General features: G+C 44.0%; 6 protein-coding genes and 1 long non-coding RNA gene across 13 annotated transcripts; 3 read left to right on the top strand and 4 right to left on the bottom strand.

Moving 5' to 3' along the window:
- Positions 1–5,778: 5,778 nt before the first annotated feature.
- ZNF774 (zinc finger protein 774) lies at positions 5,779–16,047 on the bottom strand. Of its 4 annotated transcripts, XM_070478312.1 has the most exons (5): positions 15,556–15,699; positions 14,786–14,912; positions 12,992–13,117; positions 10,047–10,153; positions 5,779–8,969 (listed from the first exon to the last, which is right to left on the bottom strand). In XM_070478312.1, exons 3-5 carry the CDS (start codon positions 13,096–13,098, stop codon positions 7,729–7,731), a joined length of 1,455 nt encoding a protein of 484 aa, XP_070334413.1. In that variant the 5' UTR covers positions 13,099–13,117; positions 14,786–14,912; positions 15,556–15,699; the 3' UTR covers positions 5,779–7,728. The 4 variants fall into 4 exon arrangements, with proteins under 4 accessions (XP_070334413.1, XP_070334414.1, XP_070334412.1 ...); XM_070478313.1 differs by lacking the exons at positions 14,786–14,912; positions 15,556–15,699 and adding an exon at positions 15,912–16,047; XM_070478311.1 differs by lacking the exon at positions 14,786–14,912.
- A 10,466-nt stretch (positions 16,048–26,513) lies between these two features.
- On the top strand, positions 26,514–29,664 carry LOC110148967 (DNA endonuclease RBBP8-like). Its single transcript, XM_070478310.1, is given in 3 exon segments — positions 26,514–27,116; positions 27,119–27,514; positions 27,517–29,664. Coding segments are annotated over 3 exon segments (2,580 nt in total). The 5' UTR covers positions 26,514–26,758; the 3' UTR covers positions 29,343–29,664.
- A 21,138-nt stretch (positions 29,665–50,802) lies between these two features.
- ZSCAN2 (zinc finger and SCAN domain containing 2) lies at positions 50,803–64,631 on the top strand. The gene is made up of 3 exons (XM_020911261.2): positions 50,803–50,919; positions 52,584–53,099; positions 60,849–64,631. Exons 2-3 carry the CDS (start codon positions 52,694–52,696, stop codon positions 62,288–62,290), a joined length of 1,848 nt encoding a protein of 615 aa, XP_020766920.1. The 5' UTR covers positions 50,803–50,919; positions 52,584–52,693; the 3' UTR covers positions 62,291–64,631.
- Positions 64,632–66,090: 1,459 nt separating this feature from the next.
- LOC139038755 (uncharacterized) lies at positions 66,091–77,270 on the top strand. The gene is made up of 2 exons (XR_011491910.1): positions 66,091–71,090; positions 73,220–77,270. It is a non-coding gene; the product is annotated as an uncharacterized lncRNA (long non-coding RNA).
- WDR73 (WD repeat domain 73) lies at positions 72,044–84,233 on the bottom strand. Its single transcript, XM_020911265.2, has 8 exons — positions 84,146–84,233; positions 83,345–83,412; positions 82,949–83,037; positions 81,137–81,225; positions 80,481–80,545; positions 74,522–74,686; positions 73,835–74,194; positions 72,044–72,693 (listed from the first exon to the last, which is right to left on the bottom strand). Exons 1-8 carry the CDS (start codon positions 84,184–84,186, stop codon positions 72,458–72,460), a joined length of 1,113 nt encoding a protein of 370 aa, XP_020766924.2. The 5' UTR covers positions 84,187–84,233; the 3' UTR covers positions 72,044–72,457.
- A 996-nt stretch (positions 84,234–85,229) lies between these two features.
- Positions 85,230–97,617, bottom strand: NMB (neuromedin B). 2 transcript variants are annotated; one of them, XM_020911268.2, is made up of 3 exons: positions 88,323–97,617; positions 87,518–87,690; positions 85,230–85,492 (listed from the first exon to the last, which is right to left on the bottom strand). In XM_020911268.2, exons 1-3 carry the CDS (start codon positions 88,477–88,479, stop codon positions 85,457–85,459), a joined length of 366 nt encoding a protein of 121 aa, XP_020766927.1. In that variant the 5' UTR covers positions 88,480–97,617; the 3' UTR covers positions 85,230–85,456. The 2 variants fall into 2 exon arrangements, with proteins under 2 accessions (XP_020766927.1, XP_020766926.1); XM_020911267.2 differs by having other exon boundaries at positions 85,230–85,487.
- A 100-nt stretch (positions 97,618–97,717) lies between these two features.
- On the bottom strand, positions 97,718–133,025 carry SEC11A (SEC11 homolog A, signal peptidase complex subunit). Of its 3 annotated transcripts, XM_020911269.2 has the most exons (7): positions 132,860–133,025; positions 117,740–117,849; positions 112,989–113,138; positions 104,403–104,522; positions 101,770–101,900; positions 98,423–98,480; positions 98,079–98,240 (listed from the first exon to the last, which is right to left on the bottom strand). In XM_020911269.2, the coding sequence occupies exons 1-6, from the start codon at positions 132,908–132,910 to the stop codon at positions 98,455–98,457; spliced, it is 588 nt and encodes a 195-aa protein (XP_020766928.1). In that variant the 5' UTR covers positions 132,911–133,025; the 3' UTR covers positions 98,079–98,240; positions 98,423–98,454. The 3 variants fall into 3 exon arrangements, with proteins under 3 accessions (XP_020766929.1, XP_020766928.1, XP_020766931.1); XM_020911270.2 differs by lacking the exon at positions 101,770–101,900 and having other exon boundaries at positions 97,718–98,240; positions 132,860–133,016; XM_020911272.2 differs by lacking the exons at positions 98,079–98,240; positions 98,423–98,480; positions 101,770–101,900 and adding an exon at positions 103,858–103,891 and having other exon boundaries at positions 132,860–133,019.
- Positions 133,026–142,769: the final 9,744 nt, after the last annotated feature.

Here is a 142,769-nt window from a genome sequence, read left to right as displayed (position 1 = left end):
AGATTTAAGTGGAAAAGATTTGTTTGTGGAAGAATATTGTTTTCCTATTTGCTTTTTTTTTCTCTTGTGAAATATCTTATAAATTAAAAGCAAGAGTATGTAAACAATGCATATTAATTGATTTTTTAAAGATTTTTTAAAATGTGGACCATTTTTTTAAGTCTTTATTGAAATTGTTACAATATTGCTTTTGTTTTGTTTTGGTTTTTCAGCCGCTAGGCATGTGGGATCCTAGCACCCTGACCAGAGATGGGACCTAACCACCTGCTTTAGAAGGTGAAGTTTTAACCATTGGACCACTAGGAAGTTAGAGAATTATAATTCTATGATTAAAAGAATATTTGTGCTTAACATCCAGCTTAAGAAATAGAAAAAAACCCTGAGCATCCTTCTTCCCCATTCCAATTAACCTCTACTTTGAATTTTATATTAATAAACCCTTTGCTTTTCATGACAGTTTGTGCTTATTGCTTAAGCAATATAGTATTTGGTTTTGTCTGTTTTAATCTGTATTGTATTTTGGTCCTTACTGTATGTATTTTCTGCATCTTATTTTTCGCTCTCAATATTGAGTTGTTGAGGCCTATCTATGTTAATAGATACAACTATAGTTTATTCATTTGTCCAGATGTATTCAACAATTCCACTGTGTGAATTTACCATATTTGCTGGAGGTGGGGCCACTAAATCTGCATTTTAAACAAGCACCTCAGTAGGAGGAATGCAGGTAGTTTTTGACTCATGCTTTGAGAAATACTCTTAGAGGTTGAGGCCAAGCTATCACTTTTTAGTCTCCCAGCTCTCTACCTCTACCTTTTAATTTCATTTAAACTGCCTGCCTCCCACTTTCCAACAATATTTTTCTTCTTTTTTTTTTTTTTTGGCTGTGCTGGGTCTTCACATGCAGACTCTGTAGTTTCAGTTGCGGGCTTGGTTGCTCTGTGCCATGTGGAATCTTAGTTCCCTGACCAAGGATTGAACCTGCATCCCCTGCATTGAAAGGTGAATTCTTTATCACTGGACCAACCAGGGAAGCCCCTCTTCACCTCCATAATTCTTTTTCTTTGAATTTCCTCATTAAACTATAAACTCCTACAAAGCAAAGATGAGATCATTATCATTGTTGTTATTGACATTTACAGAACACACACAACATACCAGGTACTGTGCAAAGAGTTTTCTACGTATCATCTCATTAATCCTCATCGACCCCATAAAGGCTTATCCCACTTTACAGGTAAAGAAATAAGGATCAGAAAGAGTAACTTACCCAAGTGTAACAGGTTTTTAAATGTGGAACTCTTTCATTGTTTTGTCTTTATACCTCTTGTATCTGGTGTAGGAGTTGGTGTATCAGTTCAGTTGCTCAGTCATGTCCAACTCTTTGTTACCCCATGGACTGCAGCACGCCAGACTTCCCTGTCCATCACCAACTCCCAGAGCCTACTCAAACTCATTTCCATTGAGTCAGTCATGCCATCCAAGCATCTCATCCTCTGTCATCCCCTTCTCCTCCTGCCTTCAATCTTTCCCAGCATCAGGGTCTTTTTCAATGAGTCAGCTCTTCACATCAGGTGGCCACAGTACTGGAGTTTCAGCTTCAACATCAGTCCTTCCGATGAACACCCAGGACTGATTTCCTTTAGGATGGACTGGTTGGATCTCCTTGCAGTCCAAGAGACTCTCAAGAGTGTTCTCCAACACCATATCAATTTTTTGGCACTCAGCTTTCTTTATAGTCCAACTCTCACATCCATACATGACCACTGGAAAAACCATAGCCTTGACTAGATGGACCTTTGTTGGTCTAGGTTGGTCATAACTTTCCTTCCAAGGAGCAAGTGTCTTTTAATTTCATGGCTGCAGTCACCATCTGCAGTGATTCTGGACACCCCCCCACCCCGCCACTGTTTCCATTGTTTCCCTATCTATTTGCCATGAAGTGATGGGACCAGATGCCATGATCTTAGTTTTCTGAATGTTGAGCTTTAAGCCAAGTTGTTCACTCTCCTCTTTCACTTTCATCAAGAGGCTCTTTAGTTCTTCTTCACTTTCTGCCATAAGGGTGGTATCATCTGCATATCTGAGGTTATTGATACTTGGTGTATAGCACTCAATAAATTTTTGGTATTTTTTTAGTTGAACTGAAGGGAAATATCATTGAGAACAGATGAAAAACCATCTCTTTAGTTTAAGGCTGGAGTGCGGATGGAAAACAGGAGCTAGGAACAAGATTTGGGATGCCAGATGATTACAGGGGTGAATTCTGGGGAGTGACATTGTGGGAAGGAATAAGGAAAAATCGAGGCATTTTCTTTTTTTTTTTCTTTTACTGTGGGTGCTTCTGTACTGTTTGGAGAAGTTTACAAAAAGCACATGGTGCTTTTACAATTAAAAAGGTGGGGGCAGTGTGGAGACAAGTTCCATGACTTAGCACCAGCAAAATACAGGAAAGAGGGGGAAAGAGAAATCTAAGCCAAAGGTATCGTGGAGGTGAGACTCTCAATTAAAAGAGCCTGGACATGATAGCCCTGAGAATATGATACATATTAATGGAAGTTTGACAAAAAGGAAAGGGGGACTTCCCTGGTAGTCCAGTGGTTAAGAATCCACTTTGCAAGGCAGGTAACATAGGTTTGATCCCTGGTTGGGGAACTAAGATCCCATGTGCTGCTGAGCTATTGAGCCCCTGCACCACAACTAGAGAGAATCTGTGGGCCGGATCGAAAGATTCCCGTGACCCAGTGAAGATTCCTTGTGCTGCAACTATTTATTTGGCTTCAACACAGCCAAATAAATAAATAAAATAGTTTTTTAAAATATAGTGAGTCTTCACAGACATAGAAAGCAAAATTGTTTAAAAAGGTTGGGGAGGGGAGGAATGTGACAGTAGGGTTTAGGAACAATTCTTTTGAGGTAGAAAGGTTTAATGGTCTTGCCTTTTTGTTCTGTATCTCCCAGTGCCTGCCACAGTGCTTGGTGATTAACAGTCATCTATTGGAGAGCTACTATAGGCCAGACACTAAGCCCTTGATATCATGCATTGAGGCAATGCTTTTCATTTTTCCCTTTGGAATGTGATTTACACATGGCTGCCCAATCAAACTTCCTTAAACACTGATCATGCCTCTTCTCTATTGGAAAACCATCATTGAGGACAGACACTTCATTCCCCCAGAGAATAATATCCACACTCATTTGGCAACTAATAGCCTCCCTGGTGTAACTCTCACTCACCTGTCCCTCTTCGTCTCACACCACTGCTTTTCCAGCACGAGTTCCTTGCCTATGAGCATGTCTCCAAGAATTCATCCAATGAATGTTTACTGAGCACCTAGTACATGCCAGGCACTGTTTTAGGTGCCGGGGAAAGAATGGCAAGTAGGAGAGATGGCTCCCACCTACCACTGAAAGTTAGTTGCACAGTTGTGTCCGACTCTTTGTGGTTCCATGGACTGCAGGCTGTTCCACTCCTCCATCCATGGAATTCTCCAGACAAGAGTACTGGAGTGGGTTGCCACTTCCTTCTCCAGGGGATCTTCCCCACCCTCCTACCATGATGTTTACCAAAACAAGTAAACAGGAAAAGATCAGACAGGTATAAGGGCTTTGATGAAAATAAAATAGGATATGGGACTTCCCTCGTTATTTAACATGCTGATTGTATCTGACTTAGAACAGTGCTTGGATAGATAAGATAAATGAAGATGATATGCTCGTATAGTACCATGAAAGGGCTGTAAAACCATTCCCAGCTAATGGGAATGTAATTTCCTCTCCTGTTTTCAGGCCTGGGTCAAGAAATACTGAGTTGGCCAAAATTTCCCTTCAGGTTTTACTGTAACATCTTATGGAAAAACCTGAACCAACTCTTTGGTCAACCCAATATTAATTGGCAACTTAACAAGTCCATCCCTAAGGACTCACTCAAGTGTTTTCTGAGCTCTTTAGCACACGGCTTTCTGGAGAACCTAGTCAAACTAGAGGGGTATAAGCAGGAGAAAAACATCAGAGGCCATTAGAAAAAATTTATTCTGAGATTTATGCATTTATAAATGTCCTGTCAGAGCAGAGTCTCTTACTGGAAGGCATTTAAAATCTAAGGCATGGAGGCCCACATTTATATAGTTTTATTAAGAAGAAATCAGAGGGGTTCTAATCAAGCAACTGTTGTTCCTATACAAGCTGTACCTCAGGGAAACCAAATAGTTGATTGGGGGAGTTCTCTTTAAAGAAGTATTTCAAAAAATTAATAAAAGCTTGTTGCAAAAATGAGAAAAAAAAAGTATTTCAGCTAATAGATGAAGAAGGATGACAGATATAAAAGCATTTGGCAAACCCAAGTGAAATAAGGGTTTATCAATGGTTGCCAACTTCATAAGAAAAGAGACAAAAAGAGGTACCAGGTGCTTCCTGACAGAAGTGCATAAGATCACTATGGAGTGTATTGCCCATATTGTTGTTGTTTAGTCGCTCAGTCATGTTCGGGTCTTTGTGACCCCATGGACTGGAGCCCACCAGACTCCTCTGTTCTCCATTATCTCCCAGAGTTTGCTCAAATTCATGTCCACTGAGTTGGTGATGATATCCAACCATCTCATCCTCTGCCTCCCCCTTCTCCTTTCGCCTTCAATCTTTCCCAGCATCAGAATCTTTTTATTTCCCAGGCAACAATACTGGAGAGGGTTACCATTTCCTTCTCCAGGGGATCTTAATGACCCAGGGATTGATCTCACATCTCCTGCATTGGCAGGCATATTGTTTACCACTGAGCTATCAGGGAAGCCCATTCTTGCCTTCCCCTTCCCTAAATCTGAATCTGATCATATTTACAGATCCAACTACCAACATTAGGAAAGCAGATGATGAGGAGCGTGTTAAAGGATCCCATAGGTTGAAATTAGCAAAATACAGACCTGTAGACACTTAAAGGACAAGTTTTTTTTTTTTTTTTCCCAACAAATGAAATACAAGGAAAGGAGAGAGAAGAGGGATGACTTCTGTAAGGAACATATCAACCAGTTGAATGCAAAGATCTTATCTGGATTTTGATTCAAAACAAACTGAAAAATAAAAACAGGGACTTCCCTGATGGTCCAGTGGTTAGGACTCTGCCTGAGTTCAATCCCTGGTCAGGGAACTAAGATCCTGAAAACCATTCAGCACGACCAAAAGACATATAAAGTAAAAATACAAATGAAAAAACGTAAGATAATTAGGGAAATGTGAACACTGACTGCAGTATTTGTATTAGTATTTGGAGTATTACAAAATCTTGTTAATTTTTTGTAGGAACAATAACAGTACTGTGGCTGCCTTTAGTAGAAGAGCCATCATTTAAAGCTGTGGTTCTCAAACTTGGGCATGCATAATAATCACCTGGAGGGCTTATTAAAACACATATTGTGGGACTTTCCTTGTAGTCCAGTGGTTAATACTTTGCCTTCCAATGCAGGCAACACAGGTTTGATCTGAGGTCAGGGAGCAAAGATCCCATGGAGCTTGGGATGAGAAAACCAAAATTAAAAAAAAAAAAAAAGAAGCAATATTGTAACAAATCCAATAAAGACTTTTTAAAAAATGGTCCACATTAAAAAAAAATCTTCGAAAATTTTTTTTTAAAATAAAACACATATTGTTAGGTCCCACCCCTAGCTTCCAATTCAGTAAGTCTGGGATGGGGACTTAGAACTTGCATTTCTAACAAGTTCCCAGATGATGATAATGCTGCTGGTCAGGGATCACATTTTATGAACTTATAGCACTGAATTAACCAGATTTTTTTTCCCATTCAATTATTTATTTTTTAATACTTTCAGTTCAGTTTAGTCACTCACTCGTGTCTGATTCTTTGCAAACCCATGGACTGCAGCACACCAGGCTTCCTTGTCCATCACCAACTCCCAGAGCTTGCTCAAACTCATGTTGATCGAGTCAGTGATGCTATCCAACTTTCATCCTCTGTCGTCCCCTTCTCCTCTTGCCTTCAATCTTTCCCAGCATCAGGGTCTTTTCCAATGAGTCAGTTCTTCGTATCAGGTGGTCAAAGTATTGGAGTTTCAGTTTCAGCATCAGTCCTTCCAATGAATGTTTAGGACTGATTTCCTTGAGGATTGACTGGTTTTTTGCAGAGTTCCAAAGAATAGCAAGGAGAGATAAGAAAGCCTTCCTCAATGATCAATGCAAAGAAATAGAGGAAAACAATAGAATGGGAAAGACTAGAGATCTCTTCAAGAAAATCAGAGATACCAAGGGAACATTTCATGCAAAGATGGGCACAATAAATGACATAAATTTTTTAATACTTATTTTTATTTATTTGACTGCACCAGCGCTTCATTGAGGCATGCAGAATCTTTAGTTGTGGTATTTGAATGCTTGGTTTCGGCAGGTGGGATCTAGTTCCCCGACCAAGGACAGAACCTGGGCCCCCTGCATTGGGAGCATGGAGCCTCAGCCACTGGACCACCAGGGAAGTCCCCCTGATGAATTATCTATTAAAGAAAGTGTTTAAGTCATCATCTGAGTTCTATCCCCTGTTTTAGCACTCAGATGGCACTCCATATACTGGTCAAGAACTAGTGTTCCAAGGCTGATGTATTAGTCTGTATTGACATAGGAAAGCTTGAAAGAAAAACCTTCAGTCTCCCACTTTTCTCTCCAGAGTGTTCAATACCCAACTCCCTCCTTACCCACTTACATCTTCCATGAGGATCAAGGACCTCAGCATCGGACCCTGTAAAGTTGTTGGGAACTTAGGCTACCTCCCCGCATCATCTCCAATTTCAGAGTGGTTTAATGGACATAATATGGTTCCTTCAGTCGTGTGGTGTCTCAGAGATGCTCTAACAAATCCCAGAGCTGGTCTGTTCCATGTTGTGGAAGAGGAGACCTGCAGACAGATTCCGGTTTTTCTGTGAGTTAATTATATGACCCATAATGAGTCATTTAGGGCTTCCCTGCTGGCTCAGCGGTAAAGAATCTGCCAGCAATGCAAGCAACCTGGGTTGGATCCCTGGGTCAGGAAGATCCCCGGAGGAGGAAATGGCAACCCACTCCAGTATTCTTGCCTGGAGAATCACATGGCCAGAGGAGTCTGGTGACCTACAGTCCCACTGGGATCACAAAGAGTTAGATGGGACCAAAGGGACTTAGCACACACAGTGATAGAATGACAACATTTATCTCACTTCTCTTTTAGTAACCAGGTATAAACCACAAAACTCACATTTCTCTGAGTCAGTCAAAAACACTGAAGGAATGCTTTTTGTGTTTAGAACACTGTTTGGACCCTCTAGGTTTATCCTTGCCATGAAAAAACAGAAAAAGAGAACAGATTAGGGCCTGACATGAGCTACCAATGCTCAGCTTTTCTCTGTTTGGAGCACTTAGAGATAATAGTGGTGGGACCTCCCGGTGGTCCAGTGGCTGAAACTCCGAACTTGTAATGCAAGGTTTGACCCCTGGTCTCCATCCCTGGGTCGGGAAGATCCTCTGGAGAAGGAAATGGCAGTCCACTCCAGTATTCTTGCCTGGGAACTGCCATGGACAGAGGAGCTGGCAGGCTACAGTCCATGGAGTTGCAAAGAGTTGGACATGACTGAGCGACTGAGCATGCACACAGGGAATTAAGGTTCCATGTGCCTTGCAGCGCAGCCAAGAAAAAACAGAAACAAAGACAACAGTGATGGAATTTTGGAAGGGAGGAGAAGCACGAAAGACTATTTCCTACATCAGGTGAGTGTTCTGATGGCACAAAAGGTGTACTTTCTGCCGGAAGCTCTTGTCGCATTCACTGCAGTGAAAGGGTTTCTCTCCTGTGTGCGTTCTCTGGTGTGTGAAGAAATGGGAACGCTGATTGAAGGTTTTGCCGCACTCGGGGCAGCAATAGGGTCTGTCTCCCAAGTGGATCCGCTGGTGGGTGATGAAGTGGGAGCTCTGGTTGAAGCTCTTGCCGCACTCGCCACATTTATAGGGTCTTTCTCCGGTGTGGATCCGCTGGTGCTTGACCAGAGCAGAGCTGTCAGCAAAACCCTTCCCACAGCCGTCGCACTTAAAAGGCCTTTCGCCCGTGTGTGTCCTCTGGTGCGTGACCAGGTGTGAGCTCTGACTGAAACTCTTGTGGCAGTAAGGACAGCTGAAAGGCCTTTCTCCCGAGTGAGTGCTCATGTGGGCCACAAAATGAGAGCTATCTCGGAAGCCCTTCCCGCACTCGGGGCACTTGAAGGGCCGCTCTCCCGTGTGGGTGCGCTGGTGCTTAATCAGATCGGAGCTCTGGCCGAAACTCTCCCCGCAGTCGCGACACCCGTAGGGCTTCACTCCGGTGTGGGTCCTCTGGTGGGTGATGAAATTGGAGCTGCGACTGAAGCTCTTGTGACACTGAAGGCACACATAGGGCTTCTCCCCCGTGTGGGTTCTCTGGTGCACCGTGAGGTGTGGTTTCCGTGCAAAAGTCTTCCCACACTCGGGGCACTGGTGCGGTCTCTCGCCCGTGTGGGTTCTCTGATGTTTGATGAGGGTCGAGCTGTCGCTGAATTTTTTCTCACACCTGTGGCACTGGTAGGGTTTCTCTCCTGTGTGTGTTCTGCGGTGGGTGACAAGGTCTGAACTCTGTTTGAAGCCTTTCCCACACTCCATGCACTTATAGGGCCTCTCGCCAGTATGGGTTCTTCGGTGCCTTATGAGATAGGAGCTCTGGTTAAAGCTTTTCCCACATTCTGCACACACCAGCTTCTTTCCTATATATCCTTCCAGGAGCTTGTTTAATTCCTTCTCCTGTGAAAAGGGCCCTTGCTGACCCTCTCCCAAGAGGGTACCATGCTGCCCTTCTAACTCAAGACCCCTCTCCCAGTTTCCTCCCCAGCTAGGAGGAGGAGAAATATCTTTATTGGCCCCTTCTGAGGATGTTCCACATGGTTCTGTAGTTTCGGAAATGTCCTGATCAAGTTGTACCACCTGATGCTTAAATTCTGAAAAGTTAACAGAAGTAACACAGGATGAAGTTATTACTTATCAGGAAATATCATCAGAAAGCAGCAAGAAAGAGTAAAATTAGTATTTTTGCTACAGACCACATTTAATCTGACTACTCTCACTCTGATTCCTGAAGAGTATATCCCTGGTGGCTCAGTGGTAAAGAATCCACCTGTCAATTCAGGAGATTCAGGATCTATCCCTGGGTCGGGAAGATCTCCTGAAGGAGGATTTGGTAACCCACTCCAGTTTTCTTGCCTAGAGAATCCCATGGACAGAGGAGCCTGGCAGGCTACAGTCCATGGGGTCGCAAAAGAGTCAGACACAATTTAGTGACTAAACATCAATCAGGAAAGATCAGCAGAAAGCAGCAAGAAGATTAAAATTAGCGTTTTTGCGACAGACCACATTTAGTCTGACTACTCTCATTTTGATTCCTGAAGAGTTTACTGAAGATTACTGAGCTTCCCATTCATGACAGAAGGTCATGAATTTTATTTTAAGATGGTCCAGTGAACCCTGAGGTGACCTTGATATCAAGAGTAAAGCACATATATTGTCAGAACTGGGCAACTTTTTTCAATGATGTTAGAGTCTAGACAAAAGTGAAATGTTTAACTTAAATGAAGGCTTTATTTGGTCAATGACTGATGGTCCAGGAAGTCAAAGCTAAACTTCTAACAGCAAGAACAAAGTCTAGGGCAGGGTTTCCCTGCTGGCTCAGTGGTGAAGAATTCGCCTGCCAATGCAGGGGATGCAGGTTCAATCCCTGGTCAGGGAAGATCCCACATTCTGTGGGACAACTAGGCCTGTGAACCACAACTACTGAGCCCACGAGCTCTAAAGGCTGCACATTGTAACAAGAGAAGCCACTGCAATGAGAAGCCCATGCACCGCAAGTAGAGACTAACCCCTGCTCGCCACAACTAGAGAAAGCCCGCATGAAGCAATGATGATCCAGCACAGCCAAAAATAAATAAATTTTTTTAAAAAGTCTAGGGCAGCATTCCAAATTCCTTAACTAAACAAGGGCCTAAATGCCAGATTTCCACCCACCAGGCAACACATCTCACCTGTGTGACTTTCCCTCAGGATCTTCCTTGCCTCAAAATTTTGCAGTGGTAGGACCCATGCCTCTTCCTTCCGCTCCAGCTGGGAGATTACACTTGGTTTCAAAATCCTATAAGGAAGGTGAACACAGGTTGTTAATTTGAGCCATCACAGAAGGCTTGAGAAAATGCAAGCCCCTCTTCTTCCCCAGGTAAAGGAGACCACCCCAGGAAATTCTGATGTATGTTCAGTGGTCCAGTGGTTACAAATCCACCTGCCAATACAGGGGACACAGATTAGATCCCTGGTCTGTTTCGGGAACATTCCACATGCTGCAGGAAAACTAAGCCAGTGCACCAGAATTACCGAGCCCTGCCGTGAGAAGCCACTGTAATGAGGAAACTGTGCGCTGCAACTAGAGGAAGCCTGTGTGCAGCAACAAAGACCCAGTGGAGCCAAAAATAAATAAAAATGAAAAGGGCAGCCATGATGACGTGATAAAACAGGGTGATCTCCCAAGAGGCTGAGAAAAAGCTCTTTGCTTCCCATTTAAAAAAAAAAAAAAATCAGACTTGGGTGATAGAAACTCTAGAATAAGCACAATAACTCATCCCTCAAGGCACAAGGCTAAACTCCTGTGGAGAGATAACTTTATCAAAACAAAGCCGCCATGACCTCACCCTTAGAAAGAATCAAGGAAGTTAACTATAATGTTTGGTTTTTAAATTTTCCCAGAAGGGCAGCAGTCAATATAACCATGAGAAAAAGACAAACACTTGTAGTGGAAAAAAAAAAAGGACAAAGGACATGAATGGGCAATTCACAAAAGAAAATAAAGCAGCCTATAAATATGTGAAAAACTTTTAACTCATCATTAGCCAAAGAAATTCAGATTAAAACCATGACACACAGGGAATATAGTATAAAGGTAAAGAGTGCAAACTCAGGAGTCTTATTGTCTGAATTTGAATCCTAACTATGTCTCTGACTAGATGTGTGACCTCAGGAATATTACTTAAACTTCCTGTGTCTCTGTGTCTTCATCTATAAATTAGGGATAATGATAAAACCCACCTCAGGGCTTCCCTGGTGCCTCAGTGGTAAAGAATCTGACTGCCAATGCAGGAGACATGGGTTTGAACCCCCGGTCTGGGAGGATCCCCAAGCCATGGAACTACTATGTCCCTAAAGTCACTAATCCAGGGAACACAGGTTCAATCCCTGGTTTGGGGGAAGATCTCACATGCCAAGGGGCAACTAAGCCTGTGCACCACAACTACTGTGCCTGTACTCTCGAGCCTCGGAGTACTCTAGAGTCCATGTGCCGTAACTGCTGAAGCCCAAGCACCCAAGAGCTCGTGCTCTGCAACAAGAGAAGCCACTGCAATGAGAAGCCCTTGCACTGCAACTAGAAAAAAGTCTGTGCAGCAACAAAGACCCAGCACAGCCAAAAATAAATAAATACATTTCATTTAATTAAAAAGACCTACCTTACAGAGTTGTCATGAGGATGAAATGATTAAGTCCTCAATAAATGTTAGCTATCACTATTATTTTACCTACACTCTTAGATTATGATACCCCCCGTGATAGATAGAATATAAAGAAATAGACACTTCGTATAATGCTAACAGGAATAAATAAATTGATTCAGTCTTTTTGGAAGGCATTGGCAAAAATACCAACTATCTTAGAAAGGTATCTATTCTCAAACCCAGAAATTTCTACAGAGTCTAAAGAAATGAACAAAAGTAAACAAACAAAAAAAGGACATTGTGCAAAAAATATATATATTAGCTAACTGTTAACTAATTATTTCAATAAGCAAGATTTTTAAAAAGGCAATTAGTTAAGAGAGCATCATCACAATACTGGTGAAAATTTAAAATGACCCAAATAGCTCCCAACAAAGGAATAATTTCATTTGATTGAGCCATCTGAAATTGCCAGTTTATAGGTTAAAAGTAGTCCAAAAATGTATGGTTCAATTTTATGTAATTACTGTATTCCATATAATAAAATACTAAGTATTTACTTTAATGTACAGATATTTATTATTGTCAAAATATATTCACAGTACATTGTGTAAGAAAGTAAGATATACCACTGAATATTCAGTATGATCCCAATTATTTTTATTTCCTTTTTTTTTAATTGTATATATGCTTAGATCATAACTCTTCAGTAGTGGAATAGATGACTTTTGTTTTCATTTTGCTTATCTTTCCCTTTAGTGAATATATATTACTTGTGTAATAGATATGAAATAAAGCAGAAAGAAGGAGAGACATCCCAGAAAAAAGGTGATCCAGTGATTAAGAATCCGTGCATCCACCACAAGGGATATGAGTTCAATTCCTGGTCAGGGATTTAAGATCCTGTGTGCCTCATGGTACAGCCAAAAAAAAAAAAAAAAAAGGCAGAGTTGCCATGGTATTTTAGAAAGAGCACTGGAGGGGTCGGTTTGTTTGTTTAAGTGATGGGGAAAAAAACTCTGGGGAGAGCACCTTCCCTTTTCCACAAAGACCTGGGCTGGGCTCACTTTTGCCACTAAACTTTAAGTCTCAGGGTCCTCAGCTGGAAAGGGGGAATGAAAATACATATATCAAAGGGCTATGGTAAGATATCAATCAGACAGAAAAATATCAAAGAAATCTGAAAACCACTAAGTGCCATAAAAATAGAAATCATTCTTTTTCTGCCAGGGAGGTGTCAATTACTCTCATAGAGAACTGGAGCTCTAAGAGACCAACATCCCCAGAGACGTCTCAGATCTGGGCCTTCTCAAAGTGTTTAAGATAAAGGGGTTTCCCTGGTGGTCCTGCAGTTAGGACTCCAAGATTCATTGCATGGGGGCATGGGTTCAATCCCTGGTCAGGGAACTAAAATCCCACAAGCCACTCAGGTACAACCAAAGAATTAAAAATTATATTAATAAAGCTAAGATGAAGGAAAATTGCATCCTTACCCTTTGGGAGCCCATTCTTGTATCTTCTGTGCTTGGTGGTATCCCTGAAGAGGACTCTCTAAGCAGTGTCCAAGTAACCCACTTGTGCCTGAAGTCCCCAGCCACATCACTGAGGGTCATCAGTTCCTAAAGCAAGAGATCTCAGTATACATCAAGAGTTCTCTAGACATTCTCACCATTATCTCAAAACTGAAAGACAGCCACCACCACACCCAAACAAAACCCCCTCAACCAGAACAGCTCTGAGGTAAATGCTGAAAAAAGTCCATAAAGTCAAAGCTATGGTTTTTCCATTAGTCACGTATGGATGTGAGAGTTGGACCATAAAGGGGCTGAGTGCTGAAAAATTGATTATTTCAAATTATGGTGCTGGAGAAGACTCTTGAGAGTCCTTTGGACAGCAAGGAGATCAGATCAGTCAATCCGAAAGGAAATCAACCCTGAATATTCAATGCAAGGACTGATGTTGAAGCTAAAGCTCCAATATATTTTTTTCATTTATCTTTATTAGTTGAAGGCTAATTACTTTACAATATTGTAGTGGTTTTTGCCATACATTGACATGAATCAGCCATGGATTTACATGTATTCCCCATCCCGATTCCCCCCTCCCACCTCCCTCCCCATCCCACCCCTCTGGGTCTTCCCAGTGCGCCAGCCCTGAGCACTTGTCTCATGCATCCAACCTGGGCTGGTGATCTGTTTCACCCTTGATAGTATACTTGTTTCAATGTAAAGCTCCAATATTTTGACCACCTGATGCAAAGAGATGACTCACTAGAAAGAGTCTGATGCTGGGAAAGATTGAAAGCAGGAGGAGAAGGGGCCAGCAGAGCATGAGATGGTTCAACAACTCAATGGACATGAATCTGAGCAAATTCAGGGAGATACTGGAGGTCAGGGAAGCCTGGCATGCTGCAGTCCATGGGTTGCAAAGAGTTTGACATGACTTAGAGACTGAACAACAACAATAACAAATGCTGTCAACAACAGAAGGGATGCTCTACTTTTCTCTTTTTACATAATCATTCCTTTGGCCAAATTTTTCATCATAAAGTGAGGACTGGGCCTCCAAACACCTCTGTAGGACCCTCACTCTTTTGAAGACATGAATGCTTTGAGGAAGAAATTGTCCACAATGGACAAGAAAAACAGAGGAGAGTGTGTGGGTAATAACTCGATTTCTGGAAAGCACTGGATTCTCTCCAACAATATTTTCCTCAGCTAGGTAGGAGATTTTGGACTTAATTAGACTCAGATTAGTTATGAGAAAGGCTGACTTTTCTTGTCTTGTAGATTTAGTGTCAATTTCAAGGGCTAAACTGTGCAGAAGCCCAAAGGGAACTGTCCTAGGTATCATTCTATTTCAAGATTTAATGACGTCAGAAGTGGGACTCAAAAGACATGGATTGAAAAAAACCACCAGGGATAAACTGTAAAATTAAGTGAAATTTAATGGGGATAAGCATAAAACAAAATATTTGAGGGCTGAAAACAATCATTAAGACATTAATAAAATCAACGTCAGTATCATGAAGAAATTATTTGGGGGGAGATGGTCAGGTTACTGGATAAATCATTAAGTTATTCAGTAATCAATATGCTGTAAGGCAGTAGGAGTCACAAAAAATATATAAGATAATGCTTGTTTTTTTTTTTTCCACTTAAAGAGTTTCCAATAGAAACAAATACAAGTCAGCAAGCTGAATCTGCTACAAAGAATTCTGCATTTCAGTGGAGAATGGACTAGACTGGGGTGAGGAAGTTTGACTCTTTTTTCATCTTTTGTCTTACCTGTCGAAGCACCTGGTACTACTAGAATACACAAACACTTTTCTTGGGAACACTGATGCCTTTACAGACATTGCTATTGGCCACTTAGAATGTACTGGGTATACATATCATCTCTCTGGTTTAAAACCTTAATAAAAAAATATATTGTCATTAGGATGTGAACACTGTAATGAGTCTGAGCAAACATTTTATTTCTACATCCATTACAAACCCACAGCAGGGCCCCCCTGCAGGAGACAGCGGGATGGAGAACTCTTAGTCAGGGTTAGACAAACGCTGTTTCCCACCCAGTCTGTTGCCCCCTGTACAGGTGACCTCAGGTGACCTCAAAGGCCCTAGAGGCTGTGGTGCTGTGACTAAGTGCCATTGTGAGAAGCACTAGTTGGTTCCCTGGGTTTATTAATAGGAACATGACCGCACGGCTAGGACCGAGACCCATTCTCCTCCCTCGCGGTGCTGCAGGCCCTAATCTGGGTGCAGCGATCAGAGGGTCGCAAAGCTAAACTGAAACCAGAAGACCATCACCGAGGAGCAAAAAAAAAAAAGAATGAAAGAAAAAAAGACCAAGAGGATGAGCTATCCCGACGCCGGCAGAGAAAAGTGTAGCCACCTCTCCCCACTCCTCAGCAAGACCCATGGGCTCTGAAAAGCGAGCGCAGGGACCCAGCAGGGACCCAGCAGGGACAACCTCGGGGCGCTGGGCGAGCCCCATCCACGCCCCTCAGCAGCTCCGAGGCTGCAGCCGCAGTCACCTTCCCCGGATCACTCACCGCCCCCAGGCCCAGCCCCGGACGGAACACCGAGCGAGGGTCCTCCACCGCCGAGCCACAGCCGGCCCGCTACGCCGTGGCTGTCCTGCCCAGAACCCGACCGGGATTCGTGACAGGGCTGTGGGGACACAGGTGGGACGCCCGGCAAAGCAGCCGGAAAATACCGCCCCCGTCCTCTTGCCATTGGCCTCTCAGCCTTTAGGCCGAGAAGTCTTCCCCGTCCATAGGCTGAGAGAGCTTTCAATCACCGCGGAGCCTTTTGGGAAATGTAGTTCTGAGCGAGACCGCAAAGGATTGGGAGTCCCGGGCCGGGTTCCCAGCGGTGACAAGTATACTAAACCCACTTCCCGACCTACCTGGTCGCTAGGACCGCCTCTTCGGAGCTGAGAAGAGGATCCAAGGACTGTAATCAGAGAGGAATCTGAAGATGCGAACCTCCGGGCCTCACCCGACTGACGCAGAGCAGCCCGGTACCAAACACGGCATCTCCCGCGTTCTGCCACCTAGCCTTCCAGAGAGAGGAGCAGCTCGGCGCTACGACCTTGGGGTGCAGCCTCCTGTGCCGGGTCCCCGCCCTAACCCGGGGCGGCCAGAGCCTGAATGGTGTGTCCCGACGCCAAGTTCCGGGCCAACTCAGACTGGACCTAACAGACCCCAATCAGGAGCCGTTAAGTGGAAAACAGACTCTGCTTCCCTCTATTAGCAGCACAATTCTAAGGCGAATCTCCTTTCCATTATAGGCAGTGGAAGCCTGCGATAGAGTCAAGCATTCTAGGAAATGTGGTATTGGGTTCCAAACTGTGGAGACTCCTGAGAGCCAGTGTTCACTTGGGGGCCAGTGTAGAGGGGGTGTGGAGGAGGCGGGGAATACCTAAAAAATATTGAAAGCCTTTCCTTACAATGAAAAGGTATGCCTATCTACTCTGTTGATTCACTGAAATTTAAAAAAAAAGAAAGTACATCAGCAGAAAACTGAAAATAGAATTACCATATGATTCAACAATCCACTCCTGGGACTATTCCTAGATAAAACTGTAATTCAAAAAGCTTCATGCACCCCTATGTTCATAGCAGCACTGTTCACAATAGCCAAAACATGGGAACAGCCTAAGTGTCCACAGACAGATGAATGGATAAAGATGTGTTATGTATACACAATGGAATACTACTCAGTCATTAAAAAGAACAAAAGAATGCCATTTGCAGCAACATGGATGGATCTAGAGATTATCATGCTAAGTGAAGTCAGAAAGACAAATACCATACGATGTCACTTAAATGTGGAATCTAAAATATAACACAAATGAACCTATCGCTTAAGCAGTAATAGATTCACAGACATAGAGAACAGACTTGTGGTTGCTAAGGAGTTGGGGGAGAGGGATGGACTTGGGAGTCCAAACAAGGGAGAGTTTGGGGTTGTCAGATGCAAACTACTAACATTACATTTAGAATGAATATACAACAAGGTCCTACTGTGTAGTGTAAGGAACTATGTTCACTATCCTGTGATAAACCATTATGGAAGAGAATATTTAGGCATATTAGATATAACAAATATATATATATAGGAATATGTGAAAGTTTCAGTCACCCAGTTACGGCAGAAAGTGAAGAGGAACTAAAGAGCCTCTTGATGAAAGTGAAAGAAGAGAGTGAAAAAGTTGGCTTAAAGCTCAACATTCAGAAAACTAAGATCCTGGCATCTGGTCCCATCACTTCATGGCAAATAGATGGGGAAACAGTGGAAACAGTGGCTGACTTTATTTTTCTGGGCTCCAAAATCACTGTGGATGGTGATTACAGCCATGAAATTAAAAGACGCTTACTCCTTGGAAGGAAGGTTATGACCAACCTAGACAGCATATTAAAAAGCAGGGACATTACTTTGCCAACAAAGGTCTGTCTAGTCAAGGCTATGGTTCTTCCAGTAGTCATGTATGGATGTGAGAGTTGGACTATAAAGAAAGCTGAGTGCTGAAGAATTGATGCTTTTGAACTGTGGTGCTTGTGAAGACTCTTGAGAGTCCCTTGGACTGCAAGGAGATCCAACCAGTCCATCCTAAAGGAGAGATCAGTCTTGGGTGTTCATTGGAGGGACTGATGTTGAAGCTGAAACTCCAATACTTTGGCCACCTGATGCGGAGAGCTGACTCATTTGAAAAGACCCTGATGCTGGCAAAGATTGAGGGCAGGAGGAGAAGGGGAAGACAGAGGATGAGATGGCTGAATGGCATCACTGACACAATGGACATGGGTTGGTTGGACTCCGGGAGTTGGTGATGGATAGGGAGACCTGGTGTGCTACGGTTCATGGGGTCACAAAGAGTCGGACATGACTGAGTGACTGAACTGAACTGACTGAAAATGTCTAACTCTTTGTGACCCCATGGACCATAGCCCACCAGGCTCCTCTGGATATGGAATTCTCCAGACAAGACACTGGAGTGGGTTGCCATTCTATTCTCCAGGGGATTTTCCAAACCTAGGGATCAAGCCCCGGTCTCCTGCATGGCAGGCAGATTCTTCACTGTCTTAGCCACCAGGGAAGCCCACTTAGAAATATATATAGGTATAAAGAACATGTATGGGTATATAACTGACTCACTGCTGGAAAGCAGAGATTGGCACAACATTATAAATCAACTATAATTCAGTTTTTAAAATAGTAATGATAAAAAGATAAATAAAGCAATATGTAGGGGAAAAAAGGAAAAGTACATTTTGTGATGGACTGCAAAAAGCTGAGAATTATCAGCCAATGAGCTAACCGCAGAAGACAACTTTGATGCTAATTCAACCATTCTCCAGCAAACATGCATGATGCATCTTCTAACAGATAGTCACTGGGAGTGTTCTATGCTCAAGAACACTGTGGTTACCCACAGAAATCACACATGGCCCTTGCTCTCATGAAGCTCATGGCCTGATAGGGGAGATAAACCAAGTAACATGCTAAAATACAAAGTTAATATTCTGTCTTTTCTTCTTTGTTTCATTTAACCAGAGGGATTCAGTTAGTATCTGCAACATAATTGTAGTCATCTGCAAGGTAACCACAATAGCAGTTTAGAGCTTTCTGTCCACTATAAACCAATGGCTGGGTTTACTTTTCAGCAACAGCAGGGGACATCCAGGAAACCAAGAGTTTTCCAGGAGTCTTGGGGCTGAAGCACAGTTCAGGCCCTAGAGAATCAAAGGCACCTCTCGACCTCTCAGGGGTTTTTCTGGTATTCTGCCATTGATGGGGGGTGGGGGTGGGGGAGATTCCGTAGCTCTCCAATCAGTAGGGAGTGTGAAGGGAAGATGAGGGAAGACTCACAGAACCTGGCTGATGCTTATCCCTGCCTCTTCTTTCTCTCTTTGACTTGTCTCTTTTGTCCCAGTCTTTTTTAAAAAATAATTTATTTACTTATTATTTTTGGCTGCACTGGATCTTTGTTGCTCCATGCAGGCTCTCTCTAGTTGCAGTGAGCAAAGTCTACTCTCTAACTGCAGTGAGTGGGCTTCTCATTGCAGGGACTTCTCTTACTGTGGAGCAGGGGCTTTAGGGTGCTCGGACCTCAGTAATTGCAGCTCTAGAGCACAGGCTCAGCAGTTGTGAGCCTGTAAGCACACAGGCTTAGTTGCTCCAGGGTACGTGGGATCCTCCTAGACCAGAGATCGAACCCGTGTCTCCTGCATTGACAGGCGGATTCTTTACCACTGAGCCGCCAGGGAAGACCTGTGCTGAAGTCTTTTAGTCACCATCATCAGATACGTGGGAGGAAAGTGAAGACAGGGTTGGGAGAGCAGAGAAACTTGGTGTCCACAGGAGCAGTCAGTAGAGGAAATGAGACCAGGTACCTCAGGTGGCTGAGAGGAGGGGAAGGAAACTGTGAAAGTATCTCGTGGAGATTTTCGGCAGGTGCTGTAACTGAAATTTTTAAGAGAGGGAGTATATTTGTTATCTATGGCTGCATAGCAAACTACCCCCAAACTTAGTAGTTTAAAACAGCATTTATTAATATTTATTTATTTGGCAGGATCAGGTCTTGATTGGCTCAGGCTTAGATGCCTGGTGACATGTGGGATCTTAGTTCCCCAACCAGGGACGGAACCCACATCCCCTGCGTTGGAAAGCTGATTCTTAACCACTGAGCCACCAGGGAAGTCCCCCCAACAACAAACATTTAGTATCTTACAGTTCCTGTGAGTCAGGAATCTAGAAGACCTTAGCTGAGTGTTCTGACGGAGAGTCTCTCACAAGGCGGCTGTCTAGATGTTGGCTGGAGCTGCCGTTATCTGAAGGTTTGACTGGGGCTGAACCTGCTTCCGAGATCACTCATAGAGCTGTTTCCTCAGACAGGCCTGTCTTCATCACATGGCAGCTGGTTTCCCCAGAATGAGTGATCTAAGAGAGGTAGGAAGAGGAGCTAACCTGATCTTGGAAGCGACATCCCATCCCTGGTACAGTGCGGAAGAGGACTACACAGCACATGAACCCCAGAGACAAGAGTCGTTGAGGGACTTCCCTGGCGGGCCAGCGGTTATGAGTCCATGCTCCCAATGCAGGGAGCTGGGGTTCAATCCCTGGTCCTGGAACTAGATCTCGCATGCTGCAGTTAAGACCCAGCACAGCCAAAGGTGGAGGGCGGGTAGGAATCATTGTGGCTTTCACAAGTCTAAAACAGATGTTAGGACATTTTCCTTGTGACTAATCTCAAACTCCTGTGACACCCCTTTTGGAAACTTATAGTAGAGATCTATATGTATGGGGAAATTAGGGGTGGGGTGTGGTCACAATGTTCACACTATGAGCGAGATGTGCAAATGTTTTTTTTTAAGTATCTCTGTGATGGCTCAGATGTAAAGAATCCACCTGCAATATAGGAGATCCAGGTTCGATCCCTGGGTCAGGAAGATCCTCTGGAGAAGGGAATGGCAACCCACTCCAGTATTCTTGCCCTGAGAATTCCATAGACAGATGAGCCTGGCAGGCTACAGTCCATGGGATCACAAAGTGTTGAACATGACTGAGTGATTAACACTTTCACTACTTCCACATAATTGAACTTAGATTTCTCAGAAGACTTTCTTTACAGGAAACTTCAGCTTACCAGCTAACAGTCTCTTCTGGGTTTAAAAAAAGCCAGTTTGGGGTAAATCTTAGTCGATTTGAAATTCAAACTCCCTCTGAAACTGTCTCCTCCAAAGTTCTTCCCTCCACTTCTTCTTCTGAAGATGTTATTTCGTTGCAAGGGGAAAGGACCCTGGTTCTCCGGCTGACCTTCTCCCCTGGCTCCTGCTCACTCCCATGAGGTACAGCTCCCCTCACCACATGTCTGCTTTGGCCTCTGTACTGGTCGAACCCCTGCCTGACCCATTCAAGCCTGAAGCTCTGTTTTCTCTGCTGCCTGCTTCGGCTGCTGCCCGGGAGTCTTGGGTATGGTGGTGGTCCTTTAGGATGCTTCCTAGCTCCAACTTCAGCTACCTCAGTCGCCTCACTGGGAGCTCGTAGGGACTTCTGAAGCCCTTCATGCTTCATAGCACTAAAGAAGCCTTGGGTGCCACCTCGAACCCTCTTTCTGCTCAGTTCACCTGTGGCTGCCATTTCCATCTATTGTGACTGCCTCGTGGATGCTCTATGAGTCAGTTTCCTTTAATAGTTCAAAACATAAATAGGCTGTACTTTCCAAGTTTCAGCTTCCCTTTCAACCTCTCTGGGGTTCTTATTATCATTTCCCTCCCCCCTCACTCATGATAAATTCCCTGGCCTACTTTTAGTGGCTGCCTGGAAGTCCTTTTATAAGGAACTGCACTTGGCCATGGGTAGGAGGAACCTGACCATTGTGGTTTAGCCACATCAGGGGTTATTTTTCTCATGTATCAAGAAGTACAGGACTGGTGCAGGAAGTCTGGGATGACATCAAGGACCCAGGCATGGACTTCCCTGGCGGTTCAGTGGTTGGGACTCCACACTTCCAATGTAGGGGGCACGGGTTTGATCCCTAGTTGGGGAACTGAGATCCCATGTGCCGCACGGTGAGGCCAAACACTTAAAAAAAAAAAGGATCCTGGCATCTTCTGTCTTCCTGCTCTGCCAAACTTAGTGTGTGGCTCTTATCCTCATGGTCACTTCCAGACATCATGTTTACATTCCAGAATAGAATAAAATACTATTCTGTCATTAAATGCTATTATCATGGAAATTTTTTTATGAGTGGCAGCACAGTTATTGAAATATAATTCCATTTATATGTAGTATTTGTCATTTGTCTACCAGCACTCTATCCTTCCATGGGCAATGGCACCTGATCTTTCTTTCTTTCTTTTTAAAAAATTTATTTATTTGGCTGCACTGGGTCTTAATTACAGCATGTGGGACCCTTTTAGTCATGACATGTGGGATCTAGTTCACAGATCAGGGATCAGACCTGCACCCCATGAATTAGGAGCTCAGAGTCTTAGTCACCGGACCACAAGGAAGTGAAAGTCACTCAGTTGTGTCCAACTCTTGCCAATCCCATGGACTGTAGCCTGCCAGGCTCCTCTGTCCATGGGATTCTCCAGGCAAGGATACTGGAGTGGGTAGCCTATCACTTCTCCAGGGGATCTTCCCTACCCAGGGATAGAAACGGTGTCTCCTGCATTGCAGGTGGATTCTTTACCGGCTGAGTCCCGATCTTTCTTTAGAAAACGGCACCTAGTGGTTCAGATGGGAACTGCCACGTTATTAGGCCTCCTCTGTCTCTGGATTTGGATTAGAGGTGGAACTTGACCAGCCCTGAGGCAGTCACAGCACTGGGTCACTTTTCACATGACGATTTGTCAGGGAACATGCGAGTTACCCAAGCTGAGTCTATGAGGGACCTTCCCTGGGACTTTTTAAGCTAAAACCAAAAGGGAAAGACCTTTCCCTCTTTGGAATTGAAAATGAGAAGATGTGAATTTGCAGGGCAGTGGCGTCTCTCACAAGCCCAACTGCAGTCTGAGAGAAATGAGGTAAACACGGAGAGAGGAAAGCCAAGAGCAGGAGCCCTGAGGCAGTCCTGAGAATATTTGAGTCTTTGGTTACTGAGTCCAGAAATAACCCTGAAGGTTTCTTTTATGAGTCAGTAAATAGTCCTTTCTTGACTAAGCTAGTTTGAATGGTAAAGTTCAGGCACTCGAGTTTTTTGGTTTTTTTTTTTTGTCTTCTCTGATGGTTTTTATTCTTATTTTAAAATTTTAATTGGAGGATAACTGTTTTACAATGTTGTGTTGGTTCTGCTGTGTAACAACAGAAATCAGTTATGAGTATATGTACATCCCCTCCCTCAGGAGCCTCCCTCCCACCCACCCCTGACTCTTTTTTTAATCATTATTTTAAAGAAATTTTGCTTTGGCCACACCACATGTGGAACCCTCACTCCCTGCACAGGAAATAGAGAGTCTTAACCACTGGACCAGCAGGGAAGGACCCTAGGCACTCAAAATTTTAAAATTCCCCACTAATGCCCCATTTCTATTTTAAAAACTATCCAAGCATGTGTAGACACACAAACACACATGTATACGCACATAAACATTTGCTCATCTGCATCTTAAATATTCCTCAATGAATACATTAATTTTTTAATGCCATGTTTTACAGTGAGCCATTTAAGCTAAGTGAAAAAGGTTCAGATAACTAACATAAAAGGGAATAAAATTAGAAACAAAATGAGCAACTTTCATCCTTTTTAATAATAAAAAATAGTAAAAAAAAAAAAGCTAAACCCTTTTAAGCTGAATCATTTCCAGGATAATTAACCAATTCAGCTCCTTGGTAGAAATTCAAAAGAAAACATCTAATGCCTAGGTCTACATGATAAAAAGAATCAGGCAGGGATTATCACCAACTGGTATATAGTAATGGGGTAGTTCTTTTAAGAACCCCCTCTTTACTGAAGATGGAGTTCAGCATGTCCTCATTTGAAGGGAAGCCCAAGGTTTCTAGAGGGCCTCCCCACCACACCCCCTGCCAAGATCTGGAAACCAACTTCATTTCCTGTCTCTGGTAACCCGACAGCCCTTATAAAAAGACTTTTCTGTGCACTGTGAACCTTCTGAGAAGGGCTTTGTGACCCTCAGAGGCTAACTTCTACAAGACAGAAACTCTCTATTTAAAAATGCGTGTTGAAATCACATATTCCATCACCATGGGGAGTTTCTTATTTTCTCTAACAAAGGACTTTTATTTATTTTTATGAGTATGTGAGTAATATGAAAAACTATTTGAAACACTAGAAATGTAGCTCAATGAGAAGAGAGAAATCTTATCACCCATTAAAAACCATTGTTGATATCTTACTACCTATCAGTGTGTGTGTGCGTGAGTGTGTGTGTGTGTGTATGTGTGTGATAGGAAATTTTGGCTGGGCAGAAGCTAGAGTTTGGATATCTCAGGGGAGAATAGGAGGCTCCTTCCTTTCTTTCCTTACTGCATTTTCTGTTAAGTGTATGGGCATCAGGTGTATTTTCTTTTTTTATTCAAATGAGAGAGGAGATTTTTGACGCAGAGTTGCCTGGGGCGGAGAAGAAGCGAGGAAGACAATTTAAGGAATGGTGTGGTATCTGCTTTATTTTTTCTTCCATTACAGTAGGCCAAGAAAAGGACAGAACTGTTTCACAGAAGCTGACCTTGATCTTGGCCACTGGCATTTCTCTTCAGGGCACAGGTGAAGCAATGCAACCCAGACCTGGAGCAAGGATGTGTGTATGTGTGTGTGTGTGTGTATGTACCTGCTCAGTCACTCAGTCATGCCCGGCTCCTTGGGACCCCACGGACTGCAGCTCGCCGTCCGTGGGGGCTTTTCAGGCAAGAGTACTGAAGTGGGTTGCCATGCCCTCCTTCAGGGGATCTTCCTGATGCAGGGATCAAACCCTCTCCCACGTGTCTCTGGCATTGGCAGGTGAGTTCTTTATCACTGTGCGGATCCTCTCTTAGTCCATGGGCGATGGTGATGCTGCCTGGTGGAGCAGCTCTCTGAATCAAGGCCGTTGCAGACAGGCCAGGGTGAGGAGAAGGATGTGGGATGCGCAAAACAAGAGAAATAGTGCCATATCTGAGAATTATGGAAAAAAGGGAAGAATTTCCTGGGTGAGGGTGGGGAAGGACTCTGAGGTCTTGTAGTCCAGGAGACGGGATTTAGAGCAATGCTCTCAAACTTGAACATACATACGAATCATCTGGGGAGAAAGCTTTTTTAAATTTTACTTTTAAACACATTATTTTGATTGTTTTTCTTTCAAGGACATTGATGACAACACTCTATTTATAGGGGAATTTTTACTTTACATTCACTTACATGGAAGATCCAAAATAAATCCCAAAGATTTTTAAGCTGTACTACTTGGGGAACAATAAATATCAGATGGCATTTCTTTCTAATACAATGATTTAAGCAGCATTTTCTTTTCCTATCCTGTGGGAACAAAAGGAAGCAATACATGATTTTTTTTAAAGGTTGCAGGTGATGTGGCTTTACTTCTAAAACTTTTTGGAGATAAAAATTTATGTAACGTAACATTCCAAAAATTTAAGTGTACAACCCAGTGGGGTTTAGTATATTCACAATGTTGGGCAACCATCACCACTACCTAATTTGAAAAAATTTCCATCATCCCCCAAAAAACCCCTTACTCATTAGCAGGGAATTTCAATGCCTCCCTTCTTCCATTCCCCATGCAAATTCTAATCTACTTTCTGTCTTATGGATTTGCCTATCCTGGACATTTCATATGAAGGGAATCATACAATATGTGGCCTTTTTTGCCTGGCTTCTTTCACTTAACATAATATTTTCAAGGCTTGTCCATGTTGTAACATATATCAAAACTTCATTCCTTTCTAAGGCTGAATGATAATCCGTGGTATGGTTGTACCAGGGCTTCCCCGGTGGCTCAGACGGTAAACAATCTACCTGCAATGCGGGAGACCCAGGTTTGATCCCTGGGTTGGGAAGATCCCCTGGAGAAAGGAATAGCAACCCACTGCAGTATTCTTGCCTGGAGAATTCCATGGGCAGAGGAGCCTGGCGGGCTACAGTTCATGGGGTTGCAAAGAGTCAGACAAGACTGAGTGACTAACACACACACACACACACACACACACACACAGATACACCATGTTTTGTTTATCCACTTAGCAGTTGATGTGGAAGCTTACATTTTCTTTTTTAAAATATTTATTTATTTGGCGTCTTACTTGTGGCATGTGGTATCTAGTTCCCTGGCCAGGGATCGAACACAGGCCCCCTGCATTGGAAGCATAGAGTTTTAGCCACTGGCCCACCAGGGAAGTCCTGGAGCTTGTATTTTAAATACATATTCGGATTCAGTAGGGCCTGAGGTTCTGCATTTCTGGCAGACTCCCAAGTGTTATCCCATATTGCTGGTTCAAGGACTTCACTTTGAGTAGTGAGGATTTAGAAATCAAGACTACGAAGCGCGGGCTGCCCCGAGGGGGCTGCTTGGCCGCCGCCAGTTTGGTAGGTTAGTGAGGGAGCGAAGAGAAAAGCAAACGGCCGTCTCAGACTCTCCAGTCTCAGAGCGTGCCTGCTTCCCAGCTGGGGGCTTTGGAGAATCTCGAGGCCGTCTTGTAAGCTGTGAGTAGAAGGAATCCCTTTCCCCCGACCCGGAGCGCAGGGTCCTGGCGACTACTTCCGGTCCGCAGCTGCGGGCTGACCGAAGGCGTTTGGCCCGGGGGTGAGGATGGCTGTTTGGTCCTGGGTCTGAGTCGAGGAGCGGGCTGGGGCATGCCTAAACTCAGGGGGAGGCCGAGCGCGGACGGGGTACCGCTCGGTGCAGTTCTTGGGTCGCCTCACCAGCTGAGAACTAGGCTGCCGGCGTGAGCCCGCCCCGCGCATGCGTCGACCTGTGCCCGGGGTCGCCCCGCGCGGTCTCCGCGCCAGTCCTGTGGAGCGCTTCACCTAGGGCGGCCCACCAGCCCTTCGAGGCGCGGGAGAAGAGGCTGATGGCTAAGGGTGCTGAGATGGAAACCTCTGGACCTCTGCTCTGCCCGCGAGAGTACGATTCAGAGTCCCTGTTCAGTGTGTTCAGAACCCTTGTATGACCCCGAGGCGCCGCTCTTACTTCACCTGTGTATTTAAACTGGCCAAAGGCAACTTCATACCTATATAATGTAACAGAAAAGGTCAGGAAACATTAACCAACAGAAGCGTGGAGCATATTAAGCAAGATGAACCTCTCAGGAAGCAGTTGTGGAAGTCCTAGTTCTGCAGATGTATCTAATGATTTCAAGGATCTTTGGACAAAACTGGAGGAGTATCATGATAAGGAAGTACAAGGTTTACAAGTGAAAGTAACCAAACTGAAAAAGGAACGAATTTTAGACGCACAAAGACTAGAAGAATTCTTCACCAAAAATCAACAGCTGAGAGAGCAACAGAAAGTCCTTCATGAAACCATTAAGGTGTTAGAAGATCGATTAAGAGCAGGATTGTGTGATCGCTGTGCAGTAACTGAAGAAGATATGCGGAAGAAGCAACAAGAGTTTGAAAATATTCGGCAGCAGAATCTTAAACTTATCACAGAGCTTAGAATGATCAGCCACATAAAGCAACTGATCTTGAATCCGAGGAAGATGTTATTCCAGATTCACCAATAACAACCTTTTCATTTTCTGGCACTAATCGGCTGCGAAGAAAGGAGAACCTCCGCGTCCGATATGTAGAGCAAACACATGCTAAACTGGAGCACTCTGGCTGTGCACATGAATTGAGAAAAGGACCAAAGTCTTCAGCTCATCCACAACATAAGCCTAAGGAAAGTGAAATTCTAGTGGCTGACACTTGTGATCAGAGTCAAGCTCCAGTGGCTAAACCACATGGAAAAAGCAGTTATCCTCCTGATAGTTTAGCTACAGTGGTTGCTGAAACACTTGGACATTGTGTTCAAGAAGAATCTGAATCTCAAGGCCCTCGGAGCCCTCTTGGCTGGAAGGAGATCACAAAAAACAAGGTTTTGAGGGATGTAGAAGAAATAGTGAAGATAATTTAAGGTTTTCAGATTCAAAGACTCCTCTTCAAGAAGAATTGACTACTCGGGTATCATCTCCTGTATTTGGAGCTACCTCTAATGTGAAAAGTAGTTTAGGTTTGAATACAAGTTTGTCCCCTTCTCTTTTAGAGACTGGGAAAAAAACCCATCTGAAAACAGTGCCCCTCAGCAACACTTGTGCTTCTGGACTAGAGAAACCTAGATCAAAATCTGACGACGGAGCCCTTATTACACATCATCTTCTTGGGACTGAAGTAAACAAGATCCCTAATCAGTCATCTTCTAATAAGCAGATGCTTATAAATAAAAATACAAGTGAACCCCTAAGTGAGCAGGATAGTATTGATCACATTAAAGATACTGATAAAGATAAACATGTGGTACCCCTGAAGTCACTGGGAGGCAGAACCAAAAGGAAGAAAATTGAGGAAGAAAGTGAAGATGAAGTAATCTGTCCCCAAGCCTCCTTTGATAAAGAAAATGCTTTTCCTTTTCCACTGGATAGTCATTCCTCCATGAATGGAGACTATGTGATGGATAAACCTCTGGATTTGTCTGATCGATTTTCAGCTATCCAACATCAAGAGAAGAGCCAAGGAAGTGAGAACTCTAAAATCAGATTTAGGCAAGTGACTCTCTATGAGACTCTGAAGCCCATTCCAAGGGACTCTTCCTCAAGCTGCAAGGCCTTGAGCAGGAGCTGTGAGCTAAGCAAAGACTCCCCAGAAGAGCCCTGTTTACAGGAGTCCCTTTTCCAGTCCTTGAGTAAATCTCCAGATAATAAAACACTGTTACAAATAAAGGAAGAAAACACAGTATTTAAAATCCCTCTTCGTCCACGTGAAAGGTTGGAGACAGAGAATCTTTTTGATGACACAAAGGGTGCTGGTTCTCAGGAGCCTATAAAGATAAAAACCAGATCCATCCGTGGAGCATGTGAAGTTGCATCAGTTCTTCAGTTAAATCCATGTAGAATTGCTAAAACAAAACCTCTACAAAACAACCAAGATATATCCTTTGAAAATATCCAGTGGAGTATAGATCCAGGAGCAGACCTTTCTCAGTATAAAGTGGATGTTACTGTAGATGATACAAAGGATGGCAGTCAGTCAAGATTAGCAGGAGAGACAGTGGACATGGACTGTACGTTGGTTAGTGAAACCATGCTCTTAAAACTGAAGAAGCAAGAGCAGAAGGAAGAAGAGAGTCCAAATGGAGAAAGAAAGATGAATGATAGCTTGGAAGACATGTTTGATCGGACGACACATGAAGAATATGAGTCCTGTTTGGCAGAGAGCTTCCCCCAGGTAGCAGATGAAGAGAAGGAATTGTCAACTACTACAAAAAAAACAAACACTCCTGGTGATAAACAAGATAAAGTCAAACAGAAAGCATTTGTGGAGCCATATTTTAAAGGTGATGATAGAGAGACTGAATTACAGAATTTTCCTCATATTGAGGTGGTTCGGAAGAAAGAAGAGAGAAGAAAATTACTTGGACACACATGTAAGGAATGTGAAATTTATTATGCAGATTTTCCAGCAGAAGAAAGAGAAAAGAAGTTGGCTTCCTGCTCAAGACACCGATTTCGCTACATTCCACCCAACACACCAGAGAATTTCTGGGAAGTTGGTTTTCCTTCTACTCAGACTTGTATGGAAAGAGGTTACATTAAAGAAGACCTTGATCCTTGTCCTCATCCAAAAAGACGGCAGCCTTACAATGCAGTGTTTTCTCCAAAAGGCAAAGAGCAGAAGACATAAATGTTGAAGCAAAAACAGAAGAGAGGATAATTTTCTTTTTAGTTATTTATAGTTAAAGTTGGTGTTAAACATTGATTTTTTTTTATCTTCTGTAAACTGGTTTAAAAATCATTTTTCTATTGAAAGTGTTTTTAAATGGCATTTACTCATCACACAGACAACTATTTAAAAATGTGGATAAGTTTATGTTGTATTTTCTTGCTTTTGCACCTTGTAAATAATGAGGTGCTTTTATTTTGCACTCTAAATTAAGAGTTGTTTATTACTTTATTTGGTAATACCTAATTACAATTTTGAAAATACAAAAAAAAAAAAAAAGAAATCAAGACTACACTTTAGAGCATCACAATTTGGGATCTTAATATAAACATGCACCTGAAACATACTGGTTAAACACTCTCATACACACTTTAAAAAAAAAAAGAGTTGAATCATGCTGTTAAAATTGTTTCATCAAAGCTGATCAGGATTTTTCTTTTCTTTTTTTTTTGATGAGGTATTTATTAATCTTTAGCATGGAGTTCTGCCTTCTTTAAAGTTATTACTCACCATGAACACATGAAAGAACTGTTGTTTCACACCTTGCACTTGACCTTAGCAAACATTTGCAGTTACTGATACCTATAAGCAATGAATGATCATATTAACCATGCGTGAGTACATGCTAAGTGGCTTCAACTGTGTCCAACTCTTTGCAACCCCATGGACTGTATGTAGCCCACCAGGCTCCTCTGTCCATGGGATTCTCCAGGAAAGAATACTGGAGTGGGTAGCCATGTCCTACTCCAGGATATCTTCCCCACCCAGGGATTGAACCCACATCTCCTGTGGCTCCTGCATTGACAGGCAGGTTCTTTACCAGCTGAGCCATTGGTGAAGCCCCATATTAACCCCATAATTAAGGAAAGTTTCTTATCAACAATGGAGATTTGACCTCCCTGATTTATGAATTCTCTAATCCCTTTTCCTTGTTACAGGTAGTTCCCATAGGAGATGGGAGCGCCTCTTCTGTGAGAACATTTCTGAGCCCAGGGTACTGAGGGATGTATTGATACACATCAGCCTAAAGAAATGAACATATTTCATCTAACCTGCCACTTATGTACCTCTGAGAAAGGGAATAAAACTGCCAGTTACACTCTGATATGCTGTCACCTCAAAGATGCATCCTGATTTCAGTGATACTGAAAGGTAAGACGTGTGCATTCCAGAGTGAGTGGAACATGGTGGTGCTCTCATCTGTACCAGACTCAGACTCTGTGCCCTTACAAGCCCTGCGCTTGCCTGCATTAGAAGCACAGAGTATTAACCACTGGACCACCAGGGAAGTCCCATTCTAGAGCTATTTTGAGTGGATTTCCATTCCTTGAAAACAAACATTCCCTAAATAAGTAAAACAATGGTAACTGAAAAAGCAAGTCAGAGGGAACTCCCTGGTGATCCAGTGACTATTAAGACAGTGCAGGGGTGCAGGTTTGATCCCTGGTTTGGGAACTAAGATCTCACATGCCACACAGCATGGTCCAAAAAAAAGCAAGTTAGAAATATAATCTTTGCAATCCAAGGCAGAGAACACTGATATTGTCCAATCTCAGTGACCACAGATTAATACTCCTTGGCCTTTAATTCATAGGGCTCTTTTCTTCCTTTTAGAGTAGATAATACATTACTACACTTCCATGTCCAAGATCTCAAACAATTTAGAAAGACTGAATACCTATTCCATGACTTCAACAATGCTGCTTTTTTCTCTACTCCAAGGTAACCATTGTGAATGGTCTAGTGAATGTGAGACTTTTTTTTTTCTTATTTATATGTGTACTTTTCTCATATATAGTATCACACACTGGGGAACACAGTCTTGTAGGCCAAATATAGCCTATAATGGGTTTTGTTTGACTCACACAGAATTTTTTAAAATTTGAAATAGAGGACTTCCCTGGTGGTCCAGTGACTAAGATTCTGCACTTTCAATGCAGGGGGCCTGGATTTGATACCTGGTCAGGGCAACCCACTCCAGTACTCTTGCCTGGAAAATCCCATGGACGGGAGGAGCCTGGTAGGCTGCAGTCCATGGGGTCCCTACGAGTCGGACATGACTGAGCGACTTCACTTTCCCTTTTTACTTTCATGCATTGGAGAAGGAAATGGCAACCCACTCCAGTGTTCTTGCCTGCAGAATCCCAGGGATGGGGGAGCCTGGTGGGCTGCCATCTATGGGGTCACACAGAGTTGGACACAACTGAAGCGACTTAGCAGCAGCAGGGGAACTAGATCCCATATGCTGCAAGTAAAACCCAGTGCAGCCAGATAAATAAATAATATAAATATTAGAAATAAAAGAAAACTGGAAATAGTCATCAACATTTTAAACTGGGATAGTTCATGAAAATCTTAAAAACCTGGAGATAAGTCATCACTGGGTGCCTACTTCTGCCTGAAAACAATTGACTGTTGCTGAGCAGTGGGCTGCCCCCTGCAGCTGGGGTGAGCGCTCCTCTTCCTAGCCCCCCTCTTCCCAGATGTCTTCCCTTAGTTAACCCCATCATTTATGTTACCTGCATGGCCTGTATAAGCATTCACTTTTTTTTTAACCTTTATACATATTGTTCTGTAACTCTCTTTTTTCACTTAAAAACATCCCAGGGGCATCCTGCTATGCAAATACATACTGATATATCTTATTATTTTTTTTAATTATGTAATTATTTTTGGCTGAGCTGGGTCTTCTTGCTGTGCTCAGGCTTTTCTCTAGCTGCACTCTTTTGTTGCAGTGTGTGGGCTTCTCATTGTGGTAGCTTCTCTTGTTGTGGTTCCCAGGCTCAAGAGTACGGGCTCAGCAGTTGTGAAACATGGGCTTAGCTGCTCCATGGCACATGGCATCTTCCTGGACCAGGGATCGAACCCCTATCCCCTGCATTGGTAAGTGGATTCTAATTCACTGAGCTACCAGGGAAGTCTGATCTTACTGTTTTTACTAGGTACAATCCATTCTCATTGTCCATGGATTCCGTACTTGAAAATTTACCTATTCTCAAAAATTATTTGTAATTCCAATGTCAATGATCATTGCATTTCTAGGGTCATTTGCAGACATGTGCAGAACTGCAAAAAATTTGAGTCATTTGATGAGTGTGTTTCAGCTGAGGTTGAACAAGGCCATGTTCTGCCTCCAGCTTCAGCTCTCATACTGCAAACGAATATCCTTTGTGTGTTTCATTTAATGCCACTTTTTTTGTTGTTGTATTTTGTGGTTTTTGTTGTTGATTTCCCTTCACCAGATCCCCAGAGTGGGAAGCCTGACATTGGGCTCAGAACCTTCACAACAGTGAGAGAACTTCTTTGGTATTATTGTTCCCCAGTTTTGTGGGTCACCCACCTGGCAGGTATGGGGTTTGATTTTATTGTGATTGCACCCTTCCTACCATCTCATTGGGGCTTCTTCTTTGTCTTTGGATGTGGGGTATCTTTTTTTGGTGGGTTCTGGGGTCCTCCTGTCAATGGTTGTTGAGCAGCTAGCTGTGATTTTGGTGCTCTTGCAAGAAGAGATGAGTGCATGTCCTTCTACTCTGCCATTTTGAAATAGTCTCCTGATTTCACTTTTTAAATGGCTCCCAAATGTAGTGTTGAAGTGCTGTGTAGTATTTCTGGGATCCAGAAGGCTGGAATGTGTCTTATGGAGAAAATATGTGTGTTAGGTAAGCTTCCTTCAGGCATGAGTCACAGTGTTCTTGGTTGTGAGTTCCATGCTAATGAATCAACAATACCTTACACCTTGAGAACAAGGAAGAGAAACTTAGCTGACCTGTATATGAGGCTGCTCCAAAAAGTGCTAAAGTAACATTTATAGTGTGTGATAAAGTTATAGAAAAGATGGACTAAATTTATAGATTCTTGAGATGACAAGCAATAAAATAGCACAGTTGACAGCACTGTTGTGAGGTTTGAAAGATAAAGAAATTTATAGTCACATTGACTCAGGAAAATGTTAAATCTTTTCAGCAAGTGCTGGCTGGCTCAAATATTTCAAAAGTCAGTAAGGGCATGAAAAATATTAAATTTTCAGGCAAGGCTGGCTCTGCAGATCAAGAGGCTATGGTAAAATTTTTTTTAAAACCTGCTAAGTGTTATACAGGAAAAGGGTTATATGGAAGAGTAAGTTTGCACTGCTGATGAAATAAATTTGTTTTACAAGGATGTTGGCAAATGAACCCACACAACACAAATGGCCTCCAAAGTCTTGCCTTTAAATCATTGAAAGACCATGCATTCAATTATTTGTTAGAAATATATATTAAATAAGGTGACTTTAAATAGAAACACACACAAAACAAGGTTATATGTTGATGCATACATACATGCTAAGTCCCTTCAATCATGTCTGACTCTTCATGACCCTGTGGACCATAACCCACCAGGCTTCTTTGTGCATAAGATTCTTCAGGAAAAATACTGGATGGGTTTCCATGCCCTCCTCCAGGGAATCTTTCTGACCCAGGGAATTGAACCTGTGTCTCCTATGTCTCCTGCATTGGCAGATAGGTTCTTTACCATTAGTGCCACCTTGAGGCCATATATAATTGATGGTTGATAAAAATGTGGTTAGAGGCCCCAAGAAACCTAACCTATTTCTGGTAAGAACAATGGTCCTGTATTTGCTAATTCAGCTTTTCAGTGTCTTTATAGAACATGATGATGTTGTTAAGAAACAAAATTCAAATGAGTAAATTTAAAAATCAAACTGGCTTTATTCAACAATGAATGAATCAAGTGGCATTCCATCTAGAAACCAGAAAGGAGCTCCAGAGAGCTGCAGAAAGAGCAAGGTTGTTATAGACAAAAGGGGCAGTGACCAGGAAAAAAGTGGATGACCTCTAGGGGATCAGAGGTGTCTACTAGGCAGATTACCACACTACTGTTGACCAGGAATTTCCAAGAATTCATCAAATTCTTAAGACTGACTGGTTAAGGGCTTCCTTGGTGGCTTAGATAGCAAATGATCTGCCTGCAAGGCAGGAGACACAGGTTCACTCCCTGGTCCAGGAAGACCCCCGCATGCCTCGGAGCAGCTGAGCCCACGTGCTGCAGCTGCTGAGTCCGGAGTGCCCTCGAGTCCATGGTCCACAGCAAGAGAAGCGGAGCACCGCAACCAGAGAGTAGCCCCTCACAACGCAACTGGAGAGTAGCCCCTGCTTGCCGCAACCTAGAGAAAAGCCCGCGCAGCCACAAAGACCAAGCGCAGACAAATAAATAAATAAAATATAAAAAAAAAAAGACTGACTGGTTAAGGTGACATGCCTGCAGGAGATTGAAATTGCAATTAGGTTGGGTACTAAGTTTTGGCTTGGTGACATGGGTTTAGAAAAAGTAACTTCATTTTGGGTCTATGCTCTTTTTTTGTTTAATTGTTAATTATTAGTATTACATATCTGAGGATTCAGAATTTTTAAAAACTTTTTATTTCATTTTGGAGTATAACCGATTAACAATGTTGTGATAGTTTCAGGTGCATAGCAGAGTGGCTTAGTCATGCATCTACATGGATCCATTCTCCCCTAAAGACTATGAAGAAAACTGAGCACTGAAGAATTGATGCTTTTGAACTGTGGTATTGGAGAAGACTCTTGAGAGTCCCTTGGATGGCAAGGAGATCCAACCAGTCCATCCTAAAGGAAATCAGTCCTAAATATTCATTGGAAGGACTGATGCTGAAGCTGAAACTCCAATACTTTGGCCATCTGATACGAAGAACTAACTCATTGGAAAAGACCCTGATGCTAGGAAAGATTGAAGGCAGGAGGAGAAGGGGATGACAGAGGATGAGATGGTTGGATGGCATCACCAACTCAATGGACATGAACTTGAGCAAACTTTGGGAGATGGTGAAGGACAGGGAAGCCTGGCGTGCTGCAGTTCATGGGGTTGCAAAGAGTCGGACACGACTGAGCAACTGAACTGAACTGATTTTCACCTAAACTGCCCTCCCATCCAGGCTGCTACATAACATTGAACAGAATTCCCTGTGCTATACCGTAGGAAATTGTTGGTTATCCTTTTTAAATAGAGCAGTGTGTACATGTGCATCCCAAACTATCCTTTCCGCCCACCTCTCCCTTCCGACCCAGCAACCATACCTTCTCCAAGTCTGTGAATCTGTTTCTGTTTTGTAAGTTTATTTGTATCATTTCTTTTTAGATTCTACATAAAAGGGATATCACACAGTATCAACTCTATTTTAGGCCTATGTTCTCTTTTTTTTAATACTGTAAATAATGACAAGTCAATGATATTTAGAATTAAACAATATGCATCTATCATAATCAATTGAATCACTCCATTATTAAGCAATATTTAGGTGAATTTCAGTTTTTTTATATTACATCCAGTTTGTACATGTCTCTATATGCATGAATATTTTTCTGTGATACTCAGAAGTCCAAAACTGTTTCAAAGGGCCTATTTAAAACATTGATAGATACTGCTAAATCATATTCCAGAGGCTCTCTCCATTTATACTTCTGCCAAAAGTCTATGAAAGTGCTTGTTTTTCTGGCTCTTCATCAGACTGGGTATTAGCAACTCCTAAAAAATTTTTCCCAAAGTGATTGTCATACAATGATACTATATTTTAATGTGTATATTTGGATTATTGGGGAATTTGCATATCTTTTTCGTATGTTTAGTGACCAATTCAAAAGGTTTTACTTGAAGAATATAATGGCTGGATTCTCATATAATTTTCTTATATTGCAGGAAAGGGGACTCCTTCCGGGGCCTGAGAGTGGGCCCTTGTCCAACACTCAGAAATGAATTGTCCAAGGAGACACATATGCTGACAAAGCAAGAGACTTTATGGGGAAGGGGCACCCGGGTGGAGAGCAGCAGATGAGGGAACCCAGGAGGACTGTTCTACCACGTGACTCGCAGTCTCAGATTTTATGGTGGTGGGGTTAGTTTCCAGGTTGTCTCTGGACAATCATTCTGACTCAGGGTCCGTCATGGTGGCACACGCGTCGCTCAGCCAACATGGATTCCAGCGAGCAGGATTCTGGGAGATTGGTAGGACATGTAAGCTGATATCACCTCTCTCCTCTTGACCTTTCCTGAATTCTTCCAGCCGGTGGTAGCTTGTTAGTTCCAGGACCTTGTATTGTTAAGATAATTCATATAAGGGACTACAATCTTGCCTGGCCAGGCTTGGCAGTTTCCGTCAGTGTTTCCCTGATGCTGACATCACAGACATTATATTAATAGTAAATCTACATATTCATTGACCCACACACCTAGTTACTCAGGGTGACATGGTCTTGCATGGGTCTTTTTTTTTTTATTGGAGGCTAATTACCTTATAATGTTGTAGTGGTGTTTGCCATACATTCACATGAATCAGCCACGGGTGTACATGTGTTCCCCATCCTGCACCCCCCCACCTCCCTCCCCATCCCATCCTCAGGGTCATCCCAGTGCACCAGCCCTGAGCACCCTGTCTCATGTATCGAACCTGGACTGGCGATCTCTTTCACATGTGATGACATACATGTTTCAATGCCATTCTTTCAAATCATCCTACCCTGGCCTTCTCCCACAGAGTCCAAAAGACTGTTCTTTACATCTGTGTCTCTTTTGCTGTCTCGCATATAGGGTCATCATTACCATCTTTCTAAATTCCATATATATTGCATGGGTCTTGAGGAAGCTCTAGGTTGAGCACTGTCAATGGCTTCCTGATGTCATCCAAAGCCTAGGTTCTTTCTGTTTTTCTGCTCTGCCCTCTAAGGCTGCCTCCTACTCTTGCCATGTCATGGCTGCAACAGTTGCAGACACCACATCAGCCTGGAAAAAATCCATAGAAACAATGGGACCATCTCTTCAGAGTATGGAAACTGTTCCCAGGAGCCCTCATGCAGATTACTTTCTCATCTCACAGGTCAGAACTGTGTCACTGTTCACCACTTAAACCCTTCTCCAGAGGATCTTGTCAACCCAGGGATCAAACCTGGGTCTCCTGCATTGCAGGCAGATTCTTGACTGTCTGACCCACCAGGGAAGCTCCCAAAAGAAAGTGAATGTGTTAGTCACTCAGTCTGACTCTGTGACCCCATGGACTGTAGACCGCCGTATTTCTCTGTTCATGGGATTCTCTAGCCTTCAAGAATACTGGATGATTGGCTTAGAGTCTTGGAATAGGCCTTCCAATCCTGACCCAGGGGCCTTACACTTACAGTCTTCTGCCTGGAATGCTCTTCCCTGAGGTATCAGCAAGGCATAGTCTCTTGTCTTCTTCCAGTCTTTCTCTATTTCTCATCTTATCAGCAAGCCTTTTTGTGACCATCTTGTTCATAATTATGCCTCCAGCACTCTCCATGTGTTTTCTCTGCTTTAGTTTATTCTTACCTACCATGTGCCAATACAGAAGATGCAAGAGACCTGGGCTCAATCTCTGAGTACAGAAGATCCCCTGGAGAAGGGCATGGCAACCCACTCCAGTATTATTGCCTGCAGAATCCCACAGACAGAGGAGCCTGGTGGGCTACAGTCCATGGCATCACAAAGAGTTGGATATGACTGAGCAAATAAACACACACACACACATCATGTGCTTTACTTATTGTTTAAAATTTTTTATAATTTAAAAAAAATTCATTGTTCATCTCTTTCAACCAGAATGTTAGCTCAATGAGGGTAGAGATTTTGCAATTTTATCCGTTGCTCAGTCATTGGCACATCCTTCATTGTTGCTATTCAGTCCCTCAGTCATATCCAACTCGTTGCAACCCCCCGGACTGCAGTATACCAGGCTTACCTGTCCTTCACCATCTCCTGGAGTCTTCCCAAATTCAAGTCCATTGAGTCTGGCACATATAAATAAAACTCAATAAATATTTGCTGAATGAGGGTAGTCTATCTGAATGAATGCCACCTGAATCCATCTCTCAACTAATGCTAAACTCAGGGGAGGGCAAGAGGGGAGTTGTTTACTGACCACCCCCAAACTCCCGCAGTAGTGACATACCAGAAGAACAACCACACGGCCTCCCCAGTTTCACCCGCCAGTCTCTGCCCTGCCGAGCACTGCCATGTAGACTCGGGGTTGCAGCTGTTCCATGGATGGCGGCACGACACAGCTCCTGATGCTGACCATGCTGCCCCAACATCCCTCCCAAACTGGTCTTGGGTAGGACTTCCCAGGTAATACAATGGTCAAGAAACCACCTGCCAATGCAAGGGACACGGGTTCGATCCCTGGTCTGGGAAGATTCCACATGCCTTGGAACAATTAAGCCTGTGCACCACAATCACGGAGCCCATGTGCTACAACTACTGAAGCCCACACACCCTAGAGCCCATGCTCCTCCACAATGAGAAGCCCGTGCACCGCAACTGGAGAATAGCTAGCCCCTGCTCACCACAACTAGGAAAGTCCGCACAGCAATGAAGCCCCAGAGCAATCAAAAATAAATAAATAAAATTAAAAACAAGAAGCTTTAAAAAAATAAATTAATTTAAAAAAATAAAAACAAGAAGCTTTAAAAAGAAATTGATCTCAGGCGGCCTCAGCATGCAGCAGTGGTCAGTGACAAGGCCCTGTCCTGCCTGCTGTGTAGCAGTGAATTTCCACCTCGAGACAGAAATGAGTGAAACAAGTCTAGTGTTTACTAAAAGGAGAAAGAGTAGGTGTGTATAGGCACATAAATGGACTCAGAGAGTCATGCCCTCGTGGTAGTTTGAATCACTTCTATGGAGCAATTCTTCTGGGTTTCCTTTGGCCAATTGTCTTGCTTTGCCTGGTTCTGAGTCTCTAATTGGTACATCGCAGTATCCCCGCTGTGTGCACCTGCATCTTAACCAAGATGGATTCTAGCAAAGAGAGACAAGTACTATGGGGTGGTGCCCCCCACCTTTGACCTTCAGGGAGCCTTTCTGCACATGTGTAGTCGGGAAGATACCCTTAAGAATGAGGAATACGTGGTCTTTTATCTCGTATCTGGGCAGGCCTCAGCTCCTCTCTCGCTCCTACTATTTTGGAGCATCTGTCCACGGAGGAGAAATTCCAGCTACTCAACCTGGGGCCCATCTCTCTCCTGCCTCAAAATGACCACACTGCCCATGGGTGCCACAGCTTAGCTGGAAGCCTCTGCTCCTGGCCACGCTGCAAGCTTCGCTGATGGATGGCTCTGGGACCGGGCTCCCCAGCTCCTCTCACCCCTGGGTCTGGCCCTTGCCCTCAGTGGCTACAGAAGCACCACTGATCACATGTCCATCACCTGTGCTCATGGTCCATGCGCCTCTGCTCCAGCGCCTTCCACCCCCATCTAATCAGCCTCCGAAGGCCTGGCCATGTCGCAACCTGCTTCCACTTCAGGACCTCAGCCCCCTCTCCTTACTCCGTCTCTCCCTGCCACTTATGGTGACCAGATCTGCCCTTTCTCCCCACCACTGCCTCTTTCGCTTCCTTGCTTATGTTCCCTTTCAGCCTCCTACTCCGTCTAGACCCTGTGGTGGGCTTTTTAATCATGTTCTTGCTGGTGCCCTGGAATTCCTGGTTTTCGACTTTCTCATCCACCCACGTCCGGGGGTTTCTGTCGGGTACTTGCGCAGCTCCAGTCCTGGCAGAAGTGGCCGCCACACTGCCTACCTAGAGGGGCTTGTCCTCCCATGCCGTCCCACCCCGTCCCATCTGTCACTCTTTCTCCTCCTGCAGTCCTGGATTCTGCCACGTGACTGGCCTGCAGAGCGGGAAAGAGATGGGGAGACAAGGGAGGAACATAAACATCAGGGCCTCAGTGTTCTGGGCTGCCCGCCTGGGTGGGTGGGTGAGGGGGCGTCTTCTGTCTTCTTCCTCCTTCAGGCCTGTACGATTCCCTTCCGTGTGTTTTAAGTCATTTTAGTCATGTCAATCTTTGTGACCCTGTGGACTGTAGCCCTCCAGGCTCCTCTGTCCATGGGATTCTCCAGGCAAAAATACCGGGGTGAGTTGTTATGCCCTCCTCCAGGGGATCTTCTCAACCCAGGGATCGAACCCACGTCTCATGTCTCCTGCATTGGCAAGCAGGTTCTTTACTTTCCCTTAAATTTGTATAAAAACTTTCATGTCATTAGGGAAATTGCTTAATTTCACAAATGTTTTGAGTCAACTTATTACTAGACATGCTTGCCCTCAAGAACTCCTTAGAAGTTCATTGGAGTTTTAAGACCCCAATAAGACGCTGGAGTAAAAAAAAAAAAAAAACAGAAAGACTACAATGTGTGGACTCCACCCTATTTTATTGAAAATTTAGAAATATACACAAATATATTTCTTTATGCTTTCTGGGCATCCCTGGAGGCTCAGATGGTAAAGAATCTGCCTGCAATGCAGGAGATGGGAATTCAATCCCTGGGTCAGAAAGATCCCCTGAAGAAGGGAATGGCTACCCATTTCAGTATTCTTGCCTGGAGAATTCCTCATGAATATATTTCTTAACGTTTTCTAAGCACAAGAAGGAATTCTAGCTTTCTTTGTTGATTCATAGTTAAAGAACTGCTAGGTCTTGTCCTAGCCTTTTTAAATAAATGCAGTTTGACCTTGAAAATAAACTGGTTCCAGAATGAATCCAGACTGTAACTTATTAACTCATGCTTTGAATATGAGTGATGGTTAAAGATACTTTTTATTGGAATATAATTGCTTTTCTCTGCTGTACAACGAAGTGAATCAGCTATACGCACATGTATCTCTCACCCCCTCCACCCCAGCCCTCTGGGTCATCACAGAGCACCAGGCTGAGCTCCCTGAGCTATACAGCTCTGCACCAGCTGTCTGTTTTACACACGGTAGTGTGTATGTGTCAATAAAGATAATTTTTTGAAGAGGACATAATCATGACTCTCACACAGATTAAAAATGAACACATGCCAAGGATTTTAATTTCACTCATTAATTAATCAGGGAACCAGTAAGATGTTACAACTAATTCACAAGAGAATTCAAAGAACACACACGAACACACAGGCAGAAAGGGAATGCTAAAATTAATTTATAAATAGACGCAAATGTATATCTATCCACAGGGCAATCAACAGTTGCTTTCTACCAAACACGACTAATTTCAATTTCTATGAACAAGAATAATTTGTATTAACAAAGGTTTTCTACAACTTACAGAACTGTAAAATAGATCAAAGGCAATAAAAAGCAGAGATAATATGGAAGCAATTATATTCCAATTAGATAAGGCAGCCAGTAATTTTTTTTTTTTTGGTTCATTTCAGACTTTCACTTTTTCCTAACAGTGACCATCGGAGAAGACCAAAAAATCTAAGTAAATAAAAATTTAAAATGTGTACATCACGGCATATATATTTGTTGAAACCCTTTGATATGTGTACTTAAGATCTGTGCATTTCATCGTGTATATAAATTTTATCTCAGTTAAAAATATTTTTATTCTTAGAAAGTTCTAAACTGACAAAACTTGTGACCATTAAAAATATTATTAATAAAATTAAAAGCTAATTAATGCGCTGAGACTCAGGGAGAGGGAGCTGAAAGGATTGAGAACTAAAAATGAAGCCCTAGGAGCTGGTAAAAGACTGCTGGTGCTGAGGGAGTGGAATCACCTAACAGGCCTGAGTCTGAAGGACTGGCCTGCAGGGTCACCTTGGTGGGAATGCGCAGGAGCATCAAACAGTGACACCTTGTGGTAGTGATGAGCAACTGCAGGAACAGCCGCTGTCCAGGGTTTGGGAGGTCTGGGCTTCTCTCCCACCCGAGTCAGTGTCCACAGGACTTCTTTGTGAGTTGTGTAAACCCCGGGGCTCTGGGCAGTCCAGGAGAAGGGGGAGCTTCAACGAGGAGGTAATTGGCTAATTTAGTGATTAATGGCTTGTTGTTCAGTTGCTAAATCGTGTCTGACTTTGTGACCCCATGGACTGCAGCGTGCCAGGTTTCCTTGTCCTTCACTATCTCCCAGAGTTTGCTCAGATTCATGCTCTTTGAGTCGGTGATGCCATCCAGCCATCTCATCCTCTGTCGTCCCCTTCTCATCCTGCCTTCAATCTTTCCCAGCATCAGGGGCTTTTCCAATGAGTCGGCTCTTCGCATCAAGTGGCCAAAATATTAGTTTTGAGGCTAGAGTTAGTTTTAGCTTCATTTGCTTTGGAAAATGTTTAAAGACAACCAGATTGTCCACATTCATATGCATAGAAAAAAAGAATGAAAGGAAATCCACTAAAATGGTAACAGCTTATATTTGGGTTGAGATTATACACATTTTTTATTATCTTTTTAAAGGTTTCTGTATGTTCCAAAATTTCAACAATAAGTATATATCAGTTTGCTGTTTTGTTCTGACAGAAATATGTTTTTCTCATAAATGGTGTACATGGTATACTACTGTGATTTTTAAATTTTTAGTTATTTTTATTTTTGAAGACAATTTTTTAGAACAGTTTTTTTTTTCCATTTATTTTTATTAGTTGAAGGCTAATTACTTTACATCATTACAGTAGTTTTTGTTATACATTGAAATGAATTAGCCATGGATTTACATGTATTCCCCATCCCAGTCCCCCCTCCCACCTCCCTCTCCACCCGATCCCTCTGGGTCTTCCCAGTGCACCAGGCCCGAACACTTGTCTCATGTACCCAATCTGGGCTGGTTATCTGTTTCACCCTAGATAATATACATGTTTCAATGCTGTAGAACAGTTTTTTGTCTGGCTTGTTCTTGTGTTTTCTTTTCTGCAGTGTCGTGCAGCTTGTGGGGTCATCGTTTCTCAACCAGAGACTGAACCCAAGACCTCGGAAGTGAAAGCCCAGAGTCCTAACCACTGGACTGCCAGGGAATTCCTTTGAAGAGCTTTAAGTTCATAGCAAAATTAAAAGGAAGGTGCAGTGGATGGACCTAGAAATTGTCATACAGAGTGAAGTCAGTCAGACAGAAACAAGTGCCGCATAGTATTGATCACACGTGGACTCTAGAAAAATGGTTCAGATGAATTCATTTGCAAAGCAGAAAGAGAGTCACAGGTGTAGACACAAACCTTACAGTTACCAAGGGGGGTGGGACGAAGCGGGAGATGGGATTGGCATGTATCCACTGCTATGTATAAAACAGATAACTGACGAGAACCTGCCGTACAGTGCTGGGAAGTCTCCTCGGTGCTCTCTGCTGACCTAAATGGTAAGGAAATCCAAAAAGACCGGATATATGTATACGCATAACTGATTCACCTCGTTGTACTGCAGAAACTAATAGCGTCATAAAGCAAATATGTTTAGTTTTATAAGAAACTACCCAACTATCGTCCAGAGTAACTGTACTATTTTGCTCCACATCCTCATCAACACTCTTTTATTTTTTAAATTGGCCATGTAGCATGTGGGATCTTAGTTACCTGCCCAGGGATTGAACCTGTACCCCCCGCATTAGCAGGCGGAGTCTTAACCACTGGACCACCAGAGAAGTCCCAGTATGTCTATTTTAATACAAAAAGTTTTAAGAGGAAATAACACAAAATTCCTCAACATTATTATTATTGAAAAAACAAATAAATGCACACACATGGTAAAGTGTCATATATTTTAGGAAACTATGAAATTAAAAGTAAAAAAGTCTCCCTCCTGTTTTCTAGTACCTCTTGATAGACTTTATCACTGTTCACACTTCCTTGTGTATGCAACAAGCAAAATGTTTTAGGTATCTCTCAGCATATATAGTAAGTGTTTCTTTACATTTTTTTTTCACAAAATGTATCATACTATGTGCACATCATCTTACACTAGCTGGAGATCTTTCTACATTAGCATATAGAGATCAACCTCATTTTTAAAAAGGCAACAGCATTCCAAGGAAAGGTACTCCAAACACTATTTATCTAGGCCTCTGTCTGTGTGTGCCCTGCTAAGTCACTTCAGTCATATCTGACTCTTTGCAACCCCATGGTCTGTAGCCCATCAGGCTCTTCTATCTATGGACTTCTCCAGGCAAGAATACTGGAGTGGGTTGCCATGCCCTCCTCCAGGGGAGGCCTCTATCTATAAACATTTAAATTATTTCTTTTTTTTTTTTGCTATAAAGACTTCAGTAATAAACATTCTTATACCTATCTCGACATATTTTGACTATTATATTTACACGATGTACTCCTAGCAATAGAATTGCTGGTTGTCCTTCTAAAAATAACTGCACCAATTTGTACTACCATCAACAATAGGAGGGTGAATTATCTTCCTCATTGTCAACGTACTGTGTATTATCACACTTAAAATTTTTTTGCTGAGACTTCCCTGGAGGGCCAGTGGTTAAGACTGTGTTTCCAATGCAGGGGGCACAAGTCTGATCCCTGGTTGGATAACTAGGATGCTGCAAGATATGGCAAAAAAAAAAAAGGTTCTTATCACAAGAAAAAAAAATTGTTTAAATTGCCAAAAGTTGAAAGCAGGAGGAGAAGGGGATGATGCAGAGAATGAGATGGTTGGATGACATCACTGACTCAATGGGCATGAGTTTGAGCAAGCTCCGGGAGATGGTGAAGGACAGGGTAACCAGGTATGCTGCAGTCCACGGGGTCGAAAAGAGTCGGACACAACTGAGCAACTGAACAACAACAAATAATAGGAGAAAAAATGGCATCTATTGTTGTTTTTATTTGTGTTTTTAAAATTATTATAAAATTTTATAATAATTATTATTTATAATTTTAGAATAATTTTATATTTATTATAAATGTTTTTAAAGTGGGGTTGAGTGCTCACTCCCCACCCCACTGCCCTGTCTCTCTCTGTGAGCTGCTTATTCTTATCCTTATCTTATCCTTATCTTTTATCCGTTTTCCTATTGAGTTCTTGGTCCTTTTCATACACATCTGTATAAATTCACAGTACATCAGAAATTAACCCTCGGTTTGTTACAAATACCTCCCCCATTTTGTCATTTCTTTCTGAATTCATTTATGGACTATTATGGTTTGCAGATGTTTTTGTGTTTTCAAATTTATTTTTCTTCCTGATTTCTGAGTGCCTTAGTTTTAAAATTTACAAAAATTCAAGTTGCTTGCGTATGTGTGTACATGTGTAAAGCATACCAAACACACAATAGTAAAAGCCCATTATCAGAAAGTTTATGGCACCAAACCATTCCTTTCGGAAGTCTCTGCCTCCCAGGCCAGGTGACTCAGTAAATAACATCGTCAGTGGCTTCAGTAATTTTGTAAAGGAGCATCTCAGGGGTAAGGACTTTGCTGGTGGCTCAGTGGTAAAGAACCTGCCTGAAACGCAGGGGACATGGGTTCAATCCCTGGGTGGGGAAGATTCCCTGGAGACGGGAACTGCTACCCACTCTAGTAATCTTGCCAGGAGAATTCCCAAGGACAGAGGAGCCTGGCGGGCTACAGTCTATGGGGTTGTAAAAGAGTCGGACACTACTTGTAACTATGAGCAGCAACAAATCTTAGGGGCAGCCAGGCTCTGATAAGCCAGTCAGGCTCTGACGTTTCTTTCGCCTGCCAAGTGTCTTGGAAACTTTTACTCAATGTCTCCAAAATTTTTTTTTTCTTTTTTCAATGGTCAACTAACTATTCTGGTGATAATTTTCTTCTTATGAACTAAGCAGGCTAGGGATACACTAGTGTGTGTAGTGTGTGGGGTGTCTGGGTGTGTTTCCCTGTGCATGAAAGTGTATGTATTTAATTTTTTTCCTTTTTTGCATCCTATTTTGGTAACTAGTCTTTCCTAGTAAAAGCTTGGGGGACACTGAGGATTCTGGAGCCAGATCTCCTCTGAAACACCCCTCAAGCCACCTCCAGCACCACTTGTGCCTCTGTGTCTGGGCAAGCATCACCCACACCCAGGCCGTCTCCCAAGTCATTCAATCCAGCCCAGAGCACCCTTGTGTCTTCCCAGAAATGTCCTTGAATAGAACAGTTCAGCAGAGGGCATGGGAACTGGCCAGAGGCTGTAAATCCATTTTTCTCTTTGGCACAAAGGGGCTAGAGACGCCCAGGCAGGCACAGGACAGCTGAAAAAGAGAAAAGCCAACATTCCCGGAGGGGCAACTCAAGGTCCAAAGCAAAGGGCCTCCTTCTGCCACACTAAATGCAAACCATTCATTAAAAAAAAAAAAAAAAAAAAAACAGGGAAAGATACTGGTCTTGGAGGATAAAAAAAAATTTCACTCTAAAAAAAAATTTTTTTAATCCTGCTCTAGCTCTTTTTACATGAGTATGTGTTAAGTGATACTTAATTTCACAATTTTTCAGTGACACTTCCTTGAACTGAATTTCACCCTCTGTCTATAAAATAAATGTTACCCTGATTCCATTTGCTAGTTTCTCTTCCTGTCTGGGCATTCCTACAATGATCCCTTCTTTTGGCCTTTCCTTCTCTTTAGGCCAGTCTTGCAGCATCCTACAACACTGTCCCTTTAAATTATCTTTTCCTGGGACTTCCTTGGTGATCCAGGAGATAAGACTTCACCTTCCAATGCAGGGAGTATGGGTTCGATCCCTGGTCAGGGACCTTAGATCCCTCATGCCTTGAGGCCAAAAAATTTTAAAACAGAAGCAATATTGTAACAAATTCAATAAAGATTCTAAAATTGGTTCACATCAAAAAATGTTTAAATTATCGTTTCCCAGTCACACTTGGCAGGATTCTGTGGCATAACTAGCAGAAAGGTGACATACCTTTTGCATAATCTGAGCAGTCTCCCTTCTTACTCTGTCATCAAGGAAGTAGGTTGGAGTAAGCAATGCTGGGAGTCTTGAGTAGGAGGAGTTACTTCCTGGACCCTCAAGGCCCACAGGCCCCTCTGCCTCAATGCCTAGACCTCACCTGCTCAGGTGTCATTGACTCTGATTGTCACTAGGTGTTATAGAAAGCAGGATTTGCCCATCCCCATCTCTATCACCTCCATCTACTTGAGATAAGCTGGGAGCTCTCCAAAGGCTTTAGGCTGAGCATTGCTTGGGTGAGTTTCCTTCTTGCTCAACATCTAAAGACAAGTAGTGACATCTGTAGTTTCTGCCTGTCCTAGAGGCCTTCAATCTCCAGATTGGATAACTCACCTTTGTGGGGTGTATTAGTAAGGAAATCTAGAGCCAATCACCTCTCCCCTGGTAGATATCTGGAGTGGCCATGTGATTTATTTATTTATTATCATTACTTTTCAATTTGGCTGTTCCAGGTCTTAGTTGTGGCATTCAGGATATTTAGTTGTGGCAGGTGAACTCTTAGTTGCAGCTTGTGAGATATCTAGTTCCCTAACCAGGGGTTGAACCTGGGCCCCCTGCACTAGGAGAGCAGACTTTTAGCCACTGGACCACGAGGGAAGTCCCAGCCATGATTCAGACTCAAACAACCAAATACTCTTTTCCTGGTCTTGGAACCTTGAGTGGAAGGCAGGCAAACAGATATGGCTAGAGCATCACCAGAGCTCACGGGGTGGGCAGCCTGGGTTGTTTTTGCTAAGAGATTGTTGCTGTGGTTTGGGGGACTTGACTCCCTTTTCCTGGTTTCCTGACTATTTTCAAGCCTGATACTTCAGTTCCATTTACTCTGTAAGTTCCCTTATAGTCTTTCAATAAGTCCCTTTTAAGTTAGCCGGAGTCATCCTTTGAAGCTTCTAACCAAGAGCACTCACTATAGACCTGAGCCTCTGTCATCCTTGTGGTTTGGAGGATGGAGAAAAGGAATCACTGGGGGAAGCAACCCTGCTCACTGTACTGGACTTGTTCTGGGCTTGCTCACTGTCCAGGATGGTCTTAGGGCACTGGCATGGGTACCAGGACCGTTATGCCCCAAATTGGACTTAAGTGTGAGTTGCTCTCTATCTAAATGTAGGGTAAATTGACACTGGCCAGGACCAACTTCTCAGAAAATCAGGCATGGCACAGAGATGGCTAGGTCCTAGATTCTCCTATGACAACATGGTGCCAGTTTCTTGACCTCATGGGTTGTCTTGGAAGAGAAGTAGAGGGAAATGAATCCTTAGGCTCCTGGGAAGTTTCAGCTGTATCCCACCTCCCCAAACCCCTGCCCCAACCAAACAAATATCTTCCCTTTTGTGTAAATTTCCATCCCTCGTGGAGATTAAAAAGTGGAGATATAAGCTTTATTAGTACAATATCAAGTGCAGAATTATCATCCTCAGTCATTTTGGAGAGCTTGCTTTTTTAAGAGTTCTGACCACTGCAGAGGTGGCGGCTGGGAATCATGCCTGCAGGTACTTAGTGCAGATTTCTCAGGCCAGCCTGGAGTGGCGCTGTGTGCATGAGGTCACTTTGGACTAATAACTTAAGATGCTACCCTACCAGGGACAGAGCATTCAATAACTGAACCTCTCTGCATCTTTATACTTAAAAAGGTTAATTAGTGAAAAATGGGTGAAATTCAAATAATCTTTGGAGTGGTGCAGAGAACTTTCCAAGAGTGACATAAAACTCAGAAGCTATAAAAAGACAATCTGATAAACTTGACAGCATAAACATGTCAAATTTCTAAATAAAAAAAAACAACAGCAAAAATCGAACAGCATAATGAGAAAAACAGCAGAGACTTCTGTGACAAAGGAGTCATTTTCTTAATAAGCTAAGAGCTTTTTCAATCCAGGGGTCAGAGTCTCTTATCTCTCCTGCATTGAAAGGCAGGTTCTTTAACACTAGATCCACTTGGGAAGCCCAAAGAGACTTTACAAGTAAATTCAACTTTAAAAATGGGAGGAACATATGAAAAATCAGTTCATAGAAAATGAGATTAAAATCGCCAATAATCATGAAACATTTTTCAAACATTCATGAAAAGTAAATTTTCATGAAAATGTAATTTAAATAAAAATTAAAACAAATGTGGTCATTTGGTTGTGCATGCTCCCAATAATTGCCTTGTACAAAAATATACCATTGTTCTATCACAGGCCATTAATTATTGACTAGATGTATTAATACCACTTTTGTTACCCAAACATTATTGATCAGAGACGATTCAACATTCACTAACATAACAAATCGGTGTTAGTTTCTGCAAAAATCACCTATTCAATAATGTTAGGAGTGTCTTTCTCTCTGGCCTTGTATTTCCCCCTTGAATTTCCAGGCAGTTACCCACCTGCTGTCATACACTGATACGACAGGCATTTCTTTAAGAGCACTGTGAAATGAAATATTTCCCGCCGTATCAGTGGGCAAGAAGTGTCATAGCTATCTGTGATTCTCTCTCTCCAGATGTGAATTTCTGAGCTATGCCAATAAGCAGCACCACTCCCTAAATTAGGAAAGGATGTCACAGTCATCAGTGACTGTGCTGTGCTTAGTTGCTCTGTCGTGTCCAATTCTTGACCCCATGGACTGTAGCCAGCCCTCCAATATCAGCTGGTGAGCCCTAAGGGAAAATGCAGGATGCTGGCCCCAGATAGCTGAGATGCATATGAAAGAAATGACTTCAATATCCCAAATTCTTGCACCTTCCGATACACAGAAGAGGACTAAATTTCTTAACTTGATATCTGGTTTTTCTTACTGAACAATAATCTTTTATGTGCAGACTGCCTGCTCCCTTCCTTACAAACTTGTATATAGCCTGACTCCCTCTCCCGCCTCCTGGGAGCTATTTCTTAGGGCTGAGATATTGTCTCCCGGGCTTGGAGTCCTGAACATTCACAACTGAACAAAACATTCTCTACTTTCAGGTTGCGACTAATTTTTTAGTGGACAGTGCCAGCCACTGAAACCCCACAAGAGAGGCCAATCTGTCACTCTCAGCCCCCCAGTGCCGAGATTGACAATAAGTAAGGCTGGGATAACTATTAATACCAAGGAGACGTGGAGCAGGTGTGCTGGGGGCGGAGACTCCGCCTAGGGCGGTATGGTGAGGCAGGTTCCTTACAGGAGGAAACGGAGGAAAGAATGGGAGGTCCGCGACAGAAGAGGCGGGACAAAGCTCTCCTCCTGACCCAGGAACACCACGTGCGTAAACAAAGTGGTGTCCAGAAGCCAGGTGCGATTAAGTGGGCAGGCTGTGGGAGGGCCTCCGGGCTGGGCGGGGAGATACTTCTCCATGTGGATTCTTTTCCTGCTCAGGGGCCGCTTTGGACTGTCGAAGGGCCTAACCAAATTATCTGCCACACAGTTTACAGCTGAAAGGGGGCTTCCATCCAACTTTCCCTTTTTATAGACCACTATTTGGAGGACACAAAGAAATGGAGTGATCTGTCCCAGGTCACAGCTCTGGGGTCCTGACTGCCAGTCGGTGGATTTTCCCGCCTCGGTTCCTTCCGCACTGCGCAGGTTATCAAATCCCCAAACTCTGCTCCCTGGCCCGAGGGCGCAGTCGGCTAGTGGGGACTACATCTCCCACAATGCCTTCGGCCCAGCCTCGCTCCCGCCGCCTGGCTGGGTCCGTATTCACCAATGGGAAAGCAGAGTTTCCTGGGACCGTTCTCGATGGCCAATGAGCGCGGCGGGGGGGCGGGCCTCTCCCGTCCATTGTTCTCGGTGCCCCTCGGGCTTGAGCCGCTGCGACTCCGGAGGGGCCGGACGGTGCCCGGGGGCGCTTTAGCGCGTGGAGCTACCGAGGAAGCGGCATCCGGTCTCTGGAGAGGTGAGCCCGGGGACACAGAGCTGGTGCCGCGCTAGCCCGGGGAGCAGCCCGAGGCCAGGGGATAACGGGCCTGGAGCCAGTACGGGCAGCCCTGCTGGGGGAGGGGCGTCGGGGGCTGTGTCCGTGTCCTGCCGGCTCCCCGCTGTCCCGAGTTTAGCCGCCCCGTCGGGCTCTGGGAGCCGACCTGAGCTCTTCTCCCTAGCGGCGAGCTCCTTGTACATCTAGCCAGGGGCGCAGGCTTTAGACTGAAAGGCACAGTGGACGACATCCCGCGCAGCTCATTTTAAAGATGGGGAAACTGAGCTTCAGAGGGGGCGTGTCTGGCCCCAAGTGGGACAACGCTTAAATTGTCTGGGAACGGTTTTCCTGCTCCCCACCCCCAAGTTAAGAATTGTGTTATAACTGTTTCTTCTAGCCATTTGGTGAATACAGTTTGAGAGCTTTAGTGTTTCCACCGGCTTTTCTTTTTTCTTCTTTTTAAAAAGTTTTCCCGGGAGTGTTTGAGTCTTTATGCTGTAGTGATGATTTTTAAAAATAACTTCATTGCCTTTTAATCTTTGTTTTAAATAACTGCTCTCAACATTCTTGTAGAATTTCTATCCAGGTTTTTTTTTCCTTGTGTATGTGTTCATTTTTAAAAGGAATTGGGGTCATACTGTATCTGTGGTTTTTCTATCTTGCTGGTTTTGTTTTTATTCATTAGTTTTCATATTATGAGGATTATCTTAAATCACCAATGATTAATAATTATTGTCAGCATAATTTTTAAAATATTTAAAAATACATACATCAGAGCACAGAAATCTTAAATTTAATATGTATGCTCTTATGCAACCATTGCCAAATCAAGACATAAAACATATCCAGCTCCTTTGAGCCCCTTCTCTGTAATATCCCCATATCCCCAACCCTCCACCCCCCCCAAATGTAGCCATTATTACATCATCAGCGTAGTTTTTAGTACATTTTACTATATGGATATGCCATAATTAGCCATTCTCCTGCTGCTGGATTTTAAGGTATCAAATTTTTTTGCAATTAGAAACAGTGCTACGGTTATGTCCTTGTAAATATTTAGTAAATTTCTCTTTGCAAAGATGGTTATTTTAAAAAATAAATTCCTGAGGGGCCAAGGCTGGATCTAAGAACATGAACATTTTCAAATATCATGTTTTAAAATATAATAATGCAGTTGAGATATTTCCTTCCTTTCACTGAGGCTTAGAGTGCCTTGACATCTGATCCTTTGTAAATTCTTAAGACGTTCCTTTCAGATTAGTAGGATGGGTGTTCTTATCTGTTTATTAGGTAGTCCATGAGGTTATATGACTGAGTTGTATGTTAGGTCAAGGTCACTGACTCTGCAGCAAGTCTGAACTGACTTAGAGCAGGATAGCTCTGTCCTGGGTTCTTGCGAGGGCTTTGAATTTTCTCATACTCATGCTTTGGTGTTTTGGGAAGAAAAGCACTGTATTTTGTGCTTATGATTCTTCTTCTCTTGCCACAGAGATGCTTCAGGAATAAGCCATTTTTCCTTTAAGAGGAACAGGAAACTTCTGATTTGCGGATGTAAGAATCACTTGGTGGCCTCACCTGGGCTGTTGTGAATTAGATTGTTTTAGGACCTTTTACTTATTGATCCTAGTTCTCTCTCTCATTCTTAGCCAGACCACTTGTTGAAACTGGAGAAGGGTGCTGTCTTCTCAGGGAGCCTGCCTGGAGAAGACTGAAGGTCAAGATCAGAAGCCTGAGTGATTCCAACCCAAGGACGTGGATGATGGCCTCAGAGGGGCCGAGAGTAACCGCTCCGCGGAGCCCCATAGTCCGCCTTCCTCAGGAGGAAGACGACCAGGAGGAGGAGGTGGCCACCGTGATCCTGGAGGACGACTCCTGGGTACAGGAAGCTGTGCTGCAGGAAGATGGCCCTGAGCCGGAACCCTTTCCCCAGGGTGCTGGCAAGGGCAGCCCCCACGAGGACGTGGCCGGAGGGCCGCAGGGGGCGCTCAGCCGCCTTCGAGAACTCTGCCGGCGCTGGCTGAGGCCAGAGATGCACACCAAGGAGCAAATGCTGACCGTGCTGCCCCGGGAAATTCAGGCCTGGCTGCAGGAGCATCGGCCCGAGAGTGGCGAGGAGGCGGTGGCCCTGGTGGAGGACTTGACCCAGACCCTTCGGGACAGTGGTGAGATGGAGAGCCTCACTGGGAGAGGGTGGGAGTTCCCCGCCGACCCCAAAATGGAGGGGTGTGGTGTTTGCAGAGGAGGAAAAGACGGCATCCAGGACTGAGTCCCCGTCAGCCCCTGCCCTCCAGTGTGCAGGCAATCAGCACGCTGTCACCTCAAATGCCCTGGTTGTGTGCCGTGACAGTTCCAGAATCTCAGCATAAGATATTGCTCTTTTAAGTAATAAGAGTAATTTTTAGGGCTTAGAGGACTTTTTTTTTTTTTCTATATGGCTATTCTGGGTCTTCATTGCTGCTCAGGGTTTTCTGTAGTTGCAGCGAGCGGGGGCTGCTCTCTCGTTGTGGTGCACGGGCTTCTCATTGCAGTGGCTTCTCTTGTTGCAGAGCACGGGCTCTAGGGCACAAGAGCTTTGGTAGTTGTGGCGCATGGACTTAGTTGCTCCGTAGCATGTGGAATGTTCCCAGTCAGGGATCAAACCCATATCCCCTGCATTGGCAGGGGGATTCTTTACCACTGAGCCACCGGGGAAGCCCAGGACTACCATTGGAGCTACATTTACATAGTTAGCACAATTGTTATTTGCGTTGTAGTTGGAATGTTTGGGAAGCTGATGGAGGTGATGAGGAAGGGACTGAAGACCCTACAAACCACCTCTTGGCACTTTCACCTGGTTGTGCAATACACATCCAGATATTTTAAGTTCCAGCAATTAGAGAAACCAAATCCTATTTTTTTAAAGTGAGTATTTTTTATGAAATCATGATAAATGACGAGTAAGCCAGCTAATAACTAGGGACTTAGTCTCTGGTATAAAGTCATCTTGGGCTCTTTAGAAGAGTAATTCCAAACTGGAGCTTTTTGCAACTTAATATATTTGTCTCTAGTTTTATTATGACATTGTGGGACCCATGCATGCTGTTCAACCACCCTGCCTCCTTTCTGGTCTTCAGCTGTAAACTGGGCTGCCTTGATTACTAAATGTTTACTGCAGATCTGCCTGTGCCCCCGGGCTTCCTGGGTGCTCAGTGGTAAAAAAAAATCTGCCTGCCAATGCAGGAGACATGATCCCTGGGTCAGGAAGATCTCCTGAAGAAGGAAGTGGCAATCTGCTCCAGTATTCTTGCCTAGGGAGTCCCATGGACAAAGGATCCTGGTGGGCTACAGTCCCTGGGGTTGCAAGAGTCAGACATGACTTAGCATCTGAACAATAGCAACCACCTGTATCCCTAGGACTGTTTCAGGACCGTGGGAAACGCGGCGACCTTTGTGCTGCTGAGAACTGCAGAGGTTCAGAGAGAGGGGTTGGAGGGGAGAGGAGAGGCAAGGTCAGCGAAGGCTTCGTGAATGATGGACCCTTGAGCAGGGGTTGAGCTGGTGGGGGGTTTGGAAAGGTGCGGGGGGAGGGGGAGGGTGTAGCATTCCAGGAGCTGTGCTAAGCAGAGGCCTGGAAGAGTGGACCCGCATGGGATCATTCAGGTGACCATTTGGGTGACCGAGCGTAAGGAAGACTGGCGGATTGGAGTGGAAAGTATGGTTTTAGGAAGTGCTAGGAAGTATGGTTTAGGGGAAGGGTGGGTGAGGCTTTGGCCTCAGCAGGTTGTAACAAGGGCCCCAGGGGCAAGGGAGGAAGCTGAGCTCAACGACAGGATGCAGGTTTTATCCTGGAAGTGGGAGAGCAGCTGGGAAGCCGCCTGGATGCTGGGTGTGCAGTGATAGGGTGGGGACAGCAAAGGAAGGGGAGGAGATAGGACATGTGAGAAAGAACTCATGGTAACACCAGCCAGCACTGATGGATCCTCTTTGTGGGCCAAGCAATGTGCCTAGCATCTTATATGCAAAACTCACATAGATGTCACCACCTTGAGAGATCTGCAGGATTATCATCACTGGGGAAGATAAGTGACTCCATTAAGATCGTGCCCCCAGTATGAGGCTGAACAAGAATACCGGCTCAGGGGTCTGAGGACGTGGCTCATGTTCTTTATCATTTCATCACAAATGAGATGCAAAGTCCTAGTTCTTGGTAGGGTATTGGAAAGAGGGGCTACAGATGAGGACTGTAGGTGACTCATCTGTAGGGTCAGTAGGTGACTAGGGACTTCCCTGGTGGTCCATTGTTTGAGTCTCTTTGCTTTAAATGCAGGGGCCACAGGTTCAATCCCTGGTCAGGGAACTAGATCTTACATGCCGTGAGTGAGTGATAGTTGCTCAGTCATGTCTGACTCTTTGAGACCTCATGGACTGGAGCCCACCAGGCTCCTCTGTCCATGGAATTCTCCAGGACACTGGAGAATACTGGATTGAGTTGCCATTTCCTTCTCCTACATGCTGTGAGACATGACCAAAAAAAATTTTTTTTTAAGACAAAGGTGACTAATTCAGAGGCATCTAGTCTGGAGGATTCGGAAGACTGGGAAGGGAAGATGGTTTGGGGGCGAAGTTGTAACAATGCCCAGAGACTTGGAAGGTGTGAATAAAGCTGTGCTTTGGAGAAGAGGGTGGTCATGGAGGTTCCACTGTGAGCCCAGGCCTGCACTGAGCACCTTACACCTCCATCTCACTAATAATCCCGTGAAGTGTGTGGGACCATTTAACAGATGAGGACATGGACATTCAGCAAAGTCCAGCTCTTTGAGAGCTGGTTTGTGGTGGAACCAGGATTCAAACTCCAGTCTGTTTGCTTCCACATGTGTTTGGGGGATCTCAGGGTTTTTTTTTTTTAATATTTATTTTTATTTATTCATTTATTTGGCTGCACTGGCTCCTAGAAGTGGCTTGCGAGATCTAGTTCCCTTAACAAGGACAGAACCTGGGCCCCCTTCACTGGGAAGCCATGGAGTCTTAGCCAGTGGACCACCAGGGAAGTCCCTACCCCAGGTTTTATTTAAAGCAAAGTCCCAGATGGTCTTTGACCCTGAAAAATAACTTTTAAAATCTTACTCTTCCTGCTTAAAAAAAGCAAAAGCCTCTCATCCTTTTTAAAAACCTTGTTTACTTTTCTGACGGATGTAACAACTCTGTGATGAATGTCAGGCTCTTGAGTCAGACACTAAAGAGAGGCCAGAGGGCTGAAGGGCTGAAGAGAAGCCCCTGGGTTATTACGAGTTGGAGTCACAGAGCAGGGGGTCACCAGATGTCTCTGACGCAATGACTGGTCCCCATGGTGACCGCCTTCCCCACCTGGCTTTGTTTTATCTTTCACGGGACGCCCCAGATGGAGAATGTCCAGACTGAGCAGCTTGTCAGTGCTCTAATTTCTGCCTCTGAGGTCATCTTCATTGGTTTTTGTTTCTTCAACATGTGTTCCTGACCTGCCTGGTGATTGCTCAGAGGAACCTCTGCAGTGATCTCCATCCCTTGTCAAGCAAGTCCTCAGGATAAGACCACTTGACCTCCAGCCTCTTTGTCCAGCCCGGGACCTTTGGTCACATGTTTTACCCAGCACATTTTTAAGACCTGGTTAGACCATGTTGTTTAATATTTGACTAGCAGGCACCTCTGGCTGTTCTCAGATCAAATATCTTGCATTTCAGTTGAGACTGGACCTGTATTAATAGTTTTGGAATTTATTTCCCACAGTTCTGAAGGCTCTTAAGTCCAAGATCCAAGTGCCATCAGATCTGGTGAGAACCTGCTACCTGGCTCACAAACAGATGTTTTCTTTTTTTTAACTAATTAATTAATGTGGCTGCATTGGGTCTTAGTTGCAGCATACGGGATCTTCCTTGCGGTGCACGGACTTTCTAGTTGTGGCACGTGGGCTCCAGAGCACTCGGGCTCAGTAGTTATGGCTCTCTGGCTTAGTTGCCCCCCTGCATGTGGGATCCTAGGTCCCCCACCAGGGCTTGAATCTGAGTTCCCTGTGTTGCAAGGCAGATTCTTAACTACTGGGCTACCAGGGAAGTCCCTTATGTTAATAGTTTATGAGGTAAAGCTCATCTCTCTTTGCATTTCCCAAGGACATTTTTGATCCCCATGCATGCATGTTCAGTTGCTGAGTTGCGTCCAACTCTGCGACCCCATGGACCATAGCCCTCCAGACCCCTCTGTCCATGGAATTCTCCAGGCGAGAATACTGGAGTGGGTTGCCGTGAACTCCATTCCCAGCCTCATTCAGGCTCTTGCTATTTCACCAGACTCTGGCAGGAGCCTCCAGAGGGACCGTGCCTTCAGCCTCTTCCACCTGCGTGGCAGCTGCTGCAGTCCTACCTGAGCGATGGGACACTTCTGCTACACATCCTCTCTAGTCCCCCAGTGTCTCCAGATCTCTTTGTTCTGCTCGCACTCATGGCCCTGTGTGGCCTGGCCCAGGTGGCCCCTGGCTGGTCCTCCCCTGATCCCCTCCCCACAGACCTCGCTCCATTCAGACCCTGCTGTTCCTTGGACATAGCCTGTGCTTGCTAGCTTTCACCTGCACTGCTGAATCGTGACTTGGAATGGCCTTGTTCCATCCCTGTGTGATGGTCATCCTCTGAGTACACAGCTTTGGACGCCTGCTCCATAAAGCCATCCTTACTTCCGGCCTCTCTTCCCCGTCCCTAGATCCACCACCTGAGAGCATCTCTGTCACCTCTGCTTGAAGTCATCACCCCTAGAACATTCAGATTCTCCTCTTTTGACTTTGTATCATATATTGTTTTAAGATTTTTTTTTAATGTGGACCATTTTTAAAGTCTTTATGGAACTTGTTACAATATTATTTCTGTTTCATGTTTTGAATTTTTGGCCGCAAGACACGTGGGATCTTAGTTCCTTGACCAGGGATGGAACCCACACCCCCTGCATTGGAGGGTGAAGTCTTAACCACTAAACCATCAGGGAAATCTCTTGTTTTCTGTTTGTATCAGTCCTCATCTTATTTCTTCTAGGAGCCTATAAAATCCCCAAAGTCAAGGAACCTGTTTTCTTTTCCATTTTTTTTAAAAAACAGTACCCAGTACAGTGCCCTACACATAGTGGAGACTCATTATTGTTGGAGTGAGAAAAATGAATCTTTCCTGTGTGGAGAAAGAACTGCTGGGTCAATAAAGGAGGCAGATGGATAGCTTCATCATTCCAGGCTTATCTGCCTTTCCCTTGAGAAAGCCGAGCTAAACTTGTGTTTTAAAACATAATGGGGTCAAGCCCAAAGTTAGCAGAACATAGCCCGGGATATTCCAAAATCTCAAAAGGGAGACTGGGTAAGACCTGGGAGAATTCTCAGGCCAGGAGGCAAGTCAGACCAAGCAGCTTAGTACAGCCAGAGAGGACCTACGCTTTTTTTTTTTTTTAATATTTAGGTATTTATTTGACTGTACGTGGTTTTGGTTGCAGCACACAGGATCTTTAGTTGCATGAAAACTCTTAGTTGTTGCATGTGGGATCTAGTACCCTGACAAGGGATTGAACCCAGGCACCCTGCATTGGGAGCACAGAGTCTTAGCCACTGGGCCACCAGGGAAACCCCGAGAGCACCTGCTCTTAGGTTTTCACTCTTGGAAGCTCTGTATTAATTCTTTGTTTATATTTAGAAAACTCAATGGGTATGATCATCTTTTATGCTGTTAACAAATACACTTTTATAATTTTATTTATTTATTTATTCAGGGCTGTGCTGGGTCCTGTTGCTGTGTGGGTTTCCTCTAGTTGTGGTTCACGGGCTTCTCATCTCAGTGGCTTCTCTTGTTGCAGAGCCCGGGCTCTAGGCATGTGGGCTCAATAGTTGTGGCTCCCAGGCACTAGAGCACGGGCTCAGTAGTTGTGGTACACAGGCTTAGTTGCCCCGCAGCACATGGAATTTTCCCTGGCCAGGGATCGAACCCATGTCCCCTACATTGGGTTGGTGGGCTTTTTACCACTGAACCAGAAGGGAGCCCATACGCTCTCTTGTCAATAAGAAGAGTAGAGAGCAGTGTAGGGTTATAAAGGTATGTCTTCTTAAAGCCACGATTCTCAGGTTCAGAACAGCATCACTTTTAATTCATTTAAATATTTGAAATGTATACAACACAGAGCTCTTGCGATGTAATGTTATTACTAAACTGTTTGGCAGTTATTCATTTAAACTGATAACAGCTCCTTGCTGTTTTTACCAGCACTTCGTCTTTCAAGCAGTCAGAGTTCAGGGGGAACAATGGTCCAAGCCACTTAGGTGCTGTCAGGTTCCCACCAGGCTCACCAAGGCAGCACCCTGATGGGGAGAATCCCACTGGGGCATCAGCTGTATCAGAATTAGAGACCCACTTCTGCATTTCAAACCAGTGGCTCTGACCGTGGTATTGAGTGGGACGCAGCATTACGTCCCAGTCAGGTGGGAGGGACCTAACACACACTAAAGCACTGAAGCCTGTGACCAGTGATCTCGTTGTTCACTTACAGCACATGCTCGCTTATCCCCGTATTGACAGCAAATTTCTCCACACTTACTCTGATATGTTTTCTAGTATGGGAGAGAAAGCAGAGGCCTCTGGCTGGACAGGGGCGCACACGTGGCCCTCTGAATTCTATGTGAGCCTAGAGCCTGGGTCAGGGTAGGAAAATGCAAGAACCATTGGTTTAGGATGAGCTGTAATTGTCTACTAACCAATAAGGGTCCTTTGGCAATTCAGTAGTATTTGGACAGTGGTCCAACCCTTTTGAAAAAACTACAAGTAGCTCTCTGCTTCATAACTTACACAGAAATAAATTCAGATGAGTTACAGATCTGTACTGTAAACCATCTGAAATCACCTATAGGAGAGTATTTTTGGAATCTTGCAGTGGGGTAGGACTTCTTAATTTTAAAACAAGTCATCAAAGCTAGATTGGACTCATGGAAACAAACAACAGTCCTTAATATTAAAAAGATACTGTGAAGAAAGTTCAAAGCCTGTGCAGAGACTGGGAGGAAATATTTGCAAAAAAGCCTGCAGTGTAGCAGATAAGAGTCGAAATCTTGCTCTATAAGAGCATCTACAATTCATAAAAAACGTCAACCCAGTGGAATAAAAGGTAAAAGATAATGACCTGGCAATTTAGAAATGAATAAAATGAATTATATCCATTAGAAAAGATGTTCAGGTTTACAGGTTACCAGGGAAATACCCATTAAACCGAGATGCTATTCTGTAGCCTGTGAGACCGTCAGAAATTGAATAGTAGGACTTCCCTGGTGGTCCAGTGGTTACAACTTCGCCTTCCAATGAGTGCGGTGTGGGTTTGATCCCTGTTCTGGGAACTGAGATATTCCACATGCATTAAGGGCAAAAGGCAAAATATACAATAGAAGCAATATCGTAACACATTCAATAAAGATGTCAAAAAAAAAAAAAACCTTAAAAAATTGAATCATGTTTAGAATTCTCTGCCTTTTTGAGCATTGACTTCCTTTAAAACTGATTCCAGAATTCTTCTAGTAAGTAATATGTGTTATTTATGTGTTTATTTTTGGCGGTGCTGGGTCTTCATTGCTATGCAGGCCTTTTCTCTAGCTGCTGCGAGTGGGGGCTCCTGCCTGGTGGTGCGTGGGCTTCTCGCTGCAGTGGCTTCTCCTGATGCAGGGCACAGGCTCTCGAGCTCAGGAGCTTCAGCAGCTGCAGGCCTCAGGGCTCCGGAGCACAGGCTCCGCAGTTGTGGCGTCTTCCTGGATCCGGGATTGAACCTGTGTCTGCCTCATTGGCAGAGGATTTCTTCACCGCTGAGCCACCAGGGAATCCCCTCTTCTTTGATTTTCTTGTCTCATCATTACAAGAAATTGAGTACAAATTGCACATTTTCCCTCATTGTTTCAGATTTTGAGATCCAGAGTGAAAATGGGGAGAGCTCTAACCAGGACATATTCGAGGACGTCGAGTCCCACGAGATGTTCTCAGACGTGCCGGATGGGGAAGGCATCCCGCAGTCCGACTGGGAAAGTGACATGGAGAGAGACTGCAACCCCCAGGGGCCCCGGAGAAACACCCCCAGGAAGGACCGCGGGGTGGTGCCCGCCCCGGGCAGGGAAGCTGGCCAGCTCATCGGCCTCCAGGGCACCTACCTGGGCGAGAAGCCCTACGAGTGTCCCCAGTGCGGGAAAACCTTCAGCCGGAAGTCCCACCTCATCACCCACGAGCGGACCCACACGGGCGAGAAATCCTACAAATGCGACGAGTGCGGCAAGAGCTTCAGCGACGGCTCCAACTTCAGCAGGCACCAGACCACGCACACTGGGGAGAAGCCCTACAAGTGCCGGGACTGCGGCAAAAGCTTCAGCCGGAGCGCCAACCTCATCACCCACCAGCGGATCCACACGGGTGAGAAGCCCTTCCGCTGCGCCGAGTGCGGCAAGAGCTTCAGCCGGAGCCCCAACCTCATCGCGCACCAGCGGACCCACACTGGCGAGAAGCCCTACTCGTGCCCCGAGTGCGGCAAGAGCTTCGGCAACCGGTCCAGCCTGAACACACACCAGGGCATCCACACGGGCGAGAAGCCCTATGAGTGCAAGGAGTGCGGCGAGAGCTTCAGCTACAACTCCAACCTCATCAGGCACCAGCGGATCCACACGGGCGAGAAGCCCTACAAGTGTCCCGACTGCGGCCAGAGGTTCAGCCAGAGCTCGGCCCTCATCACCCACCGGAGGACCCACACGGGCGAGAAGCCCTATCAGTGCGGCGAGTGCGGCAAGAGCTTCAGCCGCAGCTCCAACCTGGCCACGCACCGCCGGACCCACCTGGTGGAGAAGCCCTACAAGTGTGGGGAGTGCGGCAAGAGCTTCAGCCAGAGCTCCAGCCTCATCGCCCACCAGGGCACGCACACGGGCGAGAAGCCCTACGAGTGCCGGACGTGCGGGGAGAGCTTCAGCTGGAGCTCTAACCTCCTGAAGCACCAGCGGATCCACACAGGCGAGAAGCCCTACAAGTGCGGGGAGTGCGGGAAGGGCTTCAGCCAACGCTCCCAGCTGGTGGTGCACCAGCGGACCCACACAGGCGAAAAGCCCTACAAGTGCCTCATGTGCGGCAAGAGCTTCAGCCGGGGCTCCATCCTGGTCATGCACCAGAGGGCCCACCGTGGGGACAAGCCGTACCGCTGCCCCGAGTGCGGCAAGGGCTTCAGCTGGAACTCGGTGCTTATCATCCACCAGCGGATCCACACGGGTGAGAAGCCCTACAAGTGCCCCGACTGCGGCAAGGGCTTCAGCAACAGTTCCAACTTCATCACCCATCAGCGAACTCACCTGAAGGAGAAGCTTTACTGAAAGGGCAGAGAGGGAGGGAGCATATGGGTCGGGGGGCCCGGAGGGGGACCAGCCATCCTGCCCCCACGCAGGGATGTGTCTTTAGAGGAGCCATTCCTCCTGAAGGCATGTTGCCAGGATCTTAAGCCCTGCTCACCCTCACTCCTGGGATCCTGTCACATTGGCAGTCAGAGTCAGACCCTGAGAACCGAGCTTAGGAATGGAAGCTCGGAAAGCTTGGTCCTTTTCCTGTGACACTTCTCGACTCGGTTGGCTCTGTCTCTCCTGATCCTCTGTGCCTCAGTTTCCCCTTTGATAGAACGGAGGGATAGTTCTCTGTGTGCAGTGGAAGCCAGCGTGGCCCTCATTTCAGAGAGAGGCCCCAGACCTGGTCCTTCTGCTGCCACTGTTGGGCTAAGGTCCCTTCACCCAAGCTGCGAGCATCCCAGGCCCCCTGCCTTGGCAGAACTGCCTCTGGATTCTGGGTTTGGATTTCGGGTCAAGGCGAAGGGGCTTCTCCTGAGTCATCCACATGAAGGTAAAGTCCTTTCCTAGTTCTAGAAAGTATCAGGAACACGGAAACACAGGGGTGTCTGGCCCGGAACCTTTCCATTGATAGGAGGTTGCCCAGGGCCTGCCAGGGAAGGCATAAACGGAGAAATGATGTGTTTACTCTTGTCTCTGCTCACTATCCTGGGGTAAGTCGGCTGTGGGAGTTGAGGACGCACTTACTCTTGCAGGGTTTCCATTTTTGAGTGTGAGGTGTCATCAAAGCCCCCAGCTGCCTCCCCCTGGTGGATGGTATTTCTCTCGTTCAGGGTGATCATCCTGCACTCTGCAGGGTGGCCTCGCGTCTTTACCCGCCAGATCCGTGGCCCCGTAATTGTCACTCTGTGCACTCATCATTTCTGTCTTACGTACACAGATCCAGAATTCCGTCTGGTAGCGTTTGTATACAAAGAGCATTCTTTCTAAGGCGGTGTTGATTTTGAGCCCACATCGTCTGTTGCCTGGAGAGATCTGGGCTTGAATCAAGATAGTGTCTCCCTTAATCTTGAGACGCTCCAGGGCTTTGTTCTCAGCCGTGAAGCAGTGAAGACAGGATGATAGCAGGTGAAGGGGTTTTTTAGGAGGGAAGAGGATGGTAAAAACAGGCTTTTCTCTCCTACGCATGGGGTCTGCACTCAGAACGCACCTTGGTTTTTACAGGGTGGCTGCTCCAAATTGCCTAATAAAGTCAAGTCCCATTCTTTTCCCAAGTCTGTCTTTTTACATGTGTTAAAAACCCAAGCTTGACTTTTAGAAAACCCACGTCTCACTTCCCCGCTCCATCCACCTGTTCACCTCCTGCCTCAGGCCAGAAGTGGTCCAAGACCTTTAGAGGGAAAAGGTCACTTGCTTCAAAGGGCACAGCTTTAAGGCAAACCTGGTCCCATGTGTTGGACCAGTGCACACACCTCTCCACTTGCCCTTTGCCAGCGCTGCATCCAGCCTGTCAGCCGACGCCTGTAGCCCCAGCTTTGGCTCCTGTGCCAGATGGTCTCCCCAGGAGGTATCCTCTCCATCCAGAATCGACTAAGTTAGACACAGGAAGCTTTAGGCAGCAGCAGCTGTTACACCAAACCACTAGGCTGTGAGGTCCCCATCGCTGACTCCATTCCTTCACTTACTGAGAAAGCATGTACTGAGGGTGTGTGTACCATCGCCGTGCTGGGTGCTGGGGAAAGGCTGTGAACAAGTTCTGTCACGCATCATCATGCTGCTTTACTGGAGCAAAGATTCCCATCTGTCTGGGAAAAGACAAGATCTGCCCTGCCTGTAAGGGAGGGGGGCCAAGAAGGTTTCCTCGGTGACGCGCTGGAATTTGGGTTGTAGAAGATGGTGGCTCTCTTTAAGTCTCACCTTGAGAAAACAAAGGATACTAAGCTTTTTAAACTTTTCTAAGTAAATTTCCTTCTTTATTCCTCCCTACCTGGTAGAGACACAAAATATCCTGGGAATAAAAAGCAAATGAGATTAGCTAGAATTGCAGAATCAATCAGGCAGGAACCAGGTTGGGAAAATGACAGTGGTTTTGTAGAAAGGTTGAAAGCCCCTGGCTTCCTGTCCTGCTCGCAGCTAAAGGGGGTCTGCAGAGGGTTCTGTGTGGCAGGAATGTTGGATGGAAGGACACAGCTTGTTCCCCTGAAAAACATCAAGAAGCCCCCACCCCTTGGGCAGATCTACCTTTGCCAGCCGTGTTTCTGTAACAGACTGTCTCCTCTTCAAGGTACATATATTTAGGGACCAAGTTTTTTGTTACCAGTTTGTTTCTAAGTTCATGAGAAGAGCCTTGGGACAATTAAAAACCGACAATAAATGGTTTATTTGCTTTGCCCTCAGCGCGGCCCCACAATGACCACCCTATGCCCTCTGGCCCATGCCAGCCCCCAGGCCTCTGCTCACCTCTGAGAACCTCGAACCTGCCTGGTGTGGCCTCCCTCAGCGTCCCGCCCCCAAACCAGCAAACTTCTCTGAACCTCGCCCCTTCCTCACCTCAGGGCTCAGCCTGGAGACGCACTTTTGGTTTAACAGGGCTCTCCGTCCACCTGCCGCTTGCCTCCACCCCCTGCAGAGCTCAGGACCTTGCTCTTCTGCAGTTTTCTCCCTTGATTTCTAGTCTGTCCCTCTCTACTGGCTTCTTCCTGCAACTTACCTCTAGTGTTCCTAGAGCCTCAGACTCGCAAGTTTAGAGCTCACGCCCCCACCTGCCTCCCTTGATGTCCTGTGACCAGCGTGCTGGTGACAGGTGAATTTCCTTTTTGTGAGTAGCACTGCCATCCACTAGGTCTCACCCAACGCGGAAACCTGGGAGTCACCCAAGACTTCCTCCTTCCAATCCTTTAGAGCCATTTGGGAACCAGGCCCTACAAAATTCTTAGTCATTTGGGAATACAAGCGCCCATGGAGTGATGAGAGCTGGACTGACCTGGCTCTGGGCACACTTGTGCCACTAACCACACACCCTCACTCTTATTATTAGAGATTTTACAATTTGAGGCAGGTCATCATGAGACCTCTTGTTTTCCATGGACTTCTACTTCCCTGTGAGTTGCACTAATGGCTAGCAGTAACCCGTGATAGCTGAGAGTTGCACAGTCTATGGCAAGGTTACTCTGCACAGGCAGCATGCTAATCAGCTCTACATGCAGGTCTGAATCCTGACAACCACCCTGTGAGGTAGTAAGTTATCCCCACTTTACAGATGAGGACCTGGAGACCCAGAGGAGAGGTTCAGTTTGTATTTTGCCCAGCTGCTGCTGCTGCTGCTAAGTCGCTTCAGTTGTGTCCGACTCTGTGCGACCCCATAGACGGCAGCCCACCAGGCTCCCCTATCCTTGGGATTCTCCAGGCAAGAACACTGGAGTGGGTTGCCATTTCCTTCTCTAATACATGAAAGTGAAAAGTGAAAGTGAAGTCGCTCAGTCCTGACTCTTGTCGACTCCATGGACTGCAGCCTACCAGGCTCCTCCATCCATGGGATTTTCCAGGCAAGAGTACTGGAGTCGGGTGCCATTGCCTTCTCCAAACTTGCCCAGCACCTGTCACTTAACCACTCTACTCCTGATGTCAATTAACCCCACTGCATTAAAAAAAAAAAAAATTTTTTTTTTGCCATGCCACATGGCAGGTGGGATCTTAGTTCCCCAACTAAGGATTGAACCAGAGCCCCCGCCTTGTAAGCACAGTCTTAACCACGGGACCACCAGAGAAGTCCCCCCACTGCATTATTAAAGCCAAAAGAAATCCCACAGGAACAAATGGAAAGAACAAGGAAACATTAAAATCGGCATATTGGCTACTCGCTCCAGTCTTCTCCCCTAGTGTCAAGGTGATCCACTGTTGTAACTGACCCTTTCTTGCCCATCACTGGGGGTCACTCTTCTCAACTCTTTATCCCTAATGGGAGGTCTGTCTCATAACCAGAGAGTTGGGTGGGGGCCCCATGTGCTGGGCTTGCCCCCTCCCACAGTCTCTCAAAGACAGACCTGGAGTTTTTTTCAAATGTAGGGCCATTATAACCTCCCTGTTGCCTGACCTTGTGAAGCTATTTCAAATTAAAGTCTTTGCTTTCTCTCACCCTCTTGATAACATAGCATATGGCCATAGAGGAAGTGGAAGTAGAATTGCATGGGTGATGCTCAGATTTTGAGATAGAAGATTTCAGAGCCTAGTGGGGAGCAGGGAGCCACAGCCTTCAGGCATCTCAGCCCTCAAGCCCTAACTAGAGGCCAACACATGCAACAACCGAGACAAGAAGCCCTTGTGCAGCAACTAGAATGCCGCATAATACCGAGTGCCACCACGAAGACCCAGATTAAAATTTATATTAATTTTTAAGGTTATTAAAAACAGGTAAAAGCAGAGATGCTCTAATGACTGGATGGTGGGAACCAAAGCTCTCTCCTGGGCTGGATCTTTGCCCCTCTTTGCTGGTCCCTGAGGCAGTTCTGTGGAACTTCTAGGCTAGGCTGGTTGGAAAGCTAGGTGTGTGTGCACTCTGAAAGAGCTGGGCTGAGTTTTCCACATTAGGCCTCTTGGAACTCTTGTTCTTAAGATCCAAGAGGCTAGAAGAAATCTCCATGACCCAGACTTGCAGCTGGATTTGGGACTCTACAGATAAAGCCCCTCTTGTCCTATACCCCACCACAGGCTGTCCCTCCTAGGGGGAATCATATCTTCACCCACCCTCCATTGAATTTAAGACCCTTTATGTGTTAAACAGGGAGTGAGACCTACTACACAAAATTTGTTGTCAGAACCAAATCAGATAAAATATGCTGAGAGGGACTTCCCTGGTGGCTCAGTGGTTAAGACTCTATGCTTCCAATGCAGAGAGCACCGGTTCGATCCCTGGTCAGGGAACTAAGATCCCACATGCCCTTCAGAGCAGCCAGAAATAACAAAGGTATAAAGTATAGTTTCCCCACCCTCTTCCCTGAGGGTGCACTTTCTTTCCTCCTGGGCTCTCCCAGCTGCTCTCTAGTACTTCCTTCCAGTCATTTCCTTTGAAAGCTACTCCATTTAGTACTTAATCTTATTGCTTTGAAGTTCCTTGGGTTGTTCACCATTCCACTTTAGAAAGTGCACCCTCTGCCAGTTTGCACTCAAGAGGAGGAAGTGTTTTTCTTGGCCCAAAGTATATGCTCTACAATGGACTGTTAAATGAATAAGCGTCAATGATAGTCATCTTGAATCACCCAGGACTGTGCACTGGGGAAATGAGGGCCATGGGGCGAGAGGAGCAAAGGGGAGGATAGTAGTGAAGCATTACTACAGTGGGCAGCCAGAAAAGCTTTGTTTAAATGGCAAAACATCTGAATTGGGCTCTCAGCGCCACCCTGAGAACTGGGTCCAAGCTGCCAGGGTTTATTCACCTGTATAATAGGATTAAATAGGGATTAATAGGGATAAACACCCGCTTTCAGCTGTAAGGGAAATGCTTTGCCAACGTCCCTCTGTTTCAGTAAATCCCCCCCGCTCCCAGGCGGAGTAAGGCGAGAAGCCGCCACCTCCCCAAATTCCCACGGGGGTGGGAGAAGGGAAGCAGGACTGCAACCTCTCAACTTGCGTGGACTACAGCTGTGGCTCAGCAACCCCGAATCTCCGTGTAGGAAAGTCCCACCCGTCATCGATGATTCGCATCGATAAACGGCGCCCAAGCCACTCCGAAAGATCATTGGTTAATGCTGCTGTCAGTCGGCAGACGCTGGCGGAGGCCTATGGGAAATGTAGTTCAGCCAGCCCGAGTCCTTCGGAAGTTTGCATTTCCGCTTCCGGCGTTTAGTCGCTGTCTGAAAGTGGTAACTTGAGGTCCTTCCTCAGGGTGGGAATGTCGTGTAGGGACTGTGTGTAGCCAGAGAAGGTGCCGTGGAGTCGTCCCCCGGTGGTGGTCCCAGGGCCTTGACGGACGGGAGCGGGTCTCACCTCAGGTCTGAGCCGCTCACACGGGCTGGGCATGACCAGGCAGGCGAAGACCCGGGGTCCGACGGCTTCGGTCCGGAACCCGGGGGAGGATGCGCCCCTCATGCTGGCGGCGCCCTCCTTCTCGCTGTCCACCAGGCCCGGCGGGGACGACTCTGGTTCCGTAGCCGACGAGGCAGCTCCGTCCGCAGAGCCTGCGTTTACCCCATAGAGCTTCCAGAGAAGGTCGCCCGCGGAGCAGGGTAGCTTTCCGGTGAAAGTCACGCTCTTGAGGGTCAGACACCCCGTCCGCCGTCACCAGACTGCCTATCTCCAGCCAGCTTTGTGTCCTCCGACAAGGTCCCGGCGGTCTCTGAGCCACGACTGCTTCAGCTTTGAGGGGGTGGAAGCCTGAGAATCTCAACTTTCTTTCCAACTGTAACATCTTTTGAGTCTGTGATCACATTATCCTTGCTCTCACATCTTGTAACCTTAATAACCAGGGTAATTCTCCTTGTTTGGGAGAGTTATGATGCCGGAACTGAGGAATCCCCAGAGGGCGCCCCCCACCCCTCCAAATCTGAGAACCCAGCCTGTGGGAAGGACAGCTGAGGGTTGGAACTATTGAACCTCCAAAGCTTCGGGCGGGCTCCATTCAGGCGCTGCTCTCCAAGGTGCTGCCCCCTTGGGTGCCCGTCTGGCTCTTGGACCGCACACACTTGGCAACACTTTGAAGACCAGTGGCTTGGGAGAGTGGGCAGTTTTTCGTTCCTATTTTATCCGTCCGCCCATTCTCATTCTTCAGTGTAGATAACTGGCATTTTCTTGGTGTAAGTTGCTATGCAAAAACAGCTTCACACTCCCCTTCTTTCCAACCAGATCACCAGCCTTGACCCCTCCTGTCAAACTTCTGGAGCTGCCTCCCTAGAGGGGAAGCCAGTGACAGAAGGCCAGACTCCACGGGGCATCAGGCTATGGCACAGGCAGGGGTGGGGGTGTGGTAAGGAACAGGAAGACTATTTTCATCACCTCAGTCTTACTGGGCTAACCTTGTGGTTTTCACTAGAATTCACTTTGTAATGTATGTCTCTGGCTCTAGAATTTCAAGTTCTGTTTCAATTCCTATCTGAAGGTGGCTTCTCAGGGAAGTGAAGGAAGAGGTTTGAAGTTCAGAGCAGAGCTGCAGGGTTTCTCTCTGATCTGAACAATGGCTGTAGCTGTGGACAAACAAATCCACACTCCTCAAGTATAAGAAGGGCTTTGAATAGTGAAGCTGGAAGAAGATTCCCACAGGGAGCAGGAAATTTTCCTTCGACGGAATGTCCCTGGACCAGAGACCTCCTGCCAGTGCTTTTGGCATTTCTGCTATTGAGAAGCAGCAGGACTCCGGGAGTCTCTCATCCAACTCTGGAAGCTTGGTTATCAGTGGTTGAGACCAGAGAGGTAGTCGAAAGAGCAGTTCCTAGTGTCACTAGTCTTGGAACCATTCCTGGCTGTCCTTCCCCAGATCCAAATCTGGGTTAGACAAAAGCATCCAGAGAGCAGACTGGAGGCAGTGGCCCTGGTAGATTTGCAAAGAGAACCTAGAAGACAGCAGCTGCAGGTGAGATATGGGAACTTAGTTCTGAGTAGAGGAACGTGAGAGCGCCACCTTCGGTTGCCAGCAGTATATGCATGATGTGTAGACTTCTCTCTTGGTATCAATGTGGAATTTGCTCATTACATCTTCCCTTCCATTTTCAGACTGACTCTTTTCTTTTTCCTTAAACATTTTTAAATTAATTAACTTGGCTGTGCTGGCTCTTAGTTTCAGCATGCAGACTCTTAGTTGCGGAATGTGGGATCTAGTTCCCCAACCAAGGGTCAAACCCCAGGCCTCTTGCATTGGGAGCATGGCATCTTAGCACTGGACAACTGGGGAAGTCCCTTCCACTTTTCAGACCGACTCTTCAGAGAATGCACAATATTGGGTACTCTGGAGTGTTGGTCCCTGCCGTTAAATAAGAAAATTGCTTAAAATAGAGTGAGCACCTCTCTGATACAGGAGGAGCATGCATAAGCTATTTTCTCTTCGGAGAACAGCTCTCATTCAGCAGGAGCCAGCCTGAAGCAAGGGGCTTCACCAGGCTTTACTAACTTCATTGAACCTTTGGGTCCTGTTGCAAAATGGCTTTTTTGTTGTTGGCTATCTCTGTGCTGTCAGTTTTGCCTAGAAGTGATCAGAAGCAGCCCCAGGAGAGCTGAGTGGACAGACTGCAGTGGGTCTGCGTTCCAGGTATTATCTCTCTGGTGTCTTCCACACCCACCCTCTTCACTGCCTCTGCAGTGATCTGCATAAGACTGAGCTCCCCCTCTGCCTGTTTTTTAAGATTTTAAAAAATGCATTTATTTTTGTTTGCACTGGGTCTTTGTTGCTGTGTGCAGTCTTCCTCTTTTCGCAGAGCATGGGCTCTGGGCACAGGGGCTCAGTAGTTGCGGCTCTTGGGCTTTAGAGTGCTGGCTCAGTAGTTTTGGCACATGTGCTTAGTTTCTATGTGGCGTGTGGAATCCTCCCAGACCAGGGATCAAACCCGTGTCCCCTTCATTGACATGAATTCCTAACCACCAGACCACCAGGGAAGCCCTCCCGCTTCTTTGCTTCTTTATGTCTTGGGATGATTTTTTAGCGCCTACAGAATTTTGACCTTCTCCAGTCCTTAACAGGGATTCAGAGAAGGAATCCTCAGGATCAGTACTGGGTTCCCTAAACATCCATCTGAAGCAAGCACAGAATCCATGTTTCTGTTCCAGGTCATGGTGATGATGTCACAGCCAGATCAGAAGACCAAATGAATCGCAGCCCCAAAGTAGAACTGGGAGCCTCCCACAAGAGAGAGCAGTAAGCAGCAGCAGTGGGAGGGAGCGAGGGAGAAGGGACCCTTCGTGGGTGGGTGTGAAACCTCCCCTGATTATAGGAAGTGGGATAAAAGGGTACAGCTCCTTTCCCTGGGAGGGTGTGGCATATAACTGAAGCTGAGCACAGGAATCTGTGGGATCCTCAATAGGCACCTCCAAAGGGAAGAAGCACCTTGGCTGCAGGTTTTGTAAAACTCCACAGCAAAGCCTGTGACACTGCTCCTTACATGAGGGAGACATCATTGGTCCCAGCAGGTAAGGTGTGGGCACTGATTTTAGGCCTGGTTGGAAGGAAAGGCACAAGGTAGGGTTAAACTATTGTGGACTAATTCACAAAACAGGTACGTGTCCCAGACCAATTCAGCTGATTCCCATGTGCTGTCAAAACTGAAGAATAGGGACTTCCCTGGTGGTCCAGTGGCTAAGTCTCTGTGTTCCCAATGCAGGGAGCCCATGTTCAATCCCTGGTCAGAGAACTAGATCCCACCAGCTGCAACTAAGAGTTAGCACGCTGCAACTATGATCTGGCATAGCCAAATAAATAAATAAAAATAAATATTTAAAAAATGTCATCAGCCTGCAAAATATTGCCCAAACCTCCTTTCTTGTTTAAGGTAGGGCACAGCTGAGGTATTAAAGGCACTGTTTTCCTTGACACTAAGATTGATAGTTTGTCTTAAAAGTAATAGTCACTTCCTTCTTTCTATATCTAGATCTTGCCCTCATAATTCTTTAACATCTGGTGGTGGTGGTAAAGAAACTGCCTGCCAGTGCAGGAGACTTAAAGAGACACAGGTTCAATCCCTGGGTCGGGAAGATCTGCGAGAGAAGGGCATGGCAACCCACTTCAGTATTCTTGCTTGGAGAATTCCATGGACAGAGGAGCCTGGAGGCTACAGTCATGGGGTCACAAAGAGACAGACACAACTGAGCAACTAATACAACACCACAATACATCTTAATTCTGTAAAAGAGTTCACAAAACCTGTTTACATTTATCAGCTCTTCAGATTCTCTATATTGTGAATACGGATGGGGTAAAACACTGCCATTCTGCACTCGGGAGAAATGGGGCTCCCAGAGCTAAAAGAGCAGTTACCAAATATTTATTGTGCCATGCATCCTAGCAGTTATTTTTAAATATGTTACTTCTAACTTTCCCAACAGCCCTGCCAGGTAGTTAGTACCAGCCTCATTTTACAAATAAAGAAACCGGGGTGGGCTGACAGGCTGGTTAACTTGCCCTCAGCCACTCAGCTGGTAGCAGGGCCGTCTGCGGTCGCCTGAATCCTGAATCTGTCTCCTTGCTCTGCAGCAGGTTCCCAGGGCCTGGGCTGAAAGATGCTGGTGTCAGTGAGAAGCGCAAGGGTCCACCCAGTCCCACACATGCAGAGAGGCATCACTGGCTGCCGATAACACAGTCCTTGGTTTGTAGGGGTGCCAGGTGTGGGTGGTGACCAGCGGGGCAGGGTCCATCCCACTGTCGTCTAGGAAGATGTGACCTCTGTGAGTGAAGAGAGGTTCTGCTTGGCTCCCCACTCCAGCCCAAGATGTGACATCATAGACCTGGACTGTCCCATCGAACCCTGAGGAAGAACAAGGGAAGAGAGTGTTGACGCTGTATCTCTGAAACTGTCTTTATAATTTGCTCTGTGGAACCAAAACAGGCTGGAGGGTGAGGAATCAAACAGTAATGAGGTACTTAAAGACCAACCGAAGGGCATGTGACACGTGATGTCAGCCACGTCAACAGCAGCTAATGATGTCACAGAGCACATGCTGATGAGCATGTGTGGTCTGTATCGTGTGCCAGGCCCAAGGCTAACCCTGCATTCTCTCTCTTTTACCCTTCATGACTATATGCAGTAGGTAGTACTTTTTTTTTTAAGTTTATGTATTTAGTTTCAGCATGTGGGATCCAGTTCCCTAACCAGGGATCAAACCCAGGCCCCCTACATTGGGAGCAAGGAATCTTAGCCACTGGAGCACCAGGGAAGTTCCCATGAAATAGGTTATTATTATTTTCCCCAAGAAACTGAGGGTAGAGACTTTTCACACCTTTTCTGCTAACCCCCAATTCTAATCCCCCCACATGTGGGTCCCTCCCTGCAGATGGCCTTGTCTCCTACCTGATGGGGGAAAGAGAGACGCCTACAGAGACAGAAATACCCCAGAGACGCCTACAAAGAGAATTACCCCCGCCTGGCTCATGTCTCCTGCTCTTTCTGGATCCGGTTGTTATCAATGAGCCTCTCCTGCTCCCTCAATTATTTTCAGCCTCTCCCCGCTTAGAGGATTCTTCCGTGGGCTTTAAGATACCTCATTACACACCCTAACTCAGCTAGATGCTGCCAGGCCAGACCCAGGAGTCTGCTGACCTCACTGGCTTGCTGTAATTCTAAAAGCGAGTCGCCTGAGAGGCACCTCAGATCCTGTCACCTCTCCCTGGTTAAGCCCATGGCTGTTCTGGCGCTGTACCACCTGCAGGCTTCTGGACCAACCTCAGAACTGAATTCCTGCTGGGACAGGAAAGGCCCGCTACCCATGTGTGAAGTTTGGTAGCCAGGATGAGGAAGGGCCATCCCTCATGAACCTGGAGAACTAGGAGCTTTTCTGTGACAACTGTACCTTCTGGGGCCAGATTGATTATGGGGCTGTGGGCTCCCTCCTGAGTACCTGAGAGTCCCCTGGGAGAGAGATGAAGTGACAAAGTCCTCTCAGCAGTACCTGAAATGGCCAAGCAGTTGTCCAGGCCAGGGGCCCAAGTCACTCGCAGCAGCTCTGGGTCAGGGCTGGGTGTGGACACAGGGCACTGGACTGAGCTCACAGGCTGGCAGAGATCCCGGGGGTCGAGAAGACAGAGCTGCCCGTCTGAGCCAAGGCGTGCAATGCTGGGCCCAGGGCTCCGGCCCCCAGCTTCAGCACACAACCACCTTCCAGCAGACCCAGGGCCGGGGCCGAGGTTCTCTGATGGGGCCCACTTCTGGCGGGTGTCGACCAGCCCCAGGCGGCCTGAGGAGCAGCAGAAGGCGAAGGTGTCCGTGTCCAGGACCTGCAGGCTACTTAGCACATCATCATCACTGACACCTGGAGAACGGGGCAAGTGAGAAAAGCTGCTGCAATCAGATGGGGCTGGTGGGCCCGGCCGACGGGTGGCCAGTCCTCTCCTTAGGGAAGCTCCCCACCAGCCCCAGGCAGAGCGAACCATGTCCCTGGTGCCCCGCGTCTCACAGGTGCACTCAGCTGGCTGGGCGCTGCTCTCAGGACCACCTCCCCACACCCAGCAAAGGAGCCCCTGAGGCCTTGCCTCTCATTCATCTCGCTTCCCCAGCAGCGGGCACACAGGGCTGAATTTGGATTCCAGTGTGGCTGAGTGGATCTGGGAGGCAGAGGAGCTGGAAGGGACTGCGGTACCTGAGGTGTACGTGGTCTTCTGTGAGTCCAGATCCACCACCTTCAGGCTGCTGAGCCTCGCACCGTGGAGGATGCCGGGTGCCACTGATGGGAAAACGGCCACCCTAGGCCAAAGAGGGCCGTCGCTCTCGTGCACGTCCATGGTGCTAACAGCTCTGATGACATCTGGCGGGAAGCAGGAGAGGCTCAAAATGTTAAGGCAGGTCTGGAACATTCCATGGTAAGGGCCAGGCAGAAGGTCAGGGGAGAAAAGGAGCTCCCTGTCGGTGAGGGAAGATGTGGAGACCTAATAACTCCGTGCTGTGTTTCCATTTCTGGAACTGTCAGGGCACTGTCATTTCTCTATGATTTGTCTTATGAACTATTTCACAAACTGGAGATAATAAATGACTGCAGCCACATCCAAAACCGCCCAGCAGTTCTGGCTTTTAATAGTTTTGCGGAGAACAAATAAGGAAGAGAAAGGCACACACCAGCACTGTCGCCTGTAACAGGAACAGTTCACGCAGTGACATTATTTCTTCAAAAACATGTCCCGTGACCTCGAGCTGTTTACTGGAGCCTAACAGGTGAAGGTTACAACACAGATGTCTTCAAATATAAAGAGGGCAAGAAAGTCCACGTCTTTTTTACACTGAACGTCGACACACTTGACCTCAGGCTAAGTCAGACTTTAGCTCTGTTCGCCTCAGCCTGCTTGGGCAGCAGGCAGGTCCCACCCTCTGCCATCTCCATGTGTAACGTAGTTCAGAACAAGCAGTTTGCTGGACACACTACTGTTACTTAAAGGGAGACACACGTTTTCCATTTTCTATTTTCTTGCTCCTAGAGAGGGTTTACTGTTTGGTTTCCAGGTTCTCTGAAGAAAATGGAGAGCTGTATTTTTACACTCTAAATGAGAAAGGGATTGATGAAAGAAAAAACACCAGCACGGCTGATCAAACGAGCATGCGACAGCTATTGCCTTGTGACAGTTCACACACACACGAGTCACAAAGGGCGCGGCCGGGCCGGCTGGTTGCAGAGGCCCCCCGAGCCCTGCTCCCCAAGCCACAGGCCCTCGGTGCCGCTGGTGCAGACTTGCTGAACACAACTGCGCTGCCCCAGGGACTGCGGGGACAGGGAGGGTGAAGCAGACACAACAGCTGAGCCTCAGGCCCAGCATGTCTCTGGGGGCACCAGTGAGGCCGAGATTCAAATAGCCCAGCCCACTTGACTCTCCCGGGCCTCACTTAGATGGCTCCCTCTTCCCCTTCCACAGACTCCAGGGAGCCTGGCAGGGATCCCCCAGGACCTGCTCAGAGCCAGGGGTTCTCAGGTGGGATCTGTCCCCTGACGGCAGGGAAGGGGGCAGCTGAGGGAAAACCATCAAAGGCCAATTTCAAAGATGCAGTGGAAGACAAAAGCTTTGGAGCTCCTGACTGGACAGTCACTCCACAGTTAACAAGAGGAAAGAAATGTAGGTTCCTCCTCCTCCTCCTCCCCTCTCTCAGGGGAAAAATACCCCTCTAGGAAAGCACACCACCCTCACCAAACCAACTGAAAGGAAAAATTACTATGAAGTCAAAGCAAAAGATGCTGTGAGGCACCTCCAAGAACTGGGCAATAAAAGAAAGTTGGAACTTCCCTGGCAGTCCAGTGGTTAAGACTTTGCCTTCCAATGCAAAGGATGCGGGTTCGATCCCTGGGCAGGGAAATAAGATCCCACTTGCCGCAGGACAGCTAAACCCCTGCACGTAAACTACTGAGGCCAGGCACTACAACACAGATCCCGCATGCCACAACTAAGACCCAGTGCAGCCAAAAATAAATCAATAAATATTATTTGAAAAGAAGAAAGCAAGAAGGTTGTGTCTGAAGATTAAACCAGTAGAACAGGTCACAGCGGCTGTAACCGACCTTCAGGAGTCAGAATGGCTCCAGACCCGAGATACTGAGCAAACCTATTACCAGGTTGAAAGGAAAGTGGTGGCCATGAGAGGGCGCTGTGGAGCCACCAAGGCACTGTGGGGGGAGGGGTGGGAAAAGCCACTCAGACTGAAGGTTTTAACTTTAGTGGAGGCCTCAGCAGAGAGCTGTCGGACACTGTTAGGCATGTCTTCATCTAAAGACATCCTCAGCAGACTCCTCAGCCCCAGAGCTGAGAGGAGAGGCCACAGACCCTACCTCCAGGGGCCTGGACGGCACCTAGGCCTGGGGAGCCACGTCTTCACAAGGTCTATACTCTCGGCCTCCGGAGAGCTTGGGCTTCCCTGGTGGCTCAGTCGGGAACGCGTCTGCCTACAATGCGGGAGACCTGGGTTTGCTCTAAGAGACCTGGGTGTGCTCGAGGAAAGCACACGACCCTCTCCAAACCAACTGAAAGGAAAAATCACTATGAAGTCAAAGCAAAAGATGCTGTGAGGCACCTCCAAGAACTGGACAATAAAAGAAAGTTGGAAGATCCCCTGGAGAAGGAAAGGGCAACACACTCCAGTGTTCTTGTCTGGAAAATCCCATGGACGGGGGAAGTGCAAAGTCAGACATGACTGAGCGACTTCACTTTCACAGACAGCTTATAACCACTTTGGAAGAGCTTATAACCATTTGGAAGCCTCTGAGCTGGTTCTTCTTGCTATGCTTATGTTTACCACACAGCCTGAGATTAGGTTAGGTCTTTTATAGGAAAAGAATAAGGATCTGGAATACTTCATCTTTGGGGATACTTATTTTTTCATTATAAACTAATAAAACGGCATTCTGGTTTATACAGCGGTCCTCCGAGTCTGGTCACTACATCCAGCCCTACCAACAGATTAGATTTAGTCTGGGTGTGCTCACCAAATCAGGTTTCTGAGACACCAAAGCTGTGGGTCAAAACCTGGACCTTAGAAAATACATTTTTAGGTATCTACAAAAACCGCTGGCCAGACTTGCCCAGATTATGGACTATTCTGCACTAATATCCAGGGGAAGATAATGATCTGATTTCCTACTGGCATATGAGAGTGTCAGGGCACACCTCCTTGGGCTGAGCTCCCCGGGACCTGGGGCTGCAGCTTCTCTGTGGCACCTGGTACCCCAGGCAGTGTCAGAACAGGAGGCAGCTCCAAAGGTGCCCCCCACCCCAATTTTAAACCACCGCTGCCCCACACCGCCTAGTCTTAGAGAAACATAAAAAACAACGATCAGTTCCTGGCATAAGGACAGACACAGTGATCACGGGAACAGAATGGAGGGTCCAGAAATAAATCCTTACATTCACGGTCGACTGATTTTCAACAAACACACCAAGGCAAATCAGTGGAGAAAGGTCAGGCTTCTTGACCCATGGTGCTGGGAAAACCTGACATTCACAGGCAAAGAGATGAGCTTAGACTCTTCAGTCATACCACACACCAAAGTTAACTCTAAGAGATTTAAATGTTGGAGCTAAAGCAATAAAACTTTTGGGGGAAAAAAAAAATGGGGGAAATCTATGGGTAAGATAGTTAAGACACCAAAAGCACCATTCTGAAGGGAAATAATAAAATGGACCTCATTAAAATTTAAAATTTTATGCTTCAGAGGACCCTATTAAAAAATGAAAGATAAGGAGAAAATATTAGCAAAACATACATCTGATAAACAACTTGTAGCCAGAATGTACAAAGAGCTCTCACAACTCAAAAAAGACAAAATAGCCAACCAAAAAAAAAAAAAAAAATGGGCAGGTTTCCCTGGTGGCTCAGTGGTAAAGAATCCGCCTGCCACTGTGGGAAACATAGGTTCAATCCCTGGGTCAGAGAGATCCCCCTGGAGAAGGAAATAGCAACCCACTCCAGTATTCTTGCCTGGGAAATCCCATGGACAGAGGAGCCTGGTTGGCTACAGTCTATTGGATCACAAAGGGTCAGACACGCTTGAGCCACTAAACAACAACAATTCATAGTTACCACCAGGCATGATTATAAGCAGATTCTGAAATCAGACTAGAATTAAGTCTTGGTTCTGTTACTATCTTTGACCAAGTGAGCCTCTCTGGACAGTTTGTTCTCAGACTCATGAGAACTTAATGAGCTCACACATGGAAAGTGATCAGTACAGTGACTGGAATATAACATACACTCATTAATATTACATCTTACAGATTGTTGATTAATGTGAACAAGTATCTAAGAAAATGTACAATGGAATTAGAATATCAAAGGGCCTATGACAGCATATTATCTCAGCCTGCTGGCAGGGAGTGGATAACAAAACACCCTCGTTAAGATTTGAATAGGTATTTTACCATAGAAGATACATGAATGGCTAGTAAACACATTAAAAAGATGCTCAACACTACTAGTTATTAAGAAACTGCAGACAAAGCCACGTGATATACAACTTCACATCCATTATGATGGCTTTAATAAAAAAGAATGGCAAATGTTGGTGCAGGACATAGAGAAACAGGAACCCTCATACACTGCTGGTAGGAATGTAAATGATGAAGCCATTCTGGAAGAGTTTGGGAGTTCCCTAAAAAACCCAACGTAAATTCACCACATGATCCAGCAATTTCATTCCTAATATCTATCCAAGACATATGAAAACGTGGTCCACACATTTGTACATGAATGATCTTAGCAGCATTATTCCTAATAGCCAGAAATCAGATCCAGCAACTGGTGAATGGATAGACAAACGTGGTATATCCATACAAAGGAACACTGTTCAGCTTTAGAAAGGAACAAACTGCTGATACATGTTACGACACTGTATCACATGGCAGACCACAAAAGTATTATCATTATGCTCAGGGAAAGAAGCCAGCCAGGAGAGACCACATGTTGTATGAGTCCACTGATATGAAACATCCAGAAAAGGCAAATCTGTCATAGAGACAGAAAGCAGGGTGTGGGCAAGGAGATTAGTAGTAATTGGCATGACAGATCTTACTGAGGACATAAACATGTTCTAAAACTGACTTACAGGGGTAGTTGCACAATTTGTTAAATTTACAAAAAAAAAAAAAAATCACTGAATTGTATACTTAAAATGGGTGAATTTCAATAACATTATGAAAAAAATAATCATAATGATAAAGAAGTATATTCAGACACCTGGAAGCTACAGCATCAGACAACTGAGAAGGAAGAGACGACAAAGGAGGGCCCACAGGGTCAGTGCCCCAAACCCAAATGAGGACCAGGACTGCCTCCTGCAGCAATGGGGCTGGGGGAGGAGCAAACAGCGGTTTCTGGGAAGCACCCAAGACAGGCAGCGTGGGAACCGCAGGCAGAGACCACACGAGCCAAGGGGCAGTTCCCAGGGAGCCTGCCTGTGCCTCTGGGCCCGAGTCCACGCTGGCCCGCAATGCTCCCACCCGAGGAGGGATGGAGGGGCTGGTGCCTGCCTGACGGGAACCAGAAACCCGCCGCTGGAGGGGATGCGCCAAGGGAACCCCCTCCACTCCCACAGGAACGGTACAAAGGCTTCCTGCGCCTTTCCGTCTCCTGCAGGTCAGCCCTGCCTCTTCCTCGCTCTGTTTTCCTTCCCAGAGAGCAGCATGGCTGCAAAGAGAGGTGACCTCCCTGCTGCCCTTGTACTGCCCCTGCCCACACGAGAGGCCCGCCGCTCACAAGGTGCCCTGCCTCTGAATGAATTGGCGAGCTCCATTCCTGAAGCAAGCTATAGGAAGCTCCATGAGGGGCTTGTGTGCACTGCTCTGACTACTAATTCATCTCTGCTGTGTTAAAGTAGATACTGCATTTTCAAAATCAATTTTGGGGGCCACAAGGCATGCAGGATCTTAGCTCCTCGACCAGGGATCCTGTCCCCTGTGGTGGAAGCATGGAGTCTTAAACACTAGATCACCAGGGAAGTGTCTACAGATTCTCCATTTAATTCCCAGTCAGCTCTGAGTCTACTTCTTAACCGGCTCAGATTAGGGACTGGGGGTGTGGGAGAAACAGGCTTTCCCACACCCCCATCCCTCACCAGTTCAGTCACTCACCACTGTCCTCTGCGAGCTGCCACACCTGCAGGTTACACCCGGGCCGGCCACTGGTCACCAGCAACCTATTCAGGATGGACAGGGAACCTCAGCGCAGACCGTGGGGAGCTCACCCACATACCCCCAGCCTCTCCCTCTCCAGCGCACTCAGCGTGGGATCCCACACTCCCGACTGGGAGAGCTTACAGCAAGTAAGCTCATTTAACAGATGAGGGGCAGGCTTGAGCCCCTCCAGGGACAGCTGTGGGACTGAGCCCTGGCTGCCACTTGGCATGACGTGTCCAAGAGGACCCAGCAGGGAGCCCGAACACAGAACCCTCACCCACAGGCTTTTGGCCTCTGCCAACCGAGCTGTTAGCCCCAACCACCCACCATCGGCTCTCTGAGAAACTAACAGCATCCCTTCTGCTTTATGCCCCGGAGCAACACCACTGATCTGTGGGTTACAGTAGTCAGATGGTCTGTGAGGGACCAAGATACCACCGAGCGCTGGTGTCTCTATATTCCAGAGACAGCCCGTGCGCACAGCCTGTCCATGTGCCCCTGTGCTGAGGGCGGAGGGGGAGGGGTGGTGATAAAGAGGCAGGATCACCCTGCCGTTTGCAGCCACTCCATCCGGAATGGAAGATCTAGGTCACAGACAGAGCTGACCTTACCTGGTGTCTGGCACGTGCTTCAGATCAAAGACAGACCTGTCTGAAAATCCTCCATGCTGTACCTTGAAATCTCTTTCGGGGAATAAGCCCTAAAATACAAATAGGTGGCCAATCAGAGAGGGCTGCCCTCTAAAGAAATGTTTCAGAGGAGTTCCAGGTGAGGAGCCATATCCCAGCCTGGCAGGAAACCCTGGAAGCCGCTCAGGTGGTAACGATGCTTCTTGAGCAGGGCCTCTGGGCACTGTTACTTGTATAATAAATGTTGGTCTCAGCTGCCTACAGAGATGGCTTTCTTTCCTGCACAACCAAAGCCTTTCTTCTAACCTTTCTCCATAGCAAAAGCATTATATTCCAAGCCTGCTTAGGGGAGTCACAGAGGTTTAACAGTGTATCAGAGAAATAACTAGAATGTATCAGCAAACTCAGCCCCATTCCCCCAGCACCTCCCACCAGAAGTTAGGTGGGTTCCTCCAGCAGTAAAAATACAACCGTCAATCAACCAGTATTCACTGTGCCAGCCACCTTATTTAGTGCTTTATCACACTGAATTCTTAGAACCACCCTGTGACATGGACAGTATAATTATCCCTATTCTAAAATGACAGAGCTAGGATACAGGGAGCTTAAGCAACTTTTCTAAGGTCACACAAGGGTTATGTTACACATTTGAACCCAAGTCTGTCTAACCAAAGTCCATGCTATTAGCTGCTGGACTACTATCTCCATGTGAGGAACCAGAGGCAGGGGAAAAGGAGGTGGCCACAAGAGAAAAGAGGAGGGACTTGCCTGGTGGTCCAGTGGTTAAGAATCTGACTTGAAATGCAGGGGATGTGGGTTCAATCCCTGGTCAGGGAACTAAGATCCCACATGCCTCAGAGCCCACATGCCACAAGATTTTCACATAACGCAACAAAGATCCCAAGTGCCACAACTAAGACCCAACGTGGCCAAATAAACAAATTTTTTATTTTTAAAAAGAGCGAGAAAAGAGGAAAAGCCAGGGGTGAGGTGAGAGGTAAATCAGGTCTCTTATCAAGGCTTGATTTTGGTGTGGTCCTGGCTCCTGAGGGGTGGAGATGAGGGAGAACAAGAGCGCTAGAAAGAAATTTACTCGAGGACAGCAAAGGCTGAACTGATCTAGCCGATGAGTCTGAGTGATCTCAGCGTGACATCAGGCAACCATCAATGTTTTTCATCACACATTCTTTTCTCCTGGTTTCTGGATCACTGGCCGTTTCTGAGATGCCTTCTACTTTGAACACTATTCATTCTCAGTATTCCTTGTGGGTCCATCTTCCTCTACCCATTCTTCAAATGTCCTCCCTGAGGTTCTGTCTTTAGCCATCATCTCTTCTTACTCTTTATACACTACACATTCTGAGCTGATTTTAATCATTCTAAGGTTTTAACCACCGTTCATGCTCTAATGGCTCCCTAAATCTGTTTTTTTTTTTTTTTCACACCTACAGGATCTTAGTTACCCCCACCAGGTTTTGAACCCACTTCCACTTCCCTGCAGTGGAAGCACAGAGTTATAACTGGACCACCAGGGAATTCCCCTCAATCTATTTTTGATAAAGTATAATTGACTTCTTACTCTAGGAGCCCTCCGTAAATCACAGGATTTTCTGCAGCACTTACCTCTCTGCATATCTGCCTCTCTTTATTAGACTATAAGGGCAGGCTCAGTGCCTACAGTTTCTCTCTCTCTATTTACCCGGGAAAATATTCAGTAGACAATAGGAGCTCCATAAAGGTTTAATAAATGAGCAGAAGCAGACACATACATTCAGCACATATATTTCAAGTTACCTGGTTTTCTTTTACAGAAAGTCTGAGAGGCAGTATGAGATGAAGAATCTCATTTTTTTTCAGGCTTTCATAACCAGCAACCAAGATTCCTGGAAAAAGAAGCAGAATATGCTGGGACAAACTGCTAGAAATATTGTGAACCATGGCTGGGTCTAGACACTTTGCATATGTCCCAAAGCAAAAATAAATTCCTTTGCCACTGGTATGCAGCCTCATATCAGGGGACTGGAAGAGAGCTAGACAGAAATATAATGCTGATAGAACAAGAAATTGCTGCAAGTGAGCAAGAGGTCTTCAAGTTCTCAGAAATGGTTGGGTCCCTCTAGGCTGAGCTCCTTGAGTCCTAGCTTCAGGAGTGGAATTCTGTCTCCTTCAGGGTCACGAAGGGCATCTCACCTTTGTCACCAATCCATTCAAGCACTCGAGTGGCTCCTGAGAGGTCAAATGCATGGAAATCTTGGTACCTGAAGGACAGAGACACGATGTCACATGATGCATGGCACTTTTACAACTGTTCGAGATGTCAGCATGGTTTGGTGGTTGGGGGCCCAAGTTTTGGAATCAAGCAGAACTGGGATCAAATCTTGTTACATATTTTACCCTCTGTGTGACTGGGACCAGGCCAGTCACAATTTCTCTGAGCCTTGTCCTCATGCGTAAAATGGAACTCCCAGAGTACTTCACAAGGTTGGTGTGCAGAATCGAGAGAATCTTTAAGGTTTAACTCAGAGGCTGGTGCAAAATAAATGGTCACTTGCTTCCCTGGTGGCTCAGATGGTAAAGAATCTGACTACAATGCGGGAGACATGGGTTGGATCCCTAGGTTGGGAAGATTCCCTGGAGAAGTAAATGGCAATCCACTCCAGTATTCTTGCCTGGATAACCCCATGGACAGAGGAGCCTGGCCGGCTACAATCCATGGGGTCGTACAGAGTTGGACACAACTGAGCAACTAACACTATAAAACAAAAACTATGCTATTATTATCCCCCACAAGCACAGCTCCTACCAGTACTTCACACAACTTGCACACACAGAAAGGTGCCATTTCCCAGAAGCGGGAGCCGAGGCCCAGAAGGAGTCCTCCGTACAGGTCCCACCCCACACGAGGATTCCCCGCATGCTCCACCCCGCGCCCGTCGGCCCCCAGGCCAGTTCCCTGGCCCAGATTCCACGTCCCATGCCCACACGATTTACAAGCGCAAGGACTCCACCAGCCAGTCCTCCGCGGGCTCCATGGCAACAGTCGCTTCCGGTATCCTATTTCCGCCTCTGAATCTTCCTAGGCTGGCGCGGCCTTCTCGCGAGGAGTGGGCGCGGCCTGCTATGACCTGGGGGCGGGGCCCAGAGATGCCCTAGCGCCGGCGCAGACCTGCCGTTCTTTTGCCGGGCTCAGTCTGGGGTTCTCCGGATAAACTCTCCTGGAAAAATGACGTCAAGTCAGGGATTCCCAGGATGTCAGTTCCAGACGGGGCCTGAGGGATCAAATACACGCTGGTTTTATGAGCGTGTATTTGCAGATCAGAGGAAAAGGCCCGATAAAATACGCCCCGTTAAATTCGAATATTATGTAAAACAGAGAGTAGTTTTTTCATTTATGTCCATGCAGGGACATACTTTAAGTATGTCCCTGCAAGGACTTCTTGGCAGTGCAGTGGTTGACTTCGTGCTCCCAATGCAGGGGCAAGGGTTTGATCCCTGGTCTGGGATCTAAGACCCCGCGTGCCATAGCGCAGCCAAAAAAACCCAAAACAACAAAAAAAAAAACCCCACAGTTAAGTCCAGTTATCCACAGTTAAGTTATTCGACTATAACGGAGTGTCCTGTATGTTTATTTGCTAACAGTCAGTCCCACAAGGCCAGAGAAGAGAGTAAGGGGACACCGGGGTCTGGATCCCAGCTCAGCTCTCTTCTTTGTAAGCGCTGCCCACTCCCCTCAAACCTTGGCGAGTAGATAAAATCAGGTAATAGAAGCCCTCCCGTGTAGTGTAGGCAGTTCTCTTACAGGTGGGAAACAGGAGAGACTTGCCTCTGCCAGTAGGTGGCAGCGGCGAGAGTAGAAAAGTGGCTGGCAGAGGACCTGGCATCCCAGCAGGCACTGAGTGAGAACCTGCTTGCGAATGAGTGGATGAGCAGAAGCCCAGAATCAGTGCCAGGCTGGTGTCACGGAGTGTTCTGGGCTCTTTGGGGCCAGCCCCATCTCAGTGAGCACCAGGTCTTCCAGTCTCCTTTCCCTCCCATCCCCTCCAGCGCAGGTAGAAGGAGAGGCCCAGACAGTCTATGTAAAGAGCAGGGTTTTATTCACAACTTCAACAGGGAAGCAAGAAATACGGCAGGGACGTCATTTGCATCTGCTCTGGCAATATTCCTGACAGCCCAACCAGAAATCACAGTAGTGGAGTGACAGAGGTGTGAGCTCATGATTTACATCCAGATGGGTCCCATGCAGCACCTTCCCTGGGTGGGCACAATCTCAGCCATGTCGTCGTGTCTTCCTGATTAATAGCATCACTTCTGCAGCATTTGCACCAGCAGCCTCCTGTGCTGAAGGGGAACACACAGAGGAATTGGCCCGGGCAGGGGTGGGGCAAATGATAGGGGCATCCTGCCATTCCTAAATGCAGGGCACCCACAGAGGTTGGCAGGGGCAGACTTCCTACCCCACCAAGGGCCTGGGAGGGGTCAGGGCGGTGGTTTTCTCAACCTCACAGAGACAGTCAATGGAGATCTTAGAAATAAAGTCCAAGCACCAGGCCCGGCCCTGGGCCAGACAGTGTTTTGACTCCCTGACCTCCAGTCTGCCCCAAACCTCACTTCTGAAGTCCCACCCCCCAGGGCTAGGTACTGCTTCCTCTGAGATTTTCGAGTTGGTCTTCATGTTTCGGGCCTTCAAGACCAGTGGATCCAGAGGGGCCATCGTCTTCCTTCAGACCCAGCCAGCCTGAGTACCTAGCCCTTACGCCACGCGGCATGCGAGGTCTTAGCTCTCCAACCAGGGATCAAACCCATGTCCCCTGCAGTGGAAGCAAAGAGTTAAACTACTGGACTGCCAGAGGAGTACCAGGCTGTTGGTTCTGTGCGTCAGGAGGGTCAAGGTTGACTGGGGCTGGGGATGAACTTTCTCTAGGGAATGCCCGCCCCCCTTCTTTCACAATGTATACACTATATGCTAGGCACAGTGGGAGACACACGGTTAAGTCAGCCACCGGTGCTGCCAGGGAGCTCACAGACTGGTAACAGGTTCTGTTTACTAAGTGTTTTCTATGCATTAGGCATCACGCTCAGCATGTGACATAAATGTTCTCATTTAAGGGAAGAGGGACACTATTATTCCCATTTTAGGGTTGAGGAAGATGAGGCTTCGAGAGGCTAAATGACATTTCTAAAGTCCCACAGCTACCAAGTAGCTGGATTATGAGCCCAGAATGCTGTCACCAGAGTCCACATTCTACTATACCTTACAGCCTTCTTTACAGAGCAACAAAGCACCAGGGAGGGTGTGTGGAATGGGGAGGCGCCAGGAGCAGAGAATGGATGAGCTGCCCCTCTGCCAGGCTGGAGACGAAGGCTGGCTTGGCTTCAGCTCTGGGGCCTTGAACCCTATGTGTGTGCGTGCTCAATCACGTCAGTTGTATCTGACTCTCTGGGACCCCATGGACTGTAACCCACCAGGCTCCTCTGTCCATGGGATTCTCCAGGCAAGAATACTGGAGTGGGTTGCCATGCCCTCCTCCAGGGGACCTTCCTCATCCAGGTCCCCTGCCCTCCTCCAGGGGACCTTCGAACCTGCATGTCTTACATCTCCAGCATTGGCAGGCAGGTTCTTTACCACGAGCACCACCTGGAAGCCCCCACGCCCAAACCCCATAGGTCAGTGGTTTACAACCAAGGGTGATTTTTTTTGCTCCCTCCCATGACCCCTCACCAGGGGACCTCTGGCAGTGTCTGGAGCATTGTTAGTTGTCGTAACTGTGGGCATAGAGGGAGGCTATGCCAGTGGATAAAGACAAGGGAGGCTGCTAAACTTCCTACAATGCACAGAACAGCCCCTACAATGTAGGACTGTCCCGCCCAGAAGAACAGGAGTGCTGGGGTTGAGAAACCCTGCCAGTGGTCACTGAGGCGAAGAGTGCTGGTCAAAGTGAACAAGGTCCAGACTTGGTCCTGGCTGCTGAATCACTCTTTTCATCCTTTCTGTGGGCCCCAGGGTCCCAATAAGCACATACAGGGCACAACAAAGGTGGACAACAGGGGTGGGGCAAGTCTGCATAGACCAGGGGGTGAGGGGTGGGGGGAAAGGTCCTGCTGGAAGAAGCTGGATAAGCCCAGGCTGCGCCTTTAGACTGGGCAGTGGGTGAGGAGGAACATCTTCCCCTACTTTTTTGTCCCTCGGGGTTTGCTGAGAAGGTGAGCTCCCTTTCTTTGGAATCCTCCCACTTTGAGCTCTGGATCACAGGGAGAGCCTAGAATCCCTGGCTTTCCTGGGCTTCTCCTGCCCTGGCTGGGCACTCATACCCTAAGCCCAATGCAGGATCCAGGGGGAGCCCTGGCTGAGTTCTCCTGGCTCACCTGGGTGTGAGGTGCTGGGCCACTCAGGGTCATGCCCAGAGCTTTCTTTTGCAGGAGGACCCTGAGCAGATGATGACTCAGCCGTGGTGTCTGGTCCCTCAGGGAGGTGTGAGGAGCTGTCCCCAGTAGGGATGGGCTGGGGGGCTCCAGGCTCTTCTTGCCCATGAAGTGACCTAGAAAGGAGGTGCCAAGGCACAGGGAAGTCAGGGAGCAAGGATGCTATCCCAGTGGGCAAGTCCCCATCTCTCCCACTTCTCAGTTCTCCTGGCAGGAAGATACACACACAGCCTTTCTCCTCCTGGTCACCGGAAACCAACAAAGAGCCCCCAGTGGTGGCAAACCCTGCACCTCAGCTTTTCCGGAGCAGGTAGAGGTGGGTGGAGGGGATGGCGCAGCTGGAAGGGGCGGTGGGAGGCTCCAAGGGCCAGGAACAAACTCTGCCAGTTGTGCTGTCTGCTTAGAAGAGGGACGGGAAACAGCAGAGAAAGAAGTGAGGACAAGAGGTGTCTGGAAGGTGGAGGTGCAGAGAGAAGACACACTAGAGGTCGGAAGATTCAGTGCAGTCTTGTCTAAGGGAAGAGGCACAGACTGGCAGGTAGATCTAGGATCCAGCCTCAGCCCTGCTTTAAACCGGCTGAGTGAATGATTTAAACCAAGTCACTGGGTCTGGGTCTCAAGTTCCCCCATCTTACTAGATGAGTTCCAGGGTCCCCACTAGCCTGGACACTAATGTCCATGTTGAGGAGAGGCCAGAGAAGGAAGGTGGGAGGGACGGGGAGCGCTTGCCGGAACCCCGAAGACTCACCGGTGGCCCAGAGGTTGCCCCGCGGGTGCACTCGGATCTTGCTGGCCCGGCTGCGGGGCTCCGGGAGATCCCAGCCGAACGGGGCGGCGCCGGCCGCGAGCAGAGTGAAGAGCAGGAGGCCGCCGAGCAGCCGAGCGCCCCCCGCCCGCAGGGTCATGGCTGGGCGCGGGCGACGCCTCAATTTAGGTGCACTTGGCAGTGGCTCCGGTCGCCGGCGCGCCTTCCCTCCTTTTAAACCCGCGCCGCTGGGGGCGGAGCCGCCCCGAGGAGCCCGCCCCCGGCGCGCTCACGGCCGCCCCGGCCCCGCCCTCTCGGAGTCTCTCGAGTCGGCCCGGGCCAGGGTCCGGGACCCCCTTCACCGCCCGTACGCCCGCACTCCTGACCCGACGTGGGCATGGCTTCCTCAGGGGTCCGGGCCCAAGCCCACCAGCTTCAAGCTGAGGATGGCGGCAAAGCCGGCTCCCCTGGCCCTCCTCGCCACTCCCAACGGCTTTCGGCCCTTCTTCAAGGTAGAAAAGGGGGCGAGGACGCCGCCTTCCTGGGTAACATAGGCGTTACTGTGCCCAGCAAAGTGCCGGGCGCCAGAGGAGCTTGCCAGTCGGCCCCTCCCTCTTGGAGCATCTAACCTGCTCACCCACCTATCTTTATGCCCTCTCTCTCCCAGCCAGCACTCACCAGGTAAGCCGAAATCACAGCACATGCTCCGGATGGGAGTGCAGAAGGATGGAAGGGGAGCCCTCCTCAACCCACCTCAAATGGTGAGAGCCTGGCTTCTCAGTCGCCCAGGAGGGAGAGCTTTGGGTCAGGGGAGTGAAAGGAACACTGGACCTGGAGTCCATATACAAGCTGTGTGATCTCTTTGACCCTCACCTTCTTCAACTGTCAAATGGGAATAACCCTGCTGCCCTATTTTTAATAATTTTTCATCTTTTTAGCCCAGTTATTATGTGGCAGGAAGCAGCAGTCCTATAGGACTCTCAAAGTCAGCACTCTCAAGGAGCCGTCCAGGCTTGTCTTGGAAAGAACTCTTAGGTCAGTGGCAACATTTAATGAACAGGAGAAGACGCTGTGCTCCAGAATAATACATTTATTTTTGCTTAAATGTTTACCAAACACCAACATTCAGAGCACCATGCTAAGGACAGGAGGGGAGACAAAAGACAACCATCTGCTTCCACCGTAGCTGACCATCTCATTGGAGACAGAGTACAAAAGCAGTCAATGACAGAGACGCAGGATACCAACCAAGCCCTGGGCTCTGGACTCTTCTCAGAAACACTGCAGTGTGGCTGTGAGAGAACCTACCCCCCACACTGGCTCAATAATGGTACCTATTATTACTCTTGCCATGTCTAGCTCAGCAAGGCTCTGGGGATCACCATCTTAAAAGGGAAAGTGTGTACAAGAAGCTGATTGTCATGCTGAGCTCCCAGAAAGCATGACAGGCAGGACAAGGACACTCCCTTTCTGGCCCAGGCTTTCTTCCCACTCTCCCTGCTTCTCATCTCCCACCCTGGCATTTACACCTCTCTGTATTCTTGTCACTGCTTAAGCCATAGTGTACAGATATAGCTCTCATCACCTTCCCATTATAATCGTTCCCTTTTCGACCCCCTCCCTCTTCTTGCATCACACACCCATCCTGTCTTCTCTGGTCCTCAGTCATAGAAGTTAGGAGGTGGTATTGAGTGTTGCCTCACTTAGATGCTTGAAGGAATCTTATTTGGCAGGTTTATCTCTCCTCATTTTATAGCTGCAAGCAGGCTCGGACTGGAAACTTGCCCAGACGTCACACTGGAATCAGACTTCAGGTCTGTTCAGAGCACTCCTTCAGGCCCCCAGAGTCACCAGGAACCGATGCTGCTTTCTCTGAGCCACGCCCACTCCCGCTGTACCATCCTGTTAAAGAGCAGGTTGGTGTGGATTTCTCAAGGGGGCGAGGGAGCAGGCAATGACTGAGTTTCACCTCTCTTCTACAGGTGACCCTGGCACCTTGTTTCTGCTCTGACAGGTTCACTCACAGTTAGGCAAACCTCCTCTGACATAGCCTGTGTTCACAGCTCCAACCACACCTGCGAGAATGATCCCTGATGCCCCTGGGGATTATTTCATCTGTCAGGTGAGCACAGGAAAAGAGGGGCTTCCAAGGACCCCAGAGAAAGAAGCAGGGCAGCAGCTCCACAGCCAGCTATAAGCCACTGTCCCAGGAATGTGCAGTGTTACGCACAGCAGAGAGGGGGCTTGCCCAAGACAGCACTTCCACGTCAGATCCCTCAGGGAGTAGTGCTGGGCTGAGTTTAAAGTGAGGACCTCAACTGCACAATGCCTGTTCCTAAGTCCTCTCTCTCTGCCGAAGACAGACAGTGAATCACATGGACAGTGAATCATATGGAACTGCCAGGGGAAGCTCTTCAGAGCTCACTCTGACCCTCTGAGATTTCAGACAATGCAGAGAAGATTCAAAGGACACCCAAAAGATGAATAAGGGGTGAAAGATATATGGCAAATCCTCTGATAACCAACACCAACCAAATATTTAAACTGCATCATGCTTTTAATCAAAGATTGCTTAAAATAAAGAACATATATATTATTGATTGCTATGTTTCATTAAATTAGAATCAATTACAAATAACATCTTTTCACAGCCAAACCTTTGTTATTGTTTTCCAAAGCACTTACATGCACACTCCTTTGATCACCAACACTACTCTGATGCAGTAAAGGCTAGTACTATGATCATTTTATAGATGAGTTAACTCAAGTAAACACAAGTTAGTTGCACAGAAGCTAAACAAACAGAGAAAACCTGAGTGTGGACTTCAAACACATGAAAGTTACAGAGGACAAAAGAGAAAATAAAAGGCAGAAATTTAAATGAGACATAAATGATCCTAGAGAACAAGGAAGGGTGACAAACAGATGCTCAGAATAAGATGGTGTAAAATCAGTCTCCTGCCAAATCTCTGAGCACAGATCCCATATGCATGGGTTGTGGAGAGAAAGAGAAACATCTTGGGACATCTCAGGTCCTGCTCTTTAGGTTCAGAATGGGCAAGGGGCTGTAGAATCAGGAGAAATGCATAATCTTTAAGAGAGGAAGAAAAAGTGTCAGGGATATTTGATACAATTTCACAAAGTCAGAGAAGTGAGAAGCCCCAGGACCCGTGTTCATAAGATGATGTGGGTGTAATAGGTACTTCAGGGGGCATTTCAGTAACTGAAATAAATACTCTTTTAACTCCAAAGAGGTTTAAATGCTTGGAAGTTTACCTGAGAATCTCACTATTTCTATGAGATTTACTGAGGAAATCCATGGAAGAACAACCTAGGGCTTCTATGAAAGAACAGCCAAGGGCCTTGTGGTTGTGGGGCTTATTCCAGATAAATGAATCTCATGAGAGTTTATAAAGGTAGAATAACTGGGTTATGACATTGTGGCCTGGTAAACATAACCAGAATTCAAGTTCTGGCTCTGCCACCCACAGGTCTGGAGATCCTGGGCAAATCTCTTCACCTCCAGTTTCTCTCTTTTGTAAAATGGAGTTTATTTTGAGGACTAAAGGAGAAAAAAAAAATCTGTTATAAATTCAAAAGCACTTGGCTGAGCACTGGAGAATTTGGAGTACTCACTATTATTAGCTGGATCCTAGGAAAAGCAAAGCCTGCCTTATATCTGAAGCCCATTACAGGGGGAAAGCCTCCCTGGGTAGCGGGTGAGGCCATGGTATTGACACAACAGTCTGCAAAATGCCTATTACATTGTCACTTGTTTGATAAACAAATGCTAGCATACCTACCTCAACTTTTGACCAATTCCAAGAAACATGTTCTATATGGCATTCTCTCTCCTTGCTTAAATAAGTTGTCAAGCTGACAACTCTCATCAAAGCATCATGCGAGCAGATTTCCTTACTTGCCTGCCCAAAGTCCTGAGTATAAATTATTTTAACTAGATTCCTTGAATTAAAGCTGGAAACCAGCTTGAAAGGGTTCCAAATTTGGCTCAAATGGTAAAGAATCTGCCTGAAGTGCAGAAGACCTGGGTTAGAACCAGCTTAGCCATCTAAATAAACCGGCCAGTTAAAATAAGGGTTTTACAGAAATGATTCTTGATGGAGAGTAGGTGGCATTCCAGAAACTCCTAAAATTAACAGAACAAGGATCTATAATTTGAAAGTTGCCTTGAATATAACTGTATATGAGAGATGAGTAACTACTGTTTTTATAGTACAAACTTAAGAAGAAGCAAGATAACATGTTCCTGACTGGTAAGGATAAGAGGCTGGATATAACAGACGTGAAAAGAGGTTTATCAGAATGGAAAAGAGGTATGAAATTTTTGTTTCTTAAAAAATACCATGAGTTTATAAGGACTTCCCTGGCAGTCTAGTGGTTTAAACTCTGCACTTCCAGTGCAGGGGGTACAGGTTCAATCCCTGATCAGGGAGATCCTGCATGCCACATGATGTGATTAAAAAAAAAAAAGACCAAGAGTTTTTAAAGATTAAGGAAAACTGCTTTACAGGAAAACTAACTGAAGGAAGATTCCTGGCTGATTAGATGAGTAGCTGATTTTTTGCGAGGTGGCTTTCTGCAGAAGGGGCCAAACTATACCTGAACATTCTCAGGAACAGCTCTATGAAAATCATTAGGCTAATTTATATAGAAATTATTGCATAATGCTACATAGTATCCTTGCAGTGAGGTCTCAGAAGTTTCTAGATTTCTGAGTGTCATTACAAGTTTTAAAAAAAATTCCCACTTTATATCCATTCCATGAACCATAGATATGATTCTTTCCCTCTTCACATTAGTGCCTAAGGAGCTGAGAACCAAAGCGATGGATCTTCTCCAGCAGACAGCAGGATCTTCTGACATGTCTTGTAATTACTAACCTCACCTCCCATTTTATCCTTTTCTCCTCCCATGCTTATTTCAACCCCAAATTCTTCAACTGTTTTATATCATATCACATACTACTGGAAGTATCTTTATGAGCTATTTTGTTCCAAATCCTTTCTGGAACAAAAGAGGGTATAAATAAATCTAAAATGTGAAAAACACTGTGACAGGCACTAGGGGATATACAAGAATGAACTACAGGCTGGTCTTGTTTTCAAGCCTTCAAGGAGCTAGTTGGAGAGCTGGACACACATAAGACAAACCACTCTAAGGACAGTGAACAAAGTACTGAGAAGACAGCACCAAGAAGGAAGCACTGTATACCCGAGAGCTTGGTGAATTAGAAACACCCCTCTTTGAGCTCCCTGTGCATCTCTTAAGGTTGCACTTACAATCCTATGTGGAAAGATCTGTTTACACATTGCCCCAATTAAGGCACTGAGTTCCTGGCAGAGGAGGGACCTTGCCTCACTCATCTTTGTCTCCCCAGGGCCTGGCCCCAAAGCTGGCACAGAGTAGATGCTCAATAAATGTCTCCTGAATGAGAAAGCTTTTAGTAAGTGGAGAAGTGAGCAAGCACTCCAGGCAGGGCGACCCAGCATAAACAAAGACTGGATGTCTATACAGTGAGACCACTGTCAAGGCTATGAGAACCTGGGGTCTGCTAAGAGCTGAGGTGAGAAAAACCCTGCAGGCCTGGGATGCTACAGGACCTAGAAGGCAATGTCCTTGCTGTTTCTGATAACCTCTGCATATTCTAGTTCCCAACACTGTTTGGTTACACAGAATTCTTTCTATATCCAGATTCACCATAGTTATGTGTGAAGGGTTAAATTTATTATTTCAGAAACTTCTCTGGTATTACTTGAGGTTATAATAAGGGACAATAGGGACAGAGACATGCCTGGCCAGGAAACAGCCTGAGGAGCTGACAAAGGTCCGTATAGTCAAAGCTATGGTTTTTCCAGCAGTCATGTATGGATGTGAGAACTGGACCATAAAGAAGGCTAAGCGCCAAAGAATTGATACTTTCTAACTGTGGTGCTGGAGAAGACTCTTGAGAGTCCCTTGGACTGCAAGGAGATCAAACCAGTCAATCCTAAAGGAGATCAGTCCTGAATATTCATTGGAAGGACTGATGCTGAAGCTGAAGCTCCAATACTCTGGCCAACTGATGTGAAGGGCCAACTCAGTGGAAAAGATCCTGATGCTGGGAAAGATTGAAGGCAGGAGGAGAAGGGGATAAGAGATAATGAGATGGTTGGATGGCATCACTGACTCAATGGACTTGAGTTTGAGTAAACTCTGGGAGATTGTGAAGGACAGGAAGCCTGGCATGCTGCAGTCCATGGGGTTGTAAAGAGTAGGACACAACTTAGCAACTGAACAACAAACTGAGGCGCATCCTGAGGAAGGTGGATAATCCATTCAGCCAGCTAGAATTTCTGAAGCTCAGTAGGGTGATAAATGTCATAAGAAAGGTACCTTCAGAACCAGGGGGAGCTCCCACACCAGAAAGGGTATTAGCATTTGGTAACATCCTTATGAAATGACCAAGAAATACAGTCAGGGACAACAGAGCCTTTATTCCAAGCCTAGGTTCTTTGAGAAGCCTGTGACTCCCTAAGAAAACTGACAAAAGCCAATACTTCTCCCACTGAGAAAGAGAACACAGGAAGAGACCAAGAACACACAAACAAAATGAAGAGAACAGGATTAACATAAAATATTCTAGAAAAGGAACATGTCGTTTTAAATAGAACCGTTGGGAGATAAAGTTTTTTGATTTAAATTTGGCAAGACCAAGATAATGTACTCACTAAATATCAGGCAAATACAAATCACTTTAATGATTCATATGCTCCGATCCAGGATAACAGCACAACAGTGATGCTACCCTTAGTTACTGCTTCTGGTTCCAATGCATGATTATACTAAACACTTGGTATATGCTGCCGGATGCTACTGGGAAAACTGAGCACAGTGTCTATAAAACGGGGCTCCTGCACTGGAGGAACTTACAGTCCGACAGGGGAACTTGAGTCCACAGCCACCAAGATACACAAATAGTGTAAGGCTGCAAACACTGAATGACAGAGAAGGAATAATTACGTTGTGAAAAAAGTGAGACTCGGATAAGCAGAAATGCGAGTATAAAATAAGTGAAAACATGGTGGTACAGCACAAGGTTGCTTCATGTCAGCACAATTCAAAGTCTGAACTTCACACGTAGGAAATACAAGGGTAAATACAAAATCTGTGGTCTAAAAAGAGACACTTCCTAAAGGTAAAAGGGGTATGAAAATGAACTAACAGGTGGAAATTATCTAAAATAGGCACACCAGCATGTTATAGGAAACTGGACGGAAAGTCACGCAAGCAACAGTCATGAGTTATGTTTCTGGATTCAAGGGATGGCGATGAGAATGGGATGACATGGATAAATGCTGGCTTTTAAATGACTAAATATGATGAGAAAATGACAAATCCAGGCAAATATGCCTTCAAAGAGATGTTGAAATGTGAAGGGGAAGTTTGCACGAATTGCCATGAGCTTCAGTTTAAAGACAGGATGATCGACTGGAGGAGTCCTGTGGGAATAGGCAGAAACGACTGGAACTGAGGACAGGCACTGGAGACACTCATGGAGACTGATGAGGTGATGACTCACAGCCAACAGATAATCCATTATCATGTCCTCATCCGAAGTTTTCTCAATTCCTCTTTGATTCTCTTCACTCACAATGGTTAAACCCACCTAACTTCCCACTAGCCCTCTAAAATCTCAAAGAACTTATACTTCCCTTAAAATAACAAATCAAGCACCTTTGGCATTTCTTACATTTCCAAAGAGCTTTTAAAAATACATCTACTGAGATTTCACTGGCGGACCAGTGGTTAAGACTCCACACTTCCAACGCATGGGGCACAGGTGTGATCCCTGTTCAAGGAACTAGGATCCCACATTCCTTGTGGTGTGACCAAAAAAAACCCCACATTATATTTACTAATAAAATCTCCCAGTTTTAAGTCTTATATTTTAGCACTAAAATATAAAACCTGGGAACACGGTACCTCATTCCACAAATAATGTTGTTGTTTTTTTTATTTTTTGGCTACTAGAGTGAGTCAAATATTTTTAAATGATCTGATTACTTTTCAGAGAAATTTAGCTGTTGCTTCAAACTATGGCATCCAGTAAAGGAGGAAAAACAGTAGTTTTATAAGACTGGGTATGAAAATAAGCAAGTGAGGAAAATATAAACACTTCCCTCCCAGTAAGTGTAAAAGGAGGAGGAACCTGGATCACGGAGGATACAAGTACAAGCATGTTTACACTCTGGCGAGCTAGGATCACAAAGAACTTTGAGATCCCAACCTCTGCCAGCAGAACACACGACTTCTCCCCAGAGAAGTCTCAGAAAGGTTGGTACAAAAACAGCCAGTTACTACTGGCTCCGCAGTTAACCCCGCCATCTTTAGGTTGTCAGGAAGGAAAAAGGGGGTAAGCAGCAATTTTCTACCACATGTGGAGGTGGGGTGGGGGTACATTTCAGCACTCTCCTTGGCTCACGAGAAAATAGAAACACTACGTAAGCCTCAAAGACAGGTTCAAAGAAGCTCTTGTTAGCAGTAATTTGCCAAGTTTCATACTCTGTTGATATCTTTAAGAGTCTGTATGCAAAGTTTGAAAGCTAAAGCCTAGAGAATGGATTTAGGATGGCTGATCTCTACAGGGCAGGGTTTCAGAAGATTAATGTCCCTGTTCTCATTCCATTAGAATTAAAGTATGGGCTGATTTCCACCTCAGTTGAACGAATCATAAAAACCATTCATTTAGCCCACTATTTTGCAAAGTATTGAGATTTCACACTAATACAGAGAGAACAGAAAGGATTAAGAGTCTTTTGTGCTTAAAACACACCAGTTACCACATATTCCCTATTTCCTTTACTGTCTCAGTATTAAAAAAAAGAAAGCAACTGGGCTTTGCCTTCATCACCTTAAACCTTGCCTTCTGTAAGTCTGCATTAGAGAAAAGCAAAGCCAGGCATTTAGGAGAACAGATTCAGGCAAGTTAAGAGTCTAAAGAAAACAAGTAGCATACTTGCCCTCCAGCACCTTCCTCATGCCTCCCCCAGATGCTAAAACTCACTGCCACCCTGTAGAAAGGGTTGAGAAGGTCTCAAGTGCAGAAAAGGTTACAAGTCTACAGGAAAGTGAGTTACTGAACCTCTCAGCAACCAGCGGGGCTAATACACATCTGAGCCACACCCTCGTGAAGAGTCAATTTTATGACTAAGAGATCCCACTTCTGCTTCACAAAAACAAAAACAAGCAGACAAAAACCAATTGTCAGCATCAGGACAAACTTCTCGGCTGAAGAACTGCTCCCATCAAAGCCTTCACCTCCCCAGGGGCGCTAAGAACCAGCAGAGGAAAGCAAATTTCAAACGCTTTCCCGACAAACACAAGTCAGGGATAAGGGGTTTCAATATGCAAAGTCTTTTATTTAAAATTCTGAAAAGTTAAGACTATGACCACCTCAGTATACGCCATTCCCATTCGAAGGGGGAATGGCAGTTTCAAACTCGGGCAGAACTGTATTTTCATTTACAGAATTCTGTAGGCACTTTAGAAGTGAAGCTTGGCTTCAAAATACAAACACTGGGGGCTTTGGCTCAACCTTTTAATATAAAAAATTCACTGATGTACAAAAATGCGAAGTGTGACAGTGACAACATATGAAAATCTGTGACTGAAAGTCCCCTCGAGTGCACGTGGTGGTGCACACACACCCGCCCACACGTACTCTGGCGTGGAAACATAAACTAATGCAAACCAGTGCTACCAAGAAGCGCCGACATATGTTCTCCATTCCACCAACCACAGATCGGCATCTATTCCAAACATTCAGTAACAAAAAGTACAGCATCTTCCAGGAACAGCAAGGCAGACTTCTTACTCACGATGGACCAGCACAAATAAACCCAGCAAAAAGAGCACAGCATACTAGAAAATAAACACAGAAGCACAAGTCAGAGAAGCTTGGAAAAGTTCACAAAGCCTCAGTTAATTAACTGGCCTTTGGGACCATGATAAATCACTAAATCATCCAACTGGCCTTTCATCTTTTAACTGTAATCCATTTAATAGTTTCCAAAACTCATGAAACACAAAGTATCAGATCTTACCTTAAATTTAGGATAGTCATTCATGAGGATCGTCACAATCCCAATATAAGGAACAAATCTAAACAAACAAACAAACAAGAGATTGAGCATCACAGAACTTTCTAAGTAGCTATTATCATTTACGGAACATTCTCAGTTCTATCTTCCATTGAATACTGATTTTCGGCTGACAAAGTCCACTTGTATATACTGTTCTATTAGACTCTTTCAACAGCCCATGTGATAGGGAAGTTAGCAATATCACCATTTTAGAGATGAGGAAACAGTTGCTCATGTCCAAGGTACATGGCAGAACCAGTACCAGATCTGAGGTATCTGACCTCTAGTTGGTGACCCTAATGCCACATGCTTATTCAGTGTCAGGGGCTGGGCTTGTTGTTATAACCTTGGGAAAGCTGTCAGTCTAGCTGGGGAGACTAGGCAAACACAGCCAGAACTTTACAAGGTACTTCATGTTAAGTGTCCCAAAAGTGAGTGTAACAGCTCTATTATAGTACTTAAGATTTCACCACTCTTTCCTTTTTATAACCATGTGTAATCTGACTTGGGCTCTCTTCATCCGGAAACTTCTTTTGGAATAGTCTAAACCCCCAGGAGCTCAGTTGGTAAAGAATCTGCCTGCAATGCGGGAGACCTGGGTTCGATCCCCAGATGAAGGAAAGAATACAACTACTCACTCCAGTATTCTGGCCTGGAGAATTCCATGGACTGTATAGTCCATGCGGTTGCAAAGAGGAGGACATGAGTGAAGCAACTTTCACTTTCACTGCCTGCAGAAGATCCATCTCAGCTTCCGTCTTCCTTTTCATCTCTCCAGCATTTGACTTTTGATGACCTGAAACCTGCCCATGAAACCTTTCTCCTTGGGTTCCATTAACACACCAGTCTCTTCCTCCACCTCCACCTACTACCTCTTGGCTGCAACACCTGTTTTTTTATTTTTCACTAGTTCTTGCTTTCCTGTCATCCCTAAAGTTTGTGCCCTCAAACTAGGTAAAAACCACATATTAAATAATCTCATAGCACCTCATATATTTTCTCAGAAATCTTCATCATGAGTTTAATTACAGAATTAGTTGCCTAACTAGCTGGACAGTATCTGTCTTCCCTACTAGACTCTAAGCTCTCCAGGGGCAAAACCAGTGGCAATATGCTCCCCACTGTATCTTCAAGGCCAAACATGTTATATACACGGCACACAGTAGGCTTCCAGCAAAGACTGCCAGACTGAAGGTTGGGATGTCCTGGCCTCATCTTTTCTCTTTCCCTGGGGAATCTCATCTCCTCCCAGGACTTCAATTCTCCCCTCAAAACAAAAGACTCCTCAACATAAAAATTCAGGGGAGAGAGCTATGTGGGAGGAAACAGCTGTTAGAAATGTACAACTTTCTTTTTCTTCCTCTGCTCCTGTTGGATTCCAGAGTGGACTGGGTGATACCATCCTAGAGACGGGAGGCTTATCTTCACCTATTTCAAAGTATCTCAGACATTTTTATTCAGGGCACTCACAACTGTGCACACACCAAAGGTGCACAAACATAAATGACCTCCTATATAACACCTCCACCATCAAAGGCTCAGGCAGTCTTGAAAAACGGAAGTTTCGTCTGGGGTGCATTTTACTTCCTTTTGAGAACTCCTCTTACTTCCTGTTTGCTGTTCCCACCCCCATCCTACCCTTCTCCCTTCTGGCAGTACTATCCAGACCCATCTCTCCTCCTCCCCAAACTCCCATTCCTGTAAGTTGATGTTTCTTAAAACCTACACCTCTGTTGTGAGAATCACTTAAACAGCTTGTTGTGATGCTCGATCTTCCCAGGTTTACTGAGTCAGTGTACCTCCGGAAGGTCGGGCCCAAATGACACTTCTGCACATTTAAGTACAAGAAGCACAGCTTTAGCCAGTGAGATGTATGAACAGGTGTGTAGTGACAGTAACTTCCTCTTTTAGGGACCATGCTTTAATTTTGACCCCTGGGACCTCTAAGAACTGAACAGTCACTACAGAATGGCCTTGCTAAAGCTCTAGGAGGGTAGATAAAGGTTTTCTATATTTTTAATACATATGTTTTTTCCTTTTAGTGCAACAACTCTTATTTCTTTTGTCTCATTTATAACATCTCAAATAAGCAACAGTTTCCAGTCTTTCAGAAAGAAAATCATCTAATTTAAGAATATAAAGGCAAATGCCTTTCAGTAAAATGCAGATTAAGTTATAAAAGCATCTGTGACTTCCATGAAAACAATGATCAGGCTGCCAATTCTGGCCTGATGAGCAATCAGCAGCCATTCTCAGGGGTAGAGACTTTCAGTGTCACCTCCATGCAATGATATCTGTGCTCAAAGAACCAATGATTACACAGTCTGCTTATAGGTTATCCGTGGAAATTTTTTTTCCCCTAAAGGTGGTTCTACCTTGCTTACCATAAGTGAAATAGAAGCAACCTGATCTTTAAGAGTAACAGAAGTAAAATATAAGGCTGCCAGAATATGACAGGCAGTCCAAAGTCAAATGAAAATTTTGTTATTTGTACCACTGATTCCCTCCATGGACAGACAAGAGCTGCTATCATCAGTCATCTTAAATTCAAATCATTTGCACTTTTTTCCTACTGAACTCAGATATATTAAGTGATATAATAAGCGATAGTTTAAAAAAAAATGCCATTCACAAAGCCAACTTCAACACCAGACAGTGTGGCAAGTGAACATCTAGGAGGCAGAGTATAGGGTAAATACGTATTCCCAGGAGTTCTCAGTATCAAAGGTGCTGCTATGAAAGGAGCCTCAGGAGGAAGAAAGAAGAACCATCTGCTGATGTTTTGGGTGAAAATAATCTGTCAGATGTCAAGAGAGGTCTATGCCTGGGAAGTCTGGACCCTAGTAGCTGACTTAAGAAGGATCACTATTTCCATCCCAGAATGATCTGTTTCAAGTTAAAAGTACATTTTGAAAGCCTCCTCTATAAACCTGATTACTCTGGCTTAAAACTCTGATTACTCTGGTTTATAAACCTCACTTACTCTGTTCCTTCCTTTATTTTTATTCTCTTTTACCATTGTCAATATTTTTCTATTTCCTGATATTCTGCCAGGCTTTCTCCTTTTCTCCTGTTGCTTTCTACCCTTCTGAGACTAACAGCTTCTCTTGTGTTTTTCAAATACCTGAAGTTAGAAAGAATCACCCCTATTCTTAGTAGGTTCAGTATTAGTTTCACTTTCTAAAATTGTTTTATTACATGCTACAACATGAATGAACCTTGAAAATGTTATGCTAGGTAGAAGAAGCCAGACATAAAAGACCACATGTTTAAAAACAAACAAACATATATTATAAGATTCTGTTTACACAGCATGTCCAGAACAGGCAATCCATAGAGACAGAACGTAGACGAGTGGCTGCCAGGGGCTGCGAGGAACAGGGCACAAGCAGTGACTGCAGATGAATACCCAGTTTTCTTTCTGGGGCGTGGAAATGTTCTGGAATTAAATAGTGGTGACGGTTTTACGACTTTCTGAATATAATAAGATCCACTGTACTGTACACCTTAAAATGATAAATTTTATATCCCAATATATGTGAATTATAGCTCAATAAAAAATGTTTTAAACTTGTTTTTATTTAGTGCCTTAGGCTTCAGTGTGCAGCTGTTTGAGAAAAAAAAATAATAATTCCAAGGTTTGGGTACAGTCTGACTCTGAAATGTAGTTTAGTGTTCTATAAACACAATTTCCACAAAAGGAGGCGATGTGCCCCATTATGTGTCAGGGTTAAGTGGTGACAGGACCAACAGAAAGTGAATTTGTACACTTAAGGCTGTGCTACTGCCTCTCACATACCAGGTGCTTACACTTCAGGGAAGGTTACTTAATTCAGAGAGTTCCAGACTATAACATTTTTTGTATTAAAAGCAAGAAAAGGGTCTATACCTTTCAATGTTGGGACTTTAGAAAAGACACTGTATACAGTTAAGGATTTAAAAAAAAAAAATCTTCAGAATGCCAAGCTACTTGAGAAAAAGAAAGCCTGATTTCTCCCCCTTTTCATGGGATGATGCATTTTTTACCCCAAATGAGGCCAAAGTGAGCAGACAGAGCAGCATGAAACACCTCACAATCAAGATCTAGATAAAGGGACACTGTCATACCAGTAGGAGTATAAATAAAACTGTACAGCAAAACTTGCCAAAAGCCTTAAAATACGCTATTTCACCAAGTCACTCCACTTCTAAAAATTTACTGTGAAAAAAGCACTGGGCAGAGCCAATGAGACATGTAACAGGGATGTTCCTCATTAACATTGTTCACAATTTTAAAAAAAGACAACAATCGAAGGCATCCAACACATAGGAGGTTGGCTAAATAAAAATGTGGTCTTTCCACATAGTGAAGTAGCATACGACTTTGATGATATTAAAATAATGATATGGAAATAAGTCTTTTGATTTGTGGATACTAGTAACACTGGGGGATAAAAAAGAGGTTATAAGCAGCATGACCATTCTTTCCCCATACACAAAATGTGTTTATGTATGTATACACACTTACATATTAAGATCTGCGTCTTTATACATAAAAGATTAAAAGAACATGAACCAAAAAGTTAAATATTTATGGAGGGAGTGAAAAGGAAAGAAGGGACTTTGCTTTTTTGATGTCTGTTATTTCCTTGTTGTTTCTACAAGAATCTGTACATTTGCAATTAAAGGAAAAACAAAAAGACTCAAAGAAGTTGATACTACCAGCACCTTGGGAACAGAGGGAAATGGGGACTATGCCTTCTCTGAAGCCCTGATGTATCTAATTTGAATTACAAAAGTATGTTTGGCTCCATCCTAGGAAATCAAGTTCCCTTGAACTTGAGGCATACACAAAATCCAGCTCTGCTGAAGACAAAACACGTTGGTGCTTTTTCTGACCCATTGTCTTTAGCTCCAAACTGAACATCTCTTACACTGTAATTTTTACTTAACAACTTGAACTTATTTCTTTACGGGAACACGGTTCATTGGTCCCACTGTTGGCTCATGGGACCACTGAATCCACTGCGTCTGTTCTAGGTTAGGAGCAGGTGTCCTGACAGTGGAGGGGAGTACCACAGGCATCTAAATAGTGAGAACAAGTGCTGCCCATCTCAAATGTTATACCAGCAATTTGGGGGTGATGGTTAAAACAGTGGGTTCTGGAGTCAGCCAGCCATTTTTAGTATCAGTGTGATCTTAGATAAGCAACCTCACAACATCTGTGTTTCCTCATCTGTAGAATGGAAATATTAGGGTTGTTCTGAGGTTAAAATGAGGTAATTCGTGTCAAGAAAGCACTTAGGATGAGTCTCTGGCAGATAGTAAGCCCTAGTACATGTGAGTTATTGTTAATACTATTAATAACATGAAGGTAGTAATAATCCCATATTTCCTCATACCAATAACTTACAATTCCTGTCCTCCACTCATCAGTTCTCCTGATAAAATCTGAAATAAACAGGCTTAATATAACTTTAAAATTTCATTTGACCTCAGTAATTTCACAACTAGAAATAAAACAGTATGGAATACATTATCGTGATGAAATTAACCTAGATGAACACTTTCAGTTGCTGACTCAATAAATACTTATGAAACATGAGTTTTAACAAGGAGGATTAATATCACTCTGGATCCCCAGAGCCTAGCACAGAACAGACATCAGAGTACATGGGAGGTGCACAAAAACATTTCATAAATGAATTAAACAAATGAATTTTAAAAACTGTCACTCTAATTCATCCTCATCACTAATATTCTGTTCGTTTTCATTTTCAGTCCACATTCTCCCCTCTGGAGCAATAAACCTGAAGTTACAGATGTGTTTTAAGAAGCGTACGTTTTCAAAAGATACAGATGATTTGACCAAAACAGGACCAGACCATTACATTCAATTGTATATGATCAGCCAATACAAACGAGATAGCCAATGAGTCATAAATCTCCCCTCTATACTTACCCCCTTGCTCTCCCCACAACATCTTTTTTCTCTAACCAATGTTGTCCTTGTTTATAGAGGCCTCGGTCATCAACCGCATTATTATCTCCTTTGGTTAAAAACTTGATATGTCCATTTTGCCTTGAAAGAGTAAGGGAAATTCAAGTCATCGAATACCATCATGCCATTTCAAAGTACAAAATTTGCTCATGATAACTGAAAATTCCTATGGAACTGTGGTATTTTATCATCATTCCCAATATAAAATAATTATTTAGCCAAAAGATGTTCACAGCTGTGTTGTTTATAACAGGAAAAAACTGAAAACAAGGTAAAAGGCTAACAGGAGTTGAAATCCATACAAGCATTAAGGATAATGATATAGAAAAACATTTAATGACATTAGAAGAGCATACAAATTTTATTAAGGTAAAAAATATTACAAAATAGCATGTACAGAATAATTCTTTATATTTTTATTTTTATAATATAACAAACACAAACCACCAACTTTCTGGAAATACCAAGAGCAAAGAAAAACACTAAACTATTCTACAGGATATAATCTGCAAAATGAAGACAATGGGAAACTGCAAAATGACCCAGTTTCTTTAACCAATAAATCGCAACAAACAAAGAAAGTTAGAGAAGGAATTTACAGATTAAATAAGACATAAAGCTATATTAACCAAATGCAACTGAGGACCTCCTTTAAATCTGGATTCAAACAAATTGATGATAAAAGTTAAGACACAATTGGAAATGTGAACAAAGATTGGAAACTTAATAATACAAAGAAACATTTGTTCATTTTTTTAGGTGTAAGCATGCTAATTATAAAACAAACATAAACCACCAACTTTCTGGAAATACCAAGAGCAAAGCAAAACACTGGAGCAGCCGTGAAGAGATGCCCCACGTCCAGTTAAGAGAAAACCGAGCAAGACGGTAGGTGTTGCGAGGGGGCATCAGAGGGCAGACACACTAAAACCATAATCACAGAAAACTAGCCAATCTGATCACAGGACCACAGCCGTGTCTAACTCAGTGAAACTAAGCCATGCCGTGTGGGGCCACCCAAGACGGACGGTCATGGTGGAGAGTTCTGACAGAATGTGGTCCATTGGAGAAGGGAATGGCAAACCACTTCAGTATTCTTGCCTTGAGAACCCCATGAACAGTATGAAAGGGCAAAATGATAATATACTGAAAGAGGAACTCCCCAGGTCGGTAGGTGCTCAATATGCTACTGGAGATCAGTGGAGAAATAACTCCAGAAAGAATGAAGGGATGGAGCCAAAGCAAAACAATACCTAGTTGTGGATGTGACTGGTGATAGAAGCAAGGTCCGATGCTGTAAAGAGCAATATTGCATAGGAACCTGGAATGTTAGGTCCATGAATCAAGGCAAATTGGAAGTGGTCAAACAGGAGATGGCAAGAGTGAATGTCGACATTCTAGGAATCAGTGAACTAAAATGGACTGGAATGGGTGAATTTAACTCAGATGACCTTTATATCTACTACTCTGGGCAGGAATCCCTTAGAAGAAATGGGGTAGCCATCATGGTCAAAAAGAGTCCGAAATGCAGTACTTGGATGCAATCTCAAAAATGACAGGATGATCTCTGTTCGTTTCCAAGGCAAAGCACTCAATATCACGGTAATCCAAGCCTATGCCCCAACCAGTAATGCTGAAGAAGCTGAAGTTGAAGGGTTCTATGAAGACCTACAAGACCTTTTAGAACTAACACCCAAAAAAGATGTCCTTTTCATTATAGTGGACTGGAGTGCAAAAGTAGGTAGTCAAGAAATATCTGGAGTAACAGGCAAATTTGGCCTTGGAGTACAGAATGAAGCAGGGCAAAGGCTAATAGAGTTTTGCCAAGAGAATGCACAGGTCATAGCAAACACCCGCTTCATCAACACAAGAGAAGACTCTATACATGGACATCACCAGATGGTCAACGCCAAAATCAGATTGATTATATTCTTTGTGGCCAAAGATGGAGAAGCTCTATACAGTCAGCAAAAACAAGACCAGGAGCTGACTGATCATGAACTCCTTATTGCCAAATTCAGACTTAAATTGAAGAAAGTAGGGAAAACCATTAGACCATTCAGGTATGACCTAAATCAACTCCCTTATGACTATACAGTGGAAGTGAGAAATAGATTTAAGGGACTAGATCTGATAGACAAGAATGCCTGATGAACTATGGACGGAGGTTCGTGACACTGTACAGGAGACAGTGATCAAGACCATCCCCATGGAAAAGAAATGCAAAAAGGCAAAATGGTTGTTTAAGGAGGCCTCACAAATAGCTGTGAAAAGAAGAGAAGCAAAAAGCAAAGGAGAAAAAGAAAGATATTCCCACTTGAATGCAGAGTTCCAAAGAATAGCCAGGAGAGATAAGAAAGCCTTCCTCAGCGATCAATGCAAAGAAATAGAGGAAAACAACAGAATGGGAAAGACAACAGATCTCTTCAAGAAAATTAGAGATACCAAGGGAACATTTCATGCAAAGATGGGTTTGATAAAGGACAGAAATGGTATGGACCTAACAGAAGCAGAAGATATTAAGAAGAGGTAGCAAGAATACACAGAACTGTACAAAAAACATCTTCATGACCCAGATAATCACGATGGTGTGATCACTCACCTAGAGCCAGACATCCTGGAATGTGAAGTTAAGTGGGCCTTAGAAAGCATCACTACGAACAAAGCTAGTGGAGGTGATGAAATTCCAGTTGAGCTATTTCAAATCCTGAAAGATGATGCTGTGAGAAAGTGCTGCACTCAATATGCCAGCAAATTGGGAAAACTCAGCAGTGGCCACAGGACTGGAAAAAGTCAGTTTTCATTCAAATCCCAAAGAAACAATCCCAAAGAATGCTCAAACTACCGCACAATTGCACTCATCTCACACACTAGTAAAGTAATGCTCAAAATTCTCCAAGCCAGGCTTCAGCAATACGTGAACTGTGAACTTCCAGATGTTCAAGCTGGTTTTAGAAAAGGCAGAGGAACCAGATATCAAATTGCCAGCATCCGCTGGATCATCGAAAAAGCAAGAGAGTTCCAGAAAAACATCTATTTCTGCTTTATTGACTATGCCAAAGCCTTTGACTGTGTGGATCACAGTAAACTGTGGAAAATTCTGAAAGAGATGGGAACACCAGACCACCTGACCCGCCTCTTGAGAAACCTATATGCAGGTCAGGAAGCAACAGTTAAAACTGGACATGGAACAACAGACTGGTTTGAAATAAGAAAACGAGTACGTCAAGGCTGTATATTGTCACCCTGCTAATTTTACTTATATGCAGAGTACATCATGAGAAACACTGGACTGGAAGAAGCACAAGCTGGAATCAAGATTGCCGGGAGAAATATCAATAACCTCAGATATGCAGATGACACCACCCTTATGGCAGAAAGTGAAGAGGAACTAAAAAGCCTCTTGATGAAAGTGAAAGAGGAGAGTGAAAAAGTTGGCTTAAAGCTCAACATGCAGAAAACTAAGATCATGGTATCTGGTCCAATCACTTCATGGGAAATAGATGGGGAAACAGTGGAAACAGTGGCTGACTTTATTTTTGGGGGCTCCAAAATCACTGCATATGGTGACTAAAGCCATGAAATTAAAAGACACTTGCTCCTTGGAAGGAAAGTTATGACCAACCTAGACAGCATATTAAAAAGCAGAGACATTACTTTGCCAACAAAGGTCTGTCTAGTCAAGGCTATGGTTTTTCCAGGGGTCATGTATGGATGTGAGAGTTGGACTGTGAAGAAAGCTGAGCGCTGAAAAATTGATGCTTCTGAACTGTGGTGTTGGAGAAGACTCTTGAGACTCCCTTGGACTGCAAGGAGATCCAACCAGTCCATCCTAAAGCAGATCAGTCCTGGGTGTCCATTGAAGGACTGAGGCTGAAACTGAAAGTCCAATACTTTGGCCACCTGATGCGAAGAGCTGACTCACTGGAAAAAACCCTGATGCTGGGAGGGATTGGGGGCATGAGGAGAAGGGGATGACAGAGGATGAGATGGCTGGATGGCATCACTGACTCGATGAACTTGAGTTTGAGTAAACTCCGGGAGTTGGTGATGGACAGGGAGGGCTGGTGTGCTGCAGTTCATGGGGTCGCAAAGAGTCGGACGTGACTGAGTGACAGAACTGACTGAACTGCTGCTAATTATAGCTTATTGGAACTAGGTGATTGATACATGGAAGTTCATTATACTGTTTTGTCTACTTTTGTGAATGCTAGAAATCCTCTTATTCAAAGAAAAATTGAAAAAGAAAAATACTAAGCAAGGTCTAAAATGATAGACCAAGGTGTGAACAGCAGCTATCTATAGGGTTTTAAGTATTTTCTCCAACAAACATATACTACTTTTACAAGCCAGGGTCTATATAAACATCATATTACTTGATTAGACAATTATTAGTTTAATAATACTAAAGAACCAGGCTTCTCTGGTGGCTCAGATGGTAAGAATCTGCCTGCAATGCGGGAGACCTGGGTTTGATTCCTTGGTTGGGAAGATCCCCTGGAGGAGGGCATGGCAATTCACTCCAGTATCCTTGCCTGGAGGATCCCCAAGGACAGAGGAGCTTGGCAGGCTGCCATCCATGGGGTCGCAAAGAGTTGGACATGACTGAGCAGCTAAGCACATACACATACAAATGAAATAAATTAAAAAATAATAATGATGATACTAAAGAGCCATGGGGCTTCTAGTAATCTTAAAATTAATAGAAATTTACAGTTGACAAAGACTATCTTAAAATTAACTCAAATGAGTTTGAGTTAACAGTTTAACTAGAAAGAAGAAAAATAGCTTCAGCTCCTACACACTAATACCTACTTAGATTCTAAGGCAGAAACTGGCTCACTAGACAATCATTAGCAGATAGAACTAAATTGGACGTGTTGCAAACACTAAAAACATTCAAGTGCAAACAGTGTCATTAAAAATGAGATTCCAATTATAAAAAATGCAAATATATACAGAGAAAAATAACCTGTAGTTGACAACTCAGTAAGTGAAAGAATGTTTGAAAAAATCCTGGACGGTAAAAGAAAACAGGTGTGTGAGGGGGTGTGGATAGTGAGTTGCAAGAGAGCATCACAAAAATGCAGAGTAAGGACTAAGTCACCCCCATGGCAAATTCCTCTAAACTCTTTATCACGTGCCAGTATTCAATATCATCAAATTATAATACCTATAGGTTGAACTTACTAAATACGTATTAGAGTAGGCTATAAAATAAGATAAAGAGTTTATAAGTGGGGAAAATGTTATTAAGAATTGCTCACAGGCTAATACAAAGAGCTATCCAAGAGAATTTAGTCAACTGATAACATTTAATAGCCACCTTTCACCTTTTAAATTAAAAAACCAACTTCACTCTCTCCTCTTTCCTAATACATGGAAGACAAGAAACAGGTGAGGGAAAGAGAAGGATTTAAGGAAGATGTTTTTTTGCTGTTTGCCACACTACATATTGCCACAGCTTTCATTCCAATCCCAAAAAAAGGCAAGGCCAAAGAATGTTCAAACTACAGCACAATTGCACTCATCTCACCCGCTAGCAAAGTAATGCTCAAAATTCTCCAAGCCAGGCTTCAACAGTATGTGAACCATGAACTTCCAGATGTTCATGATGGATTTAGAAAAGGCAGGGGAAACAAAGATCAAATTGCCAACATCCATTGGATCATCGAAAAAGCAAGAGAGTTCAGAAAAACGTCTACTTCTGTTTTATCGACTATACCAAAGCTTTTGACTGTGTAGGTCACAACAAATTGTGGAATATTCTTAAAGAGATGGGAACACCAGACCACCTGACATGCCTTCTGAGAAATCTGTATGCAGGTCAAGAAGCAACAGTTAAAACTGGACATGGAACAACAGATTGGTTCCAAATTGGGAAAGAAGTATGTTAAGACTGTATATTGTCACCCTGCTTATTTAACTTATATGCAGAGTACATCAGGTGAAATGCCAGGCTGGACGAAGCACAAGCTGGAATCAAGATTGCTAAGAGAAATATCAATAACCTCAGATACATAGATGACACCACCCTTATGGCAGAAAGTGAAGAAGAACTAAAGAGCCTCTTAACGAAAGTGAAAGAGGAGAGTGAAAAAGTTGCCTTAAAACTCAACATTCAGAAAACTAAGATCATGGCATCCCATGCCATCACTTCCTGGCAAACAGATAAGAAATAGTGAAAACGATGAGAGACTTTATTTTGGGGGGCTCCAAAATCACTGCAGATGGTGACTGCAGCCATGAAATTAAAAGACGCTTGCTCCTTGGAAGAAAAGCTATGACCAACCTATACAGCATATTAAAAAGCAGAGACATTACTTTGCCAACAAAGGTCTGACTAGTCAAAGTGATGGTTTTCCTAGTAGTCATGTATGGATGTGAGAGTTGGACTACAAAGAAAGCTGAGTGCCAAAGAATGATGCTTTTGAACTGTAGTGTTGGAGAAGACTCTTGAGAGTCCCTTGGACTGCAAGGAGATCAAACTAGCCAATCCTAAAGGAAATCAGTCCTGAATATTCATTGGAAGGACTGATGCTGAAGCTGAAACTCCCCAATACTCTGGCCACCTGATGCAAAGAAGTGACTCAATGGAAAACACCCTGATGCTGAGGAAGATTGAAAGCAGGAGGAGAAGGGGTTGACAGAGGATGAGATGGCTGGATGGCATCACTGACTCCATGGACATGAGTTTGAGCAAACTTCAGGAGTTGGTGATAGACAGGGAAGCCTGGCGTACTGCAGTCCATTGGGTTGCAAAGAGTCAGACACGACTGAGCGACTGAATTGAATTGAAATGACAGTACATATAATCTTATCTGCATGCACATGTCTGGTGTTTTTTTTTTTTTAATTCTCAACTTTAATTCTGAAATATAATTTCCACAAATTTTAACACAGCCTTTATAGATTCCATGATAATCCCTAATCTTCATATGACTTTTGCATTTCTAAGCTCTTTAATTTGTTTCCTCAGGATTTTGTCTTCAATGCTTAATCAAGAAGGGTTTCCACATGCTTTATTCTCTTAGTTCTTTTTAAAAAAATTTTATTTATGTTTAATTGGAGGATAACTGCTTTATAACATTGTGTTGGTTTCTGCCATATATCAACATGAATCAGCCATAAGTATATGCATGCCCCCTCCCTCGAGAACCTCCCACCCAAGATAACTTTTTTAAAATAAAAAACTCCATTCAAAGGATCACATATAAAAATGTACAAATTGTGCTCTACCCAAAGCATGGTCTGATTTTTTCTGATAAATCTGCGGTAAAGTTGGTCCTGATCTGTTCACAAAAGGCGGTGCTGAGAACAAAATACACAAATACACTTTGAGAATTTGGAAAACACTACCTGTACTGAATAAACCTTCATGATTCTTAAAAAAATAAATAAATAAAACTAAGTTATTCCTTCCTTCCAAGTCACTAATAGAATGCCACTTAAAAATTATAATCTTGGGACTTCCCTGGTGGTCCAGGGGCTAAGACTCTGTTTCCAATGCAGGGGGTCTAGGTTCCATCCCTGGTCAGGGAACTAGATCCCACGTGCTGCAACTAAGACCCAGTGTAGCCAAATAAATAAAAATACTTTCAAAAAAGTACAATCTCTCAATATACTGAGGTATAGAAAAAGAAGAACGGTCAGATCTTTATTTCATCAATGAAGAAAGAACTTTTCTAAGCTAGAATGTTTACAGTGATCTTCAAAAAGCAACAGGCGACGGCTGGAGAATATAAACCATCTGAAGGGTTTAAGAACGAGGCAGGATTTATTTGGGGACCTGTCTCACTCCCACCGCTTTACCTCCCTCTCCCGTGTCTTCCGGGACACTCCCTTTTCCTCCGTTTCTTTCCATCTTCCCCTTCCAACTAGGAACATCACAGATTTGGAAGGGACGGGTGAGGATACGTAGTCGCACAGTGGGCACAGGCTAGGAACCCAGAGCTCATCTTCCTGAACTTCTTTCTGTCACAGACAGGGAAACTGAAACCTGGGACATGACAGCTTTTGCTCATTGTTACACCCCTCCTCCACCCCCAGTGAATTCTAAAGGTCTTACATATGTTCTTTTCAATTCTAAAATCCAAGTCTATATTTACAAGAATAAATAATTTCAGATTTCAAAAGTTTTCTTTGAAATTTTGAAAAAATTGATAAATTTTTTCTTACAATGTCTGTGAGATTGCCTTAAAGGTTTACTTTTGAAAGATTAGGGCTACCTCCTCCATTATATAAGATCCTTGTTTGGGATCAATCTTTATGTGACGTTTTTTTCTGGGATGATATATAGGGTCACTGATCTGGTTGGGACGTAGAAGAGATCCAAGAAAAACCTCCAGAAAAGCCCTCAGGGAAATAGATGAATTAGTAAGTATTTAGCTTTCCAAATGTCACCAAAAGAGGTTCATAAAAATGGACTGGAAGAAGGACCTAGGAGTTTCTCACCATTTCTTAAATCTTTGGGCTATCAAAATGAAATATTGCAAAAACTAAAACATAAACATATTTTAAAATAGAGAAGATACAGTTTGCACATACTTTTCATGAATCTTCAAGACTCGGTGAACTATAGGAATCTCTCTTCCTTCTATCCTAAAAACAACAATTTCTCCCACTCGTATGGGATCTTCAACTCGATTTGTTAGAAAGAGAAGATCTCCTCTATGAAATGCAGGTTCCATGCTGCCACTGGGAGGGAAAAAAGAATATAACAACAAAAGAGTGTCTGAGATTAAATTTATTTTCAAAGTTAAAGATATTCAACAAAAGTTAGCACCTTTGGAATATACTTAATACCTTAACAAATATATCAACATACATGTGTACAGTCCTCCAAAAAAGGTTTCTTTATACTAATTAGTTATACTAAAGGTTTCCTTTAGTTAACTAGTTCCATTTCAACCATTACTATTCAAAAGAGCTTAAATTTTGAAAAGGGCAATGTTACTAATTCCTTAACCTTTTAAAATTTCAAAACAGAATATAAAAGAATGAACTTTATAATCCCTGCCCTTATTCTCCATCTGAAAACACTAAAGATATTCAAATATTCAAATGAGAACCAGATCATCTTCTGCCATTTATAAAGATACAGAGCAAGATGACCTTATAGTTTCAATCCAACAAGAAGGAAAAACAGCTCATCAAGTCAAGGACAGTCAGCTACAAAGATAATGCTTGTGCTATCAATTGATTTATTTAAAAAAAGAGAAACAACAAAGAAAGCAAAGGACAAAAGCAGAGATTTTTGCCTAAGAATTTCAAAAAACGAGTAAAGAATTCAATTTCATGGTACTTAGTGTTTACATTCTAGAGTGTCTTCTTACCTTTCACCTATTCTACCTTATACCACGTCCTTCAAAGGTCCTAAGATATTTGCACTACTTGATGAAACTTTTTTCTATAATGAAATAGTGCATCAGTATTTCAGAAACTCAAGCTCTAATTTTCAATAACTGTTAAGTTTAATAAGGAAAAAATGGATAGACAGGGAATAAAATTCAACACAAGAACAATGACAAGGTTCAAACACTTCTGTTTGAAGACTCTGGTCTTTTATATATATAAGGAAGTATAGCAGTGGCTCCCAAACTCTGGTGCACACAAGAATCATCTGAGAAACTTAAAAATCCCCATGCCCAGGTCATGTCTCAAACCACTTACATCAGAATGTCTGAGGATGAGAAGTAGGCATCAAACCAATATTCTGCAAAGATCCCAGGTGATTCAAACATGAGCAAATTTTTGGGCTCACTAGAAATATAGATTTTTCAGCACAGTGTTTATTCTTAAAACTTCTGTTAAGCTTCCTCATGGGGCAATCAATTCCCTTTCTTGGAAGGTGTTCAGACAAAAGATGAAACAAGTGTTCGATGAAAACATTATAAAAGGTATTCTAGACATGAAATTTTCAAGTTTTTATTTTGGTTGATTTTCTAAAAGATCAGTAACATCCTTGGTTCAAATAAAACCTTGCTTGAAAACTATATAAATAAAACATAAACGTTGAGTTATTCTAATTGAATGACTCAGCTTTATCGAGCACTTATATGCAAAGTGCTAATTCTAAGTGGTGGTTCTTTATTTCAAACAATCTTCAGAACAATTCTATGATGTAGGTACTATAATTATCCTAACTTTATAGATAAGGAGACTGAGGCTTAGACTGGCCTAGAGTTATTAGTAAAAAAAAATTTTAAAAATTATAAAAGAGGGAATTAGACCAAAGGAGTCTACTCTCACTGTGCTAAATTGCCTCTGAGATACATTAGAACTTTAAGTGTAAATGATCACATTTACACTTAAAAAAAAAGATCACGTCAGAAGCTACAGAGTTTACAGAAGACATTCAAATATTTATTGAATTCATGAATAGATGGAAATGATAAGAAGGTAAATTGGGAGACCACTTGTCCAGGGTGTTATCTACAACTGAATACTTGGCATGGCAATTATTAAGTGTTATATGCACACTGGAAAATAAGGATAAGGGGAAAAGACTGAAAAAAGAATACATGCAGAGTTACCTCAATTATGTAAGAAATAATATACATGAAAAAGAGACTAAAATGTTAATAGTGATTATATCCCAGAACTAGAGGTGACTTAGTTTCATCTAGATTTTTTGTGTTTTCAAAATCTCATATAATGAAGATATATTAAGTTTTTTTTAATTTTTATTATAAAAGCATTTTTTTTAAAGGTCACTACAATAGCCCAAGCAGGAAATGAAGAGGGCCTGAAATAGAAAACAGCAGGGAGGACAGCAATAAAAGGGCAGAATAGAGGGAGGGAAAACAACAAATTTGATGGTCAGTTGGATTATGACAGAAGGGGGAACAAGAATGACTCTTAGGTTTTTAACACTGGCAACTGAGCAGATGGTCGTGACAGTCACAGAACTAGGAGGAAGAACAGGTTTTTGGGAATGGGAGATGAATTTCATTTTTATTGGTGGAGCTTCAAGTGCCTGGTCAACATCTAGGTAGAGATGTTAGCATAGGATGAAAACAAGAGTGTAGATTCAAGGGATAAAGTTGGATGAGGAAAAAAGAGATTTAAGAATCCAGATATAGATGGCAATTCAAAACAGATTAAAAGCATGTGGTGAAAAGGATTATTAAAGAAATAATTATTAAAGAAACTTTTTAAAAATTAAATAATTAGTAGACTTCTTACTATTTATTATCTGATCAAACTATACTTTTAAATATAATACATCATCAATCAATTTTGTAAGAGGTCATATATAATTTATATAAATTAAACTGGGGAATTCCCTGGAGGTCCGTGGTTAGAACTCTTCCACTGTAGGGGGCCTAGGTTCAATCCTCCATCAGGGAATAAAGATCCCGAAGGCCATGCGGCATAACCATAAACATATTAATAAATATAAAACTGACTTCAGTGTCACAAAGGCGGAAATGTTTTGAATGTTCCCTGAAACTTCAGTAAATAAAATAAATAATAAGTATTTGTCTTTATTCCCAATAGTTTCACAAAAGTCTTAAAAGTGGATTTTCAGGTGGCCTGAGTCCTTGGAGGTACATTTGGATCTAGGCAAAAATTATATTCCTTGAAGTTTCATGAAATCAAGTAAGTTACCTTTTCTCTAATGACTACTCCCACCAGTCTCGACCAGATGCTCTCTTGACCTGGTCTCTTTTCATTTTTTTCCTTTATTCCATGGTGACAATCAGAAAAGTTTAATATATGAATAACCTAGCTACCAAAAAAACTTATCCAAACATCCCTTTTAAATCCCAGCTGATATTTTCAGGACCACTAAAGTGTGGAGCAGGTGTTTAGTACAATCCCCTACTCACTCCATCATTTCCAATTTATAGGTAATTAGTCTGTCCTTAAGCATCTCCACTGAATGGAACTCAATCTGAAATAATCCCAGAAGAATCTCCAAAAGAAGTCTCCCTGGGCCTTCTCTTCTACAGCTTTTCCCCACAGTGACAATTAGTGTGGCTTCTCCTTCCATTAGTGTTTGAACACTCACTGAATTCAAACCTGTCCAGGAACTTAGGGACAATTTTAGACCTGGAACATCTAGGTCTAGCCTCCATTTTATAGATGAGGAAGCTATGATTCAGTCTGTAAGAGACTTGCCCAAGGTTGTAGGTTAGACAATGAAAGAGCTAAAGACCCAAGTCTCCATACTCCTAGAACAATATATTAAGTGCTTTCCCAGATAATAAAATCCACATTTCACTGGATCTCTAAAATCACAATTGCATTTGATTAGTAATAAAGACAGATCGAGGGTGTGCGTATGAGTATTAGTAAGGGAGGAGGAAGATACTGGAGACCCAGTGCTTCCAACCGCTTACTGCTGGAAGTAAAGCCTAGTAAACAGTCAGAGTCAAATTCTTCTTGTTAAGACTAATGTACTATTATCTAGACTCTAGGTAATGCTAATGATTCAATTTATTTTATATTTATACTCTATTACCCCCAGAAAATACTTGAGACAGCTTACATAATTAAGCTTCAAATAAGACCAAATTATAATGATTCAGTTAAATAACCAAGTGTTAATTCTCCAATAATGAGTTACTAAATTAAGTTTTTAAAATCATTAAGAATATGAGTACAAGGATAGGGAAAGAAAAATCAGTACTATTTGTCACTTTAAGAGATGGCATTAATATAGTCAAAATTCCTGAAGTCTATTTAGAAGTGATATTTAAAGGTCAGCATGAAACATGGAAATAATTAGTGAGGCTTCTGAACTGACACTGAGAACATGTTGCAGAAGAATTCTTAATTTATGAAGATGATATATGATCTTGTAAATTAACAACTAAGTATCAGCCCTGATTGGAGATGAAAATGGCAACCCACTCTAGTATTCTTGCCTGGAAAATCCCATGGACAGAGGAGCCTGGCAGGCTACAATCCATGGGGTCACAAAGAGTCAGACATGACTGAGCAACTAAACCACCATCAGCCCTGATAGACTAAAGTAAAAAAACATAAGAGGACAGAAAGATTTTGAGAAAATAAACTAAACTGAAACACTTCCTTAACAGATGTGCCAAAAATAAAGCTCATATGGTAAACATTTCATGGAAAAGTCAGGAGCCCTTTGGGATCTGAATGGAAAGCGCCTGACAAAGTTGAGAATTCCTCACAACTGAGAAAGAAAAATTTTCTTCCAGGTCCTCTTCTGGGAAACAATAACGTCTAAAGGAATGATATATCCATTATTCAACATCTCAGTTTCTCTCCCAAGTAATGCCATGAGACTCCATACTTTGAAATGAAAAATTAATTGTTACCTGAGCACCACTACAATTGGACTTTCACTTCCAGTTATGACCATTAACCCCTTCCAGATCATTAGTGCCGAGGAGACAATCATTCCAAAATTTAGGACTTGATAATAGAGCTGTAAGAACAAGAGAAGAAATCAGATCCATAGTTAGCCCGACTGAGGAAAGCAACGGAGAGTAGTATCAATTTTAAAGTTTCAAGTAGTACTATTAGGGCACCTGAAGTTCAGAGACTCCTTTAAAAATTTTATTTATTTTTTTGGCTGCACTGGGTCTTAGCTGTGGCATGTGTGATCTAGTTCCCTGACCAGGGATCAAATCCAGGTCCCCTACACTGGGAGCGCAGAGTCTTAGCCACTGAACCCCAAGGAAGTCCCAGAGACTGCCTTTCAAACCGCGCGTGTAATTACCCCATGAGCACATCCCAGTACAGCCCTTCAAGCCACCCAAAGAATCCTGCTCCGCTTTGTTTGCTAAAACACGTTACATTCACATGATTAACATTATTTTCAGAACTTTTCACATAAATTATTTCATTTGGGCTTCACAACCATTCAGCTTAAATTCCATCACATTCACGGCACATACCAGCCAACAGCAATGTACCTGTGCTTCGAAACTCCTCTAAGACTTACTTTTCTACAATAAATAGCCCTTGATAATTACAGGCTATTCAATGACATTTAACCTGAACCCTCATTTTATAGGTGAGGAAACACAGTCTCAGAGAGAGGAAGTGACTTTGTCAAAGCCAAACCGCTTGTTTCATATTATTTTTTGAAAAGACAAAAAATAGTCTTTTTATTCCAAAGACAGATTTAAGAAAGTAGAGTCAGAGAGGATAAGGATAGAAAAGCTAGCTTTTAAGAAGTGATTGTGGTACGCTTGTGGATCGGCAGTCAGGAATTCAGCTGCTGCTGCTGCTAAGTCGCTTCAGTCGTGTCCGACTCTGTGCGACCCCATAGACGGCAGCCCACCAGGCTCCCCCATCCCTGGGATTCTTCAGGCAAGAACACTGGAGTGGGTTGCCATTTCCTTCTCCAATGCATGAAAGTGAAATTGCTCAGTCGTGTCCAACTCTTAGCAACCCCATGGACTACAGCCCACCATGCTCCTCCATTCATGGGATTTTCCAGGCAAGAGTACTGGAGTGGGGTGCCATTGCCTTCTCCGCAGGAATTCAGCTAGAGGCTCTATTTTCCAAACTTCCCATGCTAAGAAAGTCACCTATATATACTACTGGTTAGGGCAAAAGATTATTAAGGGCCCCAATCCAGAGTCACTGAAGGAAGGGCTGTGGGACTCTATAAAAATTACAAAACATAGTCTCATGATTCCTTATTTAAAACCTTTGGAGAGGAGTGGGAGTCTGGGAAGCAGCAAGTGGACCTCCAGGACCAGACAGCACAGGGTGGGCTGCTGTCAGCCTCAGCAGGCCCGGGCAGGCCTCGTGAGAATGTAGGACGTAAGTGTTTTGGGAGGTTCGCAAAGAGGACTTCGGAGCCCCTGCCTGCAGCTTTGGTCTGCGCCCTGGCTCCGGCCTTACTTGTGTTTCCCCCACAAGAATGGCTTCCTCCAGCCTTTCCTGATGTTGGTGAGGTTTGGACGTATTAGTAATATTGTTATTTTTCTTACTATCATCATCATTTTGAGAGTCCACTGCGTATAAGCATTGGTGGTCCTACACAGGGCGCCATGCAGAAAGCCATGAGTTAGAAGCTGGAGGAAGGAGGGCTCATAGATGCTTGAGGAATGTCCTTAAACCAGCATGAAATGTTGGAGGTTGAGGTGAAAAATATGGCTTTGATATCTTCATGGAAGACTGCATTATTTCATCCCTGAATCTGGTTCAGTTCCCTTATTGACTTATTACTGTGTTAAAATGCTTGTTTAGCAGATTGTAAAATAAATTAACATGTACATGCTGTCTTGGGGCAGACTAAGGGAAAACAGGTGTTCAGCCTAGAAAAATGTTGCTCATTGGATTTCCTATTAAGTCAGTATGTCTTGGGTTTAACTTTGAAACAAATCAAAAAATTTAACTATTTTAAAATCTAAAAAAAAATAAATAAATAAAACCTTTGGAGGTCAGAAAGGCTTCATAATTCAGAATTGGCCAGATTTTGAAAAGGTAATACCCGAACATACCATATAGTAGATAACACCCTGAGCAGGCAATATCCCATAGTCAAGCCTATTAATATTTCTGCAGCAAAACATAAAAAACACACTGAAAGAAATAAAGCTAAAAATAGCTACATGTCAGTCAGTTCAAATCTGTTTTGCTGAGGAAAAGCTTTCTGTTTTCAGAAGGGCACAGATGTGGCATTGTCAGAACAGGTGTGAGACAGCTAATAAAATAACTGGTTGGGGTTTTTCTTTTTTTTTTTGGCTGCACCCTGCAGCATGTGGGATCTTAGTTCCCCATCCAGGGATGGACCCTGTGCCCTCTGCCATGGAGGACAGATTCTTAACCACTAGGCTATCACAGAAGTCCCTAAAGTTAGCTCTTCTCTAAAAGAAAAATGAAAGATTCAAAAAATCTTGATTTTCTCTGTTCCTGCAAAGAGATCACTATAATTATTCTTCTCTTTTTCCTCAGACATGTAATCCTATTTTCACTACACAGTCATTGTTGTGACATGTATCCAATCATCAAGATCAACCTCAACAGTAGAGAAAGAGGCCGAGTCTCTCACTATGTATAAATGTTCCTTAAAAGATGCCGGCCTGTACACTTCTAAGTCAGTGTGTGACTGTCTGTCAAAACCTAGACTGAAGCACATATCTGCGAAAACAAATATTCTACCTGAGCAAAAGTTTGAAAGTACCGTATTTTTCACTCTCTTCTCCCCTTTTTCATGACAAAAATATTTACTCAAAAGCCCCTGCTTTCTTCAGCACTGTATCTAAATGCTAATGAATGTACAGAATGAATGTAGAGAAAGAAGTATTTTGGGTATTGACAGAAATAAGGTGGCAGCTACCTAACCTCATACCATTTGGCCAAAGCAAGCTATTAATAGGATATTGTGACATATGTAGAGTAACAATCACAGAACTGAATAGCCCCATTATTTTCTAAGAAATGACTGGAACATTACGCTCTTCAGTGTTCAAAGTTAAAGAATGTTATTAAAAACCAGTCAAAGCTCTATGTAATATCTCTTGGTAGCTATGGCATAAGGATTTATGCGTGCTATTTTTCTTTTGTACTTTTAGGAAGTAGTGTGTGGAGACTTCCCAAAAAGTTCCATGACTAGAATAATCTACATAAGTTAAAATACACAGTAAGTAATAAATAACAAGAATTTGAGAAAAACCTACAACGAAAATTCAGCAAAATAAAGCTGATAGTAAGCTATTTTTTTTCATTTATTTTTATTAGTTGGAGGCTAATTACTTTTTTGCCATACATTGACATGAATCAGCCATGGATTTACATGTGTTCCCCATCCCGATCCCCACTCCCACCTCCCTCCCCATCCCATCCCTCTGGGTCTTCCCAGTGATAGTAAGTTTGAATATTATAATTTAACAAGTTCTAATACGGAAGTTGGGGCTTCTATGGTGGCTCAATGGTAAAGAATCTGCCTGCCAATGCAGGATATGCAGGTTCAAGTCCTAGGTCAGGAAGATCCCTTGGAGAAAGAAATGGCAACCCACGCCAGTATCCTTGCCTGGGAAATCTCATGGACAAAGGAGCCTAGTGGGTGCAGTCCATGGGGTTGCAAAAGAGCCAGAAACGACTTAGTGACTAAACAACAACAAATTTGGAAGTTATATACTTGCACTTATTAGTTATCAAACACGCCATTATATTTCCTGTTCTTGTAAGAGATATTTGAAGTTCAGCAAAGAGTATTTTCATAGGAGTCAGACTTCTAGTAATCTCAAGTGAAGACAAACATGACCATGGAAGCAAAAATGTGTCTGAGAGCTACAAAATAGCAGTTGGCTTAAGTCTTCAATTCCACTTATTTTGAGACCTCAAACTTAAGAGACTTATTAATTCATAATCACAATCCCCTGGTTTCTAATTCATAGAAGTAGCAATTAAAAACTAGGGTATTAGAAGCAGATACACTGAGAGCAGCTACCAGTAAAATTTACGGCACTGAAAAACTGAAGCATATTCAGAACGGATACTTATTATGGTCCAATATATAAAGTCACTGATAGTCCCAGTGAGTGTCTTAAATGATAACAACAACAAAAATCCTTGATTTGTCTAAACAGGCATAAGATGACTTTCATTTTAAAAAATCCATTAAATTTCTTTAAAATCTGACAAATGAAAACATGTCCACGCAACACTTGTATAGTAGTTTCATTCATAATAGCCTCAAATTGGAAAAAATAAAAAACCAAATGTCCACCAACAGGTGAATAAATAAATTACAACATTATTTCCAAATGATGGAAAACCTCTCAGGAATAGAAATGAATGAACTACTGAAACACACAACATAGATGAATCTCAAAAATACGCTATTTACTCTGTTTAATGTTATGGGGCAGCCTGGATAGAAGGGAAGCTTAGGGGAGAATGGATACATTTTTATATGTGGCTGAGTCCCTTTGCCATCCACTTGAAACTATCACGACATTGTTTGTTAATCAGCTATACCCCAATACAAAATAAAAAAGCAAAAAAAAAAGAAGAAGAAAGAAACATGTTATTCAGGCCAAGTTGGAGAAAAAAGGATCAAATTTACCTTCCTGCCTGAAATAATTAAAACACTAGATAAAATATATGAACAAAGGTTTTCAGACACTGGACATGTGACGGTGTCCAGGTAGCATAGGACTATGAAAGAAGAAACAAGGTGAGCCCTACAATTGCCCCAACTTACAGACTGGATGGTTTCCAGGCCACAGGGCAAAATGGAAATGTAGCCAGAGCCTACAAGTCTCCTGACTTGATGACAAAGAACTGGGAGTCTGGGGGGACGAAGGCAGCTTTGATTGTAAGGCATTACAGAAATGAGAACTATACAAAGATCTATGCAGCCTCTCTTCTCAAGTCTTCAGCTGAGTGATGATCAGCAAGGATTAGCACATGCATTTAAGGGAAATGAATCATCTAAAGAAGCATCTAAAAGGAGCAACAGAACAATTCTAAAAGCTCATATGGGGCAGGAATAATTTGTTTCCATTGGCCAGAGTGGAAATGTTCATAACACATTGGTTTTGGATAGCATACTCAAAAGTTACTGTTTAGTTGTGGTGAAAAATTAACCTTGGACTAAAGGCTGCTGTGGACTTGCTTAACAAAGCCTTTTTAAAAAGCCTTGAATTGGTAATTCCCTGGTTGTCCAGTGGTTAGGACTCAGTGCTTTCACTGCTGCCGCCCAGGTTCAATCCCTGGTTGGGGAACTAAGATCCCACAAGCTGTGTGGCTCAGCCAGAATTAAAAACAAAGAAGATGGTAGGGGAAAGACTGAGCACATTAGAGACTTGGATAATAGAAAATATATCCAAGACCCAACTCAAATCTCTAGAGATGAAAAAGAAAACATCTGAAATGAAAACCACACAGGCTGGCTATGGCCATACCGCCTTGCATGTGGCCAATCTTGTCTGATAACCACACAAAATGGAATAACTGCAGATTAGACATCACAAAAGAAAAGTTTAGTGAAACTAAAGTCATAGTAATAAAAAACTATTTCAAGATGCAACTGGAGATTATCATACCAAGCGAAGTAACTCAGAAAGAGAAAGACAAATATCAAATTATATCACTTATATGTGGAATCTAAAATATGGCACAAAGGAACCTATTTAAAACACAAACTGACTCACAGACATAAGAACACACTCTCCCCCAAGAAGCAGGAAGAGAGGGAGGGATAGACTGGAAGTTTGGGGCTTGGTAGATGCAAACCATTACATTCAGAATGGATAAACAACCAGGTCCTAACGTATAGTACAGGGAACTATATTCAATATCTTTGTGATAAAACATAATGGAAAAGAATAGAAGAAATAGACAAACTCACAGTTATAGTCCAAAATGTCAATATCCCCTCTCAATAATTGATACAATAAGAAAATTTAAAGAAAATCAATAAGCATAGAAAAGATTTGAACAACACTACCAACCAATTTGACTTAACTGATATTTACAGAACATTCTGTCCAACAAGAGCAGATACACATTCCTTTTAAGTACACACAGACCGTTCAGAAAGACAAACCATATTCAAGACCGCAAAACAAATCTCAATAAATAGAAAGGAATTTGAATTATGCAAAGAGTATTCTCCAATCACAATGGCATGAAAATAGAAATCAGTAACAGAAAGATACCTGAAAAACTGCCCCAAATGTTTAGAAATCAAATAAAGATACTTCTAAAATCACCCATGGTAGAAGAAATCAAAAGAGAACAAAAATACAACATTTCAAAATCTGTGGGATGCACTGAAAGTAGTATGTAGAGGGAATTTTATAACAGTAAATCCTATGTTAAGAAAAACAGAAAGGTCTCAAATTAAGTTGTGTTTTGGTTTATATTCAGTTCAAAATATTTTGCAATTTCCCTGTGATTCTCCTTTGACCCATGAGTTATTTAGAAATGCACTGTTTAATTTTCAAATATTTGTAGATTTCCCAAATTAAGCTTCCAACTTAAAACACTAGGAAAACTCAAATGAAATACAAAGTAACTCACAGAAAAGAAATCCTAAAATTAGGAGTAGAAATAAGTGAAATAGAAGACAGAAAAACAGTAAAGAAAAACAAACCAATTTGACTCTGAAAAAGAAGATATATATATGTGTGTGTTAACTGAATCTCTTTGCTATACACCTGCAACTAATACAACATTGTTAATTGACTACATTTCAATTAAAAAAAAAATAACCAAGTAAAAATGTTAGGATAGAAAATTTTGTTAAGTGTATTTCACCACAATTTTACAAAATTATGTGAAATGAAAGCAACCAGCTACAAAAGGATTTTGTAGAATTTTACAGGATTCCATTTAAGTAAAACGTCTGCTTTGATTTACTAAAAGCCAATTGCTGATAAAAAATTAAATAAAAAAATAAAATATCTAGTAAAGGTAAATCATAGAGATTCAAAGCAGATTAGTGGATGCCTGGGGCCAGGAGTGGAAATGGGCATTGACTAAAAGCACACAAAGGATCTTTTGGGATGATGAAAATATCCTAAAAATGGACTGTGGTGATAGGTGCACAACCCTATATAAATTTACTAAAACCCATGAACTATACACTTAAAATGGGTGAATTTTATGAATTATACGTCAATAAAGTTTTTTTTTTTTTTTTTTTTAAGGCACAAATTCACAAAAGTAACAGAAGAAAACAAAGTAGGGAAGGCCAGGACTTCCCTGGAGGCCCAGCGGTTAACACAAGGGTTAACACAGTGAGTGCTTAACCACCTTCCATACAGGGGGTGTGGGTTCGATCCCTCTTCGGGGAGCTAAGATCCCACATGCCTTGTGGCCAAAAAATAAAACAGAAGCAATATTGCAAAAAATTCAATAAAGATTTTAAAATGGTCCACACCAAAAAAAATAAAAACAAACAAAAAAAAACCCCACAAAAGTATGAAAGCCTTGGAGTAAGGGAAGTTTTTTAAATTGACCTGAAATCCAGAAGCCATGAAGAAGAAAGTGGTAAATTTGACTACCCAAAACAATATAAAAGAGCAAATAACCAAAAAAAAAAAAAAAAACAACAACTATGCATGGCAAATTATACTGTAAGCTAAATCAAAACACAAATGACAAACTGGGAGAAAATATTTACTATATATATACAAAACAAAAGACTAATCGTCCTATAAAGAGATCCTACAAATCAATAACAATCCGAAAGGAAAATAAGCAAAGTGTTATGAACTGCTAGCTCATTGAAAATGAAATATAAACTTCAAAATCACATGAAAATATGCTCAACCAAACTCATAATGAGCAAAATACAAGTAAGCTGTCCTGATATACCACTTTTCATTTATTAGAATGGAAAAAATCTAAAAGTTTGAAAACACAATGCTGGCAAGACTATAGGAAAAAGTGACTTTCACTTTTTGTGGGGGGCGGAGGAGAACAATGTAAATACATTAACCATTTAAACTATTCATTAAAAACCAGGAGGAGGGAGTCTATGATCTTATTTTAACTACCTTGTTTTTCTAAGACACTTGGCACTTGATCATCTTTTTCTCACTCCCTGATCCCTCGGTTTCTGTGTCACCAACCTCAGACCCTGACCTCTTCTCTGACATCCCATTAAATACAAGTGTTCTAGGAGTCCAACCTTTGCCCTTTTCTCTTTCCACTCTGCAGTCTTATCTATTCATAGATTCAATTATCACATATCAGCATATATCACCCAAATCTCTTCTCCAGACCAGACCAATTCTATCCAATTGGTAAGTATATCCAGTTATTTACTGAAAATCACCTAGGTGTTACATAGACACTTTAAATTCAACACATACAGAGCTGAACTCAATCCTTTTCCTCTATCTCCCACCATATACTCTAGCTTAGTGATTAGTCCCACCATGCATGTAAGTCCTCTAAATTTTACCTTCCCAACATCTCTTACATCCAACCCACTGGCTTTATTTCTATGACTATTGCCTTACTTCACATCTTATCTCCACTTACCCAGACTACTGAAGCAATCTGACAGTTCTATCTCTAGTATATCTTTCTAATTCATGCACCAATATATTATTGTTTGTAAAGTGAAAATAAAAATTATTGAGCTGTCTGCCCAAAATCTTCTCTTACCACCTATAGGCTAAATTCTGAACCCCTAAGTACAGAGGGCCTTCCATGATCTGGCTTGGCTCTTGCTGCCCTCTCCTTTCTTCTTTACTGAAGTGATTCTCTAGATTCAAACCATAATTTAACTTGTAATGCAGTATATCACAGTGTCAGTCAGCCTCTTTCCCTAGCCACTCATGTCTCTTAACCAATAGACTCATGGTCAAATGGCTATAGCAGTCAAGATAAAGGTTAGCAATGTGGACTTTCACTCACCAGGACCAACTTGGTTCTAGCCAATGATGAGTGCCTAGACTACCAACTGCAAAGACCAACAATGCCACCATTCCTGACGCTGGATTACTTCCATCATGGAAGGGGCAGTAATTTCTTCTTTCTAGAATAGACTCTGGATACAGAGGGCTTCCCTAGCGGCTCGGCAGTAAAGAATCTCTCTGCAGTGCAGGAGACCTAGGTCTGATCTCTGCGTCCGGAAGATCCCGAGGAAGAAAATGGCAACCTGCTCCAGTATTCTTGCTTGGGAAATCCCATGGACAGAGGAGCATCATGGGCTACAGTTCATGGGGTCACAAAGAGTCAGACACAACTTAGCAATTAAACCACCACAGCCACAAATCTGTCTTCCTTGTCTTCAGTATTTCCATCAAAACCAGCACCCATGAACTTACAGAATGCCTTTATGACTCATCATGATATTCCATACAACACTGCTTCTGATCAGAAAACTTATTTCACAGGTAATTAAAGCACAACAGTCACATGGGCACACAGTCATGAATTTCACTGGTCTTATGTGTCGGAGAAGGCAATGGCACCCCACTCCAGTACTCTTGCCTGGAAAATCCCATGGATGGAGGAGCCTGGAAGGCTGCAGTCCATGGGGTCGCTAAGAGTCGGACATGACAGAGTGACTTCACTTTCACTTTTCACTTTCATGCATAGGAGAAGGAAATGGCAACCCACTCCAGTATTCTTGCCTGGAGAATCCCAGGGACGGGGGAGCCTGGTGGGCTGCCGTCTATGGGGTCACTGAGTCGGACACGACTGAAGCAACTTAGCAGCAGCAGCATGTGTCCTCCATCATCTTTAGTGGCTGGCCTGAGAGAACAGTGGAAGAGTAGGCATTACAAATTTATTGTCTTTCAGCACCAAATCCATCCTTCTGTGTTACTAGGCTGAGCCCTGTAAACAAGGGCACCTTTTCCCACTGCCTCAAGGATGTATGTTTTTCTTAACAAAAGCACTGCAGGGCTGCTGCAAGATGACAGAGAGTGGGACAGGCTTCTCTTCCCATAGAGTGTTTGTATTTCACTAGGTAGCCAGTAGATCTAAGTACAGGAGGTCTGCGAAACCGCACCTCAGAGACCATCGAAGACTGGCTCCTGCCCACACACACTCGAAAATTTCTCAGCCTCTCAGTAGGCCACTTCTATGGACCAGTTCCAGTTCACTGTTCCGGCAAATGTCACTACATGTCCCTGAGGCAGCCACACCCTCTCCAAAGAAGTCTGTTATCTCAGGTTAGGAAGGCGCTTGGAGGGAGGTATTCTGCTAGTTCTTTGTTGACTCCCTTATCCTAGAAGGCATAATTACTGGTTCCTGCACACACTATTTCTGAAGCCCTTAAGAGTCCTCTTTTACCCATTTTAGTGGCTGAGCCTCTTTTAACCAGTTGACAACTCTCTGTATTTAATACCCTGCTAGTGATAAAGATTTTCCCGATCCTAAACAAGACCAGATTAGCTTTCAATAATCAAAAAAAGTAATGGATCTGTCCTCGGTGTTGTATATACGTCCTATTTGCAGTACACTTGCTCATATTAGGTTCAAGTCTAAGAAAAATCTAGGCTTCTGTGTGCTTCACTAGAGGGCCAATTTATTAAAAAGAAAAAGTTTCCAAAAATATCTGGAATTCAATCAGAAATCACTACAGTAGCCATTAAGAGTTAAGTGATCCTAAGAGATAGATATAAAAAGAAGGACTTCCCTGGTGGTCCGGTGGTTAAGACTCTGCCCTTCCACTGCAGGGAGCAGGGGTTAAATTCCTCATCAAAGATCCCACATGCTTCATGGGCACGGCCAAAATATTTTTTTTTTTTTTTAAAGAAAGACAACAAAAGAAAGGATTGTGCCAAGTCTTAAAGTCTTCAGATTCTGGTAGGAAAATATACAGATAATTAAAATCCAAGAAATGCCAAGTTCAATCAAGTAAAGGAAAAGACCTAAGGAGACACTAAGAGGAAATTCTGTGACAGTCAGACTAGTCCATCAGGGCTCAAACACAGATCCAGTCAGGCTGGCCAAAGTCCTCTGGTCATTAAGAATTCTCAGCAAAAAACAAAAACTTCTCAGCAAACAGAGAATTACACATAAAAGTAATAGAAAAATTATTTGGCATGACATACTCTTTAGCAAATAAGCATCTTTTCATTCCAGGACTCTTTATGTTAAGGACTCTGTGCATATTTGGAATCTTTTAAGTTTTTGTAACATTTAAAGAGAATCTGACCTATTAAAGTAGGTCAGGTTTGCAATTCTAATTCAAAATGTACAATCGTTATAGATTTATATTTTAATCAGAAAACTTACTATTTATATATTATATTCAAATGCTGAAACATGTGAGAGAACCTAAGCTTCAAATTTATAAAAACTACATGAGTATGAACTGATGTTTGTTGAATAATTAACCTTCTTAAAAAGGTTAAATTTATAAATCAAATTTAATACTTTTAAGATGTCTGTTTACAAATTAGCCTAAATATTCAAAGGCCCTTAAAAGTGATTCTTAAAATTTGCTAGACCTGGGAAGTCCCTGGAAGCCTAGTGGTCAGGGCCCTGTGATTTCACTGCCAAGTGCCCAGGTTCAATACCTGGTCAGGGAACTAAGATCCCACAGGCCTCATGGTGTGCCAAAAAAAAAGTTGCTAGACTTTCAATAGGATAAGATTTGAAAACTGATTCTAAAAGATTTAAGAACTGAGTTTTTAAATTTTAGCCTTTATAAATTGAGGTGTTTTTTTTTCCAAATACAAGAATTCTAAATAGGCTTTTCTGCACACAAAGGCTATCTCAATGGGCATCAAGAAATTAACCTACAACCAGAGGAGTGATGGAACCAACTTGCTAAATTCTGAGGAATCTTGCAAGCTGACTGTTAAAACACAGAGTTATAAAAATTAGTACAATTACTTTAAAAACAAAGTTAACAAATAATCTAAATTCATCAGTTTCTTTTTCATTACATTTTACCATTATCTATGTTCTTGAGATTTTTTTTTTTCTTGAGATTATTTTTTAAATTTTATTTGTAAGGTGGAAATTATAGTTGCAGCCTACTACATTTCTTCCTAATTCAACATTCAGTGATGTCATGTCAGGAGCTTGAAATCGGTCATGTTGGAAGTATTTACACCACAGAAATGGGCAAAGTATAAATCAGGGCTTTGTGGATTAAGGAAAGCCTCAGAAAAGCTGTGCTCTGATATTACAGTAAAAGAGCCACAATGTAAAGGGGAGAAGACAAATAAAACAGTATATAACAGCTAAAAGGGCTTTAGAGATCACCTAATAGTCTAGGGCGGTACACAAAGACTCAAAAATAATACAAGGGGCATTCTCAAGACAGTTAAGTACACAAAGTTTGAACAGAACCATGTTCATACACACAGTGAAATGAAATAGGCAGGAAAATTAAACCCCAGTTTACAAGAGAGAGAGAGAGAAAAAGCAGACTGTAAAATGACTAGGACTTATTGCAAACACCATTCTAATGGCCTTGGGACTTTAACTTACAATAGGATCTACTGAAGTTTGAGGACAGGAGAGAAGACATTAATCTGGCAACAGCTTATTGGATGCCATGAAGGTAGTGAAACACTTTAATTCTGAAAATTGTGAAGCAGACAAAAAAAAATTACATACAGTAAACAATCTCGGGGACCTGGAGGGCTACAGTTCATAGGGCTAAAGAGAGCTGGATGTGACTGAAGCAATTTAGCACACACAAGTTAAAAATCAATTAAAACTCAAAGCTCAAAGAATACATACTCTGGGTCCACTTCTATAAAACACAAACCCATCAATAATGACAAAAAGCAAATCAGTGGTTTCCAAGTGTTAGAGAGATGAACTACAAGGGATCTCGTGGGTGATAGAAATGTTCTTTATCTTGACTGTAATGTATGTATATAACTGTAGAAACTTATCAACTGATACATTTTTATTTTTGGCCTTGCCGGGTGGCTTCTGAAATCTTAGTTCTTGACCAGGGGTGGATCCCAGGCCATCAGCAGTGAAAATCCCGAGTCCTAACCACTGGCCTGTCAGGGGATTCCCTCAACTGATAACACTTTAAATGGATGGAGTTTACTGTATTAAAGTATTCCTCTATTAAAAAATAATTACAACTCAAATTAATCAAACATTTGATGAAACTTCTAGTTTCCCTCTTTTCATCTAGTAAGCTCTCAGTACAAATGTATGCATGCATACTTAGTCACTTGAGTGGAGTTCAACTCTTTGCGACCCTATGGACTGTGGAGTCCATCAGGCTTCTCTGCCCATGGGATTCTCCAAGCAAGAATACTGGAGTGGGTAGGCAAGCTTTCCTCCAGGGGATCTTCCCAACCCAGGGATCGAACCCTAGTCTCCTGCATTGCAGGCAGATTCTTTACCGCTGAGCCACCAGGGAAACCCCTCAGTACCTATAGTCAGTACCATCAATTTTTTCCTCAGATACTAAGTGCAGGTAAAACCTCATTTCTAACTTTTCCTCACCACCATCCCCATGCAATCCAATCCTTCCCATCCCCTCCTAACAATCTCTGGTAGGCTGCTCATTTTCTTTACCTGTATAATGGGCATAAAATGACCTACCTCACAGGTATATAATGCACTCCATAGATAGCAAGAGCTTAAAATAGTTACTGTTCTGCCTTAGTCATTTTCTACATATTGATGCTCCTTGAAGGCCAGAATCTGTCTTATTTATCTTTGCATTTTTCTCACTGAACCTAGCACAGGGAACAATAAATAGAGGCCCCAAATAAGAATTTCTCCAGAGAAATGTCTGTGGCACCTATAAATTCAGATATGGATGAAAAAACACTATACAGGTGAGAATTTTAAATGTTATAAAGACATAAAAGTCGTGCAATTTGAAAAGGAAAGATCAATTATGACTGAAGGAAGTAGGAAACACTTCTAAGAGCTAGCTAAGGTCTGAGCTAGCTGATGTCTGAAGGGGAGTAAGGAGAGGGTGCATATTTTCTTCCCTAAATAGTAATTATAAACTGCAAAATAGAAGTCCAAGAGAAAAACCTTTAATAGTGACATCAGGATCCTTCTTAACAGCAAAATACTGTAAAAAGGTCCGAGGCAAGCAAAACTAGGCTCGTCAGACACTACTGACCTCAAAGACAAAAAGAAGCAACTTTTCCCAATGACTAAATAATTACAGGGCTTCCCAGGTGTCTCAGTGATAAATAATCTGCCGGCCAATGCAGGAGACACGGGTTCCATCTCTGATCCGGGAAGATACCCTGGAGAAGGAAATGGCAACACACTCCAGTATTCTTGCCTGGGAAACCCCATGGACAGAGGTGACTGGAGGGCTACTGTCCATGGGGTCGCAAAAGAATCGGACATGATAGAAACAACTAAACAACAACAAATAATTGCAACAGGACTATCCGAAATATGATCTCTAAGTTCAGGATGGAGTAAGGTTTAAGGACAAAAATCAGGAAATCTAAGTTTCAAGATCCCTGTACCACTAATATTCTGAGGTACACCTTAACGCTAAAGTGGACTCGCGGGCAAGCAGAGTAACTGTTTCAACTGTGAACTCGAAGGTAGTTCCAGGAAGTCAGTACAGACCGCTGGGGCCCAGCTGTACTAGAAAGGTTGCAACGGGCCCAAAGTAGAATGGCTTTTGTGGGGCCTATAACCGTCTCCCCGAGCATCCCAGAAGCCAGAGAAGCAGTGGACTGCTAAATCCAGTTGCCAGAATCCATCGGAAGTCACTGCGATTGAAGTTTGCCGCCTTACCCAGTCTAACACAATAAGCAGCCCCAACTCCCACTTAAAAAGAGCCCTACGGTTTCCACTTGCTTCCCTGCCTCATTGTGGGCAATGGAACGTGACGATCAGGCTTCCCGCTCCGCCCGGAGAAGGCCCAGCCTCAACTAAGGGCTAAAACAGCGAGTGGATAAAGCTATCTCTGGCCACAGACTCCACAAAGAGATGGAAGAGTCCAGGCGTCAGACCCGCTCAGGCCCTCATACTGGGGCCCAGAGGTCCGCGGGGCAACAGTGGAAGGTACAAGGGGAACGGTGGGCGGCCAAGCTCACCTGCCGCTTGTTCATCCGCCGCACATCGTCCAAAAAATCTAGAGACAGCATGGCGGGGCCGGCGAGGGGACACGGGAAGAAGAAAGGGCGCGATGTGACCGGCGGGAGGAACGGCTGGCGCACGGGCCAAGCGCACACTGGACAGGACCCCGCGGCGCCCGCGCTTCCGCTTCCGGGGTGGAACCGACGCGGCCCCGCCCCCTCGCCGCGACCAGCGGACAAAGGGACTCCCGGCCGTCCTAGTCCAACCTCCTGGCCTGGCCTCGCTGAAGGAGGCTCTCGTACCTCCTGGAGCTCGTCTGCTGAGAGCCGACTGAAGCCCACTTCCCGCGCTCATCCTCGCGGCCCCACACTGAGGCGGCCGCTCAGGGTTAGGTAGGAGACCGCCCTGCAACCTCCGGAAGGCGGGACCTAGCGCACGGCTGGCCAATAGGGAACTGTGTCTCTGCGGGCAGAGACGGCCCCTGAGTGGCCCGCCTCGGTTCAAGCCGGGGCCGCGAGTCTGGGTGTGGCGCTGGATTTGTCCTGAGCTCCGGGAAACTGACCACTGAGGTATTTCCATAAGTGCTGTTGGGTTAGGGCGGAGGCTGTGACTTTCAGAGCACTGCCTGAAGCTTTCAGAAGTTTAAGAAGCTCTTAGTTGCAGAGGAAATCTGGTAGGGTTAGAAAACTACCAAACCCAGAGGTGAGAGGGAGACAAGAGGAGAAAACTGCCAAACCATGGGGCTTCCCTGGTAGCTCAGATGGTAAAGAATCTGCCTGCAATGCAGGAGACCTGGCTTTGATGCCGGGGTCAGGAAGATCCCCTGGAGAAGGGAAAGGCTACCCACTCCAGTGTTGGTTAGAGAATCCCATGGACAGAGGACCCTGGTGGGCTACAGTCTACGGGGTCCCAAAGAGTCAGACACGATGGATGACGGATGGATTCATCAACTGATGAAGGGATGAACAAAAGGTGGTATATCCATACAATTGAATATTATTTAGAAACAAAAAGAAATATTGTGACACAGATGAACCTTTAAAAACATTAGATTCTTAAAGCATTGCTTCTTAATGAAAGAAGCCAATCACAAAAGACCATGAATTATTTTATGTAAAATGTCCCGAATAGCCAAATCCATAAAGACAGAAAGCAGTGGTTGCCAGGGCTGGGAGGGTTAGGTAAAGTGGGAGGTGATGCTAGTGGGTATGGGTTTTCTTTTTGGGGGGAGGTGTTGTAAATGTTCTAAAATTGATTGTGGTGATAGTTATACAATTCTATGAATATACTAAAAAAACCACTGCATTGTATGCTTCAAATTGGTGAACTGTATGGTATGTGAATTATATCACAATAAAGCTGTTACAAAAAAGAAAAAAGAACCATTGACTTGTTGTTCTTTGTTAAATTTCCAGTGGCGAATGCACAACCTGACAAACGTTGGGCACCCAACGAATATTTGTTGAATTTAAAATATGTGTGTGTGTATTGGGAATCTCCAACTATTGTGCATAGGTAAGCCACACTTATTGAGGCAAAATATGAATCCCTGATTTCTCAAAATTAGAAAGGCCTGTGGAGGAAAATAGACATAAGCTCCTTGAAGGCAAGGACCTTTTCTTGTCCATTCATCTCTCCCCAGCTTTCTTAACAGTACCTAACTTTCTCCATTTTTTAAAAAATTTATTTACTTAATGTATTTTTGGTTGCACTGTGTCTTCGTCCCTGGGCACAGGATTTGTGTAGTTGCAGCCAGCAGAGGCTACTCTAGTTTCGGAGCATGGGCTTGAGGGCACGAGAGCTCAGTAGTTGTAATATAGGGGATTAGTTGTCCCACGGCATGTGGGATCTAATTCCCTGACCAGGGATCACACCTGGGCCCCCTGCATGGGGAGCATGGAGTCTTGGCCAGTGGACCACTGGGGAAGTCCCCTACTTCATAAACTTTTAAGTGTCAGACTAATTATGATTTTCTTAGAAATCATGTTACATCTCAATAGTCATTTCACTCTTTAGGTTGTGTTGGCTCTATAGTTTGTCTCAGCTAATGTTCAGTTGGTAGGATGCAGTTACTCTAATGTATTGTTTCATGATAAGTGTTTAGTTTAGGTGTTAAATTTGAAATTTCACTGTATTACATTTTATTTTCAACTAACAAAAATGGATCATTAATTCAAATCAGTTAGTTGAAAGTTAATTAAAACAGGATGCTGAATATGTTCAAACTCAGAAAAAAAGTTGTAAATGAAATATTGCCCAGGAATCCAGTACTAATATATATACTGGGAGAATCTGACTGCACTGGGACTGGGTAACCCACAAGTGTAATGAATTATGATGAGCAGCTGAAAAAGAACAGTGCTAATAGACATGTGATAAGCCTCTAAGAAGTATGTTTTATCAAACTGGCAGTAGAAAACAAACGTATGGTTACAAGCAGGGAAAAGAAAGGAGGAGGGATAAATTGGGAGATGTGGATTGCTATGTACACACTACTATATATAAAATAGATAACTACTAAGGACCTGCTGTATAGCACAGGGAACTCTGCTTAATACTCTAATGACTTATATGGGAAAAGAATCTAAAAAAGAGTAGATACAGGTATGTTGTATATGCATATCGGGTTCACTTTGCTGTACACCTAAAACAAACAATATTGTAAATTAACTATACTCTAATTTTTACATTTTTGTTATACTCTAATGAAAATGTTTAAAAAATAAATAAGATAACTGGTTGTCTATTTGCCCCTGGTTCCCAGTGCATTACGTGTGGTTCATTCCATAGCTTATGAAATTTGGTCAAAACAGTATCAACTAAGTCTGAGATTTTAGTCCCTTTTTTTTTAATGGCCAATCTGATAATCAAAAAAAAATTTTTCTAGAGGAAGAAAACCCCACAAAATAATACTATCTAATATAACTTTGATAAAATTTCTCGCTGAAGATCGAAACTATAAAGCTATACTTTGAAGCTGTGCTTTTTATAGCCAAAACAGTGACAGGTCACATTTTTGCCAAAAAGCTTTTAAAGTCAGTCACAGTGTTAATGATTAATAGCTCAGTAAGAAAACTAAGATTTTGGCAAAATTCCTTTATCAAAAGATATTGTTGAAAGAAACATACTGTTGGACATTGCATAATATCCATGGCATATAAAGTAGACACACACATTGCCTGGAGTTGCCTAGGGCTGCTAGAGAAAGTCATCCTACTATGGTAGGTCCTAGAAATCTATCACACCCCTTCCTCCTTGTTTTCATTGATCTGATGAATTTGTTATCTATGTCTTTATAACAAATCACCCCCAAACCTAGCAACTTAAAAAAAGAAATGTTATCTCTGTTTCTATGGGTCAGAAATTTGAGACTGCCCTCACCTACCAGTGGTTTAGGTTCAAAGTCCCTCCGAAAGTTATAGTCAAACTATCCAGAGGGGCTGCCATCTCACATCTGAAGGCTTAACTGAGGGAGGGTCTGCTGCATGCTCACTTGTGTAATTGTTGGTAGGTCTTGGTTATTCCTGGGTTGTTGGATTGAAGCCTCGGTTCCTACTTGGCTGTTTCCCATAGGTCTCCTTGCCATGTGGACCTCTCTTTAGGGCAGCTTACAACATAGCCATTAACTTCTATCAGAGTGAATGATCCAAGAGAGGAAAATGAATCTAGACTAGGATAACCAACTTATCCTGATTTTCCTGGGTTTTGCACTGAAATTCATTTATTTTTCTGCACTGGGTCTTAGTTGTGGCATGTGAGATCTAGTTCCCTGACAGAGGATAGAACCAGGGCCCCCTGCAATGGGAGCTTGGAGTCTTAGCCCCTGGACCACCAGGGAAGTTCTCTACATTCTTAATATTTCTCTTTGACTACTTTCTTCATTCCCACTGTCACTACCTTGGTTCATGCTACTTTCACTTATCCTGATTATTGCAGTGAAGCCCTAATCTGTTTTCCGACCTGCAGTCTTGCTCCAGGTCTTGCCTTACTCCAATCTACCCTCCACACTGCAACCAGAGTGATTTATCCAAGCCGTTAATTTGGTGATGTTACTTTCTTATATAAAATCTTTCAGTAGATCCTCCTGACTCACAGGATATGTCAAATTCCTTAGCATGCTACAAAGACACTTTGTGATCTGGCCTCTGCCTCTCTCTCCCTCCCCTTGCATTTGAGACCATGTAGCTCCCTGAATGCCAAATGTTCTCACTTTTGTGTAAGTTGCCTCCTCTGCCTGAAAAGACATGCCTCCTCCATCTCACCTCAGCACTTTATTTTTTTTTTAAGTTTTTTTTTTAATTTACTTTTGGCCGTGCTGGGTCTTCTCTAGTTGCATTGATTCACAGTTACTCTCATTGTGGTGCCTTCTCTTGTTGAGGAGCATGGGCTCTAGAGCTGGGGCTCAGTGGTTGTGGAGCACGGATTTAGTTGCTCTGGGGACATGTGGAATCTCCCCAGACCAGGGATCAAACCTGTGTCCCCTGCATTAGGCAAGCAGATTCTTTAACCACTAGACCACCAGGGAAACCTACCCCAGCACTTTTTATTCCTCCTTGCCTTTCAGATTCAGCTCATTCACCACCTTCTCTGGGAAGCCTTCACTGCACTTCTATTTTCATTCTTACAATCATTTGTGTATTGTGTAGTTGAACATTGTGTATCTGCTGCTCTCACCAGACTCTGAGTTTCCTGGGGGCAAGAGCTTTAAAACTTATCTTTTTACTCCCAACTTCTTACGTGAAACAAACACATAAGAGAGGTTGTCAAATGAATGAATGGAGGCCCAGCCCTTCCAGAGACAGACGGATCAAGGATAACTTTAAGGATAGGATTACCCTCCCTCAGATTCACAGTGTGTGCCCAAGGCTGAAAGTGAATTTATTGAAATAAAAAGCAGAAGATATAGGGAACTTCCCTGGTAGTCCAGTGGTTAAGACTCCATGCTTCCATATATGTATGGCTGAATCCCTTCACTGTGTACCTGAAACTATCACAACACTGTTAATCAGCTATATCCCAATACAAAATAAAAAGTTAAAAAAATATAATTAAATAAAAAAGCTAAAAAAAAAAAGCCAAATACTCTTGCACTTCCACTTCAGGGGGCACAGATTCCATCCCTGATCGGGGAGCTAGATCCCACATGTCACATGACACGGCTAAAAAAAAACCCCAAAAACCAGAAGATATAGCCTTCGTTCCTGAAGGGTTTTCAGTGTGATTTGCAGCAGTAAAAGAAAAAGGTATCTATTATGAAAGGAAACAAGCTAGATATAACTGCTAGCCTATACATGCTATTGAAACTCATAGAAGAAAGACTCTTTCAGGCACGGCCTTAGTCAAAGGAAGTTCTTGAGGGAAGCTGGACCACAGCTAGGTCAGCTTTGTATTGTAATAAAGGAAGTGTAATGTCCAGCACAGGTTAGAAATGGGGTTAGGTGTGGGGAGATGGCTAACTCCCAGTTTTCATTCCTTGGGAGCTTACCGTTTTGAATAAAAGGGAGGCTCAGTAAGAAATAATTGGGATGAAAAGAATCCATTAGGAAGAGGATCTGGAGAGATTAATATAAACTGGGTGGATCTGGAAAGGCTTAATGAGGCTTCCCTGCAGTGTTAGGATAGAAACAGTACCTCTTATGAAAGTAATTCAGATATTTAGGACAGGTGATACCACACTACATAAAGATGTAAAGCCTCAGGAATGAACTTTTCCAAATGCGGGTCCCTGACTTGCTATTTTCTCTGCTCACCAGACTGCCAATCTTTCCAAACACATAAGTCTTCTGGACCCCATCGATCACAATGGCATGTCTGGTATTTTTCTTTACATTTATCCTGCTGGCCTGCCTAAAGGAAACACCTTATAGAGTATAAGCCAGGCCAATTTTAATTTTTTGTTTGCTTGGTTTTGGGGGGTTTTGTTTGTTTGTTTGGCTGCACTGGATCTTAGTTGTGGCAGGCAGGATCATTCGAACTCTTAGTTTTGGCAAGTGGTATTTAGTTCCCTGACCAGAGATCCAACCGAGGCCCCCTGCATTGGGAGCACAGAGTCTTAGCCACTGGACCACCAGGAAAGTCCAAGATCCACTTAACTTTGAATCACAAATTAATCCACTCACTGGCTGTGTGATAATTAATAGTCAATTAACTATTTTTATCCTCACTTTTCTGGCATGTAAGATGGGGAATAAAAATCATTTCATCCTTCAAAGATTACACAAGATCATACATGTTGCTAATGCTGTTTGCACAATGGATGACAAATGGTAAGTGGGCAATAAATGAGAATAATTATTAAAAGCAGGAAGTGGATTCAGCTGATATCCAAATGTTCAAACCGAAGAAAGCCTGTCATTATGTAACTGAACCTCGGACGGGGGAGCCTGGTGGGCTGACAGCTATTGGGTCACACAGCGTCGGACACGACTGAAGTGACTTAGCAGCAGCAGCAGCAAGTCACTTCTATACAAGTCAACGGTGTTTACCAGCAGAAGCAGAGGTGATGCCATTTTGGAAAACTCTATTCAAGAAAAAAAAAAGCTATGATCTCACCCAGTTTTCCCTGACCATCCCCCAATGAAGGAAGTGGTAGGTAGAAGGAGAAGGTCTCCCTGTGACCCTGACGGGAAAGGAAGTGGCCCCGGGCATACTGGGTAGGCTAGTGCCCAGGTCACACAGGATGTCTAGCTCTTCCTCTGTGCCACCTCCCAAAAGGATCTATCTGGGTTTGCTGAAGGGGGACCCATCACCCCACCCCTCCAAGATCAGGTCAGAGGCGAAAGAAATGGGACTTTCTGCCCACTAACCCAGTGGCTACAGACATGAGAAACTATGGTTTCAAAGTGTCTGCTGGGACTCCCCTGGCGGTTCAGTGGCTAAGACTCCCTGCTTCCAATGCAGGAGCCCCAGGGTTCAATCCCTGGTCAAGGGAGCTAAGTTCCACATGCTGCATTTAAGACCCAGTGCAGCCAAAAAAATAAACAATTAATAATAATAAAGTAAATGTAACTATTTTAAAAAATAGTAATGAAGTAGCTCTGTATAACATGAGGCATCAGGAAGAAGTATCACTCCCCCAAATCAAAGGTGTCTTCTGGGTAGAGAATATTACTAAGGTCACTCAAGTCTCCCTGGGTGAGTTTCAGAGAGCTTTCTTTAAAAAGTCCTGGACAGCTGCAGGGGCAGCTGGGAGAAGGAAGCTTGGCTTTCCGGATTGGTATGTGTGTGCAAGTGGTGGGGGTGGGGGGCATCAATTTCCTGTTTGGCCATTGTGCTTTGGCTAAAAGGAGAAAGGGGCCTTGCTGTTTGCTTTTTAGTTCTTAGTGAGGAGAAAGTCATGGGTTTTTTGTTGTTTGTTTTGTTTTAATTTTTTATTATATATATAAATGTGCTTCCCCGGTGGTGCTAGTGGTAAAGAACCCGTGTGCCAACAAAGTAGACATAAGAGATTTGGGTTCGATCCCTGAGTTGGGAAGATCCCCTGGAGGAGGGCACCACAACCAGCCCCAGTATCTTGCCTGAGAAATCCCACAGGCAGAGGAGCTTGGTGGGCTGCAGTTCATAGAGTCACAGAGTCAGACATGAATGAAGTAACTTAGCACACACACACACACACACACACACACACACACACATATATATACACACACACATATATAAATATATATAAACATATGTACACACACACATTTAAAATGTTTATTCATTTGGCTGCACCCGGTCTTAGTTGTGGCACGCAGGACCTTCAATCTTTAGTTGTGACATGTGAACTCATAGTTGCAGCATGTGGATCCAGTCCCTGCCCAGGGATCAAAGCCAGGCCCCCTGCGTTGGCAGCATGGAGTCTCAGCCACTGGACCACCAAGGACGTCCTGCCACGTTGTGAACGTGGAGGTCCTGTGTGTGAAGCGACAAGAGTAGCCGGGGGGAGCCAACCGTAGCCCCTCCCCCTAACTGGGGCTTCCACCCCCTCTGTCACTGATGAATTATCTCTAGAGCTTTTGCATCTTGTAGCTAATGACAGGAGTTAGCTCCTTTTGGTAGCTTAGGGATCCTGTGGGAATCTGTTGAGGCAATGAATCACCACTGGAAATGTGGTTTGTGTAAATTTGGATTTGAATATAATGTTCGCTTAATGTAACCACATGCAAAGAAATAATCATTAGCAATCATTTCTACATGCACTCAAGCATTAAAAAACATTAACCTAAAGGCTACTGTGAGTGCTGAAACACGGTATGCTTTGGCCACTGCCTCCCTGATCTCTGGTTCCTTGCCAATCCTTCACCCTATAATCCAGGCCTATGCAAACACTTGCTGCCCCAGGATGTCACAGAGCACTTAATGAAGTGAGTTCTGGACCAAAATGCTTTACCTTTTACAAACTATGTGACTATAAGCAAGTTATTTTAACTTCTTTGTGCCTCAGCTTCCTTGTCTGTAAACAGGGATTGTGGTATCAAGGTGTGTCTTTGTTTTTTTTTATGAAGATAAAGATTTCACATGCATCGGGGCAGCTAAGCTTATGAGGTTGCAACGACTGGGCATGTGCACCTAGAGCCCACGCTCTGTGAGAGGAAAAGCCTCTGCAGTGAGAAGACTGCTCGACAAAACCAGAGAGGGTCCAAGTGCAACAACAAAGACCCAGCACAACCCAAAAACAAGGTCAAGTGAGCTAATGTAAACCACTAGAACAGTGAAAGTGTTGGTCTCTCAAAGTGTCTGACTCTTTGCGACCTGATGGACTGTAGCCCGCCAGGCTCCTCTGTCCAGGCAAGAATACTGGAGTGTGTTGCCATGCCCCTCTCCAGGGGATCTTCCCAACCCAGGGAGCAAACTCAGGTCTCTGGCATTTCAAACAGATTCTTTACCATCTGAGCCACCAGGGAAGCCCCAGAATAGTAGCTGACACTTAGTAAATAATATTTATTGGGGCTTCCCTGGTGGTTCGGTAGTTGGTAGCCCACCTTGCAATGCAGGGGACGCCAGTTCAATCTCTGGTTTGAGAGGATTTCCCCAGGTGCCTGTGTGCCGCATCTACCGATCTGCAACAGGAAAAAGTCACTGTGATGAGAAGCCTGTTCTTCGAAACTAGGAAAAGCCCACATGCAGCAACAAAGACCCAGTGCAGCCAAATAAACAAATGGTTGCTGTTCAGTCACTTAGTCATGTCCACCTCTTTTTGACCCCATGGACTAAAACATGCCAGGTTTCCCTGTTCTTCACTATCTCCTGGAGTTTGCTTAAACCCATGTCCATTGAGTCGATGATGCTATCCAACCATCTCATCCTCTGCCACCCCCTTCTCCTCCTGCTCTCTCTTTCCCAGCATCAGGGTCTTTTCCAACGAGTCTGTTCTTCATTGGAAGGACTGATGCTGAAGCTGAAACTCCAATACCTTGGCCACCTAATGCAAAGAACTGACTCATTGGAAAAGACCCTGATGCTGGGAAAGACTGAAGGCGGGAGGAGACGGGGATGACAGAGGATGAGATGGTTGGATAGCATCACCAAATCAATGGACATGAGTTTGCGTAAGCTCCGGGAACTGGTGATGGACAGGGAGGCCTGGCGTGCTGCAGTCCATCAGGTCTCAAAGAGTCGGACATGACTGAGCGACTGAACTGAACTGAACTGAAGTCAGCTTCAGCATCAGTCCTTCCAGTGAATATTCAGGGTTGATTTCCTTTAGGATTGACTGGTTTGATAATAAATAATTATCATTGTTAGGATGTACTTCCATGTGGAGGCCTGAAAAGCTCCTACTTCTTCCAGACCTTGTTTAAGTGTCATCTGTTCTATGAAGCCTGCTTAGACCTCCCTGGGGCAGAATTAACATGCCTTCATTAGTTCCACTGCCATATTTTATATGTCCTTTTATCTGTCCTTTGGTACACTGAACTTCAATCATGCCCAATTATCTGAATC

The sequence above is a fragment of the Odocoileus virginianus genome, chromosome 16 (genome assembly GCF_023699985.2).
Source record: "Odocoileus virginianus isolate 20LAN1187 ecotype Illinois chromosome 16, Ovbor_1.2, whole genome shotgun sequence".
Classification (NCBI taxonomy): domain Eukaryota; kingdom Metazoa; phylum Chordata; class Mammalia; order Artiodactyla; family Cervidae; genus Odocoileus; species Odocoileus virginianus.
This window is presented reverse-complemented; position numbering and strand designations above follow the sequence as displayed.

Coding starts and splice junctions, on each gene's coding strand:
- ZNF774 (XM_070478313.1), bottom strand. CDS start 13,098: ATGTGGCTGGGGACTTCAGGCACAAGTGGGTTACTTGGACACTGCTTA. Junction 10,154..12,991: donor CAAGAATGGGCTCCCAAAGG/GTAAGGATGCAA, acceptor CCTTCCTTATAG/GATTTTGAAACCAAGTGTAA. Junction 8,970..10,046: donor CCTGAGGGAAAGTCACACAG/GTGAGATGTGTT, acceptor TTAACTTTTCAG/AATTTAAGCATCAGGTGGTA.
- ZSCAN2 (XM_020911261.2), top strand. CDS start 52,694: ATGATGGCCTCAGAGGGGCCGAGAGTAACCGCTCCGCGGAGCCCCATA. Junction 53,100..60,848: donor CCAGACCCTTCGGGACAGTG/GTGAGATGGAGA, acceptor TCATTGTTTCAG/ATTTTGAGATCCAGAGTGAA.
- WDR73 (XM_020911265.2), bottom strand. CDS start 84,186: ATGGAGCCCGCGGAGGACTGGCTGGTGGAGTCCTTGCGCTT. Junction 81,226..82,948: donor TTTCTGTAAAAGAAAACCAG/GTAACTTGAAAT, acceptor TTTGTATTTTAG/GGCTTATTCCCCGAAAGAGA. Junction 74,687..80,480: donor GCAGCTCGCAGAGGACAGTG/GTGAGTGACTGA, acceptor GCTTCCCGCCAG/ATGTCATCAGAGCTGTTAGC.
- NMB (XM_020911267.2), bottom strand. CDS start 88,479: ATGACCCTGCGGGCGGGGGGCGCTCGGCTGCTCGGCGGCCTCCTGCTC. Junction 87,691..88,322: donor GGGCAACCTCTGGGCCACCG/GTGAGTCTTCGG, acceptor CCTCCTTTCTAG/GTCACTTCATGGGCAAGAAG. Junction 85,488..87,517: donor GCCCAGCACCTCACACCCAG/GTGAGCCAGGAG, acceptor CCTTCAGCACAG/GAGGCTGCTGGTGCAAATGC.
- SEC11A (XM_020911269.2), bottom strand. CDS start 132,910: ATGCTGTCTCTAGATTTTTTGGACGATGTGCGGCGGATGAACAAGCGG. Junction 113,139..117,739: donor CCAATTGTAGTGGTGCTCAG/GTAACAATTAAT, acceptor TTTCCCTCCCAG/TGGCAGCATGGAACCTGCAT. Junction 104,523..112,988: donor GTCTTGAAGATTCATGAAAA/GTATGTGCAAAC, acceptor TACTCTTTCAAG/GCAAAATGGACATATCAAGT.